Here is a 126,118-nt window from a genome sequence, read left to right on the forward strand (position 1 = left end):
TTTGCAGATAGAGTATACAAGTTAAAATTCAGATCTCTGTCACATATCTTACATTTCTCACTGAGAAACAGTTGTGCAAGCACATGAGTAAGTACCACAGGAAGAACTTATCCAGCTAAATGTTTACTCAGAACTAACCCAAATAAATGCTTTAACGAAATGCTACACAAAGATACCTCATGACCATCACAAAATTCAAAATATATCTTTATATGGGCACCATCAAGTTATGCTTTGGCATAAGCAAAGTTCAGCACTAGCAGAGGTAAAATGAGTCTAAGGTTGCGTGAGCATTATTTTTATTCATAAATACATACAGTAAAGCCAAAACCAGTCTTCAGAATAATTACAATTTTACAGTATTGAATCTTTTTTCTATACACTTGATCTTGTCTGTCATTGTCAATGTTTCCTTATGGTCACCAAGTGACTTGGTGACCATAAGGAAACACTGACAATTTGGGAATTAAATTCCTCTGCCCTGAACTATCTAGATTCACCTGAGGATTATATAGAGAAATATATATGCTTATGTTTATATCACCTGAAGATTATATAGAGAAATGTTTATGCCTTCTGTGCAAGGCTGAGACCCAAGATTACAATACATGTGAGACAACAGTAAACTGTCAAGAATTAAGAAGTGAGATAGTGGTTCAGTGTTGCTTTTCTTCATGACCCTTTTTTAGGTTATTGATGTGAATAGAGTCAAATTAAAGTAATGAAAAGACCATACTCGGGATCTAAAGGAAGCACTATTAATGAGTACCAGTTTTGATGCACTTTACTTTCAGATTAATATTGTAATTTCGGATTAAATTGTTGTAACACTGTAAAAAAAGTCTGGTTTTCATTTTGCCTGAGCCCATGTGGTTGGAAAGGCTACAAACCTACTCTGATCTTTCATCACAAATAATAACATTTTTGACCGTAATATAATGGCAAGGAAGAAACCTTTGAGTAGTTTTATGTTTCACTGTGGAGTTTTTCTAATTTATTTTCTTCCCAACTTCTCACCACTTTATTTCCCTGTTAGAGCTCTGCTTTCATTAGCTTCACTCCTGAAAAAAAATACATTGCCTTTGGATAACAGTGAAGGATAAGAAGGGCAGAAGCAAGGACAGAAGTCCTCTTCCACTGACCTAGAGAAGGGGTCATAATAATGTTAAAATTACAGATCTTTTAAAAGGTGATCAAACAAACCATCCAGAGCACAGAGGTTTGATACCATCATGAAATATTGTACTGCTACTCTACTCTTCTCTTCCTACTCTTCATGTCAGCAGGAAACAGAATTCATAAGACTGTAGCCCTCTGAACACATCAGTAAGTTATAGTCTTGTCCTTTTCAGTCTCCTGCTGGTTCAAATAACAGGAGCCAATAGAAAGAATAGTTCAAAGATCTTATGAATGACTGCAACAAATACAGAATCCTTGGGCTGATTGTTAGGTACTCCAAACCAACAAGCTTAACATGGTTGCAGTCTCCTTCGGATTTTTCACATTCTCAACTGAATTTAAGAAAAATTCTTTTCCCTCTAAGTGAACAAGTAAACATTGAGGGAGGACGAGTCTAGAATGTGGTTTCACAAACTGAGGGAGAAGTCATCCTTACCTTTGTTGTCTGCTCCTATTTCCCTCTCTCTTCAGACTGGTACTTTGGGGTTTAAACAAATGGTAAACAGAAACTTGTGTTGAAACTCAATGAAAATATTTTCATCTCCTTTTCTTCTGTAAAGTTTTAGCACAAATAAGTGTTTCCATCTACAAAGTGTGTGTGCTCTTGGTAACCCTATGTACCTTTTCTAATCCTTAATTCTTTCTCAGTTATCTTTGGCATGTAATAAACATGCATAAGGAATCTGTACCATTATTTGTATTTCTTCTGCGGACAAATAAAATCCCTAGTTCCCTTTTCATCCTGCTTCATTCACTTTATCAGTAACTCAATTGCAGAATTTTTTCTATTTCCATTTAGCAAATTCTATGAGAGTAGAATTGTTGCATTATATCTCAAAGAAGTTGCCTCAAGAATTAACTCGAAAGGTTTTCATCCCAGTTTTATACAGCAAATCAATATTTGTTGAGTATTCTGCCAATTCTCACAGGATTGAGAATTGAGCAGAAATCTCTTTAGCACAGGTGTTTCCGGGACTGGGATCTGTTAGGAAAAGTATCTACCTACTTAACAGCTTATAAACAAAAAGTTAAGCCAAAACTGTCTCTAACATTTTTCTAGATCATCTTGAAAATACCTGTACAATTCTTGCAGGGGCCTTTACCACGAATCTGATGATCTGGAAGTCAATGCAAATAATTTTATGTTTCTAAGTCTAAAGAGGACTTTACCTTGTGTACTTTCATTTGCTGCTTTCATACGCACTTGACGGTCAGTTAGCATAATCTTTAATCACACCTTACTTAAACAAATGATGTATAGAAGTAGAGCTGGGCTTCTGTGATGGGGAGTCATTCTGTTAAAAACATAAGTCTATTAGTCTTATTTTCATTCATTTTAACACACCATTTCCACTGACTTATTCAGTTATTGCCAGTTCTAAGAGTTACTGCAGCACTGCTTAATAACAATGTGTGGTTTCTGACACTTATTTATAGTATACTAAAACCAAAGTCAGACTGGGTGGTAAGAGTTTTAGACCACCTGGGATGTCTTTAAACCTTCAGCACATGCTTAACTGCATCAAGACCAGAAATAATCCCAAATATGCAGTCATCACACTATTGGCTGATTCACTCTTTAAAATTATATCTTCATTTCAAGGAACTATTTTTCCCAAGTGTCCTTTTTAAAAAAATTGAAGTGGTTTATTATATCTTCATCAGTTAAGTGATGGAGAAACACTTGGGAAAACAAAAGTGCCTGGTAAAATTTTATTTTAAAGCAAGGCATGCATGGACAGCAAATTGATGGATTTTCCATATTTAATTTTCTTTCATTCACTCTCTTTGCCGTGTATCAAACAAGAACTGTACATTTCGTGTGAGACAACATCAGTTGATTAGTTTTAGAAGTGTCTAGTTGTAAGCTTAAAATACACATCATGCATTAACTGTTTTAGGAAAAAAACTATCTTTCAAAATATTCACTTAGTAAGTATTTCCTAAGTATCTGAGAGAGGATGCAACACCATGTTTAGTAACCAGGTTACAAATCAATCCCCCTGTTCTTTCACCTGTATTGTCATGCAGTCTCCTTGACTTCATAGTGCTCTTCTTCATGGACCCCAAGTGAAACCTGTGGTCAAGTGTTTCTGGCAGATCAGAGGGCTGCTGAACAAGGGCAGCAAAGCAGAACCCAGCAGAGCCTCTAGTGCTGGTAATGTTGCACAGTAGTAATATAGCTTTTTCAGGTGAAATGGTTTTTGAACTTTTTAACAATAAATTTGAGTGCAAACAGAATTGTGAAATGCTTCATGTTCCTATTTTTAAAAGTGTAATTAAAATAAGAGAAAATTTGTAGTAACCAATTTCAAGAAGCAGAGAAACCAAAATCAGTTTGATACAGAAAGTTATCAGAGAAAGACACATCATTGATGTGAGCTGGAATAGATTCAGAATACTGAAAATTTCCTAATCAGTGAGGAACCTTCAATTTCTACCAGTCTCATACTGGTGGTAAGCCCTCAATTACAAGGGTTTTTCTATGCTGACAGTAAAAAATGTTACTATGGAAAATTAGTGAAATTTTCACAAACCAAACATATCTGTAAATAAGTAGTTGATGGTTACTGTAAACTTTCTTGCCTATAGCTTTTAAACTATGGACTAAATAGTTTAGGTGTTTGAAAATTCTTTGTCTGTGAAAGATTGTCAAACAAGCACTCATCTTACAGTCACATTATAGCTGAGATTTTCCAGATAGAAGAATTTCTACTGGTGCACAGTAAGGTAAAAGAGTGCTTGCTTGTCTTTATTAGAGGACTATAAAAGAAGGACAAGCATATTCCTGAAGAACAGCAGTACAGTAAATCTCTGGGATTTACTTTTTGTTATTTTCTTAATTTGGTTTAATTTAAGAAATGTAATCACAGGAGACAATAGCAAAGGAAAAAGCAGAATAACCTCAGATGTAATGTACTGTTTAAATTCATACTTTTCATGCAGCGTAGTTATAGTCACTGTTAGTATCAAGGAAACACAGATTACATAAATGCATTCTTTGAGTATTGTTCCTAAAAAAAGAGAAAAAAACAACCAAAAAAGCCCCACAGACAGTTTTCCCACAACAACCTTGCTTTTAATCAAAAACATTTTACTCTTCAAGCAGGAAGTCAATTTGATATTACAAATTTTTTTGCCTAGTGATGGAATGTGCAGTCATGCACCAGCAATTGAATCCGGAAATTCAGTTTGTCCGTATTTGACAAGAAATAGCTTTCGGGTTCAAGCATGCACTGTATTACAAGGGGAGGCACTTAAATAAATAAAGGGGAGGCCATGCATTTTATTCCAGAAGACTGAAATACATCTTGCAATGTGGGGTTTTGATGTTATTCATATGCTAACAATATACCATTTCCTCCAAGTGCTTCATACAGCAGAATAAAAAGACATAATTTGCTAACATTGTGCTGAACACTTCCCGTCCAGAATACTGATCAATTGTCATTCAGCTTCCAAGGCAAATACACCCAAATTAGCCCTCAACAAAACCTTTACATTATGCTTTTAACACTTAAAAATTCCAGTTAAAATAATTTTCCATTTTACAGAATAAAACAGTGAAACAAAGACCATAACTGTATTTTCACTCTGCTTCTAAAATGCAGTTCCAGTGCCCCAGGGACTTCTTTCATCTAGTGCAAATGCTGGCATATGATGTGATTGTTAACATAGCTGGCCACCAGATGAAGTAAATTATCTAAACTGCCAAGATTCCTAGTTTCATTCCAATTTAAACATCAATTTAACACAGAAACTGAAGGGTACTATGAAAGCTTTAGTATAAACCATTTCAGATAGGAAAAAGAATAAATGGATTTCTCAAGCCACCAAAACAAACAAATATGTAATTCATTGAACCTGAAGATGAGTTAAAAAATGATCAGTGCACAAAGGTATTTCTATCTAATTTACTTCATGCTAGTAAATTAGCACAGTGTACCCTATGCACCTTGCAAAAAAAGGAGTCATCTGCATGAATCCACCAGGGCATTATCCAGAAGCATTTGTTACGTCAAGTGGTTAAAAGGGGAGCCTATTGCCAACAAGTATCTGGTTCCTTTCTCTAAGAGAAAACACTTTGAAACATATTTGGACTGTGAGATTGCCTTATTCAGGAAGATTTTTCTCCAGTTCAAACAATTTTATTACAGATTTATTTCCGAGAGTAATTTAATCTCCTTTTTTTCTCAGCTCCTTCTTGCTCCATATAACACTAATGCTCTTGCCCCATTCAATGGCTACCCACAAGGCTGTGAGCTCTTCAATACAGCAGCTACCTTTGCACAGCACAGTGCAGTTGGTTTTACATAAGGTACTGAGACATCACCATGGCAAGGTCTAGGCAATCCAGGAGATCCCTGGAAGGAATGGAGGATATCTTCATAGGTCACAGCCCTAGCAAAAGGGATGCGTTTCTAGATCCATTGGTCAGCAGTGTAAGTGAGTTAATTGAGGACATCAAGATTGGAGACAGCCTGGCCTGCAGGTGGAATTTGCAGTCCTCAAGCTTATAAGTCAAATAAAGATATGTCTCTGAAATTTAGCAAACTTCCATCTCATGAAGGAGACAGTCAATGGGATACCCTGGGAAATTTGGATAGATAGTCACCTCCAGAGGGTAGTAGTCAGTGGCTCAGAGTCTCAGTGGATGTCAGTGGCAAGTAGTGCCCTCAGGGGCCTGTACTGGCACCAGCGTTATTTAACATCTTTATCAATGACATAGATGAAGGGATCAAATGCACCATCAGCAAATTTGCAGATGACAGCAAGCTGAGTTCTTCAAGAGTCCTGAAGGAAAAAACATCGTCCAGAAAACCCTGGAAAAAAAGTGGGTCCAGGAACTTCCATGTGGTTTAACAAGGCCAAATGCAAGGCACTGTTCTGTTGAGAAGGGCTTGGGGGTGCTGGTGGGTGAGAGCCTGGACATGACCCAGCCATGGGCACTCACAGCCCACAAAGCCAGACGTGTCCTGGGCTGCAACCAAAGCAGGGTGGGCAGCAGGGTGAGGGAGGGGATTCTGCCCCTCTGCTCTGCTCTGGTGAGACCCCACCTGGAGTGGTGTGTACAGTTCTGGGGTCCCCAGCAGAGGAAGGAAATTGACCTGTTTTGACCTGTTTGAATGACTCCAGAGGATGGCCAGGAAGATTAGAGGGATAGAGCACTTCTGCTATGAGGAAGGACTGAGTGAATAGAAATCATTCAGCCTAGAGAAGAGACGGCTTCAGGATGACCAAATTTTGGCCTTCCAGAAGGGAACGAACAGGAAAGGTGGAGAGAGATCTTTTGCAAGGCCATATAGTGACAAGACAAGTAAGAATTATTTGAAATCATTTTTGGCTTAAATTATTTTAAACCTACTCCCAGAAGAGGTTCAGATTAGATATCACTAATAAATTTTTGACCATGAGGTTGATGGGAAACCTGTTCCCAGAGAAATTGTGGCTGTCCCATTCCTGGTGTGTTCAAGGCCAGGCTGGATGGGGCTTTGAGCAGTCTGCTCTAGTGGAATATGTCTCTTTCCATGGCAGGGAGTTTGTTACAAGACAATCTTTACATTCCTTTCAAGTCCAACCATTCTATGACTCTATTTGTTAGACGTAAAAAATAAGCATAAGTGGTATTAATCCATGCACCAAGAAGATGGATTAATACCAAGAAGATCAAACCTCAAAGTATGTGAGAGAACTCTGAAATATTCTGGGGCAAACAAAGCTTTTATAGAGAGAAGGGCCCAATTCTTCAAGGAATTATGTGACTAGCTAGTGCTTCAAAAAGGAGTGACAAGTGTTAAGATGTGATTCCTTGTAGATGGTTTACAAAGAAGAAAATGAAATTTAATCAGCAAACGCACCCCATAATTCTAGTAGCTCTTTCTCCAGTATGATGGAGTCCTACAAGCCATGTAAAATTGAGAAAAAGATGTTTCTAATTAGGTTAATCACAGAACACCCAGTGGGCACTCATGCAGTTTTTTGTAACACCTAAGTTTACTACCCAGGAGCATATATCATCTTTGTCCTCTAGTGGGAAGAAATGGTCTTTCTGCATTATTCCTGAACAGAGGAGTTAATCAGTAAACAAGGCTGAGAAATTACCAAAGGGAAGGGCATCCTTTGAAGAAAATCCTATTATAATGATTAATATGTTCTGGCATTAACAAGACTGCAACAGATAAAATTTACCTGGTTTGGTCAATATATTGCAAAAAGGATAACAATAAGATTGCAAATAGCTCCCAAAATTATTTAAAAATGTAAGGTTTTTTCCTACAATTAAGGGGAATGACACGAGAGAAAAACATAATGAGAACATGAAATGAGGCCAACCTATAAAATTGACTAGATCACTAACTAAGACAAAGTAGTCCTTTTGGAGTTAAATGGCAGAGGTAAAAGAAAAGCATAATGTGACACAATTTATGTGAACAGTGTCTATGTATGGAACAGAGTGCCACGTCAAAGAGGTGGTGACAATCACTTTGAAGAGATTTGACAATTTTGACAAGACAAAATTAGTCAACGTATCAGTAAATGATGTTTGTTTCATGATTCCATAATGCTCTCAGCCAAGTAGGTACCAAAACATCAGCTCTACAATGTAAGTAAAAAAAAAAAAAAAAAGCCATATGAGAAGGACAAACACACTACTTGTTATTCAGACAACATGACTGTATCACCTGCAAGGACCACTTTGCAAATACTTCAGTGCAAGTCCAAATGTGTACATCCAAAATATTGGATTTACATACTTTATCTGCCAGATCATTTCCATGCAAACATCCACACTTTTCAAAGTTCCTTTGCCTAAGATGAGACAAAGGAACTCAAAAAGTTAGCAGCATTTACACCCAATAAACAAAATTTTAGAACTAGATCTTAAGGCCGTCCTCCCAGTTTACTACTTAAATATAAACACAAGTATTGTCAGTGGAGCTTAGATCAGTATTTACAAGAGCAAGACAGTCTTCAAGAGAGGTTCCATCTTTGGCATTCATACACAAGCATTATACAGCCTATAAATAAAGCCAATATTTTCATCACTCAGTTTAACTGACCTCTCCTGCTCAAGGGGTACTGATGTGGCTGGACGAAGTGCTTGCTAAGACACTTTGAGAGGGGAGGGTCCAGTGAACTGGAGGTTAGCAAACACATCCTCCATCTAAAAGAACAGTCAGAATGGAAGGTCTGGCCTGTCAGCCTGACCTCAGTGCGGGGGAAGATGCTGGAGCAGACACTTTGAGTGCCATTGTGCAGCACAGCCACCAGCCAGTTTATGAAAAGTGCTCATGATTGACCAAAATCTCCCTCTATGACAAGGGGACTCATTTAATGGATGATAGAAAGGCTACAGAAGACAGGCTGTGGCTGTGTATACTTGTGCTTTGCTGATTCCTTTGACTTCACTTCCCACAACACTTGCCTGCAGAAACTGGCTGCTCAAGGCTTGGACAGGGGCACTGGGTGAAACCTGGCTGTGTGGCTGTGCCCAGAGAGTGGAGGTGATGGTGCCATGTCCCATTGGCAGCTGGTCAACAGCTGTGTTTCTCAGTGTTGGGACTAGTCTTACTTAATATCTTTATCCATGATCTGGATGAGAGGATGGAGTGCCCCTTCTGTCACTTTGCAGGTGTCAGTAGGTTGGGATGGAATGTTGATCTGCTGGAGGGCAGGAAAGTTCTTCAGAGGGACCTGGAGAGGCTGGATTCATGTCTGAGGGCAAGCGGATGAGGTTCAACAAGGCAAAATACCAGATCCTGTACTTGGGTCACAACAACCCCAGGCAGTGCTCAAGGGGCTGAAAAGCTGCCTGGTGGACAATGATCTGGGGGCGATGGTCAGCAGTGGCTGAATTTCCTAGCCAGCTGTGCCCAGGTGGCTAGGAAAGCTGCTGCCATCATGGCCTGGATCAGCAATAGTGCCACCAGCAGGATGAGGGCAGTGACCATACCCCTGTAGTCAGCACTGGTGAGGCCACACCTCACGTCCTGTGTTCAGTTCTGGGCTACTTGTGACAAGAAAGACACTCAGGTATTCAAGTGAATCCAGAGGGCAACAGAGCAACGGGGCTGGTGGAGCTTCTGCTCTCTGCAGCTGCCTGAAAGGAGGCTGTAGCCAGGTGGAGGTCTGCCACATTTGCCAAATAACAGGTGACAGGACAAGAGGAAACAGCCTCGAGTTTCTCCAGGGTAGGTTTAGACTGCATATTAGGAAAAATTTCTTCACTAAAAGGGTTCTCAAGCCCTTTGACAATCTGGGAGTCATCATCTCTGGAGGCAATTCGGAAGACATGTAAATATGGCACTTAGAGACATAGTTTACTGTTGAACTTGGCAGTGCAGATTTAACATTTGGCTCGATGATCTTGGAGGTCTTTTCCAAATTAAATCATTCTATGATTCTATAAAAGTGTTGAAAGAACAGATCTGTGCCCTGCAGTCACTTCTTAGTGAAAAAAGAGAAGATGCAAGAGCAATACTTACCAGCTGAGGAGAACAACCAACCTGTAAACAGCAGCAAGCTGTCAAATAACTACTTGTTGGCATAACTATTTTTCTCTGACAAGTGTAGAGGGTAAGCCATCATTTTCAATTTGCAGAGATACAGCCTGGCACTTACATGGCATGGGTTTTTTTAAGAATAGCTACAAAAGTTGATAAACATATATTTTAAGCAAAATCATGGTGCATAAGTAGGTTTTGTTCTTATTAAAAAACAACAAAAACCAAGACAGATACTTCAGTAATAACCTGAGAAAGGAAAGGCAGGGGGAAGTATAGACAATTAATAGAGAGAAAAACTTTGTCCCTCTCAGAAAAAGAGATGGGATGAAGTTGGGACAAGGCACAGAATTAAATACACCATACTAGACTGTGGATTCCATCAGAATGCATCTTTGTTTTTCCTCCATCTCTCCTTTCAGAAATCTTATAAACATTTTGGGGTTTTTTTTAATTCCTAATTGATGCACCCACAGGACACTTAGCCCCAGGAACAAGGCATGCATTGTACTGTGTTATCATGTACTGTGTTATTTATTTTCACTAGTTATTGTAAAAGACATAAACAAATCAGAAATTGATAATTTGATACTGATGCCATCCTACATGCAAATATTGCAAAGTTCTAACCTTATTACCAATGTTCTCATTCTTGCTATCACAATTTAAATGAATTAATATTTTACCCTTACCTTATACACTGATAAATTTCCAGAGAGATGGGATAAAACAGTACTCCTAAACATAGTCCACATTCTTGTACATTTTCATCCTTCTTTTTCTGAATCACAAGCTTACAGGTATGTGTGTGCATTTATATGTATTTGCGGTCCATAATTACTTTTTTAGTTCTTTCTTAAGGAAGATAGCTCATTGAAAGAGAAGTCACACAAAACAAGGACATGTCCTGGACACGCAACTACAATACAATCAAAGCTTGAAAAGTGTGGAAAGGTAGGTACAAAAAAATATGCAATATAGACAGGATGCTTCTTCTCTAGCACTCCTTTTCAACTTCCTGATCTTGGACATTCTTATCAAATATCAAGCTATTTACAAGTTCCAAAAATGCTGACTTGGTTAATGCACAGACCTCAGCAGGACAAGGACTGTTGAGGATGATTGATTGAAATTCATAACATGTTGCAAAATGATTTCTTTGAGATAGCCAGTAGGGAACTCTTGTTTGTTGAACTTATTATTCATTCATGTATTCATGAAACAAAATACAATAAAAGCATAATCCCTCCATAGCGCCTGAATGATCACATTGAAATGAACCCAGAGCTTTGCAGTGCTAAGCAAGGTCTTTTATTGCAACAGAACAGTTTTATATTGCAATATCATTAGCTGAGCCTAGAGTTTACATTATACTTACAAATCAGCAAGGGAAATTTAACCTGCACTGTAATCTAAGGTTATGCTGAAAATTAGATATTAAAAATACGCATGCATAATAACAACTGCTTATGGGACTTTTTTATTTCCTCCTTCCTAAATGATTTAGCAATTACTGTGTTGAAATGTAACTAAGACTGTGAATCTGCTTGCATTTTGGCAACTAAAATATGGGTCACAATAAACACAGGAATAATGAATACACTTTGGTGATTTGAAAATTCTTAAAGTAAATCAGTAACAGGAAAATTGAGTTGTCAAACCTGTTATTTGAAAAAAATTACTGACAAGGTTTGAATCAGACTTTCCTGTGTTTGAAATACTGATACAATAAAGGACTAAAATTTAAAAAGAAAATCACTGTAAAATGATCCAGCACTGAAAGTGTTTATATTCACAAATATAAACGGGATATTTATAAATTTACTGTACAGAATGCTACAAAGCAATGTTTGATTTTACATTCCTCACTAAACTTTCCTGTTGCTTCTCTTTCTAAACTAAATATTTGCATGTTTATATTCAACTTGAGCTAGTTTTGCATTCTATATTCACATTGTATCTTATCCTGAGAAGAAATATATTTACACACTGTAGGCATCGGGTTTTGCATTACTGATTTCCACAATTTGCCGCTCATTTTCAACCATAGTAGATGCAGAGCCACTTGGCAAGGCACTGTTGCTGACCTTGCTGTTGTCAAACTGTTTTGCTAAACTAAGAGGACTTCTGGAAATCATCCTGACAAATTGTTTCCTCTTACTTCAAAAGGAATCCTCCCTCCTCTCTGCAAAATGCTTATAACTTGTGATAGAAGGATAAGGAGTCCTTGACTTTGAAAAGTCTAGGTCAGCTTTTTGTTGAATTCTTCCCATTAATTTTGATCAGCTAGATCAAAAAAGTAAAAAAAACTTGATTTAACAACGTATATCTAGCTGCATAAATTTCTTTCGATTTTGGAGGAGATAGAGAAAATAATTAGACCTGAACATAATTTTCCAAAGTTAAAGTTAACCAGATGGGTAGATATTAATCTCAGCTCTCAACATTAAAGTTAAAGGATCCCTGTTGATGGGACTCCTAGCTGATTGTCTTTCAAAAAAACTTCCTTCTCTTGCATTAATCTGTGTTCTTACCCCTTGAACTGGGAAAAGGACTTTAGTCAGTAAGGGCCACATGAGCTCTGTCAGCTAGCAAAGAAGGGAGATGGATACCAAACCCCATGAGAAGCTTTTAGGTATAGAAGGTGTCACTTCCCTGTGATCCAAGCATAAGGATTTGCAGGATGCATCCCAGCAAAGGGAAAAGCATGGTTTGATCTCTGATTTGATGCACTTGCACAGCATAAGCCTGTAATCAAGAAAGATTTCAGCCTTTTTGAATAAACAGCAGCCTAAGACTTGAACAGAGAAAAGCACTTCAGTTTGATTTCAAAATCATATGTCTATGATATTTAACATAATGCACAATCTCACTTAATGTTGTAAAGGGCATTTTTACTTGGAAAGATTTAAATATTCCCTTTTATTTACAGTTTAAGTCTTGACCTGTTGTTACTCCTGGAAAGCACTTTGTTGTGTTGATGCACAGAAAGATTAATTTTGATGCCTCAAAGACAATAATGTTTTCCAGATAATGGTGAAAAAAGAGGGTTTGAAAGAAACTTTTCTTCAGTTGGGAAACAGGGACAATTGTTATCAGTTTGTCATCACTTCATCAACTACTTCTGAAATAATGTCTTTTTTTTTTTTTTGCATTCTTTTCTTCTACATGTTATTAATGGTGTAAGCTATAAGGCAACAGGAAATCTAAAAGTATTACAGGCAACTCTACACCAGCTAACAAGACATTTTGCTAACAAGTCACTTAACAATAAAGCTTCTGAGGCATTGGGGACATCTAAAAATGTTATTTCACATGCAATACCATTACTTCAAATTGTGACTCTGACTTGAGTCAAATTGGAAATTTTTGAAAAAGTAAATCTTGTTAACAAGCTTATAAATTGCAGAGATTAAATTAAAAGGATATTATTTCAGTCAAATAGAACTTGTAAGATTCTTGCATTAGAATTAAATGGAAACAGGAATGAAATCAATTTTCTGAAACATATATATAACCTCTTACGAGTTCCTCTTAACAGAAAACAAGGTCTTTGAATGATGGAATGGGAGAATCTTCAGCTCAACAGTTTATGTTGTCAACAATTACTCTCATGACAAGATCTTTTTCTCATTATCAAGGATGTGCAATCTTTCATGCCAGTGTATACTATGCAGAAGTATACTCTTTACACCTGACTAGTGTATCTACAAGGCAGAGAATACTGCTAGGCAGAGAAGGTAGCTCAGTTTGCAGCAATTGTATTCACCCTGAGAAGAAGGACTAACTGGCTCAACAGTACTGATGAAACACTATTGATGCAGCAATAAAGTTTTCAGGACTTTAATCAGCTCACTTATTTTTGCTTATCACCACACTGATTTGTGTATCATAACATCACAAACACAAATGTGGAATACACACACACCAGAGCCCTTCTATCAGTCCTTCTCCTGCAACCAAAGCTCTTACCAGGAGGAGCTTTCCTTTTGAGGGAATCAAATCCCTTCATTCTCAGACTGCCCAATCAGGCTTTTTGAAGTACCACTCTCTTAAAGATGGAACCCTCCCTCCTGTCTTAAAGTTGTCAAATACCTACACAAGATAGTCAGATGCAAGCCTGTCATGTTCTATACCAAATAAGACCCCAAAAAATTAACCTTATTGTTAACTTCACACTGAAGCTATTTCATCCAATCCCTCCCTATGTAAAACTCCTGTACCTCACACCCCGTGGTCATTGTGCTTGCATTAATCTAGGCAAAGATAACCTGACCTAATTAACCAGCAATTGCTAATCATATGTATCTATTACATGGTTGCTTAAATTTTTATCCTATTCCATCTTCGGGGGTTTCCATATACCATTTCCGATATCAAATGCTGACACCAGCAGAGAGATTTCCTATGATGGTTAAGAAGAAGTGATAAGTCAACATTTCAGACAATAACTGTCTCCTTTAGGAACTCTCCTAAGTGCCACTTTGAAAGACTCCTGCTAGATTTTCTAATTATCTCATTTTTGTATATTCATTCATCTCTAACTGATCTTTCACATTCCTAGTCAGGTAAAATTGGGCTGAATGTCAGAAAGTGAGAAGATCTCTAAAAAGGACTATACACCCTGTAAAGGCAGCTTAGGAAAGCACTTGAAGTGCATCTTTCACTCACATGGTGGAGGCCTGGTCAATGGCCACCTACAGCCTGTGGGGGTCTATGAATTTCAGAAATCTTGCTCATTCATAATATGAAAAATAGTTTGCCCTGTTTAACTCTCATTTGTTACTTATTACAAACACAAACACCAGCTCAATGCTCAATTCAGCCATTACTAAACTTCTTAACTTTTTACAACACCTGAATGTGACCCAAGAGCAGAGATATTAAGATTTAAGTGTTTCAGAGCAGCAGTCTTTCCTGCTCATGCCGAAGTGTCTGGCACACAAATTTCAACAGGGTGTGAAAATTACAGTGATTAGACAAGTGTAAATCCCCATTTGAGTGTGAAGTTCATTTTAAGATCAAGGCTTCAGTCAGTGTAGCCATGGCAATTTTATTGTAGCACTCTAATATCCAAACTGTTACCATGGAACCGAGTTACAAAGACTTGGGCAATCAATTCCAATTATAATAGTTAAATGGTCATGACTTAAATCGTACAAATGGCAATTTTCATACACATATTTGAATTAAATAATTCTATTTATTGAGAACAGAGAAAGTTGTGCTTAGCATAGTAATAGCAAGGCATGTCATTCAGGTTATAATAATATAATTTGCCCTGATATTCACACATGCTACTTTTCTTTTTCTTTTTTTATCCTATATTCAAGTGCCATTCAAAAAGGTAGACTCCTGCTGTCTTTAAAGATCAAAGAAGCCAAGGAAATTACATCCAATCTGATCCTAAGCAATCAAATGTTCATATGTTCGATATTTCAAAAAGCAAACACATCAGCACCAACTGGAATTGGATTTTACAAGGTAATTTTTTATCTGGAAATCAAATAATAGTACAATTAAATTTCCCTCTTGGTTGATTTTGGAATAAAGCAGAAGAAAAAGAATGGGTCAGGATAATCCAAAGATATTTTAAAATATAGATTTGGGTATTATTACAGAAAGAACAAGAATAAAAGGTAATTTTAACTTTTTTCTTGATTGGATGTAAGAAGAAAGAGAAGAGTGAAATAGCAGACTAGGCAAAACAAGTCTCCTTGACTTAATCCTTCTTTCTGGCTTTGACAGGAGAGACTGAATTCTTTATTAGCACATGCCTAATATAATGTCAAGTGGTCAGAGAACCAAATACTGCAGCTTCTTCAAGGGTATCATTGTTTTGTGAACTCTGACAGGAAAACAAGTATAGAGAATATTTGCTTCAGCCAAGCAAGTGAAGTAATCTCCACTCACAGTCAAAGATATTTTGGAGCCTAAACATTAGCTACATTTATTGCTCATTTGAACAAACAATCAAAGCATGCAGAAATCAAACAGCGGGTTGTTTATTACTTGCCATCTGCCACCAACATGACATAAACTTGGACAGCATGATCCATTACCGTTTGTGCAACAATAGCATGGAAGTGTTTACTGGCAGCAAGCTTTTATTGAGAAAGTGAGTTTATTTTGCAATTGTTCAAAGAAGATTCCAACTTGCTTATATAATTTCTCGGGCAAATGTGTCCATCGAGTGCCTGAAGTCCTATTCACCTGGAAAATCAAATGTATGACAAGAACAGAAAAACTTATACAACAGCATGACCATTATGCCTCTGCAAAGTAAAAAAAAATGCCTACAGTAAAAAACCTCACACTGATTTAAGCACTGCTGTCAACATTTTCTTCTTTCAGGCCCTAAGGACCAATAGACTCTTACAGGGAAGCAAATCTGGGTCTTACAGACAGGCAGAGTTCCTGCTACTGATTATTCATAGTAGGGTCCCCAGAAACTTTTACCTCATTTCATATTTTTCAATTTGAAAGAATCCACTGCTTATATTGAAGCCTCCTTTCTCCCAGAAATTCAATGTATCAATAAAAATAGAACATCAGCACAAAAAACCCCACAACCATTAAAACCTCACATAAAACAGAAAATCAACCAGTTTTCAGAACTGAAAACTGACTTTTATTTCAGACTTTCCCTTAAATGTTCAGTAAATTAATATATGACAGTCCACCTGAGAAATCATTATGCACCAATATTGTCCATAACAACAAAACAATACTATTCACTGATGTGAAACTAAGCTGGAAACTTCTATAACTAGCCATCTCTGTCACAACCTCCTTTCGCTTAATGGCATGTGAATTTTGCTTTTAGGATAAGCAAATGACAAAAAAGAGCAAAGTTTGACAGATGATTTATTGTTACAGTAATCAAGTATTCATTTATTTTAGCTGCTTTTTCCATCTACTTGAACAGTAAAATGAAAACTAGTGTCTTAAAAGTTAATGCTATACTAATGGGAGGGGAAAAAAGAAAGGAACAGAGAAGAAATAACACTGAATCAGGAGAGACCTGAAAACTCAGAGATCTGGTTCAGAGACCTACTGATGCTGACATACAATCTACAGTATTATGGTGAATTATATTCATTCCCCTACTCTAAGAGCAAAGAGGACAACACATAACACATTTACAATAATAAGTGTTTCTCAAGTCTAAAGAATTTGAACAGAATTTGAAAGAACATCATTGATGTTTCTGATTTGTAACAAAAAACCCTCAACCAATTAAAGACTATTACATTTCATTCCAAATTACATCATATAAAATTTCACTTCCATACCAAATTGTCCTATTGTCCTATTGTTGTCCCAGGCAACCAGCGACCGGATGAGAGGACACAATCTTAAGCTGTGACAGGGAAAGTTTAGGCTAGAGATCAGAAAAAAAAATTCTTTACAGAAAGAGTGGTTGGGTACTGGAATGGGCTGGTCAGGGAGGTGGTGGAGTTACTGTCCCCGGAGGTGTTTAAAAAAAGACTGGATGTGGCACTCAGTGCCATGGTTTAGTAGGTACAATGGTGTTAGGTCAGAGGCTGGAGTTGATGACCTCCAAGGTCTTTTTCAACCTAATTGATTCTATGATTCCATGATTCCAGAAGAAGCAGCCAGAAACTATATCCGTGTCTGATGGAGACAATGCCAGCCTTCTCCAAGCCAAGCCCCTCAGTGACTGTGGCAGCACCTCTGGGATAACAGATTTAAGGGGAAGAATTTATTGTGCAGAAGCAATTGCAGCCAGAGAAGACTGAGAGAGCAACATCCCTGTGGATGCCAAGGTCAATTAATCATAGAATTATAGACTCATTAAGGTTGAAAATACCTCCAATATCATCAAGTCCAACTTTTGACAGCATATTCCCATGCCCACTAAAACATATAATGAAGTACCATAAAGAGGGAGCAGGTGTTCAAGTACTGGAGCACAGATTCCTCCTCAGCTTGTGGTGCAGACCATGGTGAGGCAGCTGTGTCCCTACAGCCCATGGAGGTCCATGTGAAAGCAGAGATCCACCTGCAGCACAGGGAGGACCCCACTCCAGAGCAGGTGGACACCTGACAGAAGGCTGTGATCCTGTGGGAAGCTCACAGTGGAGCAGGCTCCAGCAGGACTTGTGAGCCACAGAGAGAGGAACCCATGTGGGAGCAGGGTTGTTGACAAGACTCATGGCCACACATGAATTCCATGATGGAGCAGCCTGTTCCTGAAGAACTGCAGCTCCTGGAAGGGATCCACATTGGAGGAGGGGAAGTGTGTGAGGAGTTCTCCTCCTGAGGAGGAAGGAGAAGCAGAGACAGTGCGTGATGAACTGACACAGCCCACCCCCCCTCTGCTGCTGCAGTGAGGAAGGTAAAGTAACACAAATGAAGCTGACCTGAGGAACAAGTGAGGGGTGGTTTGAGTTTCAGTTTTACTTCTCAGTATTCCACTCTGAGTTGTTGGGCAATAAATTAATTTCCTCAGGTCCAGTCTCTTTTGGACATGATAGCAATGGGTGAGTGACCTCTCCCTGTTTTTATCTCAACTCATAAACCTTCAGCTGTATTTTCTCTCCCCTGTTTAGCTGAGGAGCAGAGTAATAGAGCAGCTTTGGTGGACACCTGTCATCCAGCCAAGATCAACCCACCAAAACACACAATTAGGCATATTTAATCCTACCTAAGTAGTTGTTCTAATCTTGTATGTTTCAGTAGCAAGTGGACTGATTTGGTATCCATTCTGTAGATTCAAATGCATATTCACAACTGCAAAAACCTGGGAAAGAAAAGATATTCTATGGAGAGGATCCAAACAAAATTAGAAGTAAAATTGCATGACTCATTAACTCCAGGCAATGCCAAATGCTCCTCAAGCAGAATGATTTCTTTTCCAAAATCTTAATACGTTATGTTTTCTTACTCTTCACAAGGCCTTCAGTTTTATGAATAAATGTTTTCCATACCACAAACAGATGCATTTAAGTACAAGCTTTTTCTTATGAAAGCTAAAGAAAACCATTAAAAATTAGCCTAACCAAAGAAAAGCAAGCTACAGAAAAACAAATATTTCTACTACAACAGTTCAGCTGTGTTTGGGTTTGATCAAGTTGTTTGGTCAGAGAAAATCTCTTACATTAAGAATAATGAAAGTAACCAATAGTCCACATATGTCAGGAGTTCCTTAACTTTTTGAACCATAAATCCCTGTCATCTCCCAAAATTGATTATCTATTTTTTTAACATTAAAACACTAGAGATGTAAGGTGCTCCCTGAATGAAGATCAACTGAAGTCTACCTTGAAGACCAGCTGTACTTTCATACATACAATGATCTTGATGACCACTAGGTGAGTTTTGTATTAAAAATGCCTACAAAAGAGAATAGTAACTTTACTCACAATATATAAAAAATATAGTTTAAGCTCAATCAAAAACAGGTTCACTTTTGTATTTCATAATGCTGAAATCACTGTAGGCCTGCAGACCTATTTTTAGATTTCTTCAAAAGCTTCCTTTAGACTACTTTAGGGCTTATATTTAGACTACTTTAGGATTACTTGAGAGCAAATGGTATAAGAATATTTGGGGGCTGGTAATTTGGACAACTGAATTAATAATAAGAAATAAACACTTTATATATAGAACTAATAACAATAAATATGAGGTACTTAATTAAGCCTCAAGTTCAATATTTATTCATAAAAAGTTCAGTGTTCATAAAATAAAGGATGGCTTTTTTGTGAAATAGCAGCATGTTATTTCAGAAAAAATCACATTTCAGTACACAAATGCAACTATTGCTTAATAAGCTCTCTTTATTAAAAAAACACAAAACTATCAAAGATCCCCACCAAATCTAGTCTGAGTCAAATTTTCATTGGAATTATTTCTACCTCAGAATAACAAAGACATTAGCAAAACATTTCAGTCAGGCTTTCCAAATCCCACTATTCTAAATTGTTCCAACTTAAACACATTTAAAACACAACAAAACCCAGAAAGTATAATCTAAATCATACACCTTCGAGTCTTCTTCCCACGAGCCTTGCAGTCTCAAAGTTACCATGGAAACAAATTCTCCATTTCCACAAATTGGAAGAGCCAGTTAAAAACAAAACAAAACTAAACTAAAAAAAAAAAATATATTAACTCATTGCTAACTATGTCTTAATCAATGTATTAAGAAGGCCATGGCTAACTAGCCTTTAAATAGACATAGTGAGTGTGATACTCTCATTAATTAATTAATTAATTGGCCAAGGATCCAAAATAGACTGGCTTTAAAGAAAGAAAGAAAGAAAGAAAGAAAGAAAGAGAAACAAGCTACAGTGTTTCATTCAAATAAGCATTTTTTGCAGTGCATTTACAACATGCCATTGTGTCTGTTAATATCGCCACTAAAACACAAATTATCCTGTGACCTACGTGGAGGCAGAGCTGCTGGCTGAAGCTTAGATTCAAGCAGTGTATACTCAAAGTCTGGCCTACATCAGAGAATTACAGAGATATAATCTCTCACAGCTTTGGCTCTCTATCTATAAAATAAGGATGGCACAGCTTGTAAGAGCAGATAATACTTGGGAAAGGAACTGCTTAATGTTTATCTGCATGTCATGCAACGTCATTCAATTGCCATATTGTGCTGTGCTTATATTCCACGATGTTTATCTGTGACCTTGGGCAATACAAAGCAGCTGGAACTCCCAAGGTCGTCTCTTATGTCCACAGAGGTGAACAGATGCATCTCCTGATATCTATTTTATAACAAGGTTCAACACATTTCAGACTGTACATGACCTAAAAGTATATGAAAAATTCAAACAAGGCCTGAAAGCCAAAACATCCACAAATGGGGATCAGATACCCCTCCTTGACCTAAGTCCATTAAATTTCTACAATTGGATAAATTACTCCTGGAATACTTGCTATTGCAGCAGTTCTTTTCTTATCCATAAGACTCAAAAGTAATCAGAAATGGTTCTGATATGACAATTGCTTGCAGAGTCTCCTGCCTTTGGGAGACATTATTCTTAAAATATCCAACATTGAGGTACATCATCATCATGCTCAGCTTAATATCTAATTTCATAGAATCATAGACTTGTCTGGGTTGGAAGGGACCTTAAAGATTATTATAAAGATTTGAAGCCCCTTGCCACAGGCAGGGACATCTCCCACTAGCCCAAGTTGCTCAAAGCCTGATCTAGTTGAATTTTTGTCCTCTGAATTCCCATAATTCATTTTAACCTTTTTTAATCACTATATTGATCTTGCACATTGTGTCTTCTGAGAATGCCCACAATGTGACAGTCCTGATAATGGCTCACACCATGTGAATTCCTGTCAATTTCAAGCCAGTTTCCAAACACTCTCAACAATGAAGTACATCAGATAGCTATTGCTCTTAACATAACCCAAGGATAAACACACAGATTTTTTTTCCTTTTATTTCAGCAGCTGTTTCTAAGAGAGCTTTGAAACATGGCTAGCCATTTGCCAGGAATTTTTAAGTTATGCAGTTACGAGTCACATCAGCTGAAAAAGTTTAAGATCAAAACTTGACAAGGAGTCAACAGATCTTTGGAATGCATTACAGTGCTACCCTGGCTGCACTAGGGGAAAAAAAAAGTCGTTTCATTTCTACTTCACTTTTTTCCTCACTATTCTTTACTTCTCCCAGTTTAAAAATTCTTATAAAACAAATGTTTTCTTCAGCCTCAATGCTAAAACAGTAAACCTACAATAGTAAGTATCTAAAGAATCTGTACTTTCTTTACTTAAAATAAAATGCATAAATATTACAAGGATTGAATTTGTTTACTTTAATTGTATATTAGAACAGACTAACTTTTTCCAGTTCTCAAAAACAGGCATGGCTAAAATGGGATGTCTTAAATCCTCAATGTTATTCTTCCATGCTGTCTCAGTGCATACAGTAAAACTATTTCTAGAAATTCAAACTGTTTTAAACCTATTGTAAAATCCAGTTATTTTTTCCTTGGTTCTAAAAATCATTCTTCAGAGGAAAACCAAAAAAATACATATACTATTTTTGCTCTAAAAAAATTCAAATATAGAAAATTATATTTTTGGCTTTATAAATACCAACTATAATAGCAAATTCCATCAAATTTCCTAGGACTGTTGGCACAGCATAAACATTCACTTTTTCTTATTTAGAGGTATGTTTCAATGTTTTCGGATAAAAAATCAGGTGTTTGTGTGGCTTTAAGACATCCTTCTAGTTTCAGACTAGCTACTGCCTCTAGTCATTAAGGAAAATTCACAACAGAGCTCATAAGTAAAAGCATTTGTCATAATAAAAGAAAAAAGTATCAGATACTAAAGGAAAGAAGGGAGAGAGGGCAACTGAGAATTGTGTGTCTCAAGAGATACAGCACAGAGGATGCTGATTAGTACTACTATCTAGACCAAAAAATAACTTAACTTCTTTCTCAGCTAAAAGAACATACAGTAATCATCATTAAAAAAAAAAAAACAACAAAAAATAAAAACCAGTCCCTGATTCATTCATCTTAAGTTTTTAAGTCTTTAAAGCACCTCTGCATTGTTTTTCTCAAACCCATTCTTCTTCTAAAGTTTGATCACCTGTAAAATTGTAGTCTCAACATGTTTTTTTCTTCATCTTCCATCATGCATAAAAGAAATAAGAACATCTTCCTTTATATTTGCTTTTGTACAGTGATAACCCTACAATTTGTAATGTGTTCAAATGCATTTTGAAACTGTTTTTTCACCCAGAAATAGGGTGTGCATGCATTTGACACAACTTTTAATGTGACATGCTCTAGCAATTCAAGTAATTCATATGCCTATTATTTGCATAGGCAATTGATTTCCTTTCCAGAAATCAGTATATGCAGAAGCTCAAAATTCTGGTTTTGTAATTTTAGAATAATCATCTAAAGTCAACATAGCTTTAACAAAAAAATCTTTGCCAACGTTGGACTACAGTCCTGATGTTACCTCAAACGGACCTTCATGTGTAGTGTAATCACCAGTTTGCAGTTTCATGGTGTTTTTTGAAAGTTTGCTTCACCTTTGCTTCAAATTAATTTACTGCTGATCCTCAAATACTTTCTACAAATAATCCTTCTTTCCTGTATAGGAAATAGAAAAACACCTTATTCCCCAAATAATGCACATTTTATCTTTAATCAGAAGCTGAAAAACACTTTGGTTCCTCATTAATATAATAACTTGGACTAAAAGCATGTTATTTTTGACCTGCGTTCTCTTAATGTCAGAATTGCTCTTCACACATCCTCTTGAACACTAACCTTGTTTGTAAAGCATAGATTACTTCTTACAGAATCCACTAGTACTTTCCTTATGCATACCCCTAGAAATATGTAGTACTCTAAATCACACAATGTTTTGTTGCCTTGTTCTTCAGTTCAAGGCATGTTTTCTTATGTTCCATAACATGGAAAAGTGTTTAAGTGTTTTTGAGTTTTAACCAAAGTGTTCTTACATCTTGCATATGCAAAACACGGCACATCTGTCATAAAACTCTCACCTGTTACAAATGAAAAAAAAAAAACTCAGAGAAATCTAAGTGTGAGTTTCTGCCTCTCTCAAAAGTTTGGACATGTGATATAATTTTTACAGTCTTATGTTTAGTCTGAAAACTTCATTCAAGTGAACTTCTGTAGGTGTCTTCTAAAAACTGGCTTTTTATTTAGGTTAATTTTAAGCTAAGTAACTTCTAGCCATATCCCTGTTTTCCACTTGACATAAGGAACTTCAGGTAACACATGGGAAAAAACCATAGACTGTAACATCTCCCAACCTCTCAGATAGGAGACAACAATCAAAGAGAGCATTAGCATCAAGCAACATTTTCACAGACCGTGAGTGGCTGAACCATCATGTCTCTGAACACAGCTGACAGCTTGCCCTTATTTAAAGAAGCATTAGCAATCCCTTCCAACAATAGGCCCAAGTCTATTCCACTTCTTTTCCACAGCTATATAAAGGGAGAGAGATCCCATATTCAGCTGGCTGTGCAGATCTTCTTAGCACATCTAAGATTGCCAATCAGGGCACGAGACAAAGATCAGTCAGGGTAGGTTCCTCACTGTCATACTCCTGGTGTCATGCTGTCAATTGCTAGAGACCACTCTATAAATGTTCAAATTGTATCTAGGGAGAAAAGTGAAGCAGTGTCTCTTCTTCAAATCTACTTTCTGCTACAATAACACGTGCTTTAAAATTATATCCTTGCAGAAAGGCCTTCCACATTTTAATATTTTCTTCCTTGGAAAAGCATCCACTAAACTTCCAACTCACATACACACACATATTTTAACCTCTAAAAATATAATACAATTGAAGAAGAAATTTAGCTAAAAATTTCTGTTGGGGAAAAATCAGACCATAAATTCTAATGAATACAAATACTATCCTGCAGTTATGACTGAACTGACTTTTTTTGCTGCTGTCCACTGAAATGTTTAACCAGCTCCAGATTATTACATTTGCTTTTTTATTAATCTTATCTACACTGTCATGCTCCCAGACTACTACAAACATTGCATGATGTCTTGTCTTTATGGTAAATAAGCTCTATCTGGTTACCTAGGTGCAACATAAACTATTTTCTATGAACAAAAGACAAAATTAAACATCTAAAAATGAAAACCTTAGGAAAAAAAACAACTGAGGTTTGCTGCCAGAATATATTCCTTATAGTAAGCATTCATAATTTCCTGACAAATTTTCAAGCAATTATAGTAAACAATATTTAGTGTAATTTAATTTTAAATCTTATGCTAATTGTCAGTGACCTTTAAACCTTGGAAACGGTGCTACCATCCGCATGGCAAATGTAATTATGGAATCTGATTTCCTATATGTTGTAAGCAATGAAACTGCTTTAATTGACACTGATATATATTTGCAATAACTTTTGTGTAAATTAAAAATCAATGCCAATATTAGCTCCCTGGATCCTATTTTTATCAGACTGTTTATTTCTTTAGAATAGGAGATATGCAAGAGCAAATATTTTGCAGAATATACAATGTATGTTTTAAATCCCAGTGTAGTTTTCATGCATGCCATTTATGTGAAAAGCTTCCATATCTCTCACTTATGTACACACAAATAAGGACAAATCCCATCACATCTAGGCTGCCTTCAGGAGATTTTGCTTCCAGCTGATTTTTGATTGATTGTCAAGCATGCTTCACCATGACTAAGTGGGATATCATTGTATTATCTGGTGTCAATGCTGCAGTGCATTGTAGATATCAAAACATGGCTACAAAAGAAATTAAAAGTAGAATTATTCACTTTGATTGGGTTTTTTTTTTTCCCAATTTTTATAGGGTGTTCTAGATTTTAAGCCCTTCAGTCCTGTTGTGTATTCAAAGATAGTCTTGGCAAACATTGCTAACATTTCTCTCCTATTTTATAATTTTTCTTTGTCTCCATACTCTTTGTTTAAATGTGGCAAAGCAAACTACAAATACAAACGTATAAAATGTATTTAAAGCTTTATACCAAGAAAGGTATCTTTGTTCAACATCAATGAAAACATTCTGCCATCTGGATGCAAGCATTCATTAAGAATTCAGGTAAATTTCAGACTAGGCTTTGAAACAGTCACAATAGCTGCTGTGGGGAGTGGAAGGAAGGTGGCCTTTGTGGTTTGAGTCCTCAAAACCAGCATGCTGGACTGAAAAAAGTATTTCCCTATTGTCATAAAAACCACAACAACTTATAATTTTTCCCAAAAAGTAAAAATGGTAACAGTATATTTTGAAAATATGGCGTTAACTATATAAGCTATATATTAAATAGAGATGAATTGAGGAACAATGAAGAGAATAACAACACTGAAAGGTCTTGCTCTTGGACACAGCAGAGGGCCACATCTGATCTCACAGTGGTTTACCCTGCTGTGACTGCAAAGACTTCATTAAGCTCCATCCTTTATATAAACACAAATGAATACATAAATAGAAAGCAAAGATTGCACAGTTTTTACAGTGGGGGAGGGCGGCAGGGGGAGGTGCAGAATCTGAATCGGGAAGCACCCAGCTACAGCTCCAGTCCTGTTTTCAAAGGCTGTTTGTTCACATTGTACTCCTTAGCAAGGAAGCTAATTTACATCATAGCTGCAAAGCAGAAAAAACAGTGCTGTATTATCAAATATCAGGGAAATTTTGCTTCTCAAAGAAATAACATTTTCAACATGTAATTGATACTCAATGTGATGTAAATTAGGTCTTTATATTAGAAGCCTTAAACCATACCAGCCCCTTGTAATAATTTCAGCTGAAGCAGAGGACTCTCTTCTCTCCTGTGTACTTCCCTAGCAGTACTAGTCATATGTCAGGATGTACCCGATGTACCACCAGGATTCACACTCAAGAGAAAGAATCGTCACCACTCATCTCACTCCGGGTTCTTTGTAGCAAACTGCATTTGGGAAGAAGGAAAACTAGGAAAAAAAAAATCAGACAGCTTCAAAACATTAATTAATTTTTTTAGCTTGCAGAAAGATGAACATTTTTGTGATCAGTTAAATAATCCATTTTAAAAACAAAAAAGGAAAAGAAATTTTCTATAAGCTAGATTTTGTAAATGCCATAGAGTCCCAGCACACCCACTGTACCTGTATATTTTACTTAGAAAACAAACCATCGACCTGTAATTTCCTTCTGATGTAGCCTAAAAGCATGTGATAATATTAAAGCTTATTTATGCCTGTAAGACCCTCTTACCTACAGCTATTTCAAACGTAGTGAAATAATGCAACACTAATCACTAAGACTTTTATTCCATAATAGATGTTTTTCTCACTAAATCAATTCAAAGGCTAATTGGGGTGGAAGGTGACTATCTCTAGTGGTTATAAATACATTTGCATTGCTATCAATCTTTTACCCGGCTGATGTTTAACGAGGCTGAACCGGAGCTCGGCGCGGTGCCGCCGGTGCCAAGCCGTATCCAATGCTGCCATCCAGTGGCACAGCCAGCGGGGCAGGACAGCCACCTAGGATTCCTTCCTCCAGGCGGATGGATGACCGCCGTAAAGGATTCCTATCCTCGGCTCCACCTTTCTCCTGGGGTACCGAGCGTCCAGCAGCTCCTTCAGCCTGGAGGTAGCGCTGCCCAAGCTCCCTCCGCTCTGCTGGGCTCCCGGAGCTCGACCCAGCTACTGCCGCCAGAGGTGTAACAGAGCAGCGGACACCCCATGACAACTTAAAACAGACGAGCCTCACCTCAAGGAAAAGAAAGAACAGGAAAGGTAATTGCTTCCTTCAGTGTGTCTTGGACCAAAGCCTACATCTATCGTCTGAGTCACTCAAAACACCTGTAAGCTACGTTTCATCCTCCTGCCCAGTGAGAAGCCTCCTGTCACTTTGTAAAATAAGCTTCCTCACACACACAATCAAAAAAATTAAAAAAAAAAAAAAGCACAACTGTACTTTTATCAGGCACGAAATTTAAGGTATTATTTAAACTCTGCAAGCTTCAGGTGTCAGAGAAATATAGAAGCCCAGTTTACTTTAAAAAAAAAACAAACAACTCTGAATATGTGAAAATGCCTGGAACAGGTGATACGGCTTTCCTTACAGAAACTTAAAGAACATTTTTGGGCTGAAGAATGTTAAAAAAACATTCTTACAGTATTTGCCTAATGAGAAATATGGAGATACGTGATAGAAAGCATCTAGTTTTCTACTGGAGAAGTTATTGGAGGAATGAGCTGTTTTATTTACTTGGTATGTTTGTGAAATAGTGAGATTATCCAAGTCAGCTCAGCAGTGCTTTTCTCTGTGCATCATTTCTGTGTGGACAGCTTGCAATGAAGTGTATATTCCTCTTCAAGACAGGAGGCTCTAAATCAAGTATTTTGCATACACCTGCAAATTTTACCCATCACCAGCCAGATTGCTACAAGCATTATCCACAGAAGGATCATACATAGTCAATGGCAAACATACAATAAGCAAGCAGCCAATACAACATTTATGAAGCTACATTATTACTAGAAGCTCTCCAGAGTTTTACAACCAGAAACTTGAAGTAGCCAGTTGCTGTTTGTTAGCAGACTGCATTCAGTGAAGCCAGCTATTATGATTGCAGAATTTTGCTTTCATGTGCCTAATGTTGTAGTAAACAGTTCATAAACTGTAAGTTATGATATTAATGCAGTGGGCAAAAACCTTGTATTCTGTTATTACCAAGATTTTGTACATATAGTGCCAGAAGACAGTATTTCCTCTGAAATATTAATGCCGCAGCAGGGCACTTTACAGTGCAAGTAAAGACAAGTCTTTGTGTCAATGAATATGCAGGCTAAAATGAGTACAGAAATAGAAGCCCAGGGGAAGATAGCATCACAAAATGAACAAAATAAAGTTAGAATTAACTACAAACACAGATGCATAAGGGTAGTTGATTGTACTTTCTCTAGCTCCAGTGAGAATTTACATTGCTGTTTAAAAGGAAATAGAGGGCACACTCATTAGATGATAAAATAAAATATTTAAAAAGCTTTCTCAAGACTTAAATCAAGAATACACATTGGAAGAAAAAAAGGTCCAGAATAAAAGTTCACTTTTGAAAGCCTGTGGCTAAACAGTGAGTGGGCATTACAAAGAAGATCAAACTCTCTACAAATGTGGCGCATATGTTGCAGCATTAATATTTTTTCTTTAATGTGTTCAGAGATCACAGCTGATGTCACACTGATATTTTTAATTTCTGCCTTCAGGACTTTTAAACAGAGATGGATATAATTAGAAAGAAACTGAACAGACTACATTTTCTCATTTATTAGCGGCTCAGAAATTGAGACCTTCACTGATTATTGAAAGTTCCAAAACATGACAATTTGAGACAAATCTACCCATGGTGTAAGCAGAAATGAAAAATTAGAAACTATGTGCAGACAAAATATGCCAGGTGTCAAAACAAGCATTCCAAGTAGGAAAAGGATAGCAACTGTCCATTTCAGATTATTTTCCTTGATGTTGTGAAATTTTGCAACACATTCTGAACAGCAATTAAGTCTACCAACAACCACCACCAAAAGACACACATAAACCAAAAAACCAAGCAAACAACAACAAAAAAACACAAAGCCTAGAACATAAAATAAACATTAAAAAGTATTCAGAACTATATAGCAGGAAAAGTTAATGCGTCAGGGCAATCAAGACTACAGTCAAAACCTACCAATTTAACTAATGTTGTACCTTTTTGTGAATTTCCTTACTACTGCCATGCCACAGCAATAGAGGGGACATGTGAAATCAGGCCCTTTGACTATGGCCAGCTAAAGCCATGCAGTGACAGTCTAAGAAAGGTTTCAAAAAATTCTAATAACATCAGCACAATGACAAGTAGACAGAGATGTTTTATAGCCAATAAAAGTATCCAATTAAAGGGTAGCATTTTATGATCTTTCATTTCTGATTATCAGCTTTTCAAGTTCTGCACAGGATTATCAGTTATTTCCTACATCTATTTCCATGTCACTCATTTCCTCCATGTGCTAATGCACATTTTCAGAAGTTAAAAAACTCAAACCAACAAAAAGACAAAAAAAATCCCAATAAAAAATGAAACTGCCAACAACGACAAAAAATACCCTACCCCCTAACATAAAAAAACCCCAAACAAAATAAAAAACTCCAATAAACAAAAAGTTTTGGATAAACTCTGTTTGAGAGCTTATCCAAACATTCCTACATGTTGAACTCATGTAGAAAGATTAACAGCAAGACTTTCCATTCATCTAGTATCTAAATGAATTCAGCAATTCAAAGTAATCAGGCAACTTAATCAAAGAAAAAATAAAATCCAGTGAGGTTATTAAACTGATAAATACTGCTTATAACTGAGAATTCCTGAACTATGTAATGCTGAGAAAGTTGATTACTGGGAGAAATATTAGTATAATCTTTCTTTTTCTCACTCACTTTCTTAGGTGATGGGTGAACTGACAGTGACGGACTACTGTGCTGAATGTACACATTCAGTCTGCTGCAACATGGCTTTTCTTCCAGTGTGACTTTCAAAACCTAACCCGTTTTCACTCTTAATATGAATTAAGCATATTTGGAAACACTACATTTGAAAAAATCACAAAATTTCACTAGAAACGTCCTTGCAATCACTTGCCTATGCTAAGACTACTTGTGGTTTCTGATAAGCCATCTTAGATTAAGTATATTTCATTAAAAGCTTCACAGCTGTTGATCCAGACAACCTTGCATCTCCTCATGACACATGGACCAGAAGCGAACTGCTGAGTTTCCATATAAACTGATTGTGAACCTTCAGCTCTGCACCCTCATTCAGAAGCTGTGACGTCCCACTGCCTCACTCCTCTGACATCACTGTGCTTGCTGAAGGAAAGGTGCAAACAGGCATGGGGTCAGCGATGTCCACACAAGAACATTTTACCTCTGCTAAAGGGAATGTCTGAATTTAAATCACTAAAGCACTTCAGCAACTATAAAGTTCAGTGCGTGAGTATTCTAAAGTTAAAAATTGTGACAAATGACTGTTTATTTTTTGTTTTATTTTGATCTAAGAGCAGCATTCCTGCTTGTTAAAAAGTGTTTTTTTCTTGTATGGTAAGAACATCCACATGGAATCAGATCCTAATTTCTATCACATTTATCCAGCAGAAATACACTAGTTTTGTCATACTATGTTACTCTCTATTGAAACAAAATTGTAATCTTTTCAGTACAACAGATTTCCTTAAAAGGGTCTCATAGGCAGGTTTGATCTTTATATTATAAATTTCATTTCATTGTAAGCTCTTACATTTATATTACTGCTTAACATGAACTCTCACTGAAATGTGACCTGACAATTTATATCTGTATTTATTCATGCTAAGCTTTCTGCTTCACAACTACTGAAAGTGTAGTATATTCATTGCAGAAATAATACTTCCTGCTATTTCCAACAATGAAGGTCGCACCAAGCTTCACACGAAAGGAAATGTAATGTTTCATGTTTCTCAGTTGGGGCACATGTTTTAAGTTCCTTTTTACAATCATCTATAGTAGAGCATTTCTGCAAATTTCTTTTTTCCCCTAACTCCATTTTCTCTATTTTCAGTCAGGAAAATAGTTTATGTATATGACCCAAATAGGGGAAAACTTAACAAACACAGATTCAAAACTTACTGAGATATACAGTTAAAAACAAACAAACCAGACCAAACCACTGAGGCTTAGGCCTGTCTGTGCCTGAGTTTCATTCATGTATTCTTGTCCCATTAGCAAAATCTTACATTTTGGGTATGCAAAGAAAGGATCCCAAAGAGATCCATAAGCTGTTGAGCTTCGTGTTCACGTTAAACCAGATCAATAAGAATAACTGCACAGCTCTAGTTCCATGATGAAAGATGTGGTCGATTTTTAATTCAGTTTTATCTGCACACTAGTACCTCAGTTCGTAGCTTGTCATCAGTACACACCAACCATAGCTACTCTGCTAATTTCTGCATTACACACTCCCAAAGATACCGAAGGCTCAGAACAATAAGTATTGCTGTCATGGAAAGACAGCTTCTGAAAATTTGAGTGTGTTTTCCTGGTTAAAAATATTGGTTGTTTTTCCTTTCTGTATTTTGAAATATGCAGATATCATTTGTGCCCTGTCAGTATGTTTCCAATGCTCTGTCACAGAAAAAATGCTCTAATGTATCATTTAAAACAATAACACCAACAATTTGTAAATAAAAATATTTATAGGATAGTTCTTAAATAAAAAATGTACCATTTTGTAGACTGATTATATGAGACATCTATTGAACATTATTAGGGTGTCTACATTTACAACAGTTTAATATATTTAACACAACATCAGTCGTTGGGTTGGGGGCTTTGTGTGCATGTTGCTTGCATGAGGGGTTTTTTTTAAAAGTTTTTGCTACAAAATGGAGCACTTTCTGAAGCACTTATTCAATTCCTCATGATATCTCCTGATAAAGCATATTTTACTTGAAAATAATTATTTCCATTTCAAAGTACATATAATAAGAAATTTCAAATGTTCACTTTAAGTGGCAACATGGCAGCGCAACTGAAATTACATTATTTTAGCACCCTTAGCAGGAAAGCAGTTTAAAAAAAAAGTCACTCAAAAACTAATTCAGTTGCAATATGTGTTTTGTGTCTGTACAAGTAGTAAAAAATGTACTTTAAACCCCCATCCTTCCCATCTTCCCAGGCTCAGCTTCAGTGCCAAATTCTCTTCCTCCTTCACCCTGCAGTGCAGAGGAAGGAACCAGGGCCTGTGGTCAGTTCATCACTCATCTCTGCCACTCTTCTTCCAAAGGGGGAGCACTGATGACACTCTTCCCCTGATGCATTGCAGGAATCACTTCCAAGGGAGACAACTTCTCCAACATGAACCTTCCACAGGCTGCAGTTCTTCACGAGCTGCTCCACTGCGGGTCCTTCACAGGGTCACGGATCCTGACCGAAAATCTGCTGCAGCATGGGCTCCTGTCTTCAGTGGGCCACATATCCTGCTCCAGCACAGGCTCCCACAGGGTCAAAGCCTCCTTTGGGCACCCACCAGCTCCAGGGTGGGATTCTCCCGATGCTGCAGGTGGATCTCCTCTCCAACATGGATTTCCATGGACTGCAGGGGAACATCTGTATCACCAGGGGCTGCAGGGGAAGGAATCTCTGCTCTGGCACCTGGAGCAGCTCCTCCCCCTCTTTCTCCTCTGACCTTGGTGTCTGCAGAGCTGTTTCTACCACATATTCTCACTCCATTCTTCCCTGGCTGCAATTGCTCCCACACAAAATCTTCTTGCCCCTGTTCAGTTTGTCCGCTGTCGCTGCCTGGCCCAGCCTCAGCCAGTGGTGAGTCTGTCCTGAAGCCAGCTGGCACTGGCTCTGTTGGTCATGGGGGGAAGCTTCTGGCAGCTTCTCACAAAAACCACCCCACAGCCCCTGCTACTGAAACTTTACAATACAACCCAAATAGAGCCGTAGTGTTGCTGTTTGGATTTCAGCCTCAGCCTTGAACTTTCGGCAGGTGGAGATAACTTCCACCAGCAGGACACTGTCTCCTCATAGTTTTCAGGAAAAAAAATGTCCCACTTACTTTTAAAAAGTTAATTCTTTTGAAATATGTCAACCTTCTAAGCCTAATTCCCTGAGTACTTCAAACATCTGGGTAGACTTGCACAGCCACCAGTTGCTTTGAGCAAGAGCAGGGCTGCAGCCTTCTTACTGGTGAGGAGAGCAGGATCATCATCGGTTGCTGCTCCAGATGCCAGAGCAGATTCAACTTTTCCTGTGCTTAAGGATGAGAAAACAGAGCAAACAGAACACCTTTAGATGTTTAGCATCTACAAAGGATTAAGATAATTTCCAAGCAGGCATGAAAGACAGACCAGAGCAGAAATATTTTCCCAAAACCTTCTTCCTCAGTATCTCCTATAGCAAGTAATGGTTGCCAAAAAAACCTTATTAAAGCAATTACATCAAGCAATCTTCTGCAGTAGTTCTCAGTGGTAACCATAATTTTTGTACAGTTCTTGTACTACCTCCTGTTTCAGTACAAATACAGGTACAAACCTGTACCAGCTGTCTCCTGTTGGCTTGGCCACCCACACTTTCTCAGCTGACAGACACTGCCCTTCCTTCCCAAGATATTGAGCTGAACAGTACTGCAGGGTATCAGCAAAGCCCAGCTAACTGGCAATCCTCCTCACTTCCCCTGCACACAAACTAACTCAGAATGATTCTGGCACAAGAAATTCACCTTACAGTAAGGTAAGCCTTGGCATTGAAGGAGAGGAGGAGGAGGGCAGGAAATGTTCAGAGACTTAGTTCTTCCTCTTTTCCCTTTCTTCTTAAGGGTGTTACTACTTAACAGAAACCCAACACAACCTTTTGGTCAGCCTAAGCTTTAGGTTTCAAATGCTCATTAAGCCTCTTCAAGATACACATTGGTCTTTCACCAGCATAAGGTTCAGTTCTCCTATCCTGGTGTCTCCAAAGGCTGGCAACTAGCTTGTACTGCTTTTGCAGATGTTACTCTTCTCCCACAACCCGTTTCAGGAGAGATGATCCCCACCTGCTCAGGAGGTGCAAAAAAATAGTCATCTGCCAGAGGAGACCAACAGCTGCATTTTTGCGGGCTTGGCTTTGAAGGAAAACTGCCCCCAGAGAAGCCCAGATGAGCTGGGAAGGGCAGCTGCTGCCAAAAAGCCTCATGCCCCCTCCCTTTTACCCCCACAGTGCAGCCAGGCCCAACCTGACCCCTGGCAGGCTGCTTCTGCTGCCTCTGCTCCTTCACCAAGCCATAGCACACCTTCCCAAAAACAGCAGGACACCTGGCACACAATAGCTTCATGCCGTTATGATCCAAATAGTGAGAGATGCTTCTCTCCTAATTAAGGTGCTAATGAGACCATATGCCAAAGTCAGTAATAAGGTTTTTTTGATTGTAAATTTTTAACAGATATCAAGCAGAAAATAGTCACCACCCACGTTTCCAGCAGTGTCCCACTGGGCCTCCTCTGTGGGGGGCATCCTGGAGTCCTTCTTCTGGGGGAACCACCTTTACACAGTCCAAGCTCCAGGTATCCTCAGGTTGGTTGCTGGTGTTCCTATACTTTGGGGTGGCACGTGTATGATCAGTTGCTTCCTTTTCCACAGTTTGCCAGAGTGGGATTTGTCTGGATGTGTTCACTAGGTTGAGTTAACCAAATCTCACCTCCATCAGGCTAGGAATTAGCATCTTCCTGTTGTAAATTTCTCTTGTCTGTACTTATCTCAAGTTCCTGCTTGGGTAATCCATCTTACAGCAAGTTCCTTCTGTGGCCTTGACTGTTTTCAGATGGGCAAGTGTGGCCTCTATGTCCTCACACCCCGATGAAGTCACACACAGCAGCTGTGCAGGCCCCTGGGGCTGCCCTGCATTCCTTTGGGCACCCACAGTTTTACATGGTTGTCCACTCTGGTGAAACTGCCTGCTCTGGCTATGCTCAGGCCACAACTCCCAGATGTCCCTCCCTGACAGTGCAGGCAAAAGGCCGGGACTCCAGCACACATTAGACTGGACTGAGCCCCAGAAGGCACCCTGGGGTGCCAGACATCTGGAAATAAACCACGAATAACAAACTCTTTCCAGTTGTCTTGTCATTTTATGGCTGAATCACAGACCTTGGATCTGAGAGCTTTCCAAGTTTGTGTTAAGTTGTATTGAATCAAACCAAAGTCGGGGCATGAGTTCAACTATGGCTAAAAGGTGAAAAAACACTTCCTACCAAAACCTAGCAAAAAAACCCATTACTGTTAGAAACTTGACTAAGAGCTGTGGACACCATTTGTACTGAGCCAGGTGTGGAAAACTAGCCTTGTAAATGTGGTTCTCTGCAGAGGACAAGCCAATTATACCATCCTGCAGTTTTCTCAGCCCTGGGCTCCAACATGGGGTGCACAAACCCCAGGACTGAGCAAGAATATCCACTGCAGTGAGAGGAGCAACCAGCGAACCTTTCATTTATATTTATTTTATAGCAAAAACAAATATACAAGCAAACAAAAATCCCAACAACAAAACCACTTAAGAAACAAATTAAGCTTTACTAACATTTAACGCACAAATTGACACCAGTGTTTCCACTCACCTCATGTATCAGAGCATGCCAGGCCATCCACAGTGCCAAGGTCTCCTCAGCAAAGAGAAGGTATCAACAGCACAGAGAGCTTCAAAGAGTGCCCTCCCTCATTTGCTCACTTTCAGTGTTTTGCCACATAGTGCAGTTCATATGGACCAAGTGCATTTACAGCACCTGTGCTTGCTTCTGAAGTAAACCACCCTTCCAAAATGGACATGGAGCTTCCTGCAAAGAAACTGCAGGTGGAAGAAAAACCTGATGCTCCAAGCAATCAAGAACATGGCAGAGCTGACAAGTTTTCTGTTCATCATAGCAGGAACCTTTTTAATAATGCACTACACAAAACTGATGCTTAACTGGGGGGCAGAATTAAAAGATACTGAAATTCTCTGCACTGGTCATTGATACAGAGGGCTCATTTCACCTGCAACATGTGAGTATTCCTAAGACTACTAAAGTTTACCTTGTCTTTTCCAGAAAAGGTAGTTTTCTGTAACTATTTAATAAAATAGCACAGCACAACCAGATTATAGAATTCAATTTCTTCATTTAAGAAAATAAATAAAGAAATATATTCATTTGTCCTCCATGTAAGAAACTGTTCAATTTACCTCAGCAAATTTAGATTGCTATATCCAGCTGTGATTTTAGTCCATGCGGGGAGGTTTATCAACCAAATTGGCATAATTTATGTATACCTACTACCTACCTAATTTCTGGGAGCTCTAAAGAACTTTATCTTCAGTCCCTCTTGTTCATAGAAAGAGGGCATTAATATGGAAAACAAACTCCTAGCAGGGATCCTCAGGACAACCCTATATGGCAGAATGCAGACAGCATACATCCTCAGCTGATGAAACAAATGGATCTACCCCTCAAAAATTAATTCAAATTGAAGTGGATACCCAAGTTCAGAACCTATGTATTCACAAAAGCAAAAAAGGACTACTATTGAAGTCTCAAGATTTATATCTCTGAAGCAGTGAAGAACTCTTGCTATTTTGTTTAGGTGCACCACAACAAACTCGCTAGCCAATGCAAGAAAGGAACAATATAAAAAATACTAAATTAATGTGTGATGAATTTAAGACTCATTTAAGACCCATGCCCCAACTGTCAGCAGGTCAAACCAAGTGCAGGTTTACATAGTCACCCACAGACAACTGCCTCAAAAACCAGATAAATATTTGCAGCTATGCTGTCTCAAACTGAACCACAGAAAGGCAACTGGTCATCTATGGCTCTTCATGTCCAAGCAATGGACAGTCAATGCTAGCACTTCGTGCATTTGAAATATAGTATAATAGTACATTTCGAGCATTAATATAGAATTCTGTTGCAAAAGCCCTTCAGGATCATTGAACCCAACCACTCTCAGCACTGCCAAGCCCACCATTAAACCAGGTACCAAAGCACCACATCTACATGTTTTAAGTACCTCCAGGGATGGTGTCTCCACCATTTCCCTGGGCAGCCTGTTCCAATGATTGAGAACCCATTTGAAGAAGCAATCTTTCCCCAGTATCCAATCTAAATCTCTCCTGGTACTGTATCAGGCCATTTCCTCTTGTACTGTCACTTGTTTCTTCAGAGAAGACATTGACTCCCACCTGGCTACACCCTCAAAGTCCCCCCTGAGCCTTGTTTTCCAGGTTGAACACCCCCAGCTCCCTCAGCCACTCTGCACAAGACTTGTTCTCCAGGCCCCTCCCCAGCTCTGCTGCCCTTCTCTGACTGCCTCCAGCACTTCAATGTCTTTTCTGAACTGAGGCCCAGAAATGGACACAGGACCTGAGGTGTGGCCTCACCAGCAACCAGTATAGGGGGAGCATCCTGCTGGGATTATCCCTGCTCCTACTGGCCCCACCATTCTTGATAGATGCCAAGATGCCTTCTTCAGGGTACAGCTGGCTTCTGTTAGCTGCTGTTGACCAGCACCCTCAGGTCCTTTGCTGCTGAGCACCTTTCCAGCCATTCTTTCCCCAGCATGTAGCTCTGCATGGGATTATTGTAATGGCAGGACTCAGCACTCAGCCTTAAGGTTCTTGTTCAACTAATTTCAGCCCACTGATCCAGGCTGTCTAAGTCTCTGCAGGACCTTCCTACCCTCCAGCAGATACACATTCCTGCCTAACGTAGTGTCAATTTGTAAACTTACTGTGGCTACACTCAATGCCCTGGTCCGGATCACGGATAAGACCAACTGTCAGCTGAATGTAACCCCATCCACCTCCACTCTCTCCTCACACAGTTTTACCCAGTGAGGAGTGCACCATTTCAAGCCATAAGCAGCCAGTTTCTCCATCAGAATGCTGGAGGAAATCGTGTCGAAGGCTACACTAAAGCTCAGGGAGACAACATCTAGTCTTTCCCTCATCCACTAAGATCACCTTAAAAAAAGGAGACCATGTGGCCTTATCAGGACTTGTCTTTTGTAAACCTGTGTTGGCTGGGCCTAATCCCCTGCTCATCCTGTATGTGATTGCCACGTGATTGCAACCAAAACTACTTGCTCCATGACCTTCCCCAACACTGAGGTCAGGCCTGTTGGTTCCCTGGATCTTCCTTCCAGCCTTCTTGTAGATGACTATCATGTTCCTTGTATTAGGTCTGGCTGGGATGGGTTCTTTTCCCCATGGCAGCCCTCACCTTGCTGTGCTGTTAGTGACTGGTGAGGTGCTGGTAACAGAGTGGTGCTTTGGCTGCCTCTGAGCAGCCCTGGCCCAGCATCAGCACTGTCTCCCCAAGATTCTGCACCCCCACCACCAGCAGGCTGGGGCTGGGCAAACCCAGGAAGGAGACATGAAAAAGACAACTGACCCAAACTGACCAAAGGAATATTTCATACTATACAAAGTCTGCTCCGATTTAAAGCTGAAAGGCCAGTCTATCTTCCAGAAATTCAAGATGGCAGTTCTGCTGATCTGCCTCCTCGCTTCTCTGAGAACCAAAAGCTCAGTAATTTTTTGATCTCTGTGCCCAAGACAGCCTCCAACCATCACATCACTCAGCAGCCTTTCTTTGTACACAAGTCCACTGGGGACCCAAACACCCTTGAAAGCCAAAAGCCTGGTCTTTCCTGGGTAGTAGCTCTGCTGATATTTTTTTTTCATGGTGCCAAGTATCTTAAACTTAACATATTCATAACTAGCTGCAACCAAGACAGCCACTAATCTTCACCCATCAGACTATCTTTAGTCACAAACAACAGACCTAGGAATGGACCTTTATCAAAAGCAACCTTCTATGTACTTTAGGACCTTGACAAGCTTTTGGAGTGCACACATGCAAACTTTCTGAAGGACAGCAAGGACAAGTTCAGCATCCTGCAATTGGCCCAGGGCAACCACGACTCTAAGTAGAGACTGGTGGATGAAGGGTTTGAGACCAGAGAAGGACTTGGGGATACTGATGAATGAAAAATTAGACATGACATAGCAATGTGCACTCAGCCAGAAAGCCAACCATGTCCTGGGCTGCATTCAAAGCAGCGTGGGCAGCAGGGTGAGGGAGGGGATTCTGCACCTCTGCTTTGCTCTGGCGAGATCCCACTGCAGTGCTATGTCAGCTCTGGGGTCCCCAGCAAGAGAAACACTTGCAACCTGTTAGAGAAGGTCCAGAGAAGGCAACAAAAATCAACAGAGGATGAGAATACTCCTCCTATAAGGAAAGGTTGAGTATTGGGTTTTTTCAGCCGGGAGAAAAGATAACTCTAGAAACACCTAATTGTGGGCTTTCAAAACTTGTAACATAAAATATGGAGACATTTACCAAGGCCTGTGACAGAACAAGAAATTACAGATTAAACTGAAAGAAGGTAGATTTAGACTGGATGTAAGGAAGACCTTTTTTTCCATGGAGGTGGTCAGACAAGCAACTGTAGTAAGTTGCCTGAAAAAGTTGTGGGTACTCAATCCTTAGGAACACTCAAAGTCAGACTGGATGGGCCTCTGAGCAACCTGATCCAGTGAAACATTTCCACACTTACATTAGGAGGGGGTAGTAGAGTTTTGTGCTTGGACTAGATGTTATTTAAGGGCCTCTTCTAACCCAAAACATGTCCTTTTCATACATTTCCTAGACCTCTTCAGGTCTTTTTTAAGGTGGCACAGACAGCATAAACTTTAATCCATGAGTAGATTTCAAATGTGTGCATTGAGGTCTCCTAATTCCGTTGCTTTTATCAGGTCTATTAAAGCACATACCAGTAACATCTGTTAAGTAAGCAAACACAACTCTAAGTCAAGCATTATGAGAATCATGCTTTCAAATTCATTCCCATTGAAAGAGATTAGATTTGTTCAGCATTTCCTAAAACATTAGTTCATCTAAGACTGTAGAAAAGGGGGAAAAAGGCAAATTTTAAAAAACTATCTTTATTTTTTCTTACATTTAAACAGGGATGTATTTCAGTTTTAGACATCCAGCCATTGTTTACTTCATTACTGTAGACAGGAAGAAAAATTATATAAATGCAAATCATATTGGCATACCTACATTAGTGCCAACTGCTTTACTAGAAGAAAACCTTCTTCCGCATTAAAATCAAGCACTTAAATTGCTGAAAAGCTAGTGTCTTGCTAATCATTTCAGCAAATAAACAGCTTTTATATATTCAACCATTGTAAGTCCATAATATTCACACTTTCTTGTTATGGAGTTCAGATCATACAAACACCGTAGAGATGAAAAACCTCCAAGAATAAAACTCACCAGGTGTGCGAGACATACCCATACCACATGTACAAGCAACAGATTTGGTCAAGTACTACAAAGGAGGATGTGTTTTCATAAGAGAATGGTCAAGTGACATACTTCTCAGCTCAAACAAAAACAAAGAAAAAACTTAATGAGTCTGAAATAATCAGTAACACACCCTGGTGGAGTGGAAACTTATGACCTGTTACGCAGTGTGTATTTGTAGGCCAAGTTCAGGTTTTCTAAAACAAAACTTAACTGCATGAACAGTAATAGTGACAAAGATTGAAGCATACATATGAGCACACAATCCAAACAATAAAATACAATTTTGGCTCTTAATGAAAAATAAATTACAAAATAAAATTAAAATCCTTGTAAATGCAATGATTAATTCAAAGGTGTACCTTTGCTTTTATATACATTTTAAATGCTACCACAAAACAGAAGAAAAATAAATAAGTATGTCAAAAGACATTTGTGGACAAATGAAAAAAGAAAAAAAGACGCTACTTAGCTCTAGAAGAATTCTAAAGAAACAGAGATAATCTGTGTTTGGTCAATAAATCTATCTAGTCACTTCCATCTTCCACAGCTCTTCTTCAAAACTGGCAGTTAAACATGACAAAAACCAGAACTCTGTCACTATGACTTTAAAAGAAGCATGTATTTTCTGAAGAAGAAAATACAAAATGGGCTGTCTTGCCTACAGAACTGTTGGTTTGTTCATACTGCAAGCACTTCATCCAACTGTAGAGAAGCATCTGACACATCCTTGCCATTCTATGATACTAGTGACCTTACACTGCAAGACAAGAAAATTCCAGGAAACAAAAAGCAGGAGATGTAGGATGCTCTGGGTTAGTATGCAGTGAAGGCAGAAGTCTAACTCACTTCTATCGCATTTATTTTCCAAATTAAAGAACAAATAGTACGCCTCTAACTTTACATGGCATGTCCATATTTTCAAGTTAAAGATGCTGTCAATCATCAACTATCTTACATACAGGTTTTCATACTTATTCTGCTTTAACCAGATTCAGTATTTGCTCTGTAGAGCTCTTTTGAAGGTAATTTGATCTTGTTAACATTACCAGATGTACAACTTAAATTATACAAACATTTGTACTCTTGCACAAATAGCCTTATAATTTCTACTGTACTGCAATATTCATTGTTGGCAAAAGAAAAGCAGGTTTTCAAACCAAAAGGGTATTGGAAATACTTTCTGTTAGTAGCACCAGCATTTTGACAACTGTCAACCAGCATCCCCAGTATCTCTAGACAGTGGCAATTTGACTGGAGTAACAATTTGACTAACCAGTAATACTGAGGCAAAAGAAGAAAAACAATGCAAATGTCATAAAATAAATCTTAAGATTTTATTATTTTGCATTATTGTTGTGTATCTGTATTTTTCTTCTTCATTTTTGAAGAAAACAGCTTTAGATACACTGCTACAAACTCAAATAACTGATTTATGACATCCGTCTTCATCTAAGACACTGCTACTACTTCCTAGGAAAGAAGAAATACTTCTCAAGTTCAGTTTTGCTCAAGATACTGTTCATTTTCTATCACTTCATTGGTCCGTATGTTGATGGTCAAAGAACCACTCCTATTTGACAATATCTTAAAGCTTTCAGAAAAGATGAATTAAAGAAACAGAAGATGGACGCAGAAGAACCAAATCAAAGCACAGAGGCATGATATTGTTTCTCAGAGAGTCCTCGGAAAATGTGTTTATTATGGAGGTTTTTGCTTTGGGTTTTGTTGTTGTTTTTTTAAGATCACAAGACAACAGTTGAACAAATAAGCATTTTCCCATGTTCTGTTTGGTTCTAGTCATTTGTTGCGCTGGATGGTTTTCCTTTTCCTCCGCTTGAATAAGCAGCAGCACCTGCAAGTGTGACATGAATTACATATGATATAAAAGAAACCACAAAACTAAACTATTTACTCTATGTCTCATTTGAAGTACATAGCTCAGGTATAGCCAGCACCACAAGGAACTCATTAAGCTCTATTGCAGGCAATTGATTTATAAGAAAAAGAAACTGAAGTATTTTTGACACATTTCACCTTTTTTCGTAAAAAGTATCAAACTAAAGCTAAAATGCAAGTAGCTATTAAGCTTGGAGTATTCATGAGAGTATCAAAAGCACAGGTATTATAGGCTGACTTAAAATTCATTTGTAATAAAGAATATTCCATTACCTGAGTACTCTTTCATATTAATTGGCAATATGCCAAATGGAAGCTTGTGCTTATAACTGTGTCACCTAAACTGTGCACTTAAGACACTACTGTTGCTAAAATAAGAAAACAATTTGAGCTTCCTTTGTCAACCAGAACTTAGAAAAACTTTCTCCGAGGCTATTCCACAAGACATTTTAGAGAAAATTCTAATGAACAACATAATTAATGCTCTGACTCAGTGCTGTGAAAATAAATATTACAGTGAAAAACTACAGCTTAAAAATAAAGAACACTGATAATCCCTCTTCTGCTTTATTGAATACTACATGAATGAAAGAAACTGACAAACACTGTGAATTTCACTTCGCAAACAGAGACAATCTGAAAAGTACCTGAAAGAACACTACAAAATGAAAAAGAGTTGGAGGAAGTTAGATATAGATAATATACAGAAGGACTGCAGAAAAGTCCAGAAAGTACTTTTGAAAATAAAGAGGAAAACAACAAATAACACACGCACACACAAAAAATTCCTTTAAATTATACTGCTCGGCTTATTTTAAGCAACTCTCAGGTCCTGAACACCACCTTTAAAAATAAAGCTTCACACTGAAGTGTTCACAATGTGTGTGACCAAAACTGAACATGCAAGTTGTCTACTCTAACAGAGCTTGTCCCATGGAGTTCTGTGGTTTGGTTATTGAATTCTCACTTGCAGCGCTATACACTGATGAGTCTTAAACTATGAAGTACAGCAGTAGTGAAAATACAAATGTACTGCATGAATAGCCTTGATCGGTAAATCCTTAAGTCCACCAAGCATTTATGTCACGAAAATTCAAAAGGAATCCAGATTATTTAGTTTGGAATATGGGAAATGGGGAAAGCATTTAAAAATCAGGGAGACTAAGGGTCTAAAAATAAGGTTCTACAGGGGGCGAGAACAACATCCAAAGTAAGGGGAGACAGAAGTTACCTTCTCAAAATATCCAAGGCACCCTGTTGCTCAGTCACTGAAAAAGTAGCAGTGGGCAGAGGCAGACCAGAACTGCTCTGAGAGTTACATAACTTTCAGTAGAAAAAAACATTCGTTATTGATGAAGAGGAAGCCCAAAACTAAAATTCAGCAGGGGAAACTACACAGGTAAGTACTTTTACAGCTAGCAGAAGTATCATACCGTATTTACTAAATTTGAAGTACTTCTTAAAGAAGAAATATAATTGGTTTTGAATGGTAGGAGCCACTGACTGTAACTGAAATTCCCCCATAACTACTAACCCTTTGTTTAGCATCTACCTGTAACCACTAACATTCATTATCACTTAAGTTTTGAATCTACTTGTAGATAGATCTATGAACCCCAATTTAGTTTAATTTCTTTTTCACCCCAAGTATTTTATATATGCCATGTTTCAAAGCAAAGCAGTTCTCCTCCTTTTCAATATGAGTGATCCTATGATCCTGTAGATGAGGAAATCCTACTCTCATCTGTGATGGTAAATCACTTTTATACTTGCTCAAGATTAGCATGCATTAGGGAAAGCCAACAGAAAAATTCTGTCTTGATTTATAACATTAGAATATACAGGTTACATAAGTAACTGTAGGAAGATGGAAGTACAGCAGACAATTTATATTCTAGAACAGCTATCTAGAATGTTAACTCTTCACTCTTTAAATAAACTTTATTTATATGGATCACAACCCAAGTAGATCATACTTCTTAAACATTTAGGACTACTTGGATGCTCTCTGCAATTCAAGGACACTTTAGGTCTTTTTGCTTTTCTTATTAGAAAATTTTAACTCATCTTTGCTGCAAATCTCATACTGTTTTTTATTCCTTCTCCTACTTCTCTGTCAACCAGAGAAAAAGGGCACCATGCAATGGTAAAATCAAAAGTTCTATTTTTAAGCAACATAAAGCACAGCTTTTTTAGTCCTCTGGTCTTCTGAGTTTGCATAATACTACTATAATGAGTGTAATTTCTATTAACAGTTCTTTTGTTTGTTTTTTTTTTAACTATAAAAACTATTCAACTAAATTTCAATTCAAGGAGAAATCATTAAATGCTGAAAACTTTTATTTGGTGTAGAAAAATAAATATCTTAATAATATATAATATATCTAAAAAGGACTAAAGGAATGCAAATTCCATGATGAATTGTAAACCAGAGGACTGTTTTGGAAATAGAAACTGAAGTACACTTAACACTGCGATTTTTAAATCTAGAAGTGCTAGACTTCAAATTGGCTTCCAAAGCCAAATAAATGCAATTTTAAAGTATATGCACCTTTAAATAGGATTATGGTAGAACAGACTCTATTGCCTGACAATAAAATTTCTGAAAGAAACAGAACCCTGAGTCAGAGATTCATAGTGCATCATGTCTCAATGAGTATAATTCGTAACAGAAATGCAGACTTGTTCTTCAGCATACTGTCGCTAGAGGGTGTTATTGTCACTTTTACATATTACAGATATTACATTGCTTAGAGCTATATTTAAAGCTATAGATAGGTGCTTTATTAAGGACTATTAAACCATAAATTTATTATACTATTCAATATGCATGCAAAATACAGAAGAAGTAAGTTTTAAAAATTTCTACTTCTAGGAAAGGATTTTTTTAAATAAAGTACTTAATGACTGCTAATCTTCATCTGGAGTTTATTTAACATTTCTAGAGTCGGCAGTATAACAACAATCTATAAAGTGCAAAGAATACTGAACTTTTCCTGTACAATCGAAAGTGTCTTTTGAGGTATTATCTGAGGTAGCAATTTCAGCACTATAGTTTTGAACAGTTTTTGTTCTTCCTAGGTCATTACCATATCTTTTTTCCTGTCAAATACCCTTCCTTCCAGTTGAACAGTGCCTTAGGCCAAAATTCTAAAGCAACTTAATTTGTCATTTCTGTTTAGACAGCTATGTTTTTATATTTGTCATCAAGCACGTGGCAGGCACTTGACTGCAGCATTAGTAGCAAGTGTTTAAAGTGGCAAAAAAGATGCAAGGTGCAAAAAGGACAGATCATACAATTATTTCCTTTTTGCCCTTCTCTGCCTTTCCACAGAAGAGCCTTTTGGTTATCCAAATCACACATGTTTCATAGAAGCAACTGTTCTGTGGCTAGCAAAGAGGAAAGACAGGTTAATTACTCAGTGATAAATGAAAGAGCATCTGTAGAAGACTATAGATAGATCTGCAGATCCCCAAGTGTCAGGGCAGCAGAGTGATCAGGTTAGTTTTCTCCTTGCTTTACAACTTCATTAAGTAACAACTGAAATAGGGTAGAAAGCAACTTTTCTAAAAACCCAAACCAACAAAAATAACCAACAACCCCCTCCACCCACAGCACTCACAAACAAAAAAACCAAACCCACCAAAATTCCCAAAACACAACACCCACTGCTAAGTCATGCTAGCTGCACACCCACCATGAAAATGACATGGCATAAGATTTAGAATATATACTGCATGTGAGTAGGTAAATAATTACTGAGCAATGAAATGTTTGGTTAAACGTTGGTTAAATGTCCCAAAACAATAAAATCCTTACAGAATTAGAAAACCCCAAACTTATCCTTTCTGATTCACAGGATTTCACCAAAATGGTAGCAGAAGCTCAAATATTCACCTAAATTACACTTATGTTCACAGTTAAAATCCTACATAATGGGGACAATCCCACATGAGGGACACCCCTTTTAAAATCTTTTAAATGAAGATATAGTCATGCTAAGTTTCTAAAACTAAGGAAACATCTAAAACAAAGAATGAAGCATTTCTAAATAAGATTCAAGGTTGTCTTTTCAGAGCATAAGGAAACATTACAAACAGAAGATATGAGCAAGAGAGGTTAGCTTTGTTCATACTTTCAGGCAGAAAAAAAGATTATGAAAGAGGCACGAAGTTAGACATACCCTTGCCATCCAATGTCTCCTTAGAACAGAAAATATCCATGTCACAGACATGAAGGATACTAGTAATCCCATTCCCTTAACCTGTTCCACAGTGTAAAATCTATAAACAAATGTTTGAACGTGTCACAACCCCTTTTGATATTAGGCTTGTAATTATGATGTTAAAATGTAAAATTAAAATCTTCTAAGTGCTCTTTCTGAAAAAATATGTGTACCTATGCATTGATGTTTGATACTAAAGCTGGAGAAGGGGCAAGGGTGAGTGGGTGTGCATGTATGCTAATTAACTGCCAAAATATAAAAGAACTTCAAAATATAGAAAACTACCCCCAGTAAAACCTCTAGTCACTCAGAAAACTTGAGTTTAAACACAGTGCTGAAACACTAATTTGAGTGTTACATACTCAAAGACAAGAAAATCAATCTAAAGAGCAGGACACTGAGACTAGTCATTTTGTCTGCAACCAAACTAATTAAGAGTAGGCCAAAAAGGTCAGGGACAGCATATTTGTCCATTATATATTCATATCAGAAAAAGTGAACTCCTACACTTCTCAAGCAGCTGAGCATCTTGGCTCCTGAGAATTCTCTTAAATTTCTGCAGATAACTAATTAAAATAGAGAACTAGAAATGGATTTAATTGTGCTAATCACTACTCAAAGTACAAGAAATTTAATCTTTTTCTGTGTGCACATGAGCTGAGCATAAGGAAGATTATCACTGTGCTTATTTGAAGAGAGGGGATAGGGAATTTAGCTATGGGCAGCCTATCAATATCCCTGCCCCTCAGGATTTTTTTTTTGTTTCAAATATATATAAATATATATATATATACATAAAAATCAGAGAACTGATATATTTTTGACAATAAAATAATACCATACTCCACAAAGATGGCAGCAAAGAATGTAGTTCTCCTCAGTGTTCACAGAAAGCCAGTGTAAAAATGTGGCCCTACAGACACTGCCATTCAAAATTATTAATTACACATGCAAATAAAGCTTACCTACCAGAATCAGAATTTGTGGAACAATTGCTTCAAATGTAAAAGCAAAAAATTTCACTCTGAGAAATTTCCCTTTTATCTAAAGTCAGGAAAATGGGTCCTAGAAAAATTGCCGCTAGTGAATTGCTCTGCTACTAATGTAGCAGAGCAATAATGCAGATACTAATGTATCCTTCATACCTGTGTGCCTTTATTTTATGATAAACTAAATCCATACCCTTTATTTTATGATAAACTAAATCCATACCCTATTTCAAGCACAATTATAAAATTAAACATGTTAGAATTCATATCACCTTTAGCTACCAAGATTATTGTTCTGTACTATTTTTCAAGTCCAAGTTTACTACTCAAATACATAAATATTAGTTGTCCATCCCATGGTAACAGATCTTAATATTTTTCCCTTCCATTGCACTGGATATAATTAAGAATTAAGGAACTCTGAAGTTATGTTTTAGTGATTAGTTAGAAAGTTGTCACAGACTAATACTTTGGTAAATAGTTTGTTTACAGAGATAATTGGAAAAGTTCAAACATTTGCTAGCAATTATTACTTATTCATGCAAATTATTTTCCAGATGTTAATACACTAGCTGAATGCTACAATATCTGAAAAGAATGTTTTCCCCTTTCAAACAGAATAGAAAATAAGAAAAAGTATTCTAGCACCCATTAAAAAGGTTGATGTAAAGTACATCACAAACTACACAACTTAAAAGCAAACAGGCTTTGAAGCAGGCAGAACAGCTCCTGAAGGTGGCTTTTTGTAAAAACAGTTAATTGTTTCACAGAATTAAAATTTATTTTGTCATTTCTAAATAGATATTTTATTTTTAAATTTTCTGAAGTTAGTTTTAAACAAAATGAAAAGAACAAAGCTCCTGGGGCTATTTCTGCCTGCCTGTGCTGTATAACTCACCACATGTTCAACACTTTCTGGCAGCTATACAGAAAGAGAGCAAAGGAAAAAAGAGAATCAGAATACAATATAGAGGAAGAATTTTACATGTTCTACGGCTTTTGGTAGTCAGAACACTATCTTAAAATAAATATTTCAAAATTAGTTGAAACATCAAAAATGCATGCACTTCTCTAGCCAGCATAGCAAGACATTTCATTCAAGGCTTAGGCTAAAAAATCACAAGCTACAGGAACTCTACTAATTAGAAACTTAAAGACAAAATTAAGTATAGCACTGTAGTTTTGCTCCTCACCAATGACTATTCAGTTCAGACAACATTTTCTGAAAAACTATATTAAAAAAATATTGAAGCAGCTGAGCACAAAAGATGCAAAGAAGATAAAAAGAAGGACATACTTTGTTTCATCCATTACTTCTACTTCTGCAGGAGCTGTGATGGGTGCATTTGAATGGCCTGCAGTTGGGTCATCAGTGTTCAGCTCTCCATTTGTTGAGCTTACTACCTGAAATCAGAAGAAAGACCTGAAATTATACTAGTGCCAGACATACATTTGTTAATTCCTAAGGTTCCAATACATCTTAAAAAAACAGTATTTTTTGTTATTTCTATAGTTATTTTTATTCCAGTAACAGTATTTTCTCCAGGTTTAATTCTGGCATCCCTGTGCTCTTGTAATTCTCCTTTCATATCTATTATTGGAACTAACCTCTACAATGAACTCAAAGTGAGTGGATAAAGCAAAGCAACTCTGTGGATGCCATTTACTAATCTCCCCCACATCTCTTCAGAGCCCTAAGGGAAGGCACTAAGCACTTTTTCAATACCTATTCAGTCGGTCTAACCCTATTTCTGCTCCTTCAGTATGTTTATGCTCCTTGGTTTAGCTCTTTACATTCACACTGAATACCAAGGTCTGCTTCAGTTGTATCTCAAAGAACACTCACCAGAAAAGGGAAAAACTAAGGCTGTCTTCTAGACATAAGAGTATATGGTCTCTGATTTTTAGGACACGAAAACATCTACTGCCAAAAAATTTATAAAAAATAGATTAACCTTCATTCTCATTAGTTTACCATGAAATTTCTAAGTAAATTGTTCAAGTCACCATGAAAGCTGTGGTTCTCTAGGAATATTTGTTTGGACCTAAAACCAAGTGGAACCCAATATTCCCTCTCTCAGTTCCTGTCAGCTTTCCTGCATGACAAATGGAGCCATTCCAGAGGTCTCTCCATTATCAACCCCACAGAATACAAAAAGGAAGATGGTTAACTGGCATAGACAAGTGCCTACCTGATCAGAGCTAATTGACCCACTAAAGTGTTGACTTGACACCATGGAAAGGTCTACCAGCTATTAAAAAGCAGCAACTGCTCAGCAAGCTAGCAAGCACAAAAATGTAATTCTGGACAAATAATATAAAAGTTTGCAGAAAACATCTGTAAACAATTAATCAGCTATAGAGCCACTAAGAGTAGTCTGTAATTCAAGATTATTACCAGCTGTTGTCTGATGGTCAGAGATTAAAGTAGATGAGAAAGAAAATCACTACCGTAATATTATTTCCCTCAGTCTGCCAAGCTCTCCTCTTGTTATAACTGCTATGTCTCATCTATTTATAACCAGAGCTAAGAGCCTAGCCTATTGAAGTTTGTTTTGTGGTTCCTATTGTAACGAAGTACTGCACCTCAGAAGTTTGCTGCACTCAAGGCATTTTCCATGCCTTTTGCTGACATCAGGCCAAGTTTTCTTCTTTTTCAAATTTCACTGAAATAGGAACCACTGCTAAAAAAAACCGGCAGGCTCATAACAAAATAAATGATATGCGAGATTGCAGGAATCTAACTACTTAAATTTTAGTCAATATAACTGAAGGAATTATGGGAGACTGGACTTTATTCCTGCAATGATAAATAAGACACTGGAGTTTCAACTAGGTGTCTTAAGTTTAGTTTTGTATCACTGGGCATGACAGAAGCACTTCACATTCAGTGGCAGAAATAAGTAGGAATTGTACTTTAACAAACCTTAAGATGGTGAGGCAGGCATCCTGAACCAAATATCCTAGGTTACTAGTTACTGGGTTTTACAGAGTCACAGAATATTCTGAGAATATTCACAGAATATAATTGTCATCATTACATATTTACTAAGAACAGGGATTTAGTATTATCCCAACCACCTCGCTAGGTATCTTACTGTGAAGGTCATTTCATTGTTTCTTGTAAAATATCCAGAGTGGAAAAGTGCATCAGAAGTATTTGCTAATTAAGATAGGTGCAGTCATAAAAATGTAAGGGTAAAAAAAACTTTACTCAACTTGACCATCAAATAAGTCTGGTTCCAAAGGAAGCACAGAATAGTTATGGCTGGAGGGGATCACTGGTGGGGTCATGCTCACATGGAGCTCCCTGTGCCTAACTATATAACTAACCACAACTATAGCCTGCACTAATCCATATAAAGCAATGTCACCCAATTAATATTGTAGTCAACCTTGCCTGCAGCCCTTATAGTGCAGGATTTCTGCTCCATAATCTAAGCTTAAAAAGAACCTCAGATCCATGCTCAAGACTGAGTAAAAGTGGTTGATGAGAAACAGAAACCCTCAGTTTACTCAAACAGAAGTAGGGTACATCAAGAAATAGCAAGACAGGTATATGGCTCTTTCTGGACAGGAAGCAAACACTGTACTTAGCATTCCTGACTGCTGTAAAGAACAGGTCACAGTCTGCAAAGGCACTTGCAAGAACTCCTGTTCTCTTTTCCTAAAAAACAAATGAAAAAATGTATGACTTTTACACAGATATCAAACATACTGGCCAACTGCAGCATCTGTGGGGCATTCATATGACACCTTCCTTCACACTTCTCTCCCAGGAGCACCTGTTCAATGATACCTATATTCTTGGATATCACATTTAAAAAAAGAGATCAAACTTAACTACGTACACATCTTCATTTGAATTGGAAAATATGATAGTAGGTGTATAAAAGTCCTTCCTACATGAGTAATATTATAAGTATTATGCATGTGCTGTACTAATCTAAGCTGACTTCCTCTCTAAAGGAGCCAAAATCACCCTCTGCTGGGGTCAATGCACTACTATGTGGTAAGAAAGAACAAAGCTTACAGCAGCTTATTTTTCAAACTGACTTCAAACTCAGCCACACACATTCACCAAATATATAAACAAATTCTATGAAGTGTCTGTTGCATGACACAGTTTAGATGGGAGAAACATGAAGTTCTTCTTTCTGGAAAGAGTTACAACCACTGAAAGCGTAAGTGAACCAAAGCATATATAGCATAAATCCAAAAATCAGGATCATTCATGCTTCTCCAGAACCACAAATGACCTGAGTTCTACTAAAATCTACTACTGCTGAAAGCAGCTCTAGGAGCTCCTCACTAATTAAAGAGAATGAAACTAACAAAGACTCATACAAAGGAGCACAAGAGATAGGCAGGACTGCTTCAATTTCACTGTCAGTAAGGCTACCAGGTGCATGAATTTAATTTCACATTACCTCAATAAATTACTTTGCAGTATGACCTAAAAAAGCCTTTAATAAGGCAAATTACTACATTTTTCTTTCCAACTATGAGCGAATCATCACAAAAATCTGCACAACAGAGGCAGAAAGATATGGGAACATAACAGAATTGACCAAGAATAAGTCACCCAGAGGACATCGTAAGCACTGAAGGAGTGGTACACCAAATTCTGTAGTCAGAATGTACCACAAGTAAGGCACAATGAAAATTCGTCACAGTAGATCCACATAAAAAGCTATAACTTTAGGAGAGAGAAGCTACATGAAATTAAGTTTGCTTTAAGAGAAACTTTGAATTTAATTTCTCTACTTGTGACTCAAGTTGGAATGGATTTTGATCAAATCAATAGCCTGATGAAAAAATGAGAGGCACTATTAATCTCTTAGAAGACTTGAACACAACTACAGTGAAAAAATTAGGATATTTAAATCATGGTTTTGCATCTAAAAATTCTGTTACAAAATGTATATGAACATTCTTCCCTGAATAGTAACATAATTACATTTCAAAAAACAAATACTTTAAAAGTTTCAAATTAGAAGTATTGCAATAGTCAAGATTAACTTAAGCTACTCACCTATTTTCAAGTGGGAGAATAACCACTAAACTGAAAACCTAAAACTACTTTAAGCATTTTTATAACTTCATCCTGGTTTAAATTTAGTTCCTTCAAATTTAATCAGTTCTTTAAAAGTTTTAAGAGCATCTATATAAAGAAGCATATGCATCACTGGTTATTTCTTGATACTCACTATGCCATGAGGTAGAGAAACAAAAATTCCACCCACTACCTATTAGTGACACATTCATTGTGACATAGACTGATTTCTTAGATACATGGTCCTCTGGAAGCTTGACAAAGGCCATTTATAACAAGACACACTTAAACCTAAATACCAAATCCCTAAATGGTGACATTAAATCTTCAGTCTCTATACTTTGTTCTGGATTAGTACACAAACTGATCTTTTACTTGCTATGTTCAAAAATCAGTTAGAAAGTCTGCCATAAAAAACAAATTTTGTTGTAGTCACAACAAGGAATTGCAAAATTTTGGAACAGACATAGAAAAAAACCCCTAATCCAATTAAGAATCTCAGTAACTGAATTCTCCACTCAAAAAATAAAGCCAGTCTACATCTCCAAGGAATTCATTAGTGATACTACACAATTCTTTGTTTTACCTTCAAAAAGTTTTCAGGAAAGACAAAAGAATAAAAGTTATCACAATACCTTTTTAGTTCACAAAAGCTCAGCAAAATTGATTTGTTTCATCTAACACTTTACTATCTTGACTTCTTGAAGGAGAGGAATCAGGCAACTGAAAACTACTTACATCAAATATAAAAGTCTTTCAAGCAGTTCCTAAGTACTTTACCAGGAACTCTTTAACCCAATCTTTCCATCTAACCTCCTTTTAAAGAATTTCCCAATGGGAAAAAAGAAAGAGAAAAGGTAAGAGAAAGAAGACCAGTTAATAAGTAATGGAAAAAAAACTAATGGAACAGATTAATATAGTCTTTATGAGTGCGCAAGCAGATTGCAGCTCATGCAGAGAAAAAAATAATTCAGTGTTGTACAACTGACATTTTGAGAAGTGAGACAAACTTATGAGAACAAAGGCACAAAAGTTGTTGAACAAATTGCGGGGAGGTATGAGTTGATCATTAAGAAGTCTGCATGAACTAGAAAAACTGACTGATGTAAGTGGAAGAAGGGATGTCTTCCTTTTACAACTCAATTTCCTAGTACTATTTGAACTTTAACTGAATCTACAAAGTAAAATTAGACATGTCTAGGCACATAAGGATGTTTTGTACACAAGCCAAGGGTCTGGGAAAAATTAAATTAGTACAAAAAGTAGAACAATATCTGTTAATCAAATACCAGTTTGAACCGCAATGGTTCCCACTTCAACTTATCACTAACAGCATACAAATGTATGTTAACAAACATACATCACCAACATTCAATTCCCTCAATGTTAATATGTCACAGAAAAGAATCACTAGCACATTTGAATAATCACCTAAAAAAGAGCCTAAGAGATGACATCAGCAGTAGTATTACACATGACTAATAGCACTGACCTAAAAACATTCCACTGTCACTTTGACATAATCTGATAGATTTTCATACCTTGCAGAAAAATTAATAGAACTGATCTCAAAGATGAGCAATGGCTCACTAACATCAAAGAAAAAAATACACTTTAAGTTCACACCTCAGACTTAACTTTACCTTTGAACAATTTTCTGTATGACTTTTAGTATTTGTCTCCTTGGAAGCAACTAAGAATCCTACTAAAGTAGCTAGCTAATGAAACAACAAATAGCATGATTCAGTTAGTATCCCTGCAACAAAGATGTATTTGATAACAGCCAGGGGCTATGTCACAGCATAACTGGAGATACTATGTGATTTTATAAGTGCCCTTAATAAGGAAGCATGACCACTCCACAACAAAAAAGCAATCCAATATGAAAACATCCTGCTGCACAACACTTGGTCTTCAAAGACATATGGACATATGCAGTTTTGCACAGTGCTTTCATTCACATGGCAATTGCTTAGCCTCAACAGATCTAAATGATCTGAACTCATTCAGACTCCCTGCATCCTGTGAGGAGAAAGGACTGAAACAACACTATATTAACAGTAAGGAATACTAGTGTTATTTGTGTTATTTCCTAGAAAATGTTCTCCCTATCCCTGAAGGGTATTCAGCCTATTTTACAATGGAAGAAAATTTCTTGTGATCATTACATTTTACCTGACAAAGAATAAAAGATTTCTGAAGTGCCACAATTGCCAACAGAATCATACAATGACACTTTGAAAGTTCTACTAACTGCAATCTAACTAATTCAATGTGTATTTTTCTAACCTAAAATATGGGAAAAGAAGGCTTTTTTAAACATTTGTTAATGGGAAGAACAACTTTTAAATTTTTATTTATACACCATAATAATTATCACCTACTAGATTTTGTTACACTACACATGACAGCTGTTTCTAAAGCAACAAAATTTAGAGAATGCTATTACACTGACAGGACTGCAGCCTTTTTTTCTGTATCCTGAACTTTTCATTCTTTCTTCAGGCCATGACAATCTTTTTCCAAATCAAAAACTTCAGAAGAAACATATATAACTTAGATTGTCATAATCAAAAATGCAGCAACAATTTCCACACACAACCCCCGCCCAGATAAGACTTCACAAAGCTGAACCATTTTCATTTTGGCCTCAAAGCTCAAAATCTCATGTAGACTTCAAATTTGGCATTTTGAATCTCCCAGTATTAATTCCTCACACATTACTCCAACTATTTCACACCTAAATATATTCAAAGAATGAGACATCAAAAATTTCAAAAATTAGTTTTAAAAATTGAAAATAAACCAGGAAAAGAGCTCTTTGAAGATGAAATAAACTAATAATATAGGAAAAACTTTTGGTTTCTACAGATTTTTTCACTGAGATGTGTGAGGTGCTGCCCTGGGAACCTTTTTCTAGTCAATTACTATTTGAATAATGGAGTGAAGGTTAAGAAAACATCACTAAGTAGCATTTTAATTTGATTTTTACTTAAGGAACAAAAAACATAGCTTGAACAACAACATAATTCAGTGAATATTGGGTTTCAGTTGCTAATACAAGTAACACATTTAAAGTCTAAACTTCATTTATTTTCACTGAGCTAAGTATATATTCTGTAAAAAAGACAGCTCAACTGTTTTATTTTTGACTTTAACTAAGAAACATGGCAAGAAATATTCCATCAACAAAAAGTTCCATTGTTTCAGCACCTGTTTTCAGTTTGACAACTGAAATGTGAAATAATAAATAATAGCAGCATTCTGAACATTACTGATAAGCAATCTTAATATGAAAACATGAATCATCTGATACATTAGCAGTATTATGTAATGCAAAACAACTGATTTAGGTCATGCAAAGAAGCAGAAGATACCTGTACAGAGCCGCCATGTCTGTCAGATGCCAGGTGAGCCCTCAAATGATGTGGATTGGTTTGCTGTGAGTCCCAAGCTGCCCTATGGTCTGTTGACTATCATTTTTGAATGTATTAGGATTTATGCAAAAGAAAAAAAATTTAAAACAAACAATTTGTGCATTAACTGTCATATTTTTAAGAAGTACAGAAGCGCTACACATTCAATCCCTATATAGATTGCACTTCAACATTATCAACGTACTTACACATGCCTTCATAAATATTTTCATACAGAAAACTAAAGCAGCTAAACCTCAAAATTGTTAGTAAGAAAAAGCACACTAAAATAACCCTCCAATTTTGCTTAGGTAAACTGACACAGCTCTGAATTCCTAACATTGTTACCACCTAAGTCATTAGCCTGGTTTAAAAAAAAGTGAAAATGTTATACACACATGTCAGAATGGAAAGAGAGGAAAGAGTGTATGGAGGAGAGACAGTGAAGACAGTGTGAGTAGAGAGAAAATTCACTACTGATTCACTACACTATATCATAGCTTCAAACAAGCAAGCTTTTAGGAGATATTTATGTATCTCTACATATGTAGACTTTACCAAAAATCTACTTAAAGTGAAAACAAAAGAAACCTAGTCGTTTTTATTCTCAAGTTCTAATAAAAACATAGCACAAATCATTAGACAAAAGACATAGTAATGCTGATAATCTTAGATGAGCAGTTTACCTGATTTTTGGATTGTTGCATTCTGTCTCTGTGCTGATATGCATCTCTGTTTGAAGACATTGCAGGGTCTGAATGTATTGAACCCACTGGAGTAGGCTACAAATATAAACAATATGTAGCAACTGGTAAAAAAAATAAATTTCTAAGTCTCACCAAAAGTTACTGGTTTGTAATAGAAAATAGTATTTAAATCTGACAGCTTCAAATAACACAAAATTATCAGATTCAAGCAGAAGCTTCACTAGATATTTACTAATAACCACAAGAAAAAAAGCAAACCATTACTTACAAAATGTATTGAAGTAGCAATTCTAAGTATTATACATTAATTTTCTGAAAGACTTTAGGTTGATACTTTCTGCAGTTAGCAGTTACGACATTCTGATGAAACCTGATCAAAAGCTAAAAGCAATTTTTAATGCTAAACACTGAAAAATACATTTTGCAATAAAACAAATGCTACCTTTCTTTCACAATCACACAGAGAAGGGTGAAGTGCATAATCTGAAACTGGTAAATATAAACCTATTAGCCCTCCCTTCCCTACATAATAAAAATAATAAAAAGAAGTGAAAAAATTTGAGAAGCTGAAGTTAAACCCCATCCACTACAATTTCTCAAATTATACAAACAGAGTGTTTCCTGAAACCTTAGAGGCGCCACAATGAAATATTTTATGAACTATGCAATATTTTATCATAGTGAACTGATAAATATCTAGAGTATACCTCATATGCAGATGTATAGCTCTGCATTTTAAAAATACCAGGAATAAAAAAAATTCACGCAATAATGACAATTACTTGCAAAATTTTAAGTTCCTTCAAAAAAACAATCCAAATTTTTACCATCTCATTTTGGACTGAGCAGAGATGTACTTTGATAATAAGAGCATATTTGGAAAGAGAATGAATATGAAGCACTCAAGCCAAAAGATTATGTTAGAACATGCATCTGCAGATGGGCTTGTAATAGCAGCTGTTCAATGCTCTACTAGCAGCCTTGAGAAGCATATGTCTTAATGAAACTCAAAACTGATCACAGAAAAAGCCATTATATTACTGACAGCTGAACTGTACTCACCAACTGTTTGCCAATCCAGTCGTATTCATAATCAAACATATAACCTTTCTGATCAAGTAAGTCTGTGAAGAGCTTTCTTAAGTAGTCGTAGTCTGGCTTTTCAAAAAAATCTAACCTTCTTACATAACGTAGGTAAGTAGCCATTTCCTCTAGAAAAATAAGAAATATATACATATGCCATTATCTGTTTTAATGGAACTCAAAAAAATCCCCACCACCTTATTTAATTTTAAAGCAACTTGTACCTCTCACCATAAAACCTGAACAGTTGTGCACCATGAATTACCAGAAAGAAAAGTTACTTAATGATGTTCTTTAAAATGCCACCATATTCTGAGATATACTACCATATTCCAAACATATCCTAGCAATTTATACCCCGCTAACTTTTCCTTCATGCTACCTGTTGAGATCTTCTATTCAATGTTATAATTCTAATGCACAGTGTGCAAAACTGTGTGGAGAGAAATGCCTCTACTTTCTTCTTTCTTTCCAACCAATTTTACAGAGACAAGACTAAGAATAGGTAAAGAAAGGGATATGCCACATAAAGCATCAGTTTTGTGTCCCCAAGTCCTACTCTGGACAGGATTTCCTTTCATTAGTAATGAGCTACTCTCAGCAAATCCACTTTGCCTATCAATGATATTTTGATTACCTTTCAAGGCATTCATTTATATTTTGGAAAAACCATGTCCATGTCATACATGTCCCCTGTTCCAAGCACTTTTAACTATTACAACTTCTAAAAAAGGTCCTATTTCTTTCTGTCCAATTTTCCAACACCTCATTGATTCTCCTTGTAGTTCTAGAGACCTAGAAGTGACACCTGAAACTTTTAAGTTATTTTAAATATTAGTTCAAGCTGTTTCTAACACAGCTTGTTTTTAATAGAGGTATGATACCAGATTTCAGGTGAAAAGGCTTGCAAAATTTTCAGTGTGAAGGTACAAGCGCAGACTAGTTGATCACTGTAAGTACACATAAAGTATTTTTTTAATGTTTCCTTTAGAAGAATATATTTGAAGAACAGCAGCATTAGCTTACTGCTGCTTCAAAGGATAATTCTTCTGTCTGGGCCCAGTATTGTTTAACTTATCCATCAATGATTCAGACAAAGGGGCAGAGGCCTCCTCAGCAATTTCACTGACAACACAAAGCTGGGAGGAGTGGTCGATAGCCCAGAGGGCTGTGCAGCCCTTCAGAAGGACCTCAGCAGCCTGGAGAGATGGGCACAGAGGAACCTTCTGAAATTCAGCCAAGGCAAGGGCAGGGTCCTGCAGCTGGGGAAGAATAATTCTGTGCAGCAGCAGAGGCTGGAGGCCAAACCTTCTGGGAAGCAGCTCTGCAGAGAAGGACCTGGGAGTCTTGGTGGACAACAAGCTCTTCAGAGCCACCTATGTGCCCTGGAGGCCAAGAAGGCTGATGGAATCCAGGGGTGCATTATGAAGAGCAGGTCAAGGGAGGTGATCCTTTCCCTCTAGTCAGTGGCTATGTCCAGTTCTGAGTTCCTCAGTACAAGAGAGACATGGAGCTCCTGGACTGGGTCCAGCAAAGAGCTACTAAGTTGATCAAGGGACTGGAGCATCTTTCATATGAGGAAAGGTTGAGGGAGCTGGGCCTGTTCAGCCTTGAAAAGAGGCAACTGAGAGGGGACCTGATTAATACATTAATACATATAAAATACATAAAATACATCTAAGGGGTGGTTGCCAATAGGATGAATCCAGGCTCTGCTCAGCGGTGCCCAGCAATAGCAGGAGAGGCAATGGGCAGACACTGAGGCTGTGCCACCCAAACTCAAGGAAGAGCTCCTTTACTGTGCAGGTGACTGAGTACTGGAACTGCTTACCCAGAGAGGTTCTGGAGTCTCCTTCACTGTAGATATTCAAGAACTACCTGGACACAATCCTGTGCCACATGCCCTGTACTGTGATCTATTACACGTACTGTAGTTTTAAACCCCAGCAATCACCTATGCCAGTTTCATTTTATAAATCAAGACACAACGTTTTTATTAACAGCAGACATTACCTGGGAAGTTTTCACACAATACTTCTATAGGAGTTGCTCGTTTAGTGTCTCCAATTTTCTGGTAACGTTCCTTTAATGTATCTGCCTATGACAGAAGAACAAACAAGCTTCTGAAGTTATACAGCTTGCAGACACACATTCCAAAAAACCCCAAATATGTCAATAAAAAGCTGATGATCTGAAAACAGGACAGAGGCAGATATCAAAACCCACTACCTTTAAACCTTGCCAGGGAAGACTTCCTCTGAGAAAATACATAAACATATGACCCAATGCTTCCAAATCATCTCTTCTACTTTGCTCTGAAACAAAATGCAAATATTATTAGAAACTTCCATCTGTGTAATTTTACATTATATTTAGAAGACTAGCTTCCAAATTATATAAAAATAATTGTTAGGTATAAAGTACTTGAAACCAAACTGAGCATGTGGGGGCAGGCATTCTTGTGTACTACAGACTGCCTTAAGAACACAGCTAAACCCAGAAAAAAAGCAGATGCAGACTGCAGGTATATTCATCTCAACAGCACTTTAAGAAAATTATCTGGCTGAAAGAAATCATTCTCAAAAATGCAGAAGGATTTTTTTTTTTGAGCTACTGGAAAAACTTCATGATTTAGTAAACTTTATGATTTAATGAAATGTTAGGACCAAATGTTCATTGTTCTTGCAGTAAGAAGTTAATTAAAATTGATCAACTGTAGAATTATTTGGGGATTTAGATTACAAAGGAGTCTGGCCTCTTCAAAACTGATTCTTAATCTAGAACCTATAACAGCTCTGACAAGAGAGTACATGTACTAAAGGTAAGAATGACATTTTCCTAGTTTTGTTTGAGGATAAGTACTTGTTTAAACAAATTGGCTTCATTTGGCCTTTCTATTCATATTAAGAGCAGACTTTCTATTCATATTAAGAGCAAACCCCAGATGAGTTTCAAGTATTCATTGTGTGATAACTAACCTCTGCAATAATTAAGCACTATCACAAAACGACCAATACAATCAAGGATATGGGTAGTTCCCCAGAGAGCATTACAGATGGCTAGATTACAGTAAATTATGACTCCATGTGATTATGCTTTCTGTAGCCAAATAACTTTGACAACACTTTATACACTGTTCTTCTGAATTTAGGGAAATCCCAAAATAATTACCAATTTACATATCCAGCAAACACTGAAATTTGCAGAACTTTCACAGACACAGATCTTTGTCTTCATTAACCTCCCAGTCAGAATCTACACTCCCTGTAATCTCACTTTCCCCTCCTGAAAATGAAGTGAACTGGAGAAGAAGCAGAGTAATTTTATCCCTAAAAGAAATTATCTTATTGAAAGGTAGGGCACCAGTGACATGCTAGTAAGAGCTGCAGAGTATTTGTATATCCTTCAAATAGCTCTCTGAATAAAGCCACGTTATTCTTCACATAGACAAAATACCTTCTATTCCATATGCACACTCCCAACTTGGCACAAAACTACCAGAAATCCTTGATCAAATGTCTCTTCTGAAACAAAAGATTATTGACTACAGGATGTCCAGTAACTATGTATTTCCTATACACCTTAAAAGAGTGGGTTTTGGTGATTTTGACCAAGTTTTGATTACACATTTAAAGTTTTTCTAGCAGTTATGCATTTGTTATGACAATTTTATATACTATGGATCCTAAAATAACACTTTTTATTTAAGGACAACATCCTTCCTTACTCATACGTACTAACAGATAAAGTTCCAGGTCAACAGAGACATATTCAAAAATAACGTATAAGAGAATGTGAACCTGACAGCCTCCCTCTTTACTGAAAACACTTTTTTACAAGGGTCAGCTGTAAGACCATTCAAGCAACTCAGGAAATTATCTACACACTAAAAATATCACCCAAAAAAATTGTCTTATTACCACTATTTTGAGAGTTGAGTCTATAACTGTATCCTATATGCCACTGTCTCTGTAAACACAGAATTTGAGGACCTTCAGTGCTCTGTATATCTCACTGCATGAATTAAAAAATATACTACATATCACAGAACATTAAAAAAATGGTTGGAATGGAACGATTCAGGCTCTTTAGGAAGGAGAGGTAAGGGAGACCAGGAGGTAATGTTACCCTCCATGGCAATAGCAAGCTGAGTGCATGGAGTTTTGTCTGGGGATGGATGAGGAGCTGACTGAGCGCTATTGGGGACCGATTAACAGGAGGGCAGGGTTAGGTGGCCACAGGCACTCCAGCCAGGAAGACTGAGCAGCTGAGTCCTTATGGTGGTGCATCCCTCCCTCACCCCTTCTAGGCCACTGTTATCTGAAAAAAAGCTCATTAGGTCTCAGCTTGACAAACAGCACCTGGGCTCAGCTTCTCTTGAGTATATCAGAAACCCTTTGCTCCCAAGAGTCCCTGCTGTCTAACAAGCTCATGTTTTCTTTATGAACAGTCTTGGAAACTATTTTTCTTGCTTGCATAGCATAACATCCCTGTTCTCACACTTTCAACTGTGTGCCAACTCACACTGTGGCCAGGATGAAACATTATTATGACTAAAGCCCACTCTCTTGTGATCCTATAAAACAGTGGTCTAAAATGAGAACGTTTGAATTCTTCTGGACCGTAGCAGCTGAGACCAGCAACCTCTCTCTGAGCTGGGCCTCTCAGAGCCCACAAACTCCGAAGTTTGCTGTATTCAGACAACTGCTGAACAAAAATGAATTATAGGCCAATACCCTTGCTCCTAAAGGGCTCCAATCTTTGCACAATAAAGAGATGCAAAAGCACTTAGAGTGAGTATTTCACTGCCTTTGAGGGGAATTTTTTGACAGGTACTTTTGCACTGACTTTGTGTGCATAAACATACACATATGCTACAGCAAACTCTGGGAGAAATGCTGCTCTCTCAGATGTTCAGGTATCTGGGATATCAAAGTTAGGCTTGTAAGTAAGGTTAGGTTATAAGACAGTTTAAATGTTGTTGAGTGTTAATTCCTATGTTGAATTGTTAAGTTTAAGGTTTACGTAAAGGTGTAAGTTAAGGTTAAATACTTTTGAGTGCTGTTAAGCTTTTAGGCGGCATTCTTTTTTATACCTCCCCTCACTGTCCTTTTGTCACTTGTCACATGCACCTAAATAAACACACAGCCCTAGACAGTTCATTTCTGTTTTTATTGACTGGATTTTAGTAGTGGTTTGGATTTTCTCTTTTTCCTTGGTGTAACTGACTAGTAAGTATCAGAGTGAATCTTGCAAAGAACTTTGTCATTGCTTAATATTAAATCGGGGTTTTACTGATACCCTTGTTGATGATTTTTTAAGTGATCTCAAACACTCATTCATAACAGCTGTCTACCAATATACAGGAACCACCTCATGTTCACAAGCCCTGGTCCTCACAGGGGAACCTCAACCACTCTGATATCTCCTGGAGTGACAAGACAGCAAGGCATCAGCAATCCAGTAAGTTATCCTTGATGATAGCTTCCTTCTCCAAGTGACAGAGAATATAAAAAGGAGGATGTGCCATGCTGGAGCTCGTTCTCACCAACAAGGAGAGGCTGGTGGGGAAGGAGAAGCTCAAGGGCAGCCTTGGCTGCAGTGATCATGAAATGCTGGAGTTTGAGATCCTAAAGGTAGTGAGAAGGGAGCAAAGCAAACCCAGTATCATGAATTTCAGCAGATGCATCTTGGCCTCTTCAGGGATCTGCTTGGCAAAGTACCATAGGACCCAGCAGGGAAGCAGGGTCCTAAGAAAGCTGGTTAATTTTATTGAAGCATGAATTCCTCCAAGCCCAGGAGCAATGCCTTCCAACAAAGTCAAGCAAAAACCATCAGGAGGCCTGCATGGATAAGCACTGAGGTCCTAGATGAATCCAAAGAAAAAAAAGGAAGCATATAGAGAAGGGAAGCAAGGACAGGTAGTCTAGGAGGTATACAGAGAAATTGTCTGAGCAGCCAGAGATCAGCTTAAGAAAGCTAAAGCCCTGAGAGGATTAAATGTGGCCAGGAATGTCAAGGGCAATAAGAAGAGATTCTATAAGTAAGATGGTGACAAAAGGAAAACTAGGAAAAATGCATGACATCTCCAGAAGGAAACAGGAGACCTGGGATATGGAGAAAGCTGAGGCAAAAAAATTACATTGCACCACAGGTAAGCTTAGATTGGATCCTGGGGAACATTAAATTACTTTTTTGCTTCCATCTTCCCTGGTATGTATTCCAGTCACATTACTCATGTCACAAGAAGAAAAGGGCAGGGACTGGCAGAATGAAGAACACTGTAGATCAAGTTGGAGCCCATCTAATGAACTTGAAGGTGCACAAGTCCACGGGACCTGCTGAGATGCATCTACGAGTCTTTAGGGAGTCTCAGGCGAAGACAATAGCCATTACATCCACTACATCTGAGAAGTCATGACAGCCCAGTAAAGATTCCACAGACTAAAAGAGGAGAAAGATAATCCCCATTATTACAAATGGAAGAAAAGGAAGGCATGAGGAACTATAGGCCTGTCAGTCTCAACAAGGGCCCAGCAAGATCACACTGTAGATCCTTGTGGTAACTATACTGAGGGACATGGAAAATACACAGGATATCCTTGTCTCTAAACTGGAGAGACACTGATTTGACAGCTGAAACAAATGGATAAGGAATTAGCTGAGTGGTCATACTGTAAATCATAGTCAAGAATTCCCTATCCAAGTGGACACTAGTTCCTTAGGGGTTGTACTGGAACTACTGCGGGGTGACACCTTCGCTGGTGTCATGGACAGTGGAATCAAGAACACCCCCAGCAAGTCTGCCAAGTTCATCTGGCCATGTGGTGCTGTCAACAGCACCTTCCCCTTGAGGGAAGGGATGCCACAGAGGGACTTGGACAGGCCTGGGAGGTGGGCCTGTGTGAACATGACAACGAGAAGTGCAAAGACCTGCACCTAAGTTAGGGCAATCCAAGCACAAATACAAGCTGGACAGAGAATGGAAAGCAGCCCTGAGAAGGATTTCCATGTGCTGGTGGATAAGAGGTGGGACATGACCCCACAACGTACACTCACAGCCTAGAAAGCCAAACATGTCCTGGGCTGCATCCAGAACAGTGTGGCCAGTAGAGTGAGGGAGGGGATTCTACACCTCTGCTCTGGTGAGACCCCACCTGCAGTGCAGCATCCAGCTCTAGGGTCCCCAAGATACAAAGCACATAGACCTGATCAAGCAAGTCCATGAAGACATTCAGGCAGTGTCCCTCCCATGAAGGCAGTCAGAGAGTTGCTGCTGTTCAGCCTGGAGAAAAAAAGTCTTCAAGAAGACATTACAGCTCCTTCCAGTACCAAAAAGAAGCCTGCAAGAAAGCTATTCAGGAACATTTTAGAAGGACATGTAGTGACACAACAAGGCCTAGTGGTTTCATACTGAAAGACAATAAGTTTAGATTAAAGATTCAGGAGAACTCCTCAGTGTGAGAGTAGCAAGACACTGAAACACCTTGCACAAAGAAGCTGTCTCATCTCTGGAACTGTCCAAGGCAAATTTGCATGAGACTTTGAGAAACCTGATGTTCCAGCCTATGGCAACAGACTCAGAACTGATGATCTTTAAGGTCCTTTCCAGCCCAAAACCATTCTACGATTAAATAAGTTACCATTAGACAAAAATAAACACATCTTGCGTAAATATCAGACATGAAATCAAAATTCAGTTTGCTTTTCAAGTAATTACCAGTTTTACATTTTGGTTTATTTTTCTTAAAAGGTTTGGGGCAATCATTTATTTAAGGAGGAGTAAAAAATTGATTTTAAAAGGGGTTGTGCCACTGTTGAAAATGCTGTAATAATCAGAAGTCTATTCTGCTAGTGGAGATGAGAGCCCAGTGTCAAAAATGTAACAGTCACCTCACACTGACATCACCATTTATGCCTGAAAAATATAGCGGATGCTTCTTTGATCTGAAGAACCTGAGTTCCAAAAGTTAGACTTAGGAAGCTAAAACCCTACACTTGAGGTGCTGCACTTTGTTGCACTAAAGAGCAACAAAGCTGGTGAAGGGTCTGGAGCACATATCCTATGAGGAGCAGCTGATGGAGCTGAGGGTGTTTAGAAAACGAGGTCTGGGGGAGAGCTTATCACTCTCTACAACTCCCTGAAAAGAGACTGTACCAACACTGGCCTCTTCTCCCAAGGAACAAGGAATAGGACAAGAGGAAAAAGCCTCATGCTTGCCATAGGAAAGTTTAGTTTGGATATTGGGAACATTTGCTTCACCAAAAGGGTTCTAAAACATTCGAACAGGCTGCCCAGGGAAGTGATTGAGTCACCACTTCCGCAGGTATCTTAAAGCCTTGTAGATGTGGCACTTAGGGACATGCTTTAGTGGTGGACTTGGCAGTGCTGGGTTAACAGTTGGTCTCGATGACTTTAAGGATATTTTCCAACCTAAGTGATTCCTGGCTCTGCTTTATTGATAAAGCACCTTATTCCTGTCTGAGAAATGTGAATGGTTTCTCATTTGCAGTTTTAACAGCTATGCTTACAGTTAAACTGTAAGTATTGTGCAATGTTTTTATGATCAACTCAAAGAATAACCTAATAAGTGATTACCATGCAGTGATAAACAACTGGCTTACACAAATTCAAAGGGGTCAACTAACTGATTTCACTGGAAAACCTCTCTATAGCTGTAATAAACAAAGATCTGAGTACTCATACCTTTCTCAAGGTGAATTTATTCATTCAATAAAAACAACTTTTCTATTTAGAGATATCCTGTAATTTCTTTAGCTTGCTGGCATAACCTTTAATAACTCTGACAATGCCTTATTAACAGTGTAAGCACTAAAAAAAAAAAAATTACAAAAAAAATCGAGAAATCAGCATTATCTCTAAGCTGTTTTATTACTTTATGATGCATTTCAAAGAGATCAGAAAAGCAAGGAAGTATTGAAAATCCATGCTATTGCAACCTATTGACTTTTGTGTATTTATTAAGCACACCGATTTCCTGGACACTTCACCCTGCCATGGTATACTTATAATGTGAAGGTATTATGCTACAAAAAGATACACCACATCTTTCTTTTAAGGAAAGCTAACAAAGAGGACAATTCCCAAGACATGATCAAGATGATTAGCAATTCAAAAAAGATTATTCCCATAAACAGCATTTCCATAAGGCCAAACTATATTTTGCACAATACACAAAATTTGTAGTTCTTAATGACTACGGACTGACAAAAACTGTTACTTGAAAGCAAGATGGTTTTTGACAAACCACAGCTGTTTCTGTACTTAAAAAGCACACGTACCTTTTCCTAAATGTGTATTTATACTCATGTATCTAGCTGTTCCTGTAAGGCTCTTGTGTTCTCGATATGGTATGTGCTTCTTTGTTTCTGGATCTACGTACTCCTTTGCTAAACCAAAGTCTATAATGTGAATAATTTGCTGGGTTTTGCTTCCAGGTCGTCCTATTAAGAAGTTCTCAGGTTTTACATCTCTGTATATCAAGTTCTTTGAATGGACATATTCCATACGAGAAATCTTCAATAAAAGAAAAAAAAATAGACAAGGAAGTTTAATTTAAGCTTCAGATTGCCACATTAAAATGTGTCAGAAGCTAAATATCTTATATTGGCTTTATACATAGAAGAAATCACCCCTCCTAATATCTTAAAACGAAAGCAATATTGCTCTTAATGAAGTATCTCCCGGTTAAAGTCAACGAAAATTGTACACTTTTCCAAAGCAGATACATCAATTGTTGTATTGGAAACTTTCACACTGGACATTAGTCATGAATCTTGCACACAACAGAAGTTTTTGCCTCTCAAAACAGCTGGCACAAGTATGTTTTGTGTTCATGAAAAGTAAAACCAGAAATTATGTCACCAAGCAGTAAGCAGCAAAGTCTGATCTATTACATATTAAAGATATAACTGAGAGAAGCACTGAAAGCTCATCACTATGCATTCTAGCTGGACTGCTTTCTATCAAAATTTCCACATTCAGAAAAAGAACAGGAAGTATTACATAAAGCTGATCTCTGGACTTGTGAGGACTTGAGCATTTAAAAAAAAGAACTTGGCTATAAATAAGTTCAACGTGTCTGTACGTCTGTATGTCTGTAGCTGGAGTCTGTTATATAACTACAATCATGTTTTAAACAGCTATTTTTAACCACTACGGGTAAAAAATATCACTATTTAGGGAGGTGGAAATCTGGTAAATTTGTACAGCCTTATTTGTCCTTCTTTCCACTTCCACTCACCCTCAAGTCAGAACCAAATAAGGAATCATCAAAAAAGAGAATAATTCTTCATTTAATAATTTTGTGCTATAAATTCTAGAAGAATTTGGGGAATTTTTCATTTGTTTGTTTGCTTTCTTATAAGAATGCCCAGGAAAAAAATACTTATGCTATTTAGGAGTCTCATAATACAACTGCTTGTGTGGGCTAAAATTACTTTTATTTCTTTAAGGTTTTCTTTTTTGAAAGAGTATATCAAAATTTATGATTTTAGATTGTGATAAGAACGCAGAAAGCACAAGTAATTACATTCACTAAATGACTTGAAAAACTGAAATAAAGTAAATGAAAGTAATCTAAGAGTATTCCTGCTTAAACTGTATGACAAGAATTTTAAATACCACCAACATCAATTTAAAACTGAAGTGCAAATCTCCTAAGTGAAGTAAGCATTTAATCCATTGAAGACTAATATAGTTATTCTAGTGAACACTCAAATTAACATCTATTCTACTTACCAACTGTATGGCTATCATAAGAACGGTTTTAAGAGAAAATGTCCTACCACACAAGTCAAATAAATCTTCCAGACTAGGTCCAAGTAGTTCTAGCACCATGGCATTATATTTGCCACATGGGCCAAAATAATAAACCTGAGGTATTCCATCTGTAAAATGAAAATACAAAGTAACGATAAGGGATTAAGATTAAGGTACATAGCAGTATAATTCCTACCCAATTTCAAGTCGATCATAAGTTAAAAATACATTTTTCACATAGAAACAAAAATAAACCTCATAAAAACTACAGGTAAAAGACACAACAGGAATATTGAAGATAGTCACAAACATTTTAATGAAAAGGGTACTATTACATATTTGACTTGTGAAAGATCAAGATTTATATAAAAAGTTAAAATTAGAACCTCTCTATTAGTTTTGTAACCATAAATTGAAACAGGGTTTTGAAATGCTAAGAAGGCTTTAAATAAGCTCTTGTACAAAAAAAATATACTTAAATTAAACTTCTTAAATTAAGGCCATTTCTACCTTTAGGAATAAAAGCACCTTATTATCTAGAGAAATCATTTAAAAAATCGAAAAGCTATTAATGAACGCAAGAGTGTAATGATACATTCAGTCTGGACTTTATCGTTTTAAATGAACACCTGCCTTAGGAACAAAGGCAATCCAGAATTTTGAAAATACAAATAATTAAAGCCCTATGATCCAATTTTACTTCCACCTTTTTGTAGAATATGCATCGTGTGTCTACTTAACTAAAAATAACTTGATATAATTGCTTCTACTCATGTTGTACTTTTTCACATGCACGGGACATCTTCCTCATTCAGCAGAATAAATTTTGTTTGCTTAGGGAAGCAAGTTATTCCAGATCTTTGGGTTTTTGTTCTTTAGTACACATCCTCTGCTTCATTTATTCCAAATATTTAATACACTGAAAATGTATCATTTTCATGCGAGCTTTTTCTACAGTGTCCAATCTTTCAATAATGCACTACACAGAAGTACCAAACCTGTTTTCAGAACACCTTAATGAAACACTGGATTTCAACTTCATTCTCTGTAGGTCAAATGTAACCCTAATTCTAAGTGTTTTCTGCATAAAGCCTTCAATTTTTCATACCTTACTATAGAGACACACTGAGGGCACAAATTTGCAATGTACTGACTACAGCTTTGGGTAAAAAATTATGTAACAATTACTGTTTTAGCAAAATTAACATGAAATCAAAGCACCATTTTAAAGAGGTTTTTCACTAATCTCTTTTCCTACAAGTCAAAATATTTAAAGAAAAACCCCTAAAAATCCAGCTGTTCAGTTTTCAGAAGACTTGAGCTACAATTTGGTTTTCAATATGTATCATCACACTCATCTCTATACTAATATACTTAAAATGCATAATCATACCCACTTCAGAAAGACTTCACAGGAGTAGCTTATTGCTAGTAATGAAGAAGCACTGATCATATTACATTCTGTATCAGAATAAGATATGGGATAGTGTTCTTCAATTTAAAAATATCATCCTGAATTATCAGAAAGATACCTAAAACACTTGATCCTCTGATTAGATGAGAATTCCAAAACGTCCCAAAACTGTGTTTAACATGTAAAAACCTCTGCAGTGCATATGGAGCATCCTGTCTAAAATTACCCATGTTGATAAAATACTTTGATATTAACAGTTCAAAGTACTAGAAGTTCAGGGCTTTGGTTCTTAATTAAAGCACTCTTAATACTTTTGCTTAAAAGCAATAAGCGGGTGTCATTCTGCTACTTACATTCTTTCTCCATGTCTCTAAATCTCCAGAAGTTAGAAAGTAACATGTTACTAATAAAAACATATATGAGGCTTTTCCTCCCACTATGGACAGATAATGTAAGCTCTCTTAGATAAAGCTTTAAGAGATACTGGTTAAGCTAAAAACAAAGAAACTCTGATTTTTAGAAATTTAAGAAACCCCTATTTTGTTGATAAGATATTCCACTACTAATCACCAATTAAGAGGAGGTATTTTATTTCCATTTTGAATTACTCTAGCTCAAACCACTGAAGAACAAAAGAAGGAAATACGTTGAGCTTTTAAGATGCATCCCAGTTGTCTTGCAGTGAATTTAAAGAAGCCACTGGTCTTCAGTTTCTTGATTAACAATTAATTTGATTACCATTCAATCTTTTCTAGTACCTTGACAGGTCTTCTCCCCATTCTTAAAAATCCTTTTTAAAAAGTAGTACCCCTCCCCAGTTATAAGCAGAATTCAATGATTGTCACATAAATGCCACTAAAAGTTACATATAACTTCCTCTTCTTCCATCAAAAAGGAAACTTACTTTTGGCCAAAAAAGTAGATTCACATACTCCCCCTAAGTTACTTTAACATTTAAACATCTTTTCTTTCTAGGTTTAAAACTCTTAAAATAGAACCATTTTTTAAGGTACAATCATATTTCCCTATGCCTAGATATTTATACTTGTTGACAAGTAAAAAACACTTTCATTTGAATGGGCTCAATTGACTAAAGTAATCTACAATACTTAGGTGATTCTCCTGTCATAAATTTCTAAATCCATGTTAAGCCAGTATGATTTTAATCCTATTTTACTCTTGAAAAAAATCAAAGAAGTCTTGACTTGGAAATTAACTATTTGAGCATCACTTGGATTCCGGTTTCTTCTATAAAAGTTAGCTTTCATTAGCCACCTAAAACATTACTGCTGTACACCTCTGCTCTCCAAAATCAAGTCCAAACATTCAAAAAGTACTTGACTATCCACTGAGAAGGTGAAATGGGAAGGGCAGAGGTGCAAAGAGAGACCCCTAAAACAGTTCTGGGAATTTATGGATTATACTCTTTAATTTTCATTCGAATACTTTAGTCCACCATGTTTATGTACATGATGTCCAGAAAGTTTTTAAAGCTGACGTATCTGACTTCCTCTACAACTATGAAAGGATAAAAAAAGTATTAGAACAAAGAAAACATGACTAGTAGATTAAACTGTATCTGCCGAATCTCTTTAAAACAAAGAAAATAATAAGCTATTTCTGCTTTGGACCATTATCCATCTTGGTTGTCTTCCTGAAGAACTTCATCATTAAACCTGATATAAGCTTGAGACTGCATGTTGTTCAGTTATCTCTAGCAATATACACGACTAGCACAAACACATTTGTATTTTAAGGAAAAAATTCCACACAGATATTATGTCATAGCTTCAATTATTTTAGGTGTGTGTCCTCATTCAGGAAAAAAAAACTAATTTGATAAACAGGCAGCAGCGACAGCCAAAGGAAAATGTAACATACAGGTCAATGGCAATACCACTTGCATTTAACCTCATCTATCACTGACTTAATTTTGCACTGTCTCTTAGCAAAATGTCTTTATACAATACAATCTAAATTTGTAAAGCTATTAAGCTAGTAAGTAGCTTTCCAGTGTTTTTCAGTTTCTTGTAATACCAATTCCTTTTAGAGCTTTCTCTAAACCAATCAAGAAACAGACTGATGGTATCTGCATTATACCCTATTGCTGAGAATCTGTTCAATCAGACACATGCCAATAAAATACACCAGACCGCTCTTGCAGATCATGGTGTCATGTATTCAGCTTCTTATATCACACTGCCTTTTATTTGCAGTCTTAATTTTCATATGTGGCAATTCATTGGACATAAGCCAAATACTTTAAACTAGCTGGAAGATTTGCAGTAACAGTTGTCTTTCACAGCTCAGTCATACTAGTAGTCTTGTCAAGGATACAAATTAACAAACTGCCACAAACACAAATATTCCCTAGTTATTCTATGGCATCTGGTTTGAATCCTATCAAAGGAAGCGATTATAAAACTTACAGTAGTGTGTTCTGACTTGAGCCAAAGCAGCACACACAGAAGGTCACACAGTCTCTGGAAACATAGCACCTGAATGCCACTGAAATCATGATCAGCCACGAACTATAAAACTCTAAACACAGAATGAGACACTATATCACCACAACACAGACTACATCTCTTACTTACAAATATAAGAATATGTTTGCAAAAAGAAGAAACAGTAATAAAATAACTAGATCTATTTCAAAAGGAAAAATCTTCTATAGTTATTTATTTAGTAATAAATAACTAAAACAGAATTAGAGATGTATTTTATTGTAATCATGATTAAATCAAATATCCATTTATCTAACATTCACTTTGTTCACTGAACTGTCTTATCAAGCTTCCTTTCACAATTACAACTATTGTATGCCTTTCAAAGCCCAATCTCTGAAATCTGTGTGATGTCACAATACAAAATCAACATACATTTTTGATTACAGCCAGGGTTCCTATGGCCAGTAACTACTGTTTCTCAGAAACATTATCATGTAACTCTATTATGCAGCTGCCATCTGATTCTTATCAGATCTCTTACACTTATTCCAGGGGGAAAAATTACTTTAAATTCAGAAAATCCTGTACGTGTCCTTAGACTAAATCCTAGAAAAGGATTGGCATAAAACAAGAAAAACTGCAAGCAACATATTTATAATTTTGTTGGACTACACTTAAAAAATAAATTAGGCATTACCATCCATTTATGTTTTTTCACATAAACATTAGCATATTCACATTAATAACTGAGTAGCTCAACTTTCCTATGAAAGGAAGCAGATCAGCAGCAAAAACTCAAAACTGAGTCAGAGTTTTCCCCAAACAACTCATGATACAACTGCAGCAGTCATCAGTACACAGATTAACAGTGCCTATGAATAGATTCCTCTACAGTCAAGAGATTCAATATTTGATTCAGTTTAAGTGCTCTAATACTATATTCCTAAATTAAGCTTAAGAGCTTTATTTTTTAAGATTACCTGCATGTTTAGTTTTTTTAACTTTATCATGATTACCAACCACTTCAACTAACTGCTTATTGTTGATTCCCCAGCATAATAATGCCAGTCAAATTACAACAGAAGTAATAAAGCAGGACAGTGTAACTAAAAAAATGAATTAAAGAAACAGCCATCAGTTTAAGACCAAATTCTCAGCTACCTACCTAGAAGCATAGTTCAAAGCAATATTCACGTGAAGTTACTAATAAAACTCACTTTGCTCATACTGAATGTGGGCTAGCAAGATGTATTGAAAGGATATGAAGTGCAGTAACTCGAACATATCTGTAAGAATGGATAAAATTTTATTTAGATATGTAAACTAGGACTACCCTGAACTCACCTACTTCCTAACTCTGTAGTTTACGGCTAGAGATTTTGTCTTCAATATACGTTGTCATTGATCATTAGAAACATAACACCCTTGTTTTAGAAATTAAATAATACCCTAAAATCTGAAGTTCCAGTAAATTATTACTGCTTTAACTTAGTAGGAACATCCAATTAAATATAGCGGCACTTCACATTTGTGTTTTCCTGTAAACTCGCTTCAAACCTTTGTAACTTTCATAATGTTTATCCTATAATAGCAGCAAGACATCAATCCCAAAATATTTTGAATAACACAAAGTCATAAGTCATTTTAAATTGTTTCTAGAAGATCTATGAACAAAAATAATCACCTGACACAATAATCTAGCTGTAGTGCTTTGTTTCTAGCACTACACTCAAGGAGACTTGCTATTGAGACACTTCCTCATGGCATGATAGAATATCAATCTAGTAAAGTACATTACAGTCTATCAACTGAGAAAGAAATTAAGAAATTATTATACTGAAATTTTTGTCTTGGGAAGAGTTATAGCAAAACACAGATGCTGATGCACCACAATGAAATCATGCTGGGTTCTTTTTTCTCCCACAGGCTAAAGTGGAAGGCAAGGTGGCTAGGGCCAAGGGGATGAAGTAGACATGGTATCACTAGCAATCTGAGATCCTACTGCCTTCACAGTGACAGTGTAAGTCTCCTGTAACTTCTTAAATGCAAAAGATAGCTTGTCTTTCACCAGAAAAATCTGCTTCAGATATTCCATACCCTGAATATAGCTATACGAAAATAATAAATAGCTGTCACCGAACACTCAGATCTTACACACCAGCTAAAACTGGTCTGAACTGTAATTAAATGAAGAAACACATTTTCTCACCTTTAACATTTTTGTCTTTACCGAGAGGAAAAAACACTAAAGACACTGAGAACTGAACCTCATTCTTGGCCTTCAGCCCATCAAACACATTTCCAACACAAAAAAGAAAACCATAAACAGCAATGTCTAACCTACTAGTCCATATTAAACTGTCTATAAGGCACCTCATAACAAAGAAGTGTTCTTGCCTTAGGGTACTCTGCCCCCTCTCAAAATCAGAAATTCAAAGTATTTCAAACTCACTCTGCTACATTGCCAAACCAAAATTTGGTGAATCCGGACATGCTCTAAATGCCACAATAAATATTCTCCTGAGCTTGACTACAAAATGGTGAGCAGACTCCACTTACTGTATGGGAATATTTCTGTATCTCCCAAAACCACATTATGCCCACACTGAAATCCTCCTGAATCACTAATCCAACAGTAACTGTGTAATTACAGCTGTCCAAGTACTGTGATTCCGCTGTGTCAAAGGCAGCTCCGCATGATCTCAAAACCAAAAACCATATTTTTAGATACCACTACAGACCACGTCACATGAATGTTGGTACCAAATCACAATGGTTCAGGTACAGAATGCAACACTTAGCACTCATTTCATAATGGCAATGACCTTCTTAAATAAAACACCTTTTCCTACTGTACACAAATGTATATCCTATACATTGACTAGTCAATAGTAGTGATCCTGTAAGAAAAGTGAATGGCTTCCAGTATTTCAAGTGGAAGAGTTAACTAGATTTCAGCTAAAAGAACAGATGTCCAAAAGTTAAGAAAAATAAAACCTGATTTACAGTACTGAGCATCTGCCTTGTCTGAAGTTTTACCAGTAGGTTAATCCACTGCTGAACAGATCTGTGACCTGTTTTGAGATCTGTGACCTCAAAAATTACCTCAAATGAAAAAAATAAAATCTAATAATAAATGCTCCTCGCTGCTATGTTAAACAAGAACTGTTCTAAGTCTGTTCTAACAACAGCATTACAAACAGGAGTTCTACTAATTCACTTTAAGCAGTAGAAGCTGCTTGCCATTCTTTTGCTCCACTTGTCAGGTAAGTAAGTACAAACGAGTTCTCAGGCACTTGCAAAAGCTCCCAGTCATTATGATAATGACCAATCTATTAAGAGAGGTTAGAAAAATCAGACAATGAAAGCTAAATCGTTTTTATGCTCTTCAACATGCAACACATAACTTTTTTCATTTACAGACTCCTTTCTGCAAAAGGAAACTGAACCATACCTATCTGTCAGTTAAATTGCAGCATGGTGCACGAAATACACCTACACCTTATCTTCTAATCATGCAAAGAAAGCCTGATAGCATAGAAGATTAATTAAAAAATCAAAAAATACAAAACTGTTTTCTATTAATTCCAAAAGCTTTAATGCAATTTCAGGTAAGAATTCAGCAAGCATTTTATTTGGAGTATGATAGTATAGTTTTCTTATATCTCATATCTGCATATTAAGAAAATACACATTAAACAAAATTTATCAGAAGCAAAAAGATTCTAAATTCCATCCATATGTTCCCCATTCAATTGACTAGAAATTCTGCATACTGACTAATGATCTCAAACTCCCTGAGGAAAACACCCTCATAGTTACTAAACTACAAAATTATCATAGAAAAAGGAAAGTAATTTTCATAAAAATCTGTATTAATACATAAAACTTAAATGAAAGCTAAATAATGATGAGACTATAAAATAAGCCACATCTTTGAAGTAATTTTAAAAGTTGTTTTCAATAAGTTTGAGGTCCATTTCCCTAAAAAACTAAAAACATTTTTAAAAGCCCAAAAGCACTGAAAGTATTTCCTCTTTAAGAAAGATTCTTCACTTTTTTTTCCTGACAAACACCTACATGTTACTGCACATTCACAGGCATTGCAAAGAGTATACTTAAGAGTAAAGTTACATTTAGGCCTTCTTTTTGAGCAGATCGTCTCCAAAGGAATCCAGTTTTGAAATGTTAATTCTTATTCATGCAAGACAAAACCACTTTTTATTAAATACAGAGAATTAATACTCTCAGTTCCAAAGTCTTGTGTATAAAAACTGCACATCTATCATATTTCATGCCTATTTTCTCCTTGTTCTCTCAGTGAGCAGAACTACAAAAGAACCCTCTGATCCTTTTTTAATTTAAGCATGTTTTCCATTTTCATGGCATTCAAGACACAAAACAACATGACTTAGCAGAGAGATTAACACAAATATATATTTTTAAAAATCCCAAGCTACAAGGTTATTAGAAAAGCAAGAAAAAGAGATATTATAAAAATAAATAAATAGACTTAGTTGACAAATACTGGCTGCAGATAAGGAAATACCTAGAAAACAAACCATTTCAAAATCCTCTTTTCATCAAGGATGCTTACAAGATTAGAGGAAGTACAAGGATGCTCCATTAAAAAAGGTTTGAAGGTAAAATAATCTGTAATCACAATAACATTTTTTTTACTTGCTTTCAGGATGATATTGCCAGAAAATAACCTCATTTTCTTCTAGAAGTATTCATTCACATGTTAACGCCTCTTCCTCCTCCTCCTGCCACCTCCAAGTCAAGGAGGATTTCACAGGGCCTAAAAGAATTTTATCCTTTAAGCTTCAGGTTATTTTACACTATGCCAATTAATTATTTCACACTAAGTCAATTTGTAGCATAAACTATGGAATCTGTAGCTCTTATTCGCGAAAACCATGGGGTTTTTATAGAAAATATTGGCTCTCCTTACAAGACTGGGAGTACAACTCCCTTTTCACTGATTGCTTCTGAAACCAGTTTAGTAATCACTTGCTATTAATACATAAGTATACATGTAAACATGAGGAGAACAAGGGGAAGCACAATTCAGTACAATTAAATGCAAACTACACAGTCCACACAGTTATAAAGCTATAGGCCAAAAGTTGGTGCAAATAAACAAAAACAGCTAAGAAAAAGATTACTTCATTGTAAGAAAGCCTACAAATATGGATTTTTAGAAGCTTAGAAGATGGAAAGCTTGAGACATTTGTAACTTCTAGTATGGTGCATAACTGTGTATCAGAGAAACCTTCTCTCTTCACAATTGCTGTATTACAAATTTCTTCCAGCAATGGCAGCAATTTTTATATCTCCTATGACAGACTCTTCTGTAACTTGCACACTGAAGACCACTTCTTTCAATCCATTCTCTCTCTGATCAAAGAACGACCACTGCCCATAAAGCAATACTATCTACATGGATAGACCTGGTGAAAGTTTTTTTTCCACTCACTATCTCCTGTTTTACATAGGAGGTTTACATACTTGCTTTCTGAATTTATCACTTAGTGGATCAACTTTCCAAAACTATGTTTTCAACTGTTCGTGAGATAAAATTACTTAAATCTATGTTTCACAGTAAATATGCACGTCACAAAAAATCAGTAAACTAAAACCAGATTACATGAGAACAGAAACTACATAATGCTACAAAGATTTTTCTGAAAATCACAGGCCATATAACTTCTCGGCTTGAGGGCCCAACTCCTAAAAGTATAGAAAAAGTGACTGCTGCCAGAAGATAAGGAATCAGCAATCTTTGTTTAACTTCTATGTTGATAGAAAAAAGAAAATTACTTTCTTCATAATGAGCCTTTGTCACAAAACCCCTTAAAATAGGCCTCAAGTGGAGAGCCTGAGAAAAGCCCACAAAGGAGCTTTCAAGGCTCTCTGCTGGGAGAGGCTTTCACTTTTGAATAAAAGCAGGTTATTGCAAAAACAAAGGAGGTCTGTAACAAAGTTTTTCATAAATATTGATGATGCTTAGTAAGTCACCAGCTCTATCTTCGCATTTTCACCCTAAAGGTAACCTCATCTTCATGCAAAGAATCAGAGAGGTGACTCTCCCTTTCAGTACTTCAACAAGACATCAGAGAAAAAGATAAAATTTGTTGCAACCAGCAAATAGGATTAAGAAAATTGAATGATATCTGAAGTAAAGAAGGATAGCTGTGACTTCACTATGTTTTTACACTAAACACAGTTCTCAGTCTTATTCACTAAATAAAAAAGTAAACATAGTTACACTCACTAAGACATTTTCCCAATAAATTCTCCTGTAATGGTTCCTACCTCTGAGAAGCACTGCCTAACTTCTGCAGTCTGAACTAGAAATTACAGCTTTATTCTTACCTCCACTACACAGCTCCTTTGCACTTTTAGATAGTTACACCTCTATATTCACAGATAGGTAATGTACCTAACTTGTGGGTTGTCATGCCCCATTAGTTAAACACTTAAGATCTCAGCTTTCTACTCATCAGTTATTTCACAATGTTAGTGTATGGTATGCTGACAATTTATAACTACTTACAAAAAAAACACCCATACTGTGATGACTTTCTCCAAACAGCAACCATAGAGACTCAAGATTTTGATTACCTATCTACAACTTTATTTTCCATCTAGGAAGAGAAATTGACAAGAGAAGTTGTGTTTTGCCTAAAGTAATCTCTAAAAATTCCTGGAAAAAAAGGTCTATATTAACTGAACATATTAGAAACTTTGTTTCACCAGAAGTAGTCTTTAAAAGAGTAGCATGAAATTTTGAAAGCTACCAGAGAAACACTGTCCAGTCAGAGCACAGATGAGCTGCCATATGATCCCAAATTTTAAGGAAAAAGGTGAAAATAGGAATTAAAAAGTATTAAAATTCATCATGACATACACACATTCAAGGTAACAAAATCAAAGTGGTATGGGCATGTTCATTGTGTATTTCTTTTCAGAGACTTTTCACACTAAGTAGGATTTTATTCTAGCTTAAGTACAATCAAAATCACTGGCACAAATTCCAGGCTGCTTTTTCTAAAAAGACCCTGAACATACATGTAGAAACATGTAGAAACATGTAAAAGCCCCTGAATAAACATGTAGAAAACCACTGTTAGTAGTCCACTCATAAAATAAAATTCTACATTAGTAGAAAAATGGGAAAAATAGTTACATGACCTACTCTAGGAATAATTTCAAGGAAAAGATATCAAAAGATTTCTTTTTCCTAAATTATAGCTGATTTAGAGAATCTGTACTCACTTTACTAGGGTAAGAAACTTTACATCTTCCTAACTGATTATATGCACTTTTGTGAAAGGCACAAAATTGTGTGAGAAGTTTTAGGTATCGCTCACCTATAAAAACAAAAGGTGACAATTGGATCATTCAGGCCACCACCATAAGAGTACTTCTGGGTATAAAAGCACCAATGGGAGTGAAATGAGAAATTTAAATATTAAACTGCATTTAAACTTCTCCTAGAGGTATTTAAGAGGTTTAAAACTAGTAAGCAGCAATATATACTGTATCAGTAGAAGTGAAGTAAAGTAAAACTGAATTTGAAGCTATTTAAGCCATCACATCAACTTTCATTCAAAATACACAATTAGTAGATTAGCAGTTTGGAGACCTACAGTATTTTTTTCAAAGAGTTGTACTGGGAATAGTCTTAGTTTAAGGTATACTTGTATGCAGACAAATGCTGTGATAGGTAGGATTTATTTAAAAGTCAGGACTTCATAGATACACTTTATTGAGTAGGAAAAAAGTTAGAATAATGGAATTTATAATTATTATTATTCACTATAATTTAATTCACTAACTCCTTGGGCTTTTTTCTGCTTTAAGTAGTAAGGAACATTTTATTAAATAGATTTATACCTCTAAACCCAGAAAACTTCAGCCAAAAATTGATCCTGGATTCATCACAGTAAAATGCATTATACTGCTTTTTACCTCCAGATCCTAGCTGCTTGTAGAATCTGTATTCCAAATGTAGCTGTGGTGCTCTCGACTTCATTGGCTCCTGATTTAAAAACAAAAACAACATTTAAAACAAAGGCTAAAAACTATACACTAACCTACTACCAGCCAAACTAGCCCTACTACTTCCAAGCCACACAAAAATTTTGAATGTTTCTTCTAAAATGACTGGCAATTAAGAAACAGAGAAAACTAAACCTCCTGCAGGTTACAGTAGTGCATATATGGATATTTACATCTTGTATTGCTCCACAGGGCCGGAGTCCAACATGCAAATCAAGTAACAGACACACGATGGAATACCTAAAAAATAGTATGTTTCTCCAAAACATGTGGATAGTATGTCCTACATTTCTCAGAAAGTAGCATTAATATGCAGCTTAACAGATTGAAAAAAAACCTCCAAATATCTATTACTTGAGAAATATATCTTTACAAGAAGCTTCTCCTAGGATCTTAATAAAAAAGACCAAGTCCTTCCACCAAATAGTAACAGCTTAGCAGAAATCAAGTATCTACATTCCAAACGATGAATCCAAAACAAGCAAAAAAAAAAGCCCCAGAATAAGTCTGTGGTCTATGCAAATTAATAAAATCTCATTATAGTGTTCAACATGCCCGTGTGTCAGGGTCTTGTAGAACTAAATGAAGTGACATGAGATTAAGCAGAAGAATACACATGCAGCCTAAATGGAAACCCAAACTATCTGATTATCTCCCTTTGCAAAGAAAAGGCTCTTTAGCACAAGATTCTTGAACTAATTTCCTAAAGCATCTTTTAGAAGATATGCCATGTTTCTTATGATATGTAACATGATCTTAATATTAAGCTCCACCAGGGGACGTTTAGGTTGAACATTAGGAGGATTTTTTTCACAGAAACGGTGCTTAGACATTGGATGGACTGGCCAGGGAGGTGGTGGAGTCACCATCCCTGGAGGTGTTTAATGTTTAAGAAAAGACTGGCCATGGGACTGAGTGACATTCTGACATGGTGGTCTTCAGTCAGAGGTCGTACTGAATGCTCTCTGAGGTCTATTCCAGCCTAATTGATTCTGTGATCTTTGAACACATCAGTGATAATTTGGAAACTAATTCCATAACTTTTGGAACTGCAGCACATAGTAACTCTCAATACAGTTATCAGCACTAACTGATACTGCTGAACACCAATTTTCAGGAAAAGTTTGGGCAAAGTGCTCATCTTTTTCCTCACATCATCATCTTAAAGCTACAAGTTTATAAACCTGTGTTGTCTCTCAGTATCACATTCAGGGCATGAAAAACTATGACCCAATATGCATGAATGAGAAATAAGTCTTCTTCCTCAACCCATCTCCCTCCAAGACTTAGTTGTTTCCTATTGCTGCTGAACTCCCTGACAGTGTATATTTATGCATTTGATCTTGCCAGGATGCCAAAGGCAGATGCCTAAAAGTAAGGAAGGACTAATGTAACAGTTTCTGCAAAAAACAAATAGAATTTACTGTATCTTTTTTGCACTCCAGAGCAACCAGCATAACCCAACACTGTATCTTTTGCAAAGATGTGAAAAGTGAGCGAGAATTTCCTAAAATAAGCAAGTGTTTATTATCCAATAAATTAATTACTAAGCAAAACTAACTGGGCCATCAAAATGTGAAATCTGTTTCAAGTTCATTATGAATTCTTTCTACAATTATTTTTGTCCCAAATACATGTTACAACCTTGAAACAAAGTGCAACTTGCTTTCCACGCACAACCCTCATTTATATTAGATTTGAATTTATCAATTCAAATCTTAAGAGTAGACTAGTGAGTCAGTGAATTAAAGATTAGTTTAAAAGGCAGTCATGACTACTCTGTAACTTCCTATCTTTCACCCAAAGAAAAATTGATGTATTTCCAGAAGCAGTTCCATGGAGGACTAAGCATAAGCACGTTTTGTCTCAAATATTCTGACTGTTATGACAAGAAAAGTGGGAGTGAAACAAAGGGTCCCATGGAGATGGAGTAGCAGTGTTCTGAGCCAGCTTCTGCTCCTGTGTTCAGTCCCTCCCAACTGATTTCCCAGAGAAAGGCTCAAAAGGTTGCCTGTGGATGCACAAACAAAACAGCATGAAAAGTCTTGTTTACATAAGAGGCTGCACCAGGTTAAATATAAAAGGAAGCACATTGGGCCTCTGTCATGACTTTTTCCGTATCTTTCCCTTTCTTTATTTTGCTATCCCAGCTCTGGGCCATCCATGCAGCAGGACTGACTACACAAATCTACAGACAGTGAACTTCTTCATTCTTCCTCTCTCTTTTCCACCTTAATTTCTCTCATCCCTTGCTTTGCCTGGGCAAAGCACAGCTGTCAAATTTTTCCCCCTACTGTACAAAATGAATGGGTTGTTAGCCAACACTTTTGGAGTCTAATAGTGGGAGTTCCAGAGTTATAACAACTGTACAAAAAAGCACAAGAGCTCCCCAGCGCGTAGTCTGGTGGCTTCATAATTTAGACTTGTAAGAATTTACAACAAAAATCACACTCCTACCAATGGCTTAACAATAAATTGGCATCACGGACATGACTCTTGTGAGGCTGAGAGGGACTTAACAGCTCTTGAGCTATTTTTAGCTGGGATGGGCTCAGATATCGCCATCTCTGTCTGGGGTACAGGATGGATCAGAAACAGGGAGGAGCAGGACATGACAGCTCAGGAAATTCCAAGCATGGACCCCTTTCCTTTTTATGGGAAAGTATGACCTAAGCCCATCTTCCTATGGGGAGTACTATGTGTCATGCTGATGGAAACACAGAGAGATAAAAATGACTTAATGACTCCTTACTAAAATGTATAGATAGCAAAAATAGAAAGACGTTTCTATAAAGTTTGGCTGACTTCTTTACAAAAATGTTCATACAGAGAGCAAGATGAGACAGACTTTTTTTTACTAAAATATTTAGACAGCAAAATTTGGCTGCAAAAGCATTTGAGAGTCTTGGTTGAGCTCTTAAAAAAACATCCACGAGATTGGCTGACCACTTCCAGAAATGTCTGGATAGAGAGAAAAATGAAAGAACAAAATTGGAATCTTTGCTGAATATAGAAAGACTTACTACACCTCGAGCTCTGCAAGGCTACAAAGCAGGAGAAAATACTGAGAGATGTGCTGGGTACCACAGTAGGGATGAGAAGTTGGACTTGGGAGTACAAGGACTTACACAAGTGCTCAGATAAAGAATTAGTATGTGAAATGAAGAGGCAAGATTCGGCTGCTTGATTTTTATAAACAGAGAGTGACGCACCCAAGTGAAGGAATCAAAAGTAGTGAGGGATGAGGATGAGGAGAAGGAGAGAACCAGAGGAGTGTTGGGCATGGCGACAAAGGCAGCTGTGGAAGAGGCTGAAGCCAGAGAAGTGGCTATAGGAAAGACAGAAGTGTAGGCAGCAGTTGGTGTAGAGCAGAAAAAAGCTGCAGAAGAGGAGGCCAAGGGATACTGCGAATCTGAGGTTTGCATACAGATAAATGGTCCTTAAGAGTCCTGGTCCCTTATGCAGTGGGCTGCCTATTGGTCAAGGGGTTTAGGTTTCCTGGAAAGGGAGAGCAGGCCTCAGGAGAGGGAGCTGCTTGCTGCTGAGAGCAATCAGGAAAAGAGGCTGAAAGCAGAAGGGCTGTTTGCTGTCAAACATGGTTATATTAGCAGGCTTCCAGCATAGCTTCAGCTTCATGTGTATGAGACAATCTTTCATGAGGAATTCCAGGATGTAGAATCTGGATTCTGCACCACTAATTAAAACTGAAACCAGAGATGATGGACAGGATCAGCAAACTGCTACAAAATAGTGCCATATATCAGAACCAAAATATCAAAGCAGGGTAACTTAAATGAGGAGAAGGAAGAAGCTGTATATAGTACCACCTCAAATATGGAGGTTCAGACTAATCCAGGTGGAAGTTTTTAGTTTAGGCACAGGCAAAAGCACAGAGTTTTAAAGAAGTGGTTCAGGTATTTACCCAAGCCCAATTCCACCCAGTGAGAAAATGGCAACCACTTTACTGCTCCAGAGGTACAGAAATGGGCCACGGGAAACAGAATCAATTGTATCTTTCACAAAAGGAAGGACATAGATCAAATTAAATTAAGCAATTAAACTTAAGCCTAGCACAATTAGCTTTAGCAGATTTTTTCATTATTGGAGCAGTGACTTCAGAAGCCTTTCAGCAGTTACTTATGGATAACTCTCAATGCCCATGATAAAGAATACTGTGCTCACACCAGTTGACAGTACCCTCTTTTCAACCACTGGTTTAGAACAAGGCATTTTTCCATTTTCCTTTCCTACAAGAAGTACGAAAAAGCAATGAGTGATGTTAACATCAAGCATATTGCTGTTGTTTTATAATCTGTACCTAGCACTGTACCCAAGATGTTTCAGCCATGTGTCCTTTTATCTTCATCTTGTTAAACAAGAACTACCATAATAAGACTCCAACTCAACTTGAATGCTAATACAAGAATTTGTAAGAATATGGAGGCCTCACAGCCAAGGGTTTTGCCTTGCCATGCCCTACTTCACTCAGGAAGAAATTAGGATTATTTCTGTTGCCTCTAAGTTTGTCTGCTGTGATGTATAGTACTTGTAACACTTGCCCTGAAGAACTCCCCTGAAATACGGTTCATACTTGGTATTAGAACTTTGAATAGACATACTTGTACTTGCTAAAATTGTAATAGAACCAACATCCTCTACATTTTTCAGGAGTTCAGATGAAAAATCTTATTCCTAACACTAGAATACCATGCTGGATGGAAATGAGGTGTCTGAATTTCTTCCCTGTGTCCTATCAGTGTTCAATTTGACAACCCCTCGGAGATGGATGCACCATCAGCATACCCATTATTGAACAAACATTACATGGGATGCTCAGCCTCACCAAAGAGGAGTGCTCTGTCACCATCCACAATGCTACAACTTTAACTGAAGAGGCCTGAGCAAAGATGAACGATGCTGCTGACCAGATTGCTGAACAATTCCAAACACTGCAACCAAAGAACTTGTTCAATGAATCAAGCCCTGGACCCTAACTCTAACCCTGGACACCAGATTTCTTTTGGTTTTAAAGCATGGGGCGGGGAAAGTGTTTGACACAAATGGGAACTGTAATATTGGTGGGATTTCTGGTTTTAATGATGAGCATAACATTTTACAACTTTTTTGCAACTTTGATTAGCTGTGTACTGTCTTCTGCTTCCTCCCTCTCCTAGCCCTGCGTCCAATCTATAGAGATCACCATAGTCAAAGATGAGCTGTATGCCCAACCAATAATAAGGAATGTTTGAGCCACTGGGTGGTGTGGAGGACCTTGCATAAGCATGTTTTGTCTCAAACATTCTGACTGTTTTGGCAGGAAAGCTGTGATTGGAAGACAGGGTCTCGCTGAGGTGAGGCAGCACAGTGCTGAGCCAACTCCCTGCTCCACCTGGATGGAGATTTGTGCTCACTTCCCCACCCTGCACTCATTCCCTGGAGGAGAACAAAAGAGCACAAAAAATCACATTCCCTTAAGAGGCTGCACAAGGTTATCTATGAAAGGAAGCAGACTGGGCTCCCCTGCTCTCTTTTTCTTCTCTTTCACTGTGTCACTATTCCCAGCTCTGGACCAGCCACACAAGTGAGACCAAGGCAGGATCTAAGGACTGATAATATTCTTTTGCTCTCTTCCTTTTCCGCTTTTATTTCTCTTCTCCCTCACTCTGTCTGGGCAAAGCACAGCTATCATTTTCTATTCCATACTCTGTACTGAAGTTTATTGTGGGAGTGGTGAGTTGCAGAAATGCTGTCGTTTGTGAGCCAGCACCTTTAAGTAGTGTGTTGAGGGAGCTGAGAGTTTATTAAAGTGTACCGTAAAAATCACAGGCCTGCTACCCAGCATTTGTGAAAGCCTTCAAATGTAAGGGCTTGTTAACCAACACCTTTTAAGTATAAATAGTGAGTTGATTGCTGGACACAAGATGGTCACACAAAAAAGCACAAGAGCTCCCTAAAGCATGTCCAGGGTCTTTGTTGAATCCTGATGAGAATTTATAGTGAACATCATGGCCCCTACTGATGGGTCATGACATGCTCAAGCAAAAATTCCTTTAGCTAGTTTTTTGGTAGTGGTTAAGCATCTGCAGAGGAGGTAAGTTTGAGCAGCAGAGAAATATGTCAAAGGGAAAGGGAAAAATAATGAAGGAGAAGAAAAAGCTGAATAGTGAATAGGAGGTTTAAGTCAAGCACAGGGTCATGTAATAAAAGTAGTAAATCTAACAATAAGAAGAGGTGAGTAGGAAAGGTAGAGCTTTTACACACCAAACAGCTATTGCTAAAGAACCACCTGATCACAAGAAATCAGTTTGTATACTAGAAGATGAGCAGAAACACACTAACACCCCTACACAGCACTGAAAGCCCAGCTCTCAAGAGTTTCATTATAGTTCTTAAAAAAGTCTATTCTGACCTCTCAAACTGGAGTATGTGCCCAACCAGAACAGACAGTAATGAATTAAGACAGATGAAGAGGAAGATTCTGGAACTGCAGCTGTTCTACCGAATTAAATATGCATTTACTTATAAACATCATACTTTAAAATGCATATAGCTGTACAACTCTCAGACCTCACATAGAAAAACTGTTTAAGCTATTTTTTTACACAAGTCCTGAAGCTACCCTAAGCACCATAACAAGAAAATGCTTGTAGAATTTTGTCCACAAGGGAAATATTAATTCAAAACCATTTAAAAGTTTGAGTCAAAAAGAGCACTTGTACAATACACTTATTTTTAACAACACAAGCACTCCTGAAAGCTGCTGTATAAACAGAGCCATTCATTGCACTTGAGAGAAACCCACACAGTCCTTCTGCACTAGAATATATGCTTACCATTGATATACAAAACATCTGGCATAGGAGATGTCTTGCTGCACCTAAGACAACAGTAGGTGAAAACTGGAATGCTACCATGAGGAATGCAAATACAGTTTTAGGATACTGCAGCAGAGATTACAGCAACCACAAACCACACCTGCCAAGGGTAACTGCTTAGACTGCAACATAAACTTAATTCAAGTAACCCCATTCAGGAAGGCTAAACCTGAACTACAACAGGTGCAAAACAGTGAGGAAGTTAAGAGTGTCTCATTTACAATAACAAAACAAGGGTTAAGCATAGGAAAATGACTGCTCTGAAAGCACAAAAGTACAAGCGCTAGAGTAAACAAAAGCTTACATTTAAAAAGAAAAAGGATTATCTGCCACTGTATCTATAACTGTTAGAAAAAAGTACTGGCACTGTCTCAAATAGGAGAAGAACAGGAAATGTAAGAGGAAAACTGGAAAAGTCCACTACATATTCAGAGTTCTTTCAGCACTAGTAGTAAATTACATATATACTTAACTGTATTTGTTCTTAAGTGACTTCAAACTAAGTTACTCAATAAAGTTGCTCCAAGCTTTTTACTCATCTGGGAACAAGCAGCTCTAACATTGAGATATTTGGAAATCAAAAAGTAAATGTTGCCAACAACAAGTATCACCTGTGACAGCTGAAATGGGCTGAAATGGCAGCCAAGCTTACTAAGCTGTATATGTCATAAAAAACCTTTTATCAAAGCCAATCAGATAAAAAAGTTGTCTTGCTCTACATTATCAAGTAATTAGTGCTTAAAAAACCCCACTACCTTGCAATGTATTTCTAAAGGTGCTTTGTAGTAGACAGCCTTTAAATAGGCTATTTTCAGCTTTCACCAGACATACAGAGTAAGTTCAAGATATGTTGAAACAAAATGAGTGTAAATCTGATTTAACACACAATAACCCTCAAAACTGCATCCAATGTGGCTCTCTCAAGCCATAATTTGCATGTTTTAAAAACTTCTACTACTCCCAAAGTATTTCCCAAAGCAAGAAGAGTGTTAACCTGTATTTTTCAGGAGTTTATTATGCTTGTAATAATGTATGCTTGTTTATTATGTTTGTAATGCTTTTCAGATTTCTTATCTAAAGCTATGCATTTCTGCTCCCACAGTTTACCTTTCACTTTTTGAAACCATACTATGCTACATAAGAAGTTCTTTGCTACTGCAGCAACAAGAAACCAACCAGAGTCCTAAAAATCCTTCAATGATAAGAGGTAAACAAGTGAATTTCATCATGAAATACTTCAGTTATGAACACAGTCATTTACCAAGAAGTTGAAAAAATCCAGAAGCAAAATATGGCGTTACCAAAGAAGTTCCAATGATTGAGAAAAAGCCAAACAATGACGTATTAACACAATAGCCAAAAGTATCATGTTTGCAAAAGAAGTAAACATGTTACACAGCATTGCAAATAAAACATGTCTAACAAAGTGATGTGCAAATACCAGCAGTTTGAGATGAAAAACTGGGGGACAGGAGTGTGGACATTGAAATACATGCAGCCTCAAGAATTTCTGGAGCTTCTCTATAGTCACAATAGTCTGATGTTAATATTCACAATAAACTTGTTGCTCCTCTACTTGTTGGACAACAAAGGAATCTACTAAGATAACTGCCATAGAGCACATCCGTGAAGCAGCATTAAACCATCACTGACTTTGCACACACAGATTTAGCCTTGAAAACAGTGGCAACAATTAAAAACTACTTTTACTCGATATGGCCAAACTACACAATTACATCTATCACTAACTGCTTTTATCTAAGTCAATGAAATCATACAAAACTATTAAAGGTTTCAATTAAAGAAATCAACCCATTAACATCTGAAAGGAAGAATCTGATTAGTTTCTCATCCCAAAACCTTTAAAAAAATATTAACTTACCAGCTTAATTGCCACATAGTCATTTGTGTACAAATTTTTTCCTTGAAAAAAGAATAAAAACAAAAATGTGAGACACTGGCTTTTCTGTTCAAGTAAATGCCATTTAAATATCAAGAAAGTCTTCAAACTATCTTTCATCTAAGGTGCTAGTGTTCTGGCAGTGACTTAGGAAATGTGGGTTTATTAATCCAATACCTTAATTTAAAAAGATTTTTTCCTTGAATACTGTAAGAGGTGGAAATGTCACAGAGTTGCAGATATTGCACCAAGTTTGTGATTTTTTTGTACTAAAAAAGCTTGAAAATTGGTAAATCACAATAACCAGAATGTGCTATTTTCATAATTATTGCTGAAAACTATTTTAAATTTATTTTTTAATTACCATGCAGTTTGAAACATCAGCCACTAATTAAAACTAGAATTAACTAGTTAATTAATCGAGGACTGGTTTTTTCCTCAATTATGTATTTTACTAAGCTAAAACTTAGGACAGGACAATAACATTCCTGACCATTTCCTAAATGGGATTATGCCATTTAGGAAATGTATCTGCTGCTTTAAAAGAGATTCTACAACTGGGTAAGATCTTTTCAATAAGTTTCATTTCAAACTGTATGCAATGACTAAAATGTTAAGCAAGTTTTTATAGGTGTAAAATTAAAAAATAGCAGATAAAGGATAGATTAAGTTGTCACTTCCAACACTTGTTATTTCTTTACAATTTCCAAATGCAGTTAGTGTATATTATTATTAATGATAATTCTCCTTTTTTCTCTGTAGTATTACTCAGGTCTGAATTTCCTATGTTGATCTCAGTTTTGTTAAAGAAATCATATGGGGAAAACATGAGGACCAAGTCTAAAAAGTTCCCTGTGAAGAAAGTTACACAGAATCACAGAATATTCTGATTTGGAAGGGACCTACAAGGACCACTGAGTCCAACTCTTAAGAAAATGCCCCACAGAGGGACTGAACCCACGACCATGCTTTGACCAAGTGAGTTACACCAATAGTCAAATTCTATGAAGTGCTAATGAGTCTTTCAGAAAATAGAGTACGCCTGTAAAGCTGAAAGAAGATGCATTAAAAGCTTACATCTCTTAGTGGATCAAACTTCACCCAAAAAAACAAATAACCTGAGGGCTTCACAACAACAAACACATAATTCATATGATCAGTATGCTATAAAGGGGGTCATAGTCCCCTATGTAGGAACTACAGTGGATATCCAGGCATCCTAAGTACTTCTTATTGGATGACCCTATCAGTTACATTTTTGGTAAGAAGTGTACTTTGCAGTTGTTTCTGTGTTTTTGCATGGTATTAGAATCTATAAGAAGCAGTAGCCCTGCTCACTCCAGCTCTTAGCTACCTACATCACCTACTCTGAGTAAGTAACAAACCCAGTTACAGTTAAGTAACTGGATACTGAGTTCCAAAAGTTGTAATGACATACTTATTCTGAAGTAGCATCAGCAGGGACACTAAGTTTCAGGTGGTCAGTCAGGACAATCATCTCTTTAAAATACAGCAGACGCATATGTAAAACACCACTGTTGATCTGTCCATAAACACACAACAGGTATTGAGTAATGGGTCTCTTGCAACAGCAACAAGTTCTCTCTTGACTACCTTATCAGCTTATTTTAACTATATCAGTTTAATTTAACTATAACAGAGAGTCTTAAAATTAACAGCTCAATATCCGAACCATTTTAGTCCTCTGCAAGCTAATGGTTGAAGATCAGAAACTGTAATTTGCTACAGAAAGCCAACTTCCCATTTGATCCACAAGCCACTACTGAAGCGTGACCTCCAATTTCTTCTCAGATGGAAGAACAAGAGCTCCCGATATATAACTGAATTTTTATCTTCTGCGCACCAATTCATCACTCTACAACTCCAAGCCTCCTTTAAGTTCCTCAGGTCTAACCTTAGGACAAATGCTTAAAATATATTCCATTTGTAGACATGCATATAAAAAAACTAAGCACTTGTGTACACCTTTGTAGAAAGGGTGCACACTAAATACTAGATACTGTAGCAAAGCAAATGAAAAAATAAAAAAATTAAATCAGAATCTATAATAACAATGTTAACTCTTGCTTTCAGTAACTTACATTTAAAACATTTTCCTCACAAAAACCAAAAAATAGGAATTTGAAATATCTAGAATATAAGCAAAACCCACAGATATTAAAATCAGAAAGGCTGCACTCATCCTGGTGACTGTTGCAGGGCAGTACAATGTCCCATAATCTCCCTCCTATTCCTTTTACTTACTTGCTCTATTTTAGTTCAGTACTATCAAACTGTAAGTCTTAACTAATTTAATATTGTATTTAAAATAAAATACATTGTTTCACTGTAACAGCTGCAAGTAAGTTAATCAGATATTAATCCTTAATCAGCTCTGTACTTTGTGATCAAAAAAACAGACGGACAAAAAATTACCTTTACTAGTTTGCAGTTGCCTTTATGTAGAATTATCTTGCTGGTTTGATTAAGTTCATTGAGAGGTTTGAAACAAAAATTAAGATTTGAAGGCAGTATGCAAAAGTTTAGCAAATGAGGAAGAGCAATTTTTCAGCTTGATTTGTGGACTGCAAAGTCAGGTATGCAACATTGTAAATGTCAAAATGTATCAATTTTGTGTAACTATTAATAGTAGTAACAAGAGTACCTATTAATGAGACTGCAAAATTCAGTGTCCTAAGTCAGAACTGCACCAATATTGTCTTAAATTCCTCTACAGTATTAATTTGCCAAGCTTGTTTACATCCTGACAGGCCCCAGAACACACTATATTAAAAATATATTATATTATGCAAACACTGTATCACAAATAGGGCAACGAGTATTACTTCTACCATAGGCACTGGTCAACAGAAACATCACTTATATAGCCCACCATCCTCTCAAATATCTCACTGTGAGACCCACCTCTATTTTATGCATGAAGCACTTTAACTCAAGCCTTCTAACAATACTAGAGTAAATTCTTGCCATTAAGTGTCAAACTGTATTTATTAAAACATAGTTGAACTTACATATCTTGAAAACCCTAACTAATCATGCTGTCCATCTTGGAAAAACAAGTCCCCAAAGCTAAACACATAGTCTTCCAAAAGAACACACCCATCATGTCTATTAATAAATGCTAGCATTTCCAGCTTTGCTGCTTAAATGCTCCAAAACTCTATAGGTCCTTTTCAGTCTGCCTTCTCCACCATCTGATTTTCAGCCATCTGTTCAGAAGAGAAGTAGACTGACTGAATTATCCCAAATTTTCTCTACAGATGAATTCTCACTGTCCTGTTTAATAGCAACCCAAATGTTTAACCTCACTACAATAAAAAAGAAACCAAGGAATTTCCTTGCTCACTAGTATTAAAATTCTGCAGTACCTGGTTACAGCATCTCCAAGAGATCGGCCAGACCTACAAGACAGGGATGTGTCCTATACATTTAGCCCTAAATATACCTCAATAAAGTTCTTCGGGAAGTCAGAAAAGACTGCTACAATAAGCATGATGTAACTTCCATATCTTGGAAGAGAAAAGTGACTGAATTTAGGAGAGCACTGCACATAGCTAGAAAACATTTTACTCACAGGAAGTATCCAGCTATATAGGATAAGCTTGCACCGGCTGAGGTAAAACCACAAAAGATGGGCTGAATATGCCTTGCACATCTGAAGGTTTAAGGCACTTTGAAGCGCTGTACGGTATTCATAGAGAAATTTTCTTGCCTAGACTATATAAAAATAGCCTTGAACAATGTAAACGGAAATAAATAAACAAGGATCTTACCTAACCGTAGTTCTCCAAAATTACCGCATCCAATTTTTTTACCAACTCTGAAGTTAGGGCCAACCATTAACACTCCAGAATTTGAAGAACCAGTTCCACGTGGATTATGGCCTGATCTCCCACTAGGCCGTGCCATTCTTTCATCTGGTTTGTCTTTGTCTTTCTTTTTATTTTCCATGTCAAGTTTACGGTACTCCACTTTGATTGATTCCTCTTTTTAAAAATCAGTATAAGCAAATTCCAATTGGACAAGGTGAGAATGAAAACATCATGAGTGAACTGCCCAGCTGGTTACTGTGGGTAAGCAGTCAACAGCAGCATGTTCATTCTGTTTGCAAAGCCTTGGTGTTATCTGTAGTAAAACGTATTTCCAGAAAACACAACACCAGCAAAATTTCCTAGTCTTTAGAGGAATTCTGTTAAAAGAAAAACAAAGTTATTCAACACAGTAAGATTCTTGTACAAAATTACCTTTCCCTTCAACTAGACAGACAATTAAGCTTTAACTAATTATATTTGCTTTACAGATCTATGAAAAGCACTACTTAAGGGTTAATTCTATTTCTAATATGTAACAGCAAGTGTTATTGTAGTGACTGAAGTATACTAAAATTTCAACACTTCAAGCAATAGTTATTTTTAAAAAAGCAACAAAAAAGCCCTATAAAACTTTTTCCTGAATAAACACACTTAAAATTGATGCTTGGACACACTCACTTCATCTTATGCCAGTTCTTCAAATGAAAGCATTTTATTTATTTCCCTCAAAAAGTATCTGCTATTTTAAGCAAATGCTCAAGCTGCAAAGTTATTGAAGTTATAGAAATATATTGTATTTTCTGAACTGTAATTTCAGAAATGCTCAAATTATAAACTCATGGCAAGGACACTCAAGTTCTTTCAGTAACTCCTAGAATCTGAAACTAAACTATATTTACTTATTCTCCTCTACTATACTTCTGTAATACATCTGTTTCCCTGCTCCCCTTCTCCCTTGTTTAGCATCATTGCCTAGACACAAATTCCCACATGGATTTTAGCAAAAACAATGCTATCTTACTACTGTAATAAAGAATCACAAGAAGGCTTTTGTTTTTAAATCTCAGCTATAAGAACAATGGATATTGTTTTCTATTTGATGACAGTGGCGTAAAACCCTGTAATTCAGAAGTTTCTACACCAGCAAAATTCCACAATGAGTTAAATGTCTGTCCAAAATTCTTTTCCTACATTTGCTTCAATGTTGGGAATACACTGAAGTAATGGAGAACATCCTCTGGAAAAATGTATTTCATATGCTACAGCCTATTTTAAAGGCAGTCACCAGGAGCTTATTTTTAATACTTTGAGCTGAAGACACTTTTATTTTGTAAACCAATTTCTCACAAAGTAAAATTATTACTCATATCACAGCTTACCACAAAATTTGAAAAATCAAAGAGGTAGTAGTGAAAAATATACCAAATAATATGAACAGTCACCTGAATAGTTGCATCTGCTAAATCATACATAGTTATAGCATGGTTATAACTATGATGATGACATTTAAAAATCATTAATGATGACATTTAAACATCATTAATCAACAGCTGACTAACATATTACCTGAACAAGGAAGTACATGGAAATTTGTTTGGCAAAGAAATATGACCACAATACTGTGAAAGGGGGAATGAAAGGCTTGTTTTGAGAACAATCAAAAAACTCAAATGCAGATTACAATCCAAGATGACTTGCTTAATGCCAGGGAAAATGACTTCAGCAGTGAGTAATGCAACTTGTGGTTTTTTATGGTACAGATAGAAGCGTTTAAGAGAAAAGGGACATACTACATAACCTTGCAGGCTTTCAGATACCCTAAAGGCACCTTCTAAATCACAGATCTCAAAGGAACTGGCTCAATGGAAGCAATAGGTAATTCTCCCTCACCCACTATGCTGCAAAGGCATAGTGGAAGAAAAGGAAGAAATAAGGAAGCTAGACATTAAGTGTGTTGAAGTAGAACTTCAAAGGCACCATTCAGTTCTTAGAATGCAGGTCAGCATGTTTGATGCAAAAGAATGCAACTAGATGTTTTAGGTACCAAAGAAAAGAAGACTTCCATATTTTATTGGCTTTTTCAGGAAGAACTAACAATAAACAATCCTAGAATTTTTAGTGTACCAAATACATGACAAACAACATCAATTTTGATTTCCAGAAATGTGTCTACTATATGGACAAATCTATTACACAGTAACTTATGTCCTCCCCTTTCCTCCTGTTGAACCAACAGATACTCCACTTACATTACAGGTAAGCTTTCTTATATAAACTGAAAGTAGTACCTTTTTATAAGATATTTGCTAAATAACCAACACAAGTCCCTCACATTTTTCCCACACTACATATCCAAAGGAAGACATGGAAGTATTCTTTGTCACAGTTTCCCCAGGACACAGGTGTTCTCTTACATTTTCCTAATAAAATAATCTGCAACTAACTCAAAATAAGGACAGTGCTTATGACTTTCTTCATTTTGAAGTTCCTGTGCAATATTTTATGATGTATTTACCTTAAAAATACTAAACTTTTTCATGGTTATATTTATTTCTATTTTACTTACCTATGACAGTGTTATAATGTTGATGGCAGTATCTTCTCTTCACCGTAATGCTCACATTCTAGAGGAAAAGCACCAAAAGGCAAAGACTATTTATATAGTATTTGCAATTACTTATCATGTAAAAAATTCTGATACAGAATGAAAGTACAGGTTTTTTTGACTATTAAGGAAGATGCAGCAGATTTGTCTCAAAGACTCAACACAATTTTTAAGGCTCAGAAGACACACATCATTCAAAGGTGTGCATCATCTGAAGCACAAAAGGAATACATACAGTATAAGCATTGTAAGTTATTTGCAAAATCACTTTCTCGCTGTATGATAGTTATAGGCAATCTGTGAAAAACATGCCATCCTCATTTTACAGCTTGATTTTCTGTTTAATTTTCTTTTTTTTCATTTCTGCCTACATAAATGAGCACACAAACCATAAACTTCAGCCCAACATTAGGGAATATTGTTAGGATTTAAATAATTGTTCTTAGTTCAAAAAGATACAGGACTAAATATCAGGACAATGGCAAACACCATCAAAGCCAAGTCGACAAAGCAATATCAAAGGAGTGAAATTGCTATGTTCAAGTCTGAAGAGAAAGGCAAAAGAAGCTATAATAAAAGTCAAAATGGTATTACATAGAAGAAAAAGTAATTAGATCTCAATTATAAATTAAATCTGTAATCTGTATTGACTGAAGACAAAAAATAAAACAAGACTGGAAGAAAGCAAGTAACTTCAGAGAAACTGACATGCACAACTAACAACAGCTAGCAGAGGTTTCATTTTTTTTGGTGTAATCTGATAGATTTTTCCAAGCCCTGTAGAGAGACTGCATGAAAAGTAAGGAGAGGTACAGTGAAGAAAAGTAAGAAAAATGACAACAGGGTTTCAATTGACTCACAACTCGCACACCTAACACTTCCAGAAGTATCCCTAGATTAGAGCTATAAATCTACACATCTCTCTAAAACTCTGCTTGAAAATGTCCCAATTAACACTACTGAAGAGTATATGCCACATAAGACCCCTATTCTGTAGCAACAATGACTCTCTAGGACACTAAATAAGGCGGAATAAAAGAACAGCTCATTTAAGCGTCTTCTTTATTCATACATTTCTCAAATGCCTGTTCCTGCAGCAACAGCAGGAACACCACTGTAATTATATGCAAGCTTACATGTTCCAAAGTGTTGTCATGACAATGTTCATACTCAAGTGTGCAAGTCACCTTTAAAAAAATCAAACTTACTATCTACCTCATTCCTTTTTCATGTTCCAGATTTACTCCTAAACGAACTAACTAAGAGAACGTTAAAGTAGCTAAATAGAACATTCCACTGCCCAGGAATGACAAACTTAAATGAAACGTGCAACCATAACTGCTCCCTCAGGTAACATAAGCAGTACCCTTCACATTGTAATTACAAGATCATACATCACTGCTAGTATCAGTATACTAACATTTTGCTCTACTTTTAAGAAAAGCATACAGCAGCAAAAGAGCTACAGAGGAAAATAAAAATTTGATAGAGCTTTAAGTTACATTGGAAGAAGCAAAAGGACATAAACAGGTTTGACAGTGATAAGCAATGGGATGATATGCCAAAACTCAAGGAACTGAGTGCTAGTGAGATCCTTAAACTGGTCCCAGAAGTGTCAGCTACAACAGATCACATCCAAAATGTTTCCACACCAACACACACAGCATGAGGATCATCACTGGAATAAGTGAAACCTGGTGGGATGAACCCCTTGATTGAAGTGCCATGTTGGATGGTCACAAGCACTCCAGGAGGGACAGGCAGGGCAGGTGAGATGGAAGGGCTGGAATACTGCCTGAAGCCAGAGACGGCAGGCTGACAGTCTCTGCATAAGGATTAAGGGACAAAAAAATAATGTGGATGTCATTGCAGGAGTCTACTATAGGCCACCTATCCAGGACAATGATTCCAGAAAATTACTCTGAGGAACTAAGGGACACCTTCAAAACAGCTGCCCTTGTCACACAGCTGCACAAATAGGTCCAGAACAGTCCGAAATCTGGGTAGTCTTACAGTACAGCAACTAATGGAGCCAGCTACAAAAGGTGCCCTCCTTGATGTGTTGGGGAAGATCTCATGAACAAAGTCATGACTCAGCCACAGTGACACCTTGGCCACAGTGACCACAAAGCAACTGAGTTTAAAATCACCATTATCAGGAGAAAAAGTGACAGCAAAATTTCAGTCCTGGGCATGACAAGAGCTGACTTCAAGCTGTTAAAAGGATAAGCAAAATGGCCTGAGGAAATGGTTTTGAGGGTGCTAGGGTCCATCAGATCTGGTCATTTTTAGGTGCCACCTCCCAGGGGCACAGGAACAGGAAGTTTCAAAATGTCATAAGTCAAGCAGAGGAGGGAGAAGGCCAGCTTGGCTGAGCAGGAATCTTCTCTCAGAAATAAGGCAAAAAAGTGAACTGTATGCCCACTGGAAGGAAGGTCTGATGAAGGGAAGAACTACAGAGATGCTGTAGCCAGTGACAGAACCTGAGGGAATGGCCTGAAGTAGTGTCAGGGGAGATTTAGGTTGGGTATTAGGAAAAGTTCTTCACCCAGAGGGTGGCTGGGCACTGGAACAGCTCCCCAGGGAAGTGGGCACAGCATCAGCCTGAAAGAGCTCAAGAAGTGTTTGGTCAACGCTCTCAGGCACACGGGGTGACTCTTGGGGTGTCCTGTGCAGGGCCAGGAGTTGGACTTCAACGATTCTTCTGGGCTCCTTCTAACATGTGATATTTTATTCTTTTATGAAAAACTGTAAAGAAACAGTCCTGGTTTCAGCATGAGGTATTTAAAATTCACTCAGCCTTCTGGCATTTTCATACTTCCGCAGTTTCTCACCTCTCAAGTATCTGTTCACATACTTCTAACCCCAAGGGCTCATGATTTTTGGCAGTTACAGTAATTTAGCAACACAGCTTCTTCCCACATCTTCTAGAAGAGTGAAGAGAAAGTTTCTAGTGCCTCTGCCACAAATTTCCAAGATACTTTCTCTAACTATATGTAAGTTTCATTGAATACTTCACCTACTACAGGTCTTCAACTGAGATGAAGAACAGTCACGTTCACTTTCCAAAGATCATTTCCATGTTATAAATACATCTGTACTGCAGAAAAAATAACACAAGATTCCATCCAACAAAACTCTTTTAGAAATATTTAAGAGCAGAAAATCTGAAATTCATACTACAAATCTGAAACCAAGCAAGAACTTCACTGTGAAATCATAATACAAAACTTAAATATCTAATCAACTGTTTCTGCTATTTTTGTATGCATCATGGAAAAATTAAGCTGTTCTTTCTAGATTAGTTATTACTGCATTATTTTCATTCATTTTTATATACATGTCTCTATGCAACAGAGGAAATCTACAAAATTCCAAATCCACAGCAAATAGGCTCATAATTGAAGATCCCTTGAAAGTTTAGGACAGCAGTTTCTAACTGTGAAAAAGTTTTCAGACAGAATTTGAATTGGAAAATATCTCTAAGATTACGTATGATTTGGTTAGATCCACTGTTTTATTTAAAATGAAAAATAAACACTTAATGACAGAAGAGTGGATTTCATTATTTTCACTTTAGTCCAACAAGAGCAATGTAGGCTTGCACATGACTTGAACATGACCAAAAGTTGAGCTGCTATTCCAATAATTTATATTACAAATAAATATGTCTATAGCTTTATTTTTTGTATAATATTTTCCAAACAAAAACTAAAATAAAAAGTTTTTTAATGATTCATTGCATAACTCAATCAAATGTAATCAAATTATTACTTCATCATTTCTCAGATTTCCAAAGCAGAAACAATATGCAAAATCATTAGCACTTCACTCAAAACTAAAGACAAAATTAGTGTACTGAAATATTCAGTATGTAAACTTCCACATATGGTACATACTCATGATGTCATATTCATGATGTTTGAAAAACAAAGAACATTTCCAAACAAATTTCTCCTGACACAATTTCTCTCTCCAGCTATCAGTAACCTGTATCAAAATTGCTCACCACTGAATCATTTTGGAAGTCATAGATAGTGTTCTTCATATGTGACCTGAACACAATGAAAACTTATTCATCAATAACACATTTTGCTCTAAACAATATAATCTACTTCATACACCTGGGGAATTCTAAGACTAATGGCATCTGATTTTACAGTTTTTTAAAAATTTTTTCACATAAAAGCAAAATACAGCTTGGTATTATCTGCTCCTCATATTTTCAGAAGTTAGTTGTTTCATCAAAGACTATTTCATTCTCCCATTCCTTAGGTACTTATTCTGACTTCAATTAGTTAAACAATTACCTTGAAAGCACTGTAAAAAGAATATGTAAATTCTCTGAAACAACATCTTCTTCCCCCCCCCCCAAAAAAAAAAAAAAAAATCTGTATTTTGCAGTAGATGTGAACTAATCCAAGAAATAAGGATGGTCTTTTTCAGCTTCACATGGGAAGACTGCTGTCTCCACATAATAAAATAACAAACATACAAGAAGTGACAATGCAGCTAAATAAGATCTTCAGCAGGATCAACATTCAAGCCATCAAAAACCACAGCCACATCATTTCTCTGCCAGTTTGCCTTTCCAAATACTTAACTACAGAACCCACATTTGCTACATTTCCTTCACAGCGAAAAAGTACATAATACACTAGTAAGTTCGAAATCCTTCCTAGAGTTTCATCAGCAAAGAGGGAAAACACACAAAGCAATTGCTACTTCTTGATCACGTAAAATTTTTCACACTTCAGAAGACATGGGTGTTTATTTAACAAAGCAAATATAATAACCTTATTTCAAAGGCAAATGAAATCTCTTTATAACAGATCATGCAGGAGCTCAACTGTGCAGTTTATTTCTCAGTGTGCATGGCCTCAAAACACTTATTTTGATTCATGCTCTTCATCACTGCAAAGCAACTAACAGATCACAAGTGGGCATAAATTTTGTTTGCATTACCACAACTTCCAACAATACGACACTTGTATCTCAAGTACCTTCTACACTACTATTTCTTTCTTACTTAAAAGTCTCAGTTTTCCACAGATTCTTATTTTCACTTTCTGAAACTCAGACAACAGTACTGTTCTCACAGCATTCAGTCTTTTGCCACGTCTGCCTTCTGTAATACCAACCAATTCTAGACTCAGCTAAGTTTTGCAAAACCAAGAACAGATTTTATTCCTTTTGGTGTACAAACCAGACTCTCAGCATTCCTCAAAAATACAATTGTTTCAAAATAGGTATTTGCTTACTCTTACAGATATGTATGATTTTCCTCAAAAAACAAGGGTTTAGGTAACAATGTAAGTCTACATACATACAGTCTCAACCTTCAAATACATACGAATGAGATGCACTGAAAGAGGCAGCCTAATTGAAAGAGTCAAGGTAAATCCAAGTATCTTTCTTATGAAAGTATTTACAAAACCAAGCCTTCTGAAGTCTTGTTTTCATCTCCAGTGGTATATATATTAAATAAAAAATTAGGTTTTTCTCTTACCATATAAACCGCCACACACTATTTTCAACAAAAATAATTAATTTGAGATTCTAGAATAAGCGTTTCAATTTTCACGTATATACACATTTCCCTAGGGAAGTACATCAACAAACCACATATGGCCACATACAATCCTCCTTAAATGCACAAAATCTAACAGAGAAACAGCTTTACTAACATTTAATCAACCACTTGCCTGTACAAGAACTAACCAAAAACCTCCCTCATCCTTATTGAAGCTTGTTTAAGAAGTCTATTCGAGTTAAACTAGTGTAACTTTTCTTGTACCAAGGTCTAGAGTCACATGAACACACTGGAGGGCTGCCAATATCCAAAATTCAGTATCTCTTCTCTACACTTAATTTTGTCACTACTACCTAATTAACAATAATGCATGCTTCTGCACCACCAGCTGCCAGCTCTGGTCAAAATGCTGTCACATCAGAAGGCATGTACAGTACTGGGGGTCATCCTAAGTCAACACAATTTTTCCACAAATGACAGCCTGGACTAATTATGTAGCAATTAAGATCTCCAAGCAATCTCTTCATCTCTGTTAACTCTAAACAAACATCAGCTGAGATGGCTATCTCTGGTTACTGCATAAACATTTTTATTTTCTCATTGATCTAGAAGGCAAGTTTGGCCCTAATCTATGAATTACACTTCATCGTAGACTTTCACTACAAAATCCTACCAACTTCACTTAAAGATTCCATGCAGGTGCATGCAGTTATTTGGTTAAAACTTCTGCTCAGGCATCCTTCTTGCACTTTCCTATAATCATCATTTCAGAGTAAAAGCTGAAAGTCAGTTTTCAGAAATGAGAGCCATAATACAAGGAATAATTTTTAAAATCTAATGACACTATTAAAGCTGATTTACTAAAAAGAGCACAGAAAGGACAAAACTGATGGTTAAGCAATATTTCAATCATTTGTTTCTTCACATTTCCACCACCACAACCATACAGACTTAAATGGGCTACATTGTCCTCAGCTGCCAGAAAGCTAATGCTGAGCTAGCTAATACTACATAATAGAGGTGTCAATTTTCTACACGAATAATTGTACCACAGCACGCAAGTATTACAGCAGAACAACAGAAAGGTTCAGATAGCCTAAGGCTAGGCCAGAGAAACTGTGAAGTTAACACATCTAGAAGTTAAAAAAAAAAAGAGTATTGCATTTAATCTAACACCGTAACTATATCTGAAGACAAAATTAAGTAGCATTGTGAAACACCCCAGTGCTACATGGAAAAAAAACCCAAAACATTTCTGAGAGTCCAAAAGACACTAATTCTGTCTTCAGGTTAGATTTTGGATAGGCTAAAATACATAATGTGCTCTAGCATTCCACAGTGATTGTGAAGATTTGTTTTCAAAATTAAAAGTATTTTTAGTTCTCTGACACAATTCTCTGTCCCTTAACTTTAATTACATGGTCAAATTCTACTTCAAGAACTTAAGACAGGAGTCAAGCTCAAGTTTAATAACTCCACATGTGAGGAAAGGGATAATTCACAGTACAGGAAAATGTCTCCAGACTAAGTTTTGCAGCTAAGAATCTGTCAAGGATTTCTAACAATAACAAACTACCTGGCAATCAAATGATTCTGCTGTCTTAATTGTCTCCATAAACCAGACAGGTACGCTCTACAGCAGTTCCAAGTATTTCACTACTACACACACTTGCAACTCTCCTCTCACTTGCATGACTTTCACTGCAATGTATACCTAAAATGTCTCTATAAAATTGAAACTACAGTTCTATAGTCTTCAAAAGGCTATAAAGTTTTTTTTCTTCTGTTATAAGTTTAATATGGAATAAAATGGTATAGATAAAGTCTCAGACACCACACCAAATGGAATCATGCTTGAAACCTTCATATTGAATGCATAAGATGCACAGTGACAAAAATTAAGACAAAACACTAGCCACAGTTAAGATCTTGGATTCATCATTAGTGATGTAATACAAGACATATTTAAACCAATGCTTTCCTATGGTACTCAGAGGAAAAAAAACAAGTCTCCCAGTGTTTTATACAAATTCAAATGACACTAAATATGAAATCATCTGATGTAAATTAAAAGTTTTGAGAACAAAACAACCTGGTGCTGTTGACATCACTTTTGTCAAGGTCTGATGGCAGTTATTTAACTACACTGATTTTAAAGTCAGTATGTTGATGTGGGCACTTGTGTGTAGTTAAATGCTTGCTGCGCTACTTAGGAAGACTAAAATAGAATCATTCCTCAAAAGCATCAATGTTAGCTAAACTTAGCTGCCTACGGATTAGTGTTCAACACCCATGCAGCCCCAGTGTAGTAACTTCACTTTTCTGGTTATCTTCCACATATCCACCACATTTGCAGGCCACCCTCTGACACATCTTCAGCTTTCTTTCTTCACAAAACCCCTCCTTTCTTCCCACATTAAAATGTTCCCTTCTTCAGTGGAGATATTCTGTTGCTTGCCTAGTACTACAAGTTGAAAGCTGAACAGCTCTCAAGCTACTACCACACAAAACATATAAAATCCTTCCTTCACCATGGTAATGGTTAATAAATATCTACTATCTAAACTGGTTTATATGAAGCTTATAGGAACTTATTTTCACAGGCATAACAATCTAAGTTTGGTTAAAACTACCCTAAAAATTCCACATTCCTACAGGCAGCAGATGAGAGAGCCGCAGATCAAAAATACCTAATTTCCTTAAAAAACAGACTTAATTTTAATGAAAAATTTAAAAACTTCAAAATACAATCAACAGTATTTACTTAAAGGTCTCACAATGTTTTACATAAAAACAAACAGTAGTGAAAATATTGTTGGAAAAATTAAAAGCAAAGACAAAAAGCATTTCTGTAAAGACATTTTTCTCTCCAACAAAAGCTTAAGAGCAAATTTAGTTATTCTGTCTTCCTCTTGTCTGTTGGAAAAATTCTGCCCTTCTTCTTTACTGTTAACCATAAACTCAAGTTTCATAATTTTTTATTTAGATTTAAAGATGCCTCCAGATTTAAAGATGCCTCAGCCTACTATCAGCAAATGTTACACAGAAACCTTAACAGCTTGATACACTGAGCAACCTGCTGACGGAACATTGCAAGAAATGAATGAGTGCCAACTGAAGTGATCTTCCACAGAAAGTAAAAAACATTCTATACTGAACTTCTCTGTTTCCAGAAGAAAACACTTGTAAGGTGCAACTAAGAAAATACGAGTGGTTGAGGTTAGAAGCAAAACATGTCTCCCACAACCCTTAAAGCAATCGTCTCCGTGAATTTAGCCTCTACAGTATTACTTCATCTTCCCAAGACTACTGCACAATTAATTAAGATTTTAAGAAAAGCTGCATTTTTATAGACATTATCTACATTTAAGCTGACATCAAAAATATCAATACTTCATGAAATTAAGTATGTTTTTCATTATAAGCTAGCAGAATTCCTCTAAATCAACACTGAATGCCTTTAAAGATTGCTTTATATCATTATATTAAAAAGATGTTGAAACATGTTAACAGTCATGTTAACTACTTCATTCAAATATAAAGACATAAAATGGAAAATGCTTGGTGTCTTAAATACAAAAAGATACTCACAGGATTCTTCCACACATCATAATACAGTTTTTAAATAGTACTTTCTTATAGACTCCTATCCTGGACTAAATCACACCTTCCAACATCACGAAGGGAACCTGTCAAGAAACCCGTGCTTTTAAAGTATTTTCTACAAAAACAGAAAATGCAGCCAATGAAGCTTTAAAAATGTAACAGATCCAACATTCACCAGGTAACTAGCATCTCAAGCTCAAAGACAAACTGAACCAAAAAGAAGAATTTTATGGGTTCAATAGAACCGAAGTCTGAAATCTGCAAAATGCAAATGACAAAATGCAATTAGACAATTGTGATGTGTTAGTACCATGGCCCTTCTCCTACTGCACGTAGCACACTACCTGCTGATCCCATGCCTCACCAGCATCAGCACTCCCATGCCTCAGTGAAGCCATTACTCACTCACTCAGAGTACCACAAAGCTCACAAACTCAGTAACTACTCAACAGAAGCTGAACCGACTCAGAGGAGGATACAAAAGACAGGATGGAGAGCAAGAGTGGAGCTACAAGACTGCACAGCCAGAAGTGGAGCAGGGGAATGCCCCATATTAGAGAGAAGGGCCTTTCCACAGCAGCACAGCCACAACGGGTGTTTCACAGCCCAGCAAGAGCATCCCTTCAAGGACAACACACCCCAGTGACCTCCTTACACAAACGGCCACCTCAACAGCACCTTCAGCTCTGCTTCTGATGGAAGCTGCTCCATCTATATTCTGTTATTGCACAGGGTTTATTGAACAAAAAGCATGGCAACTCATAAATTACTCAACAAATAACTGCAGAGAATACAAGAAGTTGAGACAAACCACATACTTGAAGTCTAGGCTCTGCTTGCAATAAAACACTTGTATTTTTGGCCTACTGAAAAGGACATCATCCTCCACTGTTGCAGTCCCCATCCTGTCTTAATCAAAAATAACACAATCAAAACACATGGTTGATGAAGACTATAAATCACCATGCAGGGAAACTGGAGGAAAAAAATTTATTTTTAGGAAAATGACATTGAATTTACTTAACTTAGTAATTAAACCTTAATTAAAAAACCTTAAATTACTAAGTTAAGTAAAACTTCTACGCAAAGTCCTGGTATGTTAAAAGCTAAGCTGGCTAGTAACCTTACAGAGAAGATCCTAAAGTATAGAAAAAAACAGTTGTAGCTGTATTAATGTTACACATAAAGTCAAATTAAGTAATAAACTTACTTGAATATGCAAATCTGACTTGTGTGTATCATGGGCTTCTGTGACCTACAGTTATTTGGGCAAAGACATTTCTGATTCATCAGTATGTCTCCCATTCCTAACTCCACAGCACAAGGCAAGATACCAGACAAATGGCAAGATAACTGTTTTAGCTTTTCATACCCACAGAATATACTTATTTTGTACTAAATACCCTTCTTTTAACAGCTAAATGGGGTTTTTAAAAAGGTTTCCTACACAAAGTCAAAAACATCAGATAAAGGAGGTGGTGAAGAGAGGGAAGTGCAGATGCTTAAAATGTCCTCTGTAAGAGATAAGGAACATACAGTTCAATAAACATGCTAGGAGAATGCACTGGCACATTCTTAATATTCTGAAATTTCTGTATATTTGATATTATATATTTACCACAAATATTTGTATTTTACATATAAGTATATTTAATATATAAATATTCTCTCCCCCTTTTGTTAGAAAGAAACATTTTCATAAATTTAAGGTAATGAATATATCATCTATAAAACAGTAGAAGCAAATGTTAACAGGTGAGCTAAATCTCACCATAATAAATTATTCCATACTACACAACTAAGAGTTTCATAACCTCCTCTGAAAGGTAAAGTTTCAGAAAGCTCCCTAAGTAACCACAGTCCAAACCAATTCTACAGCATGGATCAGTGTGTTGTCTCCTCTTCTACATCCTCCCTATGCCAAAGAGGGAATATTAAATTGCAAGTGGCTTACTTAGGATCACAGGGAGGGACAGATGTTCCAGTCATTGTCTTTCCCTCTTATCATCACCCTAGCTTTTAACTACCTTCTTGCTAGACTGCTTTTATTTAAGCAACTATTTAGCTTAAACACATATTTTTCTTCACCCAGCTGTTTCAGCTGTAGCTTATAAAGCTCTAGAAGTCCAGTGACAATGCTGGGAGGCTACTCAGAATTACACTTAAAAAAAACAAGCAGAGCAGCATCAGGCTTGATCTCATTGCATTGGTTCTGCAGCAGCACTGAGGAAGCATCAAAATGCCTGCATAGCATTAAAAAAATTAAGGATTGGCAGAAAATATACAAAAATTACTTCAAAGTTACCTTTTTACCTTTTAATAGATCAAGAAAATCAATTATATAGAAGTCTCAAAATATTTTTGAAAGTGTGTTAAAGGCCCAATGTACACTGGAAACATACCATCCCATTTATATTAGTAAATGACTTCCAAGTATCACGATATCAGTTTTAGATAATTTAAACCCAGACCACAGCTGAAAAGGATTGTCTCACTCTTTCCCTAAGCACTGTCAGGTAGTTTGTTCATACAGCCTCAGGTGAGGTATTAAGGGTTGACTGAGAACTCTAAACATTAATTTGCAGTTGAATCAATGAGCCTAAACTGTGAAGAAACAGTATGTAAAACTCCCTTACAACTTTGCTATTCCTGTGTGTGGTTTTAATTACATTATTTCTTTTATGTACAACATCTCATAAAAAATCACTCAAAAGTAAAAAGAAAAGCTTGAGTAACAAGATTTAACTATATGTTTTGTCTACAATAGACTGAAAAAAATGTTCAGCTGGAGAAAAGTTAGATAAAGACAGTTAATACAGCCGATTACTACCCTTTCTTTAGCAATTTCTTTTTTGTAATTAGAAGATATTGGAGAAAAGCAACCACTGTCACTTTCTTATTCCTCATGATCCATTCATTGTTGTCTCAAAGGCATAACTAAAATAAATGATTCTTAAACATCAGAAGACTTCCTAACCTTTTTAAACAAATTTTCAAGACAAGAGTAAAAATATTAGAAATACATGTAACTTTGCTACTTCTAATCACAGAACCATTTAGCACAGTAACTAGTGAACCAAGAACAATTCTATTTCCATAGGACAAACTTTGTGGATACAGTGGAAACACTAAGATTCAATACAATGCATGAGTTTTAGTAATGCATAGTAATTAATTAATTTAATTATGAAAATTTAGTTATTAAAAATTAATTATGAAAAACCTGATTATGAAAAAATGACACTAAAAGTAAGTCAATTCAGTCTTGCTAATTGTACATAAATAGGCTGGACAAGGGAAAAACTCTTTCATAGGTTCAGTTACACTTTTTTTTAGGGGAAGAACAATTTCAGAAGGGTTAAGACATGGCCTATCGCAGGTTATTTCTTGGATATATTTCTCTTAACTAATCTTGGATATATTTCTCTTGATCACACAGAAGAAAAAAAAAGCTCTACAGAAAATGTGATGTATCAGAACTAGTACTTTAGATTCTGAAAACCGTTTACATTTTATAAGCCAATACATCTATTTGATAGAGAGTGGCAAGAGAAAAAGATTTATTTAATTAGCTGAAAGTCATTCTCAACTGATGCAAATAGTCTGCCGTTTGCCAGGTAGTTTCTCCATTTCAGGCCAGCACAACAAAATACCCTTTTTTCCACTGAAAACACTGTTTAACTGTTGAAACGTTTCAATTACAAAGAAATTAACCAAAGGATATTGAGGTCGATATAGTTAGCACAGAAACATCTATCTCATCTTTTCCCTTTAAAACAAAATTGCATTACTCCCATCTTGGATTTTAACATCCCAATGTAGCTCGAGATAAAACGCATTCACTAGATAAGTGGGTTAAGAAGAGGCGTGAGTCTAAAGAGCAGGTAAGTTGTTTATCCTTGCAAGCAATCATAACGCAGGCAGCAAGGCTTAATATGCTTAACAGTGTGCTTCGCTTATAATCATGCTTAAGCACATGCTCAGTACCTATTTCTAACTATGTATGCACTTAAAAATTACCTTAACTATAAAATTCAGCAAGGAAAAAAAGTCTTCGATTATATTGCAATTTGTTTCTTACACATCGCATGTCACTTCAACACTCATTAAGGCTGTACCAGTAAAATGAACAAGAATGCCTGAAAATAAGGTCTGTCCGAGCTCCACGGTCACTGAAACACCACTTTTAGAGATTCTAATTAATCAAACTTAAAACCACTACATTCAGATCGCGCCTATAAATAACTTCCTGAAGAGCAAAATAAAAGGTAAGAATAAAAGAGCACTGGCAGCCCAGTTTGCCTCTAACCTGCTAATCTGCTAAACGAGCACAATCGCACTCCAACAACCTGCTTCTACAGACCAGGAAAACAAATTTACTTGTTCCTACAAACCCAGCTTGGTGCTCGCTCGGAACAACCACCACCAGCAGCACCGACACTGGCCGCCACACAGGGAGCCCCACGGCCGCAAGCACCTCCTGCAGGAGAGGGAACTCGGAGGTCTCACAGCGACGGCTTTTGCCACCCGGGAGCGCAGCCTCAGCGAGGCGCGGGCCCTCCCGCGCCGGCCGAGCCCCTCCGGCACCGCCGGCGCCCCACACCCGCCCGGGGCACGGCCCCGCACGGGCGCAGGCTCTCGCTGCCCGGCCCGGCCGGCCGCCCTGGCCGCCGCCGCGCTCGCAGGGGGCTCCGCGGCCCCCGCCACTCCCGCGGCCGCCAGGGAAAGGAGGAGAGAGCCAGCCCAAGGCCTCGGCCCACGGGGCGGCTGCGACCGCTGCAACCGCCGCCGCTCCGAGAGGCGGCCGGGGACAGCAACCTACCGGGGAGCCCAGAGGACCGGGGCACAGGCTCGGCGTTCAGCCCTTCACCTCCGGCCACTGCTTCCCTTCCCTTCCCTTCCCGACCCGCCCCGCCCCACCCCGCCCCTGGCGCGGGGCTCCGAAGCGGGGCCGGCCGGGGCGGCGCCCCGAGGCGAAGGGGAAGCAGCGGCAGCCCCGAGCGCCCGCCCCTTCCCACCGCGGCACAGGCGCCCGGGCGAGCGGGACGCGCCGCGCGTCCCGAGGGCGGGTGATTGACAGGCCACGCCGGCCACTCGGGGGTCGAGAAGCGAACGTCAGGTTGTGGGAGGGGGCGGGGCTTCCTGGTGGGCAGAGCCGGCAGCCAATGACGGCGGGGCGGGGCAACGGGGGGGCGGGGCCGCAGCGGCGGCGGGAGGGGCCGGTGGGAGGTGGGAGGTGGGAGGGCCCCGGCTGCGCTGCTCCCCTCAGCCCAGAGGTAGCGCGCGGAGGAGGCCGCGGCGCCCCTGCCCCGGCTCAGCTGCCCGCCTCCCTCGCTTCGAGCTTCTCCTTACAGGGACAAAGGTACATGTTTAATGTGTGAAGCGCTGGCCCCCAGGGATTGCCCTGTGCCCAGCAGTGGCTGAGTCAGTGTCAGACCGCAGCCGCGGGGCGCCTGGAGCCGCAGCTCCCTTCCGTCCTCTGCTGGGTAGCAGTCCCCTAATGCCAGCACCCTCAGTGGCTGGGCGGCTCGCTCCCGGCAGTTCCACAGCAGGGCTGTGCCCCCCGCGCCTGGCCGCTGCCACACCGCGTGTTCGGCAATGTCACCACCCGTGGGTGAGGTCGCCCTGCCCGTCCCGCTCGGGCATCCTGCGTTCCTTGTCCTGCGTGTCCGTGCGGGAAACCGGGAAATCAGAGCCCCACGCTCACTTGATATCTGCAAGAGCTGCCACGTAACTACTAAAAAAAAAAAAAAAAAAAAAACTTATAAATGCTATATAATAGACTCTGTGCCAACACTCATGCAAAAGAAAAGATCTTTAGGTTCTTTCCTAGTTTTGCAGTCAGGAGGAGAGTAGCATTTTAAAAACCTTGAGATTTGAGTATCATTTAGGCCACTAAAGGTCTAAGGCTTTAAGTATTACCTTTCTTATATTTGAATACATAAAAACAACTTTTAAAGTTTATTAACAAGTTGTTTTACAGTCACTATAAATATGGAGGAGAGAGGATGCCAAGGATAAGTGTTGGAGGTTCTGACCGATCTTGGAGTATTGCTTGGTCAAATAATTTTTTAGGTAAAGTTGGCACATTCCAGAACATTCTAGAAGTCCTTGTAGGAAAAAGAATTAGCAGCAATATAGCTTCAAGAAACTTTCAGAAGTCGTTGCTGATTTGCTGAAGCTTCATTTCCTAATCTCAGTAGATCTTGAATTACTTTTGCCAAAAATCTTCCATAGGCAGTCTGTGCTGGAAAAGATGCCTTAATCAAAGAGGAATGAGCATATACTCAATTCCACTTCATTTTGCAGGATCCTGATGGACACAAGCATTCCACTCTCAGAAGCAACTAAGCAGAGAAAAGTACAAGTTTTGCATTATGGTGATGCTAAGTTAATCTTGTACAATTGTCCTGAAATTTTTCTTCAACTTTAATCAGAAATGGGCATGTATTCACAAGTACTGGTATTGGTTTTCCCAGTCTTTTCCAAATATACTCTCATAAACCTAAGAATAAGTGCAGATTTTTCTTCTATGTAAAAGCTGTAGGATATTTTTCCAGTTATGATTTGTTATTTAAAAAAAGAAATCGTTTTAGTTGGTTCAACTCAACAAATTACTTAGTAACCTGTAATTCTAAGATGTAGGTGATGAACATAAGGCAAAAGAGAAAGATGTCTTATACATGTCAGAATTTACAGAAAGGTGCATCAGTTTGGGGTAGTTAGAATTACAGGCAGGCTGCAGTGGTGAAGAAAGTGCATGATTGCTACATGTAATCTTAATCTCCAAGAGCAAGGGACGCATGCCATGCCATACATCAAGTACATAAAATAATATAAAATAAATATCTTTTATATACTTATATGCCTTAAGCCATATAAATATATAGAATGTGCCTTAAGCTTTATAGCATTCTCATGGTTTAATCCCAGGCAGCCTCCAAGCTCCATGCAGCCACTCACTCCCTACCCCACCAGTAAGATCAGGGAGAGAACTGGAAGATAAAAAGCCAGAAAAATTGTGGACTGAGATAAAGACCGTTTAATAGGGAAAGCAAAAGCCACACACAAGCAAAGCAAAACAAGGAATTAATTCACTGTTTTCCATGTGCAAGCAGGTGTTAAGCCATCTCCCGGAGCGCAGGGCCTGATCAAATGTGACGGTGACCGGGGAAGACAAACACCGTAACTCCAAACATGCCCCCTTGTTACTTCTTCCACTAGATTTGGAATTGCACCAGAATTGCTGAGCATGACACCACACAATAGGGAATATCCCTATGGTCAGCTGGGGTCATTTGTCCAAGCTGTGTCCCATCCCAGGTCCCTGTGGACCCAGCCTGCTAATGGTGAGAGGCAGGAAACCAAGCAGCCACAAGCAACACACAGAAAAGGCTTTGACTCCTTGTAAGCACTGCTCAGCATTAACTACACACAAATTAAACACAGATGTCTTCACACACTGTGTTTCTAGCACAAGGGTGAAACACAGCCTCCTGCTAGCTACTATGAAGAAAATTTACTCTGTCCCAGCCAAAACCACCATGTGAACATCCCAAAAGGTGATATAACTTGCTGTGTACTCATATGGATGCTGCTCTAAGTGAAGGAAAAAGTACTTCCAGTGTTTAGTCTTAGACAGCATTATTGCCCTCATGGAATCCTTTCACAATTCCTGCACACACAGCACAGTAACAGAAATTGCCAGGTACCACGCTTCTTAGCTTTCTAAAACTTTTTATCTTTTTAAAAACTACTTTATTATAAAGGTGATGTGATATTTCATTCCCTGTAATATTTCAGCTTTCATTTTAATATTCACCATTTGGCAGTATTTCTACAGCTGATTCCAGTAGCCTACACCATTTTATTTAGGCTGTATTTCTCTAATAAACTTATTCCCCTTTACTGTGCTGAACTATTTAATTACTAGATACTAATAAATTAAATTCTTGCACTAGAAACACACAGGCATAACATCTGGCTTTTAGGTATTATAGTTCCACTTTTCCTTCACATCTTAAAAGCTCTTCAGCTTCTTAAGATCTTTGTTCATTTCACACATGGAAGAAATAAGTGGAATTCTTCCTTCCAACCTGTTTTTCAAACTGAAATTGTAAATATTTGTTCAATGTCAATTGCTAAATATTGGGTTTTTTTCCACTGACATAGGATTTGAGCCTATCAACTCATTTAGAATAATTGTTCTCAATGTGATATCTCAAACACAGTCCCTTAAAATTTCTTCCGTTCAGGATCCTGTAACTTAATCCATATGCCTAGGAAGATCTCAACGCCTAAAAATAGAGCTGAGCAGGTAGTAGCATAAGCTGCTGCAGTAAATTAATTATTTTTTATGGACCATCCAAATTCTGTTTAATTACCCCTTAGTTTAAGTTCTTTGTTCTGGACTAAAAGTTACCAGTGTGTGATAAAAAAAATTACTGTGACATAGTAAAGTACATATCACAAGTCAGCACTGCACCAGGTTTGTGTGGAGAGGCAGTGGAGGGAATCTTTTCCTGGATGCTGCAAACATGTGCCTACAAACAGAAAACAAACAACCCTGGGTACCTTTCACTTGTTCTAAAGTTCATGCAATTTGTCAGCAATGCTGATGTGAAGGAGAAAGCCTTTCCTGGCTGGACTTCAGCAGTATGCATTGCAGGCTGGAGTCCACTTGTAGGTTCCAAAATTTTAGGACTACAAGGAGCATTTTATAGTCCTTTTATGAATGTAAAGAGCACAGCAAAGAACCTGAATTTGTTAATACTGTATGAGAGAAACGTGGGGCTCGTGCAGTTCATGGTATAGTCATTGCTAAGGATGGTTACATGACCAGTTAGAGAATTCCTGTAACACATCAATCTTGTACATCATACAACAATAAAAACTGATAGAATGTCATTACCTTAAATAAAAAACAGTAACTCACTTCAGCTGTTTATGTCATCTGATCCATGTACAAATGTTACACTACATTCTCATCACAATCCTGAAGTTGTTGGTTGAGCTAAGTGCTCAGCAATTTGCTGGTCACCATTTTTCTTTGGAAGAACTCCCTATAACCAAGGAAGAGTATTCCTACATGAGGGACAGATGTGGAAAAGGTCTGTGATCAGGCTGATCCCCTCTATACTAATGTGCAGTAAAAGGTGGTGGAAATCAGAGCTGCACCAAAAACAAAACAAAACGAAAGAAAAGACATGAGAACATGTAGACCTTCATTGATGATATGCCTCAACTGCATCTAAATCTGTTTCCATACAACTGGTGAATTATCCCATTCAATTGTATTAAAAAAAAAAAAAAAAAAAGTGAGTCGGGTCAAGTGAAAGGACTGAAAAGGCCACATATATAAGAACCACATGATAAGAAAATCAGGTACTTTGGCAAAATGCTACAATTCTGGAATTTGAGATAGTGATCAGTGATCAGATTGTTGATCTAACGCTGCTTCATGTATAGAGAGGATTTTGTTTGCTTTAAGCATTTAATCATAGACCTGCTTAACCTATTGTAATCAGTTTGTCATTTATCCAAGAGGTTGAACAGAACACACATATTTTTCATGTATTTCATGTATTATTTAGATCAGCAGGGTTCAAAATCTAGGAACAAGAAAACATCGAGATTTAAAGTTTTTGGCCAAAAAAAAATCAAAAATGTATTTGAAAAGGTTTTCTATCTCATAAGCACTTTCAAAGCTGAGCTTCCCAATAAATGTTGAAAATAAAACTAGACCCTTGTGTCAGAATATTTAGAAATAAATCTATTGATTTCATTATAAGGGTGCTTCTTTGTTTTCATTCTATGATTCCACCTGTAGCTCTTTTAATTTAAAGCTGGTTAAGGCTTTTTTTAAAAATTGAGCTTTCTTTTATTCATATAGAGTATTTTTAAGAGTAGTTTCTCTTTTTCGGTAATATAGGCTTCCTTATATTCTCTTTATCCCATTTTCTGTTTTCAGTGTTTTAGAAGGGCCTCCATAATTCTGGAAAATTAATTAAAAAAACCCAAACCAAAATCCAGAAGAATACTGCTATAATGTAATTTTTTCAATCTTTTTCAGGCACCAAATTCACATTTTAATTATTATTTTCCTCTTTTACTCTAACAGTAAGGAACTACAAATAAACTATGTGTTTTAAGCTATTCTGCAATATTTCCTTTCATAAGACTAGTTAGTAAGGTTCAAGGTTTTTAAAATGCTACATTTGCTAATATATCACAAACTGCACTAGAAATTGTACTTGATTTTTATGCCAGCTGCTAAAAGGTTCATAATTTGGCTTTGCCGATATTTGTAGTTCTTCCCAATCGTTTCCCTTGAAGAGCAGCAAAAAATTGTCCTTTGAATCTAGATTTTTACCCTTGTTACACCCAAGACTCTGTGCTCAAATCTGTTCTGTAGGTTACTAATTGTTTGAATGCTGCTTTAGGAAATCAATAGTACACGAGTCACATTAGGGTTTGGCTTTCTAATTGTCTGCCCAGTCAATAGCATTCTGCTCATTGACACTAAAAATTTTTCCTGAAATAGAGTAATTGATCAGATACAGAGCTACAAGGCAAAATTATGTCTGTCCTACCTAGACCGAGTGGCTTTTGTAGAGTAGAAGCTAGAGAATTCTCTGAAGGTTTGTATCCTATTATGAACTGTACTGGCTCTTACGAAAATTAATTGGAATGTGTGTTTCTCCTTAAAATGTTAAAGAGAAGCAACAATCATTTCCATCTTTACTCAAATAATGCTTTCCTGTTGGAAGTAACTACTTTTACAGTAGTAAAAGGAATGTTCAGATTTGTGGTGCTTTTGCTTGGTTTTCCAGATTCAAATATTGCACTGGATTGATCACAGTATTTTACATTTTCTTTGAAAATTGAGATCAGTGGACTTTATTTTACAGATAGAAAATCAAGGAAGAACTGAACCTAAAAAATATCTTTGCCATTATTTTTTAATAAATAAATCATATTCAAAAGGAGGTTCTCCTGGCTTTATGTTATCTATCCTATTGATTTCCTAAGAGTTTATTCTACTAATTTTGACCCTGAAAAACTCTATGTATCTTTTAAGATATGAGTATTAAATTTCTGAAAATTGGGTTCACATGGATTTGGAGGACAAAATAAGATTTCCTGTTTCATCCTGAAACAAAAACCAGTTAGATGGAATACAAAAACCATCAGATGGAATACAAGGGATGAGATAGCTTGGCTTCCTTAACATCACTGCCTTTTCATTAATTCAATAAAAATCAGTTTTTAAGGGCTGCTTATGTGCTCTATGTTGCTGCTGTTATATAATTTTCTCTGGAAACTTGCCAATGATGTGCTGAAAACATGAGTGTTTCCACAGAACTCTTCTTTATTTATGAAGAATAGTAGTACATTCAACAAAACACTAAGCTCAGGGGATGATGATTACTATTACAAGATCAAGGACATTTCTGCGAACAGCTTTTCTGTGAAAATCCTTGAATTTTTGATCTCCAAATTCAGGCAGCTGTTACTGTACTGGAAAAAAAAAATGATTGTGTGGGGGAAGGTACAGAGATAAGATAAATACAATGTGAGCTTTTTTGTGTTTACAAATAGGTGCTATGCATAAGTTATTACACAGGTTTGGGGGTTGTTTTGTTTTGGTTTTTTTTTGAGGGGTGTTTGCTTGTCTAGGGGAGGGAGGTTGGATTAGTTCTGTTTGGTTTTTTGTCTGGGGGACGGGGGGTGCTAGTGTCCCAATAATGCAGTTATTACTTTAGTCAATTAAACTTAAGAGAGAAATTTTTTGTCAATCCAATATCAAGTTTCTAGTTCTAAGCAAGAAAATTTCTAGTTCTAAGAATCATATTTTATCTTGTTGAAGTCTGTCTCTAAAGGTTGCAAAGGTAAAATATATCTTATATATTATTATTAATATTAATATATCTTATATATTAATATATAAATAAATATCCTATATATTAATAGTTTAATATATTTAAATATATTTATACTCTTGTATGAGCAACTGAGACAATGGAATATGCTGTCTTGAAGCAGCTAGTGGATCCCTGAATAGACTGGCTCATATATTTCTTAGTTTTCCCTCCATTGTTCTTCCTTCTGAAGACAGGGATATATTACTGCCCAGTAGTATCACCATATGCTTCCCATTTCCATCTGAAAAAAAAGCTGACTTTTGTCCAAACTTCCCAAAGTTTTCCCCTATGAAAATTACTTTGATAAGGTACCTTGTAACCACTTTGTATTCATAGAAACTCCATCTGAAGAAATTCTAAAATAAGATAACACCAGTCTGATCAAAAGGTATACTGAGGATTTCCACCTGAACCAGCAAGACTGGAAGCCTGTAGCATCTTGTGAAATTAGCCCTTGGCCTTTATATAAGAACAAATGCAAACAGCATTCCATGGGATCTCTGTTATTTGTCCAAAGGACTCAAACCATCACTACCCAAGGATTAGTAAGAACACAGCAGTCACTTAAGAGACTGCCCCCACGTATTTTCCAAGTCACCAATTGCTTTCACATCAGGGAGTTCCTTTGCTTTTTCTGTTTAGTAGCCCTCAATAGATCTCTTTTGCAATGTTAGTCCAGGCTCCATTTGAGCTCATGTCAAATCTATGCACTGACAACATCCTGTAATGGGGAAATTCACAGAAAATGTAGCTCCTGTCTGAAGAATTTTGCTTGTTTTGAGCCTGGCTCATCTCTGCCTTGACTCTTGTTAGAAGTCCCGCTTAATTTATGCCACCACTGATTTTGCAGCCTCTGACATAACCCTTACTAAACTGTTCCTTTGGGTGGGAGTCAGTTCTTTGGTTTGTGTGGGGTGTTTTTCCCAGACTGAAAAATGCACGTCATTCTTTTTTTCCTTGTAAAGAAGATTAAAGAAACTGTTACATGCATTGGTCATGCTCATTACCCTCCTCTGAATCTTCTATAATTCCAATACCTCTTTTCCAAGATCAGGGAGATGAGGATCAGGATGATAATATGGTTCTTTCCATATTATTTTTAAACTATTTTTAATTTCCAATTTTCTTTTGTTTCGGTCTCTATAGAGTATTAAGTTTAAGTTTTGCACATAAACTAGGGTCCATCTTCTGTACAGTTATGATCAGCCCAACCTTTTATGTGTGAAACTATCACTGTTTTGCCCCAGGTCCATCATTTCACATTTGTCTGTCTTGAAGTTCATCTGGCATTTCAGCTGCTAGGTGATTTGGTCTTATAAGATGCAGGAATTTTTATCATTAGATCATAAAAAAAATCAGATTGGTGCACATTTCTAAGATACATTTAAAGCACAGATCAAGCTTAGGTTTTTAGTTCTCTTTTGCTTTGAAAAAATAGAGTGACATTGTAGGATGAAAAGGCAAAGGACAAGACATTTATCTTAAGAAGAATAGAAACTGTCACACTAAGTATAGTGTAGAAAGTAAGAAAGAAAGTAAGTATAGTGTAGAAAGCCACTAGAAGATTTATCTCTGTGCATCTGACTCAAACCCCAACAACTCTTTCCAAAGAGTAAGCAATTTACTCTTTTTCAAAACACTGCAGTTCAGTTACATTGTTTCCCATTTAAATTCGCAGTAAGTTAATATATTTGTTTTTCCAAATGGGAAAATAAAAAATCCCTGCCATGTAGTTTCAGATAAAACCCACACTGCATAAAGGCATTTAATCCCATTTTCACTGCATACCTAAAGGTTCAAAAGAGTGTGAATGTCCACTTCATGACAATAGAAGCTACCTAGCAGGTTATTGCTCTTTAAAGTTTTTGACATTGTTGAATTTGAGGAATAATGAAGATAAGTGTTAAGACAAAGAAAATATACAAAGTTATTTTCTGCTGGGACAACAGTAGGAGAGTGGAGGAAGGAAATCCTTTAAGGTGTCTGGATCGACATACTTATGTTGTGTGAGAAGTGTGTCTCATTTGTTCTTAGAGTAATTAATAAAAGTTCAGGCAGTGTGCAGTGTATGCATTTTACTTCCCATAACAGTCTGCAATGCAAGAAGGAAAAAGAAAAATGTAAAGGGTCTGAGTTACCAAGATATTGCTCACGTTAACAAATTCTAAACAAGAAGCTGTAGCACTGCTTGTGGTATAGACTGCATTGTATATTGATAAACATGTTTTTTACACTTACCCTGATGGCTTTAAACCTGCTATAATTATTCTTCAAATTCTATAGACTTCCATATATTCTACACTAATTATATTTGTGTAGAGTAAATTCTCAATTAATTCATAGTTTGTTTGCATTTTATTTTTTTTCTCTGGCAAGGCTAATGAACGTAGAACGTTGAGAATTTGAAGAAACTAGGAAATCTTTTCTTATTCCTGTTATGCCATTAAAATGCTATCTATTCTCAGACAGTCTGCTGTAAAAATTTTGAAAGCAACTTAGTTATTTAGATCATTGTGACAAAACAAACCCTACAACAAAAAATGAACACAAAACCCCAACCAATGAGCCAACCAACCAACCAAGGAACCAACCAACCAACCAACCAAATAAAAAAAACCAAAATAGCTAAGCAATTACAGCAAAGGGTACTACTTTTTTTGTCCACTCACAATGTTGCCAAAATTAATTAATGTTGCTTACCCAGTGTATTTTTAACATTCAGCCAAAAGATTCTTTCATCCTCCATCCAAACAGTACTACTATTCAAAGGAATCATTCCCCCCTCTCCTCAATTTTGTCACTTTCATGGGAAAATATACCAGCACATTATCCTACTTTGCAGTGGGATCAAGCAGTCTAACACTGCTTTTTACTGCTAATAAACTTATTCCTGAATTTTGTGGCCTATACTTATGTAATTTCTTGAAATCATAAATTAATTAAATCCTAAAAACACCAGTTTTAAATTGGCAATGCATATATATTGTGGGTATATAAAATTAGACACAACTAAACTAAAAAATAATGTTCTAAGAGGCCGATTAAGATCATTATTTCCAGTTCCTTATCTCAAGACTACATTTATATTAATTCAAGCCAATGGTTGTCTAATCTTTTCCCAAAAGATTTCCAATGGTCATATAGTTGGGCAAATAGGCCAAAACTCACCCTTGCTTTTAGTACTATGTCAGGAAGATGGAACTGAGTGAATTAATACTGATGTAGTTTGATGTGAAAGAAATTAAGTAATTCATCTCCTCATCTAAAGACTTTTTAAAATCAATAGAAAAAATATGGAAGGTTGAAATGCTATCAAGCATTCAGGTTGAGAATTTAATCTACCTTTCACTTGAAAATTAATTATCTTTATTCGTGTAAATTTCTTTTTTGGCAGTAACATATGTAATTATTTTGTTTTCTCATGGAACAAAAATATGGAATAGTCATCAGGTACAATTTTCTTTCCTTCTATAAGCATTTTTGAGATTTGGAGAGGGTATATATTTCTCTACCTTGTAGAATTACTGTGAGTCAATTGTAAAGTTATACGCATTCTCACTATTGAGAAGAAGTCATGCAAAAAAATTTAAGACCTGAACACTCCCAAGCATATGAATACATTTTCTTCCACATGAATTATTCTGTTGACCTCACTAGGATTACTTACATTTTTCAGGCATGGCAGGGTAAGGATTATCATTTTTATGAAGTTAAAAATCACTTATTAAGATATAACCAAGGCAGGAATTTCTTATTGTTAAGAAATCACAAAAATATGTCATTTGTTCCCAGAATAGAATACCAAATGCAAATAAACCAGATTTAAATATGTAGGTATCCAGTAAAATGAAATATTTTTAAATTACAGATTTTTCTGTTTAATTATAAGTCAACATTTGTCTGTGTATCTTTTGTCACTAAAACATTCTTCTCACTTAACAGATTTCAGCTCTTGATTCTGATCTTGCCTAATGCCTCAGGTGGAGTCCACCATCCATCAATGCAAATAGGCATTGTGCCCCTGACTTCAGACTGAAAAATTCCTAATTGGAGCCCTGGTTACATGCAATTAATAGGTAAATTATTCTATTCAAGAGATCCTTACTTAATGTACAGGTATTATATGTATTGAAACAGGCAAAGCAAAAATACCTGCTGCTCACACTCTGTAATGCTGCATGTTCTTCTTGGCAATACACACCACAGGTAAAAAGTTTTCATTTCATTTATTGGATAATAAAGTAGGAAAAACAAATAAATCTTCAAAATGCCTGCTGTAAAAAAAAACCACTTCTAGCACCATTCCTGTCTCTTAAGTACGTTGCTATAAATATAAAACTGCAGATCAAAAAGAAGTAAGAGAATATCTGGAAAGGGATCTGCTTCTATGACCTAGTAATCATTCATTTTAGCAATGCAAGTAAAGCTTTCAATCACTTTAGAACATACTTCTAGATATTATTTTAATTTACAATATTATATCATTCACATACAATTTTTCTAATAAAAGAAAAGCACTGGAACATACTAGAAATACTTTCTGAATCAGCAACTAATGAAAGATTCTAGAATTTTAAATAAATACATTAAGTTCTTAGATTTTTTTCTTTTCAGAGGCCTTGTTGATTTCATGTTGAGAGATTTTTGAGGCTTGACATACTAGAATACAGCAGAATGTATTAACTTGCAGATTAATGCAGTGTATCTATACATCCCAGAGGTGGAATAATATGGAAATCATCTTCATCTTACAATTCTGTCTATTACTAAAAATTTATGAGTTTATGAGTTTGCAAAGTGTCCTTTGCAATCTGTTTATTCTGGTTGCATTTCAGTAACTGTCTCATTTTAATTTTTTCAAGGTTATTTAGAGGATGCAAAAGAAAAAATACAGATACTGCTAAAATTTGCTTATCTGGGACTATTGATTTTTACACAATGCTTTTATAACTTTATAGCATTTAGATTGAAGGCAGGGGCAAAACTAAAACCCTCAGTAAAGGGTTTACCCTATCAGTAAAGTGTGTATATGTGTATTGTATGACTCTATTTGTATGATGTATACACACACACACATATATACACACTGTGTATATTCGCTATATACATTTTATGTGTATATATTACATGTGTATACACTACACACACACACACATATATATATATATATATATATATATATATATATATATATATAATATGCACCTAGTTATGTATACTGGCAGCTCACACCTTAGTGGTGAAGAAGAGAGCAAGAAACACTGTTTTCCTTTAATATACATCAATATTTTTTACTAAGGAGTCTTGATCCTTTTTTGAAGCATCTAGTAAGTAGTACTAGGGAAAACAACCCCAGTCAACTGTGGTTGATTTACAGTAGCCCTGCAGTAGCTCTGAATTTGTGCATTCTCCTGCCACACTAAATGTGTTTAACACTGTGAAAATCTAAATAGTTAATATTCATGGCCATTTTATTATAAGTAATAATGGCAATGGCCACACTTTACACTTCTCAGTATCTCATGTACTTCCAGTCATGGTATATGCTTTCAAGCAATGGTGAGATAAAAGAGACCTCACACAAAGCATAAGTGAGTCACTATCTCTGTACACACAGGCAGAGATTGCAAACTTTGAGTAAATTTTATTATGCCTACAGAAACATTCTGCTTAGACCAGGCATTTCATCTAATCCCTTTACCTGGATTTTATTTTTTACTTTAAACATATATTTAGCAGTAGCCTTATGCAGTATGGTTTAGCATCACTTTATGCATTAGAGAGAAAAAATCAAAAATGGCTTGTGTATTGTGAATTTATTTATTAGGTTTTTTTGCAATCAATAATACTGCCTAAACTGGTCATGACGTAATGAAGTATTATTAAGACAATTTATTTAAATCTAATTATCCCTAAAATATATCCTGTTTTCACCTTGCTGAGTGCTATTACTCATCCAGAAAACATGTAAGATCAGGTGAAGACTGGCCACTGGATTCAGCAGCTGCTGATGGTATTGCAATGCCTTTAAGTATTTAAAGAGGAAAATTATCATTCTGATAATGGAGGCAATGACTTGCCACCAAAACTATTTTAACAGTACCAAGCTAAGTATTAAACTACTACTAACTACAATTACTTCAAACTAATTGCAGGCCACAATTACAAAAGTTGCAGTTTTGGTTTTGGGGTTTTCTTTATAATACTAAGGGGTTTTCTTGCTATTCTTATGCTGAAAAAACTATGCTGAAATATTTGTTTACATTCCTTCTCTCACCTTCCAGTCTGGATGTAAAAATAGATCCCTTATGAAGTCCTAAAGTATCAATACGATTAAGTCAACTGCACATTCATATACATCTCTTGTGGGTATAACACACTAAAATGTGGTTGGCAGGTCCAGAAGTTTATGACATCATACTTGCAGCAACCAACCTTTCACTACAAGTCTGTTTCAGCCAGGATTTGGCTATATGAGAAATAACACGTGACAGATCTTGAAAGACAAGATGCTTATTTTACAGTTGTATGAAGACCACTGAAAATAAAGGGGTTAATACATGTTAATATTATTTCATTTCAACATCCTATTTCTTAAAGACTAAGTGGATGATGAACTTCTAATAACTAGTATCAGAAATAATATTAACTACTATGTAAAAAAGTAACACTCCTTTGTTTACCACTAAGAAAAATTGTAATAGAAATCCTAACCACAGCTGAAGAGCTTTTCACAGGAACACTTCTGAGCATAACTCCCTGATGAATCAAAGTAGAAAACTATACATCATACGTTTACTTAAGAAGAATTTGTATCTGCTAGTTCATTTTTCCCTCATGAAAATTCAAAGAGGACCTTTTTTTTTAAACTAAACTAGGAAAAATAAGTTGTGCCCACACTGTCCTGTCTGCAGTTCCTTTTGAAAACCACTTAAAATATGGGTGGCACCTCCGTCTCTGTCTGGTGGACTTTCCAGTGGCATGAAAGGAACATGTGCTTGCATTCGGTGTACAAGCTAATTTTCAGTGAGCTTTGGATGCTTGGTAAAAAGCTGATTGTGCAATGCAGGACATGATCTGTCCTTTTCTGCATTGCGGTTTTACACACCGAACAAAATTTTTGAAGTGATTCAGTTTGTGAAAAAGAACACAGATGTTTCACCAGGGCATATCATGTTGCACTTTCACTTTTGTTTTAGTCTGCACCAATAAAGTAAAGAGTCTGAGAGATGACAAAAAATGGGTGACTGGGTCAAGTTTCCGGTTTCTGTGTCATTATAGACTGATTTCATGGAACACAAAATTTTTGAGCTCCAAAAGCAAGATCAGGAAAAAAATAAATTTTTGTCTTTGGATGTCTCCTAGAGAATTTCACTCCAGGTCCCTCAATGGAGTGAAAGCCTTTGATTTTGCCTTCCTGTTCAGGGAAGATGTAAAAAATTTCTGGGGATGGTGGCGAAATTAATGTACACATAAAGGATTTATATCTTTGGAGCATTCAAGCAGAAATATAAAAAAGTTCAATGGATAATCTGGATGGACAATTATAGACACTTCAGGAGAGACAGCCAGGGCAGAGCGGTTGGAATGGACAGTGTTTGCATTAAAGGAAAAGCAAATAAAGCAGATTTTTTGGTGGGAGTTTACTATAGATCAGCCAGCCAGGATGATGCCACCAATGTCTAATTCTAAATGGAATTAATGGAAATCTCCAGAGCAGTTACTCTGGTCCTTTCAGGTAACTTCAAATTCTCAGAGGTTAACTGGGTATGTCATACAGCAGACACAAAGAGGTCCAGGAAATTTCTAAAGCACATTGAGGAAAATACTTAGGTACAGGTACTAGAGGAGGGGAGTGGACAGATCTCTTTTCTCTGATGTCTGGTGATGGGACACAATGGAATGGTAAGGGGGTTATAAGAAATATCAGGGAAAAGGAAGACTGGATATTAAAAAAAGTTCTTCTATGAGAGGGTGGTCAAGCACTGGAACAAGTAACCCAGGGAAATGGCCCCAGGCCTGATGGTGTTCAAGGAAGAAATGACTTGTTTTCACGTTGCCCTGTAGGAGTTGGACTCAATGATCCTCATGGATCTCTTTCAGCTCAGGGATTTCAATTCTGTGATCCTATATTTAACTGTCTCATAAATACTATTCACTCAAACAGTACCTTAACACGAACTTTGTGAGGGAGAGAAATGAGTCACTTTATGTGACAGTTGTAATTTTTTACACAATTTTGAATACTTAGAAATTTTTAAAAAGCTCACTTCCAATCTGCACATCAGTTAGAAAAGAAAAAAAACTGTATATATAATACAACAAACACTGTCTAGAGGTAAATTGACTTCACAGCACATGATAATTAGCTCCAAAACTACCTTTGCACATGATGTGTTCTGGATAGGACATTGTAATGGAATATGGAGGACTAAACTAAAGTCTTTATTATTCCAAAGCATCCATGGGCAAGGCATACAATCCTTCTATTCATTATCCATCTTCATAATCGGATTAAAAAACCTGTCTATAACTCTCTGTCCATCTGGTCCATCCAAGACCAGATGCTTACTCATATTGGCAGAGTTACCCAGTTACAGAAATAGTTTGTTTGAGTAAATCTTTACAAATTCAAGTATAGATTACTGCTTGCTAGACTTAGATGGCCTTTTGCATGTATCACTTTCCATCCTCCATACATGCCTTAAGGATCAGCTTTAGCACAATTTCATGATTCTGGTCTTTGGAAATATAATACTCATATCTGTTTTTTTTTGTTAGTTTGTTGCTATATACATATTCTTTATGTTCTGTTATTCAAAGAAACTAGCAAAGACTAGTTTCTAATTTTATTCTCTGTGAGAAGGTTTACAGGCTAACACAGATACTTGACTTGCATCACTAGATTTTAGCGTCACAATCATAGAGATGTATTTGTAAATAATTTTCATTTTTTCTATATACCTTCAGTGTCCCAGAATAATAGTGAATTTTCCAAGAATATTATGTTGTGCATCTGTACAGATACAATCTAAGAAATCTTGTATCTGTGGGAAGAAATATGTTAGAAAACTGAGTGCCAGCAGTTCTTGATTAACGTCACTCCCTCAGGGCAGAACAGCACTTGTGCTTTTTATCATAATAATTAGTTCTTTAGCACTACATAGCTACTTTGTTGATGCCTACTCTGAGACTTTCACTGGCTTTCTAATAACTACATTTACATTTTTAGTTGTGATAGAGGAATTGGGAAAGAAAGTTATCGCACTGAACACACTTCTTTTCCTTTTTCTTTTCTTTACTTAATGTCCGAAGCATGCTTACTATGTACCCTTAGCAGATATATGCTGATCCAAACACCTGTGCAGCCTTCAAGTCATCCCTGAGTCCATTTTCCCTTTTGTTTTTCACTGGATGAGCTCCTGCCTACTCTTTATGGAATATTAATCCCAACATTACTGGGTGGGACGTGCCTGGCCTCGTCTGACCCTTGCTGCTGGACCAAAGGCGGCAGCTGTGCTGTTTCACCTCAGAGATACATTTGGCCGGCTGGATCGTGCAGCTAGGCACTCGGAACAAATCCAGGCATAGTAGAAACTCAGTTTACCTCTGGTGGAAAAGGTTCAGGCGACGGTGAAGAGAAAAAGGAGAGAATTCTGTCGAAGAGTTTTAATCCAGAGTTTT

At 36.9% G+C, this 126,118-nt stretch overlaps 1 protein-coding gene across 8 annotated transcripts; it reads right to left on the reverse strand.

Annotated features, from left to right (window-relative positions):
* Nucleotides 1–41,386: 41,386 nt before the first annotated feature.
* On the reverse strand, nt 41,387–109,448 carry CSNK1G3 (casein kinase 1 gamma 3). 8 transcript variants are annotated; one of them, XM_054517872.1, is made up of 17 exons: nt 98,206–98,356; nt 97,066–98,119; nt 95,333–95,390; nt 92,728–93,143; nt 88,916–88,956; nt 79,994–80,138; nt 68,207–68,355; nt 66,748–66,982; nt 59,674–59,759; nt 59,458–59,542; nt 57,424–57,572; nt 56,341–56,436; nt 55,616–55,711; nt 48,480–48,586; nt 48,081–48,104; nt 43,199–43,290; nt 41,387–41,923 (listed from the first exon to the last, which is right to left on the reverse strand). In XM_054517872.1, exons 4-16 carry the CDS (start codon nt 92,903–92,905, stop codon nt 43,233–43,235), a joined length of 1,449 nt encoding a protein of 482 aa, XP_054373847.1. In that variant the 5' UTR covers nt 92,906–93,143; nt 95,333–95,390; nt 97,066–98,119; nt 98,206–98,356; the 3' UTR covers nt 41,387–41,923; nt 43,199–43,232. The 8 variants fall into 8 exon arrangements, with proteins under 8 accessions (XP_054373847.1, XP_054373846.1, XP_036258917.1 ...); XM_054517871.1 differs by lacking the exons at nt 97,066–98,119; nt 98,206–98,356 and adding an exon at nt 109,333–109,448; XM_036403024.2 differs by lacking the exons at nt 97,066–98,119; nt 98,206–98,356 and adding an exon at nt 109,333–109,446 and having other exon boundaries at nt 80,069–80,138.
* Nucleotides 109,449–126,118: the final 16,670 nt, after the last annotated feature.

The sequence above is a fragment of the Molothrus ater genome, chromosome Z, assembly GCF_012460135.2.
Source record: "Molothrus ater isolate BHLD 08-10-18 breed brown headed cowbird chromosome Z, BPBGC_Mater_1.1, whole genome shotgun sequence".
In the NCBI taxonomy this organism is placed as follows: domain Eukaryota; kingdom Metazoa; phylum Chordata; class Aves; order Passeriformes; family Icteridae; genus Molothrus; species Molothrus ater.

Excerpts from the sequence above, each read along its gene's own strand:
- CSNK1G3 (XM_054517871.1), bottom strand. The coding sequence starts at position 92,905 with ATGGAAAATAAAAAGAAAGACAAAGACAAACCAGATGAAAGAATGGCA. Across the intron at positions 88,957-92,727 it reads TTTTGGAGAACTACGGTTAG|GAAAAAATTTGTACACAAAT; the intron begins GTAAGATCCTTG and ends TCTTTTTTCAAG. Across the intron at positions 56,437-57,423 it reads ACTGGATTGGCAAACAGTTG|CCTACTCCAGTGGGTTCAAT; the intron begins GTGAGTACAGTT and ends TTATATTTGTAG.